At 39.8% G+C, this 144,179-nt stretch overlaps 6 protein-coding genes and 1 pseudogene across 8 annotated transcripts; 5 read left to right on the forward strand and 2 right to left on the reverse strand.

Moving 5' to 3' along the window:
- Nucleotides 1-2,132: 2,132 nt before the first annotated feature.
- On the reverse strand, nucleotides 2,133-20,461 carry LOC119719199 (2-amino-3-carboxymuconate-6-semialdehyde decarboxylase-like). Of its 2 annotated transcripts, none has more exons than XM_038188560.1 (9): nucleotides 20,292-20,461; nucleotides 16,833-17,068; nucleotides 16,047-16,188; nucleotides 13,603-13,805; nucleotides 12,749-12,832; nucleotides 10,928-11,117; nucleotides 10,509-10,681; nucleotides 6,519-6,617; nucleotides 2,133-4,285 (listed from the first exon to the last, which is right to left on the reverse strand). In XM_038188560.1, exons 2-9 carry the CDS (start codon nucleotides 16,887-16,889, stop codon nucleotides 4,115-4,117), a joined length of 1,119 nt encoding a protein of 372 aa, XP_038044488.1. In that variant the 5' UTR covers nucleotides 16,890-17,068; nucleotides 20,292-20,461; the 3' UTR covers nucleotides 2,133-4,114. The 2 variants fall into 2 exon arrangements, with proteins under 2 accessions (XP_038044488.1, XP_038044487.1); XM_038188559.1 differs by lacking the exon at nucleotides 20,292-20,461 and adding an exon at nucleotides 19,514-19,729.
- Nucleotides 20,462-23,522: 3,061 nt separating this feature from the next.
- Nucleotides 23,523-26,134, forward strand: LOC119719711 (UDP-D-xylose:L-fucose alpha-1,3-D-xylosyltransferase 1-like). The gene is made up of 2 exons (XM_038189209.1): nucleotides 23,523-23,661; nucleotides 24,132-26,134. The coding sequence occupies exons 1-2, from the start codon at nucleotides 23,523-23,525 to the stop codon at nucleotides 25,151-25,153; spliced, it is 1,161 nt and encodes a 386-aa protein (XP_038045137.1). The 3' UTR covers nucleotides 25,154-26,134.
- An 8,119-nt stretch (nucleotides 26,135-34,253) lies between these two features.
- On the forward strand, nucleotides 34,254-35,776 carry LOC119719181 (UDP-D-xylose:L-fucose alpha-1,3-D-xylosyltransferase 1-like). The gene has a single exon (XM_038188540.1). The coding sequence runs from the start codon at nucleotides 34,461-34,463 to the stop codon at nucleotides 35,421-35,423; it is 963 nt and encodes a 320-aa protein (XP_038044468.1). The 5' UTR covers nucleotides 34,254-34,460; the 3' UTR covers nucleotides 35,424-35,776.
- Nucleotides 35,777-38,414: 2,638 nt separating this feature from the next.
- LOC119719607 lies at nucleotides 38,415-43,483 on the forward strand (annotated as a pseudogene).
- A 12,012-nt stretch (nucleotides 43,484-55,495) lies between these two features.
- On the forward strand, nucleotides 55,496-70,104 carry LOC119719380 (UDP-galactose:fucoside alpha-3-galactosyltransferase-like). Of its 2 annotated transcripts, none has more exons than XM_038188808.1 (3): nucleotides 55,496-55,772; nucleotides 65,762-65,869; nucleotides 67,731-70,104. In XM_038188808.1, the coding sequence occupies exons 2-3, from the start codon at nucleotides 65,800-65,802 to the stop codon at nucleotides 68,699-68,701; spliced, it is 1,041 nt and encodes a 346-aa protein (XP_038044736.1). In that variant the 5' UTR covers nucleotides 55,496-55,772; nucleotides 65,762-65,799; the 3' UTR covers nucleotides 68,702-70,104. The 2 variants fall into 2 exon arrangements, with proteins under 2 accessions (XP_038044736.1, XP_038044735.1); XM_038188807.1 differs by lacking the exon at nucleotides 55,496-55,772 and adding an exon at nucleotides 62,018-62,289.
- A 15,551-nt stretch (nucleotides 70,105-85,655) lies between these two features.
- On the forward strand, nucleotides 85,656-124,139 carry LOC119719712 (atrial natriuretic peptide receptor 1-like). Its single transcript, XM_038189210.1, has 23 exons — nucleotides 85,656-86,235; nucleotides 86,810-86,946; nucleotides 100,878-100,911; nucleotides 101,620-101,804; nucleotides 102,425-102,560; nucleotides 103,045-103,139; nucleotides 105,928-106,066; nucleotides 106,524-106,608; nucleotides 109,312-109,423; nucleotides 111,610-111,672; nucleotides 111,873-111,950; nucleotides 113,785-113,889; nucleotides 114,259-114,330; nucleotides 115,111-115,276; nucleotides 116,088-116,237; nucleotides 116,797-116,971; nucleotides 118,816-118,968; nucleotides 119,777-119,900; nucleotides 120,356-120,424; nucleotides 121,154-121,328; nucleotides 121,651-121,749; nucleotides 122,849-122,940; nucleotides 123,188-124,139. The coding sequence occupies exons 1-23, from the start codon at nucleotides 85,656-85,658 to the stop codon at nucleotides 123,242-123,244; spliced, it is 3,081 nt and encodes a 1,026-aa protein (XP_038045138.1). The 3' UTR covers nucleotides 123,245-124,139.
- A 6,105-nt stretch (nucleotides 124,140-130,244) lies between these two features.
- On the reverse strand, nucleotides 130,245-132,423 carry LOC119719127 (UDP-D-xylose:L-fucose alpha-1,3-D-xylosyltransferase 3-like). Its single transcript, XM_038188451.1, has 2 exons — nucleotides 132,049-132,423; nucleotides 130,245-131,435 (listed from the first exon to the last, which is right to left on the reverse strand). The coding sequence occupies exons 1-2, from the start codon at nucleotides 132,116-132,118 to the stop codon at nucleotides 130,486-130,488; spliced, it is 1,020 nt and encodes a 339-aa protein (XP_038044379.1). The 5' UTR covers nucleotides 132,119-132,423; the 3' UTR covers nucleotides 130,245-130,485.
- Between the last annotated feature and the right edge of the window lie 11,756 nt (nucleotides 132,424-144,179).

The raw sequence follows: 144,179 nt of genomic DNA on the forward strand, positions 1-144,179 counted from the left end.
CAGATTTTATGTCATACCACAAGCAATTATGATAAGCAGTGACATTAATTCTGCTACCAGCGAGATGCATATTTGAACAAAAAAGAAATTGAGGCTTCATATTCTGGCTTCAAAATTGTAGCCGTTAGAGGCTTTGGGTTAGTAGCATTTATTCCCTTATAACTATTGCGTAAATGTTTATGCCAAAAATGTAAACTGAAGCCTTTTTTTCAGTAAAATATGTATTTGTCTTGGTCATCAGTCACCAATGCAGTGTTATTACACTGACTGCAGTCCTTGCAAGTAAAGTAGTCCAAAAGTTGAGATTGCCCTTGTTGTTCAGTGTAATACGTTAAGGAGAATACACAAGAAAGTGTGGATTCGTAATTTAAGAATTCACGAGGCGTGAAGCGACGAGTGAATTCGTAACTTAAGAATCCACACTTGCGAGTGTATTCTTCGACTTAAAACCATTGTGTCAAAAGAAGTATTGGCATTAACAGTGAGTGGATATGAAAAGACTTGGGGAAAAATGTTGCAACCTGATGCCACTTCTGCGATTGTGTACAAAGTCTATGGAGAGTCAAGAACATTTTCTATGTATTTTCTAACAAATTTGGAAATATTTCTCAGTCCCAGATTCGTGTCTTATCATCATTTTTGCAATGAATGACCTTCATTGAGATGATATTATGAAGAAATATGTGGCGTCAGGTTGCAACATTTTTCCCGGCTCCATCCGTCGACATATGGATAGTTCCGACGATGATTTCTTTCGACTCAAAGTAGGGTTTGCAGTGATGGCGGAGAATCTGACAGTGAAGATGCATTGGTTATTTCGGAAGGAAAGTTTTCACGCATATGGTCCTATTAATGCTCATTATGGAGAACAATTGTCCGACGTGTTCAAAGTGTGGATTCGTAATTCCGAATCCACACTTTACTAAAGATTCTTCGTTTCGAATCCACACTTTGTGACCAGCGTAACAGATTCGTAGTTCCGAATCCAGACTTTTAACAATAGTGTGACGTCATAGCAATGGTTTAATATCACTGACCAACCTGCATTTCATTCTATGCAAAATTGTGCAATTAGATGTGATGATTTCTCTAACTATTTGCTCTCATGTCAAATGAACAATAGGTACTTGTCTTGCAAAGTGACTCAAAAATTATGTGGCAAAACTCTTTTTTTTTTTTTTTTACCAGAACTTGTATTTATTTCATTTTCAGTGTTTTAATAAAGCAATAAATCAAACAAACATATTTACAGTTACAATGTGACTATATTTTATTATAACACCTCACCCACAGATTCTGTGTCTTGATTGGCCGAGAGTGAGTCACATGTTACTTTCTAATTTTGCTATCTTTCTGTGCACGGTCAAAAGTACTTTACCCGTAGCAACCAAAGTACTATACCATTAGCAACCAAAGTACTATTTCCACGGCGCGGTATTTGTGTGCATATGGATGCTGGTGTGCGCGTTGCGTGTTTTGTTCCAAAGAGAGCGCGCCGCAGACTTGCGTTCATACATTTCGTGAAGGAGTAGTTTGGAAGAGAGAAAAACATTTTCCACCAATTTTGTATTGAAATTGAAGTTTATTTCAACTGTGTTCAGATTTAAATAATTTAAAATATTAAAATCAAGCAGAATCTGTGGGTGAAGTGTTATAAAACAAATATTGAATGCTTTATCTCATGATGAAGTAAAACTAGCCTCCCTCGGTGATCCATGGACCATTCTATTTTCCCTCGGCTTCGCCTCGGGAAAATAGAATGTCCATGGATCACCTCGGGAGGCTAGTTTTACTACACCACTCGAAGCATTCAATAGTTGTATACCAGCTGACTGGCTCTCTGGCTGTACTAAGCAGCTATACCAAAAACAATTCTCAATAAAACCAGTGGAACAGTCAGATTTTTGTTGAATACATAAATTTCAGACAAAGAAGCAATCTGACCGAGTGGATTCAAGTTGCAGCCACTGGGACACCTCCAGTACAATGATCCACAGGTTGCAACAAATCTCCTTTCAGTCAGGTTGCTGACAAGACAACTTTGCTTATTTCAAATTAGTCAGGTGCTTGCAAGTAAGTTGTGTGTTGCCTGCTATTTGTGCAAAAAATTGCTGTGCAAAGCATTTTTCATCAATGGAGTTTAGTAGCCAACAGTATCTTCAATCCAGAAACTCTTTGAAATGAGGCGCCTGAGCTGTTTAAAATCAATATGCATCCTCGAAAACAATGGCAGAATGTAATTTTTAAATGCATGCAAATAAATCATGCAACTGAACAATATTTAGTCTGCCTTGTAACACTCCAAAAGGTGAAATTAAAACAAAACAGCCACATGACAAAAGGACCACGTGGCAATCTATAAAAAAAACGACCACAATTCTGTAAACATCCTCATGTACCCATCCGGACAAAAATGACATTAACCAACCAAACAGAATGTGTATGTACACAAAGCATAAATATTACTACATTCTACATATCAATGTACATGTATGTTGTTAGGAAATTTGAGTAAACTAAAATATGTAATGTGAATTGAGATAGAAATCCAGCCTCCAAACTTAGAAGCAACGTATCATGTACACATCATGTTCAATCTCAAATTAAATGGGTGTGCACATGCGCAGGATGTACAATGTATGTGTGGCAGCATCTTCAGTAAACCATGTTACATGTATATATGTGGAAGGTACTAAACACTAACCTGTGCAGCGGATTATTAAAATAATCCCAAAGATAAATTTGGAGAAGAAAAATAGTTGAAAAACCATCTAGATCTTTCTGTTAATAGGCTCATCTCACTATCCACTAGGCTACCGAGGCAGCTTGACGTCAGCTTTAATGTAGCTAGTTGAGTTAATAATGCTGTGACGTCCTAGTTCTTTTCTCATGAATATACAAACTTTTCCACCAGACTAAGGAAAATAGGCAAACCGCTACATAGGTTATTTAGTGCCTTCCTGTTTGGTTTTAAGAAATACACTTTGTTCTTGTCATAAACTAATTCCTAACACAATAGAAGAAACTGATGAAACCTGCACTCAGAATAGACCTTATCATGCTGCCACCATTTCAGTCATGTTCCCTGCATCCAATAACAGTACTGAATGATAATGTTTTCGTGCAAAAAGGACTCAGACTATTTTTCCTTCCAGCCTGGCTTTGGTTACATTGATTCCAATGGGAAAAAATCTAATGCCTACAAGAAGATAATGGTCTATTCTGCAACTTTGACATTGTCAGTGGCAACAAAGAGGATGGGGCTTTGGACCAATCTGAAGCTCTGCAATTAACATGTACCTCTCTTTCTCCCCGTCTATTTGTTGCCAGCTATCAACAAGGCATAATCCTCAATTGAAACCTGGAACGGTTGGCTTACAAAGAAACAGTTAACTCACCATAGCTATGGGCTGCTTCCATTAGTGACATCTCACAAATACGTTAACTTTATTCTTAATTTTTTTTCATAAATGCCTTTTTGAGTGAAATAGATAGTAAGTTTATAATAATGCCCTATTACAATGTATTATGAAAAAATACCCTGTCAATTTGTAAAAGCTTTAAAAAAAACTGTTACATGAAACTCTGCACAAAAACATGTGACTCGGTGTACACTACTGGCATGCCTCCAGCAGGACCTTAGCTTGAAGTCAATTCCAAACTTCACCAAACAAACAAAATAGACCCATATTAGAGCATGCTTATCACTCATTTCAACACACACAAAATATTGGGAATCAAAAGGACACTAGAGAAAAAAAATCATCCTACAATGAGCTATGTACATGCTCTAATGTTATTTCTTTGTAATATTTACATTTATATACAGCAAAAACAATACTTTCAAAACTCAGTCAGGCTCTTTTCTCTTTTGTTTAATCCCAATCACATGGTGTGCAAATTGATATCAAGTCCTGAAACATGGCACAGATGGCCACTGATGCATGGTGAAGGAAACCTGATATAAGGTCTCTTTATCCTGGGAAGACACAATTCTACATTGGATTACTGAGGTCAAAGGTCATGTAGGGGTCATTGTTCAAATTGCTTCAAACGTTTCTTTCGAAGGTAAAATAGCCTCATTCTTGTCGGGGCTGTTTCTTTCAGATCCTTTTCAGGCTTCCAGTTTCTGTTTCTTTGCTGAGGGTTCTGTCTCCATTGCAGTGACTGAACAATCCTTGCTGGTGCAGGACGCTGACGCCATAGCTGAGGGGCCATCATCAGGCTCATATTGTGACCTCTCCAAGCCAAGAAACTCTAGTGCATTTCCAGCCAGTAAAGCATCCTACAAGGCAAAGCAAGGCAAGGCAATTCATTTAAGCTTGGTCTGAAATGTTGAAAATGAGTTTCTATGCTCATTCCATGAAGACGACTTGATTTACATGTACAGTAAAGTCCGGTTAAGTCAGCACTCTTGGGACCTGAAAATTTGTGACGACTTACACGAATGCCGAAATCTGCTGCAAGTCGTCATTTTGCCGACTTACATGAATGGCCTTTTTGCGCACATGATTCACTGCACTAATTGGCTTCTATTTACCCTGGTTTATCTCCTTAAAGGGAAAATACAACATTTGCAAACATCAAAAAATAAAACTACTAAATCATTTTGAAATACCTTGCTGGACTGTTAGTGAACGACAGTGTAAAGCATCCTGTAAAATCATGGCACCTGGTATACTGTCATTTTCAAGAAAAGAGGTATTTTTGTATCAATTTCCAACGCTGATCGGCCGATCAGCGTTGGAAACAACTGGCTTCTTTTCCAAATACTGGCCCCAATTGACCATCGCACTTGTTTGCAATCGATTACAAACCTATGAACGGGTACGAGCCAGCTAGACTGGTTCCCTGACCTTACAATTCCCCAATGTATGTAAACTGCTCTGTTTCTTCTTATATGGAGTCAGGGAACCAGACTACAGGAAAATGATCGTTTTTTGGGGGTTTTTATAGCATTTTCGAACCCAAAACCTCAAAAAAGTCAGTATAACTATATTTGGTATATATTTCCAACCCCCCAATTCCATCCATTTCTGAAAATTACAGCAAAAGCAAATGATGTATATTCCCTTCAATGCTTGAGTTGAATCCAGCAAATTAATTCTCGAATTGTATCATAACGTTTGGGGTATTTATAGTGGAGACCACGATACATGTGTACATACACAGTAACGAATTAAATACGTGCGTGGTCCGGTATATACCACGCACGCATTGACTGCAGCAGTAGTCATTCAATAAGACGACCTCCCAAAATGGACAGATTGCATGCATACAGACTAGAGGGGGTACTGGTATTGATATGCTCACGATGCATATGCGATGTATGCAGTAGGACACCCTTTTTCGACACCGATGCATGCAGTGATCACGGCCGTGCCAAACCACTTTTCACCCGACACTTCATGCCAAACGCAGTACAGGAAGTCAATGCCAATGCGTGATTTGTTGAATGCAAACTTACACAAAGGATTTTGTAATGCTCTTTATGGAAAGGGGACCGAGAGTAACATGAAGACTTGAGCCAAATGGCGACTTATAAAAGCCGAATTAGAAATAAAAAATGCAATGGAAATGCATTACGGACAATCGGGACTTTAGTCAGATGGCCAACTTGAGCAATTTGACGAGTTGTACGATGTCGGTTTAGCCGGAGTTTACTGTAGTTGTTATGCTGGGTGTATATATACACTACTAAAAATCCATGGTCAGCAATCCCAGTAGGCATTCATGTGGAGCATATGCCCTTCTCCAATCTTTGTAAGGGATGCTGATGGCAATGTCCTCAAAGCTCAGTAATGTCTGGCATGTGCTCAAACGTCTGACATGCCTGCATATGTGCATATGAGGCGCGCAGCTAGAACATGTAGTGTGGCATTAGAGCATGTAGAGAGGCGGACGTATTGTTGCCCACATACGGTATGCAGTGGGTGGCAGTGTTTCCCCTGCTCAATTTTGCCAATATCACCACCTGGCTGTGACGATTTGCAATAAAGGAAATATTAGTCAAATTTTTTTCATTTTATGCAATTTATGAGCGTTTTCCTTGACCTCTATGTATCAAGAACTCACAATTTGCATGTGTAGATGGAATCATTGCGCATTTTTGTGAGTGCTGCATTCCTTTCAGTTTGCAGACTGCGTACATTTTGTCAATCATCAATTGGAGTTTTAACCACCTTGCTCAGTTCATTAGCCAGGAGAGACACTGACAGGTGGGGCCTCGTGGATTGGTCTATTCATACAGTACAATAATATCAGCATTACTTTTATCTCCCAATTTAATTTGTACTTTGTAACTGCTAAAACATATTGACTGTCCTTGCTTAACTATTTTGTGAATATGAATCCAGGATTTGTCCCCTTTTAATACTGTTATCAGTTAAAATTTTTGAAAAGATGAGCTTGGAAAAATATTAAATATTTTATTGCTGGACAGTATTTTGGGGTCTTTTGCATGTCATTTTGGTGCCTGTCATATTTATCCCAAGTCTGATAGGTGTATCTCCTCTCACCTTGAGTTCTGGAGTGAAGTCCTGGACAGATTCAATGAGTTTCCCTGGATGGTGCTCACCGAGTGGAAATGGGTAGTCACTTCCAAGCAAGACGTGGTTCTACAAATAGGACAAATGAATCATGTCAATTGGTCTGATAACTGAGCCAAGACCAGACTACACCTTGGCCTGATTTTCACTATGTAGCAAGTTTGAATCCAAGAAAAGAACAATTTGAAACAAACCTATTTTCAATTAATAAAAAATTGGGTCATCCTGCATCCGATCTCTAAACAAAAACACTGAAAGGTTAGCTTATCCTGACTGTACATGTTGTGCAGGTCAATTAACAAATTAATTACATGTTACAGGTTGACCCCCAAAAAGAAAATTGACTGAAGCAGAATTTGAACCTGAAAGACTAGTTAAAAGCAGGGCAATTCCATAAAATCCAACATACGTCTGACCACATGATGTACATATACAAGGTCGTTAAGGTGTTGGTACCCTAGTTTGGTCTGTAATTGTTTTCTACTCATTAGATGTCACATTACTAGTGATGTATCACATTCACTTTTCCAACAGCAGCTCATTAAAGTGTCTGACATGTACGTCCAAATTTACGGAATTGCCAAGCAACGAATCCCATAAATGTCTCGCTGGGGACCTAAGTCATCATGCTAGGAGCACTACTAGTGTTCCTAGCCTGGGAAATGGCAAATGGTATGGTTGAGAGAATCACCAGATTATCAACCCAAAACAATACAGTCGGCTCCCGTTATAGCGAAAACCACGGGACCGGCCAAAATGTTCGTTGTATCCGAATTTCGTAATATCCGATACAATGTTTCCCGTCCATTGTTCACCTTGAATTGGCCCTATTGTGCACGCTTGTGAACGTACGTAATGTTCCCAATGACTTTTTCTGTTTGAAAGCAATTAAGAACATGCTCTCTATGATGTGATTTGTCAAATAAAAAATAATGTTTAAAATGTATCATTGTGTCAAGTGAAAAAAAAAATGTTTAATGTACAAAACGAAAATAAAATAAACATTACGAAGATCTGACGTTTCATTGCTTGATCATCGATGAGGAAGAAGTCAACGGCGGATGACCTGGATCACTTCGATGTTCAAAGTAAGTAATCTCTCCAGCACAAATTGTGTCACACTTAAATTGTATTGTTCTTTCGTCTTGCAGATTTCAATGTGACAATGTGATAAGTGTTTTCAAGCACATGGCCGAGAAACCTTTGTCATTTACGTTCCAGATTTTCCGGTCCGTCCGTGATCTGAGTAGATTTTACAAATTGGTAGAGCACCCTCATGAGTCAGTGTCCTAATGAGTGATGATGTCATAATCTTACATCGTGATTGGATATTAACGTCTGACGATTTCAACGTCACGCAAGCGGATGAGCTCATTGGCGTGCACCAGTTCATTTATTCATAGCTTTGCATATGTATGCATAATGTCCAGCGTTGATGGTGATCAGTTACTTATCGTGATCAGTTTCTTATCGTCCCAGCAGGTTCCTTTTTTAAAAGTTACGAAATAGCTTAACGTATTTTGTGCTGGTGCTCAAATGAATAAGTTTTTTAATAAGACAATTTTGGCAAAGTTTTGATTATAATTTAATAAATAATTTAAGAAATTTGTTTTTTGGGGAGGGGGGAGTAATTTACGGGAGGTCGTGAATAATTTTGAATGAAATTAGGTTTTGGAGAATTTTGGGATAGTCTAAGATTGTTTATTTTATTTTGGATTTGTAATGGGGTGCTTTGTAATTTTTGTTTAACCTTACATTTTTTTTTTAACATGAAAAAAAGTAAAACTGCTGCAAACTGCTTACTGACTGGATGGACCTGAAATATATAAATCTTAAAATGAATGTGGCCTGACGTTGCGAACTTAGCAAGTTCTTCTTCAGAGGCTAAAACAAAGGCTGTTTTAGCCTCTGAAGAAGAACTTGCTAAGTTCGCAACGTCAGGCCACATTAATTTTAAGATTTTTTTTTTAAATCAAATCAAATCTGTGCCGGGGAGGGAGAGGGTAAGTTATGTTTTATTTAATTTCCAATTTTTTATAAGGGGTTCTATTTGGGGGAGGGGGATTATTTTTATTTGCTCCGGGTAATAGGGTGGGGGTTCACTATTTTTATTTGAGTCGGGATTCAAATCTCTTTTTTGAAAATGTGGTGGCTCTGAAAAGAGCCGTTTGGTTTGATTTATCTGGAAGGTGATGTTACACCTTGAAGAAGTCCGTTATCTTCCGCTGTGACATCTTGTCTTGCTGCCTACTGGAGAGGTACTGCAGGATTGCAGCGGCGTGATCGTAGACATCGTCGTCCATGTCGGGCTGGCTGCAGAGATAGTCCCGAACCTGGTGCATTAGGCTCAGGCAGTCGGTGACATTTCTTGGCCGTTGTTCCTCCGTTGGCGGCTCCTCCTCAGTAGCGTCCTGCTTCAGTAGCTTTGATGATTTCCATTTTTGTTGTGAGGGACAGCCCCTTACGCTTAACCTTGATCGAAGTCATGATGTATCAGTAGTCAGCTCAGAAGTATCAGTAGTCAGCTCAGAAGTACGATCGCTTGTCATATTCTACACCCCTTATATCCAATATCTGCCCGACTCGATGACAAAAGACATCGTAATTACGCTGGACCAATCTGAGCTTTTGTTTCCCTTTCATTAATGCAAGCCGGCAGAATTAGGTACAAATTGGAAAAGCCCATTCAAGTGGTGCGGGTGACTGGCACTCGTCATCGGAACACTTTGATGATGGGCCTTTGTTGTTAACCGGCAGAATTAGGTACAAATTGGGAAAGCCCATTCACAAAGGTAGAAGTACGTCTTTGATTAATGGCACAATGGCGATGTGCAAGTGGCTCGGGTGACTGGCACGCGTCTTTGCAACACTGCGATGACAGGCCTAACCGCAGCGCGAGATTAAATTGACTGTGCGCCGGCAAACCGATTAGCACCTCCATCTGAATACATCTACGTCGGCAACATGAAACTACTCACACAAGACAGACACCTGCTGATTACTAATACATTGTACTGCTTTCAAATTAACGAAAAAAGCCGTGAGCCAGGATTATCTTTCGTTATAAATGTGTCACTAACAATGCATTTTTACGCAACCGGGTCGCCAAAACCTTTCGCTTTAACAGGAATTTCGTACTGTCCGTTTTCGTCTTAAGCGAAATTTTCCCCATAGACATGTGCACAATTTTGCCGGGACCGAAGGTGTTTGTTTGTAATAACCGGAATTTCGTTCTAGCCGTTTTTGCTATAACGGGAGCCGACTGTACATACTCCGTCTCTGCCTCTCCCCTACACGAACTGAATCATTCCTGCTAAAGGGAATAAATGTGTGTTTGGGAGGCATTATAACACTCTGTTTAAGACCAATGGGAGTCTGGATGGGTAATTATCACCCATCCAGACTCCCACCGGTCTTAAACAGAGTGTTTAATACCGAACGAACACACATTTATTCCCATTCATAAATACCTTTTCGGTCAAAAAAACGAATCTTTTCAGTCCAAAAATCAAAAAAGGCAAAAACTAGACGTTGCCAACCATTTTGTTCAACAATTTTACTTCATGTTTTACGAAACACCCCTGTGACTATAATATGGAATGTCCCTCCACAACTCATTACCTTATAAGGACATTGGCGTGCGCACTGCGCGTACTGCGCGATGTCATGCAAAACGCAGCTGGGCTGGTGTAGTGTGAATTTCGGACTATGAAATACTGATTCACTGGTTGTATTGCGCATGCATACGTGAGAAAGGTGAACGTTCAACCAATGAAACGTTAAAAGGAGTTGGATTTCATGGGAGTCCGAATTTCATGTGACACTGGAAAAGTGTTTAAGACCAGCAAGCCATGTCTTTATCATCCGTTAAAGACCCGCCACGTGACGGGCTCTCGACCAATAGGAATGCGTAAACTGTGTTAGGTATTTATGAATAATGGTTAAACAGTTGGAAGTTACCTCTCCCATTGTAGCCACAAGAAACTGGAGTGCCTTCTCATCATGAACCAAGGAGTCAGTGTAGATACGACCGATGTATTTGCGTGGGTTGACATTATTCTCAACAGCACAAAGATCTGGACGGACATTGAAGCCATGCTCAATGCGGCCGATGGTGAACGGGAAACCACCACCTTTGAAAAGTTCAGTATGAATTACAGGTTTAGGCTGGGAGGAGGGCGGGGGTACTTTGAAAGGTTGACAAGCAGTGAGATGGGTATCATGTGCAAACTATATTTCCATCTTCTGTTTAATTACATGAAAAATTCCACACAAAATATTTGGGTTTCATTGCCCCCATTACCATAATAAATTAGTCCCTGAGGCAAATGCCTTCAATATACATGTAAATGAAAACCAAGTCCGATTTGCAAACCCACCTCCGTGTGCAAAGCAGACCTTCAGCTTTGGGAAACGTTCCAAGACTCCCCCAAAGATCATTGAGCACATTGCCGTGGCTGTTTCTGCTGGCATACCAACCAGCCAGGGTAACCAGTATTTAGCCATACGACCACCAAGCTCCATGTCCCATGGATGGACAAAGATGGCACAGTCATACTCCTCAGCAGCCTAATAAAAAAAGAAGAAAAATACATGTACATTTTTGTCCCTTAGAAGTTATAGCCTGAGATAACACTCATTTTCTATCATCACAGTTTGTCTTTGTTTGGAGATGAAGTTCGAAAGTAAAAGTCTCTAGCAGGAGTACACTATCATTTCTCGGGCCAAAAATGATCAAAATTCATACTTCTTAAAGCACTGTCAATGCACAGAGGGTGGAAAGATTTTTCAAATTCAATTTCACAAGTTAAACAGTTAAATAGTCTTTATAAGGTGTCCAAACTGAAGTAAGAGTCTTCATTCATGCTTTTCAATCATAATTGGTCTTTAATTGTGCATCCTACCAATGATCAAAAACGGGCTTACACTAAGCACGGATCCTGCACAGAAAGATGAACAACTCGGCCAAACTCTTGGTTAGATGAGTGATAACGGCCCATACAACTGGGAATACCATGAATACTTGTCAACAAAGACCCAGACTGCTTAACTGCTTCACTGCACGCGACTGCTATCAAATTTGCAAGGCTCTGCTTTCAATCGGGTGTCGAATTCTGTCAAGCCAGCTAATTATCATTATCATTGTCGGTTTTGAGGCTGTTGTCCAGTCTGATTTTTAATATTTTTGGCCTTTATTATTGAATTCTATCAGTGATAACTACAGAACTATGTTATCGCCGAGCACCATATCTTTAGCACCATATCCTTAGCTTTAAAATGAACTATGAAATGTCTGTCTGTTTTTTTCGATTCAAGACCACATCTTCCGAAAACTTGTTGATAAAAGCCTAATTAAAAACGAGATTTGGGTAAACAGTGTTCTCAGCGTGAAACTTATAGAAAACAAACGAGGAATAAAATATTCATAAAAACATATGGATAAACATAGAAAAAAAATAAAAACCTGAATTCCAACAAACACTTGTTTTCGTACACACACAATCTGTAAAAAAAACCCCAAAAACCAAACAATTCCACCAACTGGGAAAAAGCGGCATTTCGTATCAATAAAGCCAATTGTTATATGAAATAAACTAGAAAAACTCATCGAAAAAACTGTCACATTTGACCTTTTTTAAAATGACGATAAAAACTGCAATTTTAACAATTTTGAAGCAAGTAGATCTTTCCCAAAGAGTGGTTTTGCTTAAACTTTTATGAATATTTCCGTTTCAGATGTCATGCGTAACCCAAACAAAATGGCACACGTGGAACATTCGCGATGTCCAAGTGTTGAAATAAAAGTCTTCCAAAACGATGAAACATATGTTCTGACCTTGAAAATCACATATGTTTGCCTTTTTACAGCCTTAAGAAATTATGTACTGTACCCAACTCAAAACAGTGACTTATGTAACAATCTTTTTATTGCAATGTGCCCAAGGACCGTCGCAAGATCTGTCGGGTTTTAACGAGATTTCATGTAGGGCGCCAGCTGTTTGTGATTAACATGCCAATGGATATTAAGGCTCGTTATCACGCATCCAACCAATTAAGGTAAATCCGTAAAAAGTGCATTTTGTACTAGAGCTTAGAACAGTCGTTCATCCTTCTGTGTAGGATCCGTGCCCTAAGTGGACAAAAATGGATTTTGTTAGGAAAAATATTAATAATTGTAAAAAAGTAATAATCGTGCTTACTGCAAAGACTTGCTGTAGTTCAGGAGCATCCAAGTTCCAATCATTGATGTGGGAGCCAATCTGCACACCAGGGAAGCCCAGCTCCTACACAAAGGAGATCATGACCAATCAGCAATATTTACAGTGTCGTTAACCCTTACTCTCTGAGGGTAGTTTACTGCATGTCAGTTGGTTATGCCAATGCCCTCCAGCTGCAGTTTATTGGCAGATAGTTTGTCTTAACAGTGAAGGCTCCAATTGGCAGGAGTTGGAGGCCCTGGAGGGTGCCTGATACTGACCAGCTGGGGGCACTCACTTTGTTATCAGAGGACTCTCATTGTTCTCTGTGGCATGTATTGGAGTGCCTGTCCAGTTACCCTTGAAATGACATGGCAGATATTGGAGGGCCGTGCAAAAAACATATGCCATTTTCTTAAGGCACATAATGGCATGCGTTGGAGGGTCCAGTTGGGTAAGGGTTAATGACTATGTTATAGCACGGATGTAAGTGGACTCTGACATTTTTGCCCGATATCTGAGACGAGGCTTTCCCTCGCTCGCTATGCAGGGGAGGGGGCTTTACCGCCTGTCTTGCAGTCAAGCAACTCGTGAACACACACACACATTTGCGGTCATCAACTTGTGAACACACATACACACCTTTTCTTCTAACCAGTTTCTTTGCTTAATCTGTTTTAATCAAAGGTCCGACCTAAACTAACTTTATGAAACTGTGATTTCTAGTATTTGCTGATGTTCCCTGTAGTAAGCAAGTGTGGCGAAAAACTTACATAGAGGCTTGTCAAATTCTCAGCAAATCATATGGTTGATATGGAAACTATTTTAGCACGAAGCCAGGAAGCCCATAATTATACCTTTCGGCATCTCTTCAATTCTTGCACTGCTAGTTCCGGTGCCTGCATGGGGAGCGTTCCCAAGCCAACAAAGCGTTTGGGGTATTTCTGGATGGTTTTAGCCAAATCGTCATTCAAAATGTGACAGAGATCGAGAGTATCTTCCGGTTTAGCCCAGTAGCTGAACATCACTGGCACTGTGGACAACGCCTGCACTGTAACACCTGTTGGCAAGATATTTCAAAAGAGATATTTAAAAAAATAGAACACTTTTTAACTGGTCATAGAGAAAAGGCCGGTTAGGTTTGGGAATAAAGACTTTTCCTGTTGGCATGAAAAACAATTTGGTCTTGCATCCAATCCGATCTGCCTTCTATTTTTTAGCCAAGAAGATAATAAGTTATTGAATAAATCAGTTTGGAGGAAAAATGTTTGCATTGTAGGGAATGTCTCAAAAGTCGGAGCGCCTGGAACGTCCCAACAGGGAACACCGGCAACATCGCCTGTTCCAATTGGGAACATGTGCCGTTCCCGGCTGGAACATGTGCTGTTCCCGCCGGGAACAGCCCGGGAATGCCAGGTGTTTCCTCGTGGGAACGTTGCTCTATGCGCATGCAGGTTTCCTGCAGGCTACAATGTATAAGTTTCAAGTGTGTGAAAAGGAAGAATGCCCCTTTCATGCGAATCTCACATCAAATGAGAATTTGTTGCTAGCCCTGCATCTCAACAGAAACAGAGTAAAGTGGGAAAACACTGGTGAAGTGCATACAAGCTGCACTGCTGCAGTGCCGGACAATTACTGAAACTGGTGGATGACATCAATGGAAGAAAAACAAATGAATTTAAAACAAGTGATCCGCGGATAACAAGCGTCGACTTATTCCAAGGTCTATCCCCATGTTTTGTGTTCTTAAAAAAGTCAAATTTTGTGTATTTTTAAACAAAGACCTCAAATGACCCCTAGATGACCTTGACATCCAATTTCGGATCCACCCAAGGATCACTCCATCCAGGTGACATTAAACAGGGGTGAGATTGGACAAAAATGAAAATTCCACGAACTTCGGTTGACATGTATACATGTACATGTATTATTGTACATTTACATGTAATGATGTATAGATGTACCAGGTACATGTATTAGCATGTAATGCATGTATGTCCGTATATAGGGCATGTACATTTTATGTACCGTAATTTCTGTAGTGTAATGTTTGCAAATTTTGTCGCTTCAGTAAAGAAAACAAATGGGGGAAAAATGAGGAAAAACATGTCTGGTCATTAAATAATATAATCCATACGTGATTGATTCAATAATGTCTTTTTCTGTGTGTGATGTTATTACTTTTGCATGTTTGCACTTTTGCAGAGAGAAAGAAACGATTCAACAAAATATCAACGGTGCTAAGTTACTAATCTTACCATAAACTCCCAGGTCTCCAAAAACATTTTTGTGTTGGTGGTGGCTATTTTTCAAAGCACTACATGTACTGCAGCTCAAACTGATTTCCATCCACAGTGACACTTTATTACCAGTTCTTCCAGCCATATTTTTAAATTCCTTCATCAAAATCTCGCACTGCTGATGGGTCTCATCGCGGCAATATGGACACCAATGTGTTTGCGAATTGCTAGCTCATGATCGTCACTGCACAATACATGCACAATACACGCACATCCACACGCGATATACAAACACAAGGGGCAAACCTATTGAGAATTATTTTTAGTCTGGTGCTCAAGTACTCCACTGCCCACACTGCATTGATGTCTATCAGTAAATTAGGGCCGATAATTATCGTAAATTAGGGCCGATATTTTGCCAAAAGTTTTCGGGCGATATTACAGAAACAGAAAACGTTCAAAATCCGGAATCCGCATAAAATTCCGCAGATGTTTGACTAAAATTCGGAAATCCGGAAAAATCCGGACAAATCACACCCCTGATTAAAATCCATCAAATTCTGTGTTTGAACAATGACCTCTAATGACCCCTACATGACCTTTGACCTCAGTAATCCGATGAAGAATTGTGTCTTTCCACCCAAGGGTCACTACATCCAAGTTTCATCAAAATCCAAGAAAGCACGTAGAACTTATACATTTTCTAAAAACTGAACCAAAACTTTAACATACATGCAGGTCCATGGTCATACGGTCATACAGAATTTAGGACTGGTTAGTGTCTCCCAAAACTTTGTTTAGGCGACACAAAAATGAAGCATTTTAAAATTTATTCATGTCTGATGAGATATCTGCAAAGGTACTGCCAGCAATATCCTAACAATTGTACATACATGTACAAGTAGAACCTGTGGGGTAATAGTTTCAGGCTACTTTATCATTCACAGAAATGCAAAGCTCTAGATGACCCAATACACAGAATGGCCCGCTTAATAGCAGTGCATGATCAGTATAATCCTGTAATAACACACAACACCTTGTATAAAAAAGTTCTTTTTTACCTGTGGCATCCATTTCTCGTAACCTCTCTTCAGGGTTGTAACAATTGTGCTCAATGATGCGGAACAGTTTACCATCTCTCATCATGCGTGATTTGCCCTCACAGTGTGGGTACATCTGGATCCAACCACCATAACCATATCGCTACACAAGACAAATGAACAATAAGATTATCTGTGTTACTGGGCTGCAGGTACAAAACATATAGTGTATCATACAATGGAGGAAGTTCTTATTCCTCCATGATCATACTTAAGTTGGTCCATTTGTTTCGGCACAGTGGCACACACTGCCCCTAAGATTGCTAAATTCAAATATTAAACCACCAAATGGCTTCTAATGGAACCTGTAAGCAACTGGATTGATGAGAAATTGAAGTTTCTCTTGCAGCTTGTATACATTTTAAACAAGAAGCAATCAATAAAATGTAGTTGCCCTCTCAGAAAGGTTGTCTTTGCATCAGACAAGATGGTTTCTGGTTATAAAACTGAAAAATGGGACAAGGTACATGTAGCTGCCATTTCTTGGTTGCGTATGTTATCAGGCAGCCAGATCTCTGTCCCAGCCCTACATGTATGTCATACCACTCTTCAGATGACCATAAATATTCAACAGGAAACACTGACAGAACAGTTTCATAAAGTGCTTGGTAGAACTCTTAATCAATCCTCTGGGAACGAGAACAACGCTAGCTGTATCTTGTTTGTTAGGGAGATTGGTTGGAGGAGGGCCTCGATTGTATTTGACAAAGAGAAATAACTGAGACAACATGTGCCAACAGTACTCACCTCTTTAAGGTCGGGCCACCTCTCAGGCAGAATGTGATTATGGATGTCAATTTTCATTGTTCAATTAGCTGTGGTGCATAGAGGTTCAAAAAAAGCTGCAGAGTCTCTTGCTGCTTGCAGCAGAATGTGAGTTGCTGTCGTTAGTTGCTGCTGACTAAGTACCGTGTGATGTTGAATTGCTTCAGGTCACAGGCTTTGTCACTTGTTGAAATCACTTTCATTTAATAATATATGTTCTGCAGTAAAAACCAAAATAAAAGACACATTTTTATGTTGGCTAATCCTGTTAATACTGAAACCTCATGACACATCCATGAATTTTCCCAAATTTTCCGGTTTCACTGACACTCAAAATCAAATCTAGATAACAGATAGTTCCAAATTTAACATTGTTATGTTTCAGCTAGTAGAACACAACGCATACATGTATATTATTTAGTGAGATTACTACATAAACCCGATTTTAATTTATGACTTTTTCAAGGGAATTGAAATTATTGTGCGTTATAAAACAGCCACTGTCATAAATCTCCAGTTCAATCAGACAAGGTAGGGACAGGAAACTAGTGTACTCACACAAAAGTGAACCACTTTTTGTGAATGTATTTTCAGACTTTATTTCATGACACTAACATTTTTCACAAGATTTCCACATGAAGTTTTATTATGGTTCAAATATTGAATCACATGGATTTGTGACATGTGGACAAGCCAGTAGGTGCTTTCAAAAGTATTTTTATAAAGTATTTTGAGTGAGTTTTGGCAACTTTTGTGGTGAACTTTGGAAATTGAAACATTGAGAATTCTTCCTTAGTGGGACGCCAGAATGACAGGCTAACGTCCCAAATGTCAAAAAGGAGTTCTAGCGCCCCAGTTAGTGGGAAAAGACCCCTTCTTTATAAGCAAGTTCAACAAATTCAGCTTTGAACCAAGCAACAAATATTGAATTTGTTGAAATTTCTATGCCCTTCCAATTAGCAGTTCTTCACCAAAAATAATTTTAAAATTACAAAATACGCCACCTGAAGTACAAGTAGACATCAATAATTAAGATAGTTGAACTGAAGTATATACGATCCGGATGAAAAGTGAAATTTCCTGTTCAATTCCGAGAGCTCCCCTCGCGATCTTGAACACGTTAAATTTCCGACTCGTTAATGTTTGAACGACGCGATTTGGTCTTTACGGGGACCATCGAATATACGCTGGGCATGAAGACCAAATCGCGTCGTTCAAACATTAAACATTAACATGAGTCGGAAATTAAACGTGTTCAAGACCGCGAGGGCGTAAGGGGAGCTCTCGGAAGTGAACGGGAAATTTCACTTTTCATCCGGATCGTAAGTGAACTTCAGTACAACTATCTTACTTATCGATATGTCTACTTGTAGTTGTACCTCAGGTGGCGTATTTAGTAATTTGGAGGCCGTTTTCAGGGTGAAATCTAATGTTTTTGTTGGAAAATGTTGGTTTTTGATGTTTTTGGGACAGTGACAGAATTGTGTTGTCCAGCTCGCAGTATTAGCTTGGACCCCACTATCGCCAGACCATGTCCGAAAGTTAAAAAGGCGATAAGTTGGGTCCAAGTTACTCGGACTAAGTTCATACTGAAATCAAGTAGGCCTAGGCCTAAGTTCATACTGTTGTGCCCATTCTTGAAAATCACGCATTCTCGAGAATGGGCATGCACATTCTCGAGAATGGGCGCGCATTCTTAAGAATGAGCGCCCATTCTTAAGAACGAGCACGCGTTCTTAAGAATGAGCGCTCATTCTTAAGATTGGGTGGGAATATCACGTGCACAATTTATGAATTTTGCCCAATCTTAACAAACATTGCACGACGTAATTATGTTAAATGAATTGTATAGCGGTTAAAAGGGACACAATTCATATAAAGAGGAAAGAAAATGTGCTATGCTTCTGTACTCGTATAACTACGATAATTTGAATAAAATTAAACCTGTTATTATTGCTTTTTTTCTGCCCACTATGGGAAGTTTTGTAATAACGGAGAACTGGGAACTAGTCTGGGAAGTGCTTTGTTTAGGCTAGACAAGTTACAAGTCCTGCATGTATCATATGCGTGCCACGAAAAAAAACGATGTCCAGAAGCTGCCAAAATTGCTCTTTTGACTAGATAGAATCCAGCTCTGCGACGTTATGGTGGGATGGGAACAATAAATTGGTGGCAATTTAAATGGGAAATAGCATTAGCACTATGGGATGTCGCAGTATTCATTCTCATTCTTCACATTCTTCATTCTTACAGCCCCCCCCCCCCCCCCCCCCGCTTTTATTATCCCAAAAATCAGAATTCTTTGCACTAGTATTATTATGTCTCTTATATTTTCCCGGTGTCCCCCCCCCCCATATCAATACGCCTTTACTTATCATATCCACTCTACTTTTCAGCGCCTTGCGTTGCAACAGTATAATTATTGAGAATCAGTGAACGAGGATTCAGCTAGACTTGCCAAGCGCAGCCGGTGCTCGGCATCGACAAGACCGTTATCTTGTCGCGCATTTTCAAGAATGTGCGCTCAATCTGGAAGAGTTATTTTTTGCCAAGATTGAGCAAGGATCCAGTTGCACATTCTCAAGAATGTGCATGCCCATTCTCGAGAATGCGTGATTTTCAAGAATGGGCACAACAATCAGACAATACTTTATTAATATTACTTGCCACTGATGGTCTGTTGTGTTGATCTCGGAATCCGAAAAATATCTATCAACGCAATGGGTCCGCACTTTTTACCACGTTTCCTCGGTTTCCTTGCTTTGTGATAAAATATGAATACAAATGATTGGAATTCTGTGCGCTGAACCGATAATCTGTGGTTGTTGTTGTCGCGTACGTCATCAATATAACATGGCGCGATTAATGACTCAATCTTGCCACCACAAGAGGGCGTGATTTTAATCACATGAAGCGCATACAAATTATTTGATGATCAGTACGAGACTATTTCCACTGCACTTCGCAAACATTATCAGTCATTATCACATCATGTAGGTGTAACCGGGGAGAGCGGAATTTATTAGTTACAAATGTGGCACTCTCCTTTTAACCGAGGGGTTTCACTAAAAAAAAATGATTTGGGTAGAGCGAATGTTTTCTGTAGTCTCAATAATATGAAATGTTTTATTTATAATACAAATTTGAGACAATAATTTTATATACAAATGATCAAGTACAGTATATACAAAAAGAATTATATTAGGAACTTTGGTGAGTATATAAAAACAGAACTCTGTTGGGTCTATAAAAACGACAGTCAAAAAGGGACAATAGGGTGGTGAACTGTCACTCCAAGGATGGTATCACTTGGGATGGTCTACGCTCATGCCTACTCCGTGTCCGATGTTAAAATCGATGTAGAAGCAGCAACAATATTGTAAAATGCAATGCCGGCAACGCCGGATATAAAATTATATTGCTGCTATCGGGGAGCCGCACCCAAACTTGCAGAAAAAGTGGAGTGTGCAATGCTCGCTGTAAATGCTGGTCGCAAAGCAGGAGCAGAACCAGGCAGATAGATGTCAACCCAAAGCAGAGTTGGAACGGAATCAACAATATTTTGGACCTAGCCCTACAAGAAAAATATACCGAAACGCCCGGAATGTCAACTATTCCTCTTAAACAAAGCGCGGTGGAATGCAAAACTCGCATGCTCGCTACGCCCATCGCATAGTTGAGCAAAATTCTAGGCGGCGCGCGCTGTAAAAAAAATAGTTTAGTTGGCCGCGAGAGGGCCCTAGGCAAAAAGCATGATTGCAATGGCTGCTCACATGTGAATCGACACAAACACGCTATTACAAAAGTTATGAAATAATGCTGGAGTAAGGAACCAGTCGGGGAAAAGTAAGTACTGCAACCCGACCTGGTTACATAGGCCTAATCAGTCATGTGCACGGTAGAGGGATCATCAACCATCAAAATTAACGTTATCGAAAAACGAAAATTTCAATTCTGAGGTATGCATGCATAGCTTGAGTAACTCCAGCTGACATGATTCATTCACATGTCATGCATGTAGCACGTGAAAATGAATATGAGCATGTCAGCTGGAGTTACTCAAGCTATTTGATTGCAACTTATTTTGCAGTTTGCGCAAGATTAATTAATAAGGTGGCTGACAAGTGACATGGCTGATTTCCGCCAAGAATAACGTTATATTATAAAACGCCCTGTTATGGCGTTATGACGCCCTAATCATTACAACGCCCTACTATACGACGTTATAACGCCCTAAATTAATTCCCGCAATAAAATGCCTGAAATAATGCAGTAAATTAACATGATTAAGGGCGTTAATATAACACCCAGCCCATTATAACGCTGTATAACTGCGTTACAAGACGATATAATGAAAAATGTATCTTCGGCGGAAATCAGCCACCGTAGACTAACTTAAAGAGAAAATGTAAGCCTGAGGGCGCTGTTCATTTGGTGACCCAATTTTCTAAATAGGATTAGAGAACCGGGGGGGGGGGGGGGGGGGGGGGGGGGGCAAGAAATGTGTCTCCCCCGGAAGTTGTTTCCTTGCCCCCCTCACACTTTTTATCTATAAATAGATTAATTATGTTTATTTTCTTTGCTGCCAAAAAAACCTCAAATTGTTCCCCCCCCCCAAAAACAAGTGCCGCCACTGGTCCCAATACACTGTTATCCACTATAATCAGTAGGCCTACTGCAAGTTTAGTTCCATTCGGTGTGCAGCCAACTTCTTTGTACATGTACATTTGTTATACTTTTGTACTTTACAGGCCTACACCATTCTGCAGGTTGATACACTTCTCATTCATAAAAACGACTACACTTCTAAGTAGCTGTAGTGGCTTATTTCCAGACCATTGACAATGGGTACGCTCGCACGTACACAGGCTTTTAGTTGTCATGGTTATTGGGCTCTTCCTTACCTTTCCCTTAGATTTTGGATATCATCAGATTTTATTTTGACTTCCCCCAAAAGCATTTCCTTGCCCTCCGATTGCCCTCCCCCCCCCCCATTTTTTTTTTTTTTAGAGTCAGGTGCCGCCACTGGTTCCAGCACACTGCCTTACTAATGACCAATACTGCAAGTTCATTTCCATTCATCATTTCAGATTTCGCATGATGGCCAACAAGGGTAGTATTTTAAGATCCTGATCTTCACGCAATCAGCCGTCTTCATCGTGTGTATCATATGTAAGAACACATTTTTAATGATTTAATTTCAACAAAACAAATAAAACTAGAGGTTTGCGTTTGCTATTACAAACGCAGAGTGTCGGGTAGACAACTATTTCATGAAACACTGTCCAGTTAAGTTATGAATATTTTTATGTAAGAACAAAGTATCAGGAAATTAAATCCTTTCCAGGACAATCAATTAAATTTCAGTAATCATTCCATGATATATCACGTATAACGTCATTAGTCAAAAACGGGAAGTGAATACTGATTTAGTTCAGAGTGGATGTTCATTGTGAAGTTAAATAACGTATGAAAATATGGAGAATATAAGTGTATGTATTCAAAACACCAAACTTCTGGTTTGATGACGTCACAGTTTTTGGAAGCAAAAGGTGAACATTGTAATGGTATCGTTATTTGGGCTTTAAGCCTATACGATATGGATCAAATGATAGAATTAAATTTAAAATAGATCGTTGGCAAATTCTCATAAAAGTACCTTCCGGTCTGATGACGTCATGAATTTGAAACCTTGCCAAGTTATCTGTGGTTAATCAAAGAATATCAAGGGTCGATTTGGTAAAATTTGAACCTATGGTTTTAAAAGTAAACTGGTAAAGAAAAGAAACAATATTTTGTGTGCCGCTAGGGGGCGCCCTTTCGGATGATGACGTCATCACACTGTTTTTGTGTCTGGCATTCCACACTAAACACTTTCATAAAATGTGTCTGTAGTAAAATGCTTCCGCTTTGGCGTTATATTCAGTTTTCATTTGCACTTCCGGTAACACCGGAAGCAAAGGTCAAGCGGTTTTGCGTCCGGGAACACGAAATGTTTCTCACGGCATAGTCTACAACCTCACGAAAAAACGAACACGATACTCTATTTAGTTCAAAAGATATAACGCAAACTATTTTGTCAAAGTTTGCCCTTAAATCGCTTGTAATTTGATACCTGATGACGTCATGATGACGTAACAAAATGTACAACATCTTCGTAACATGGTACAAGTTCACACAAGGTTTTGTGATAATACCGTGAACCGTTCGGAAGAAATGCTGCTTTGTTTTGATGTCAGGCTAACGTCTTCCTTTTGAATTCACCTAACTTTGACCTTCCAGTAGACCCGGAAGTAAAGGTCAATCGAGTTCACGTACACTACAAAAACTGTTTAGCGATTAATGGTCTATCTGATTACAGAATACAAACATCATTGATTGTTTAGTTCAAGAGTTATAGGTGAAAGTAATTGGTCACTTTTTCAGATAAAATCACTTGTAATTTGACACCTGATGACGTAATCATGACGTCAGAGTAATATGCACCACTTCGGATGAGGGTCGATATATATTGAAAGTTACAGTTCATACCATAAACGGTTTAGAAGAAAACCCGCGGAAACGTGCCGTACAGAAAAAAAAGAAAGAAAGAAGATTTATGAGAACAAATCCAGACAGTGGTCGGGTTGTGCCCGTCCACTCAACAGGGAGACTGATATGGATAGTACAAAAATGGCCTGTTCAGTTAGATCACCAATTTGTGTGATAAATTCACTAGACCAACGCATCTTCATCTCAGTAATTCAATGTGAAATGCACATTGCCGATAATGTGCAGGATAAAATAACCAAGCAAAATGGTGATTCAACAGGCAACTTTCTCCAAGCCGATTCATTTCCCTTATATAGGCATACATGTATTTAGGGACCAGGAATGGTACATGTATGTGTATAAAGGGATGCTTAAAATACGGAACGGAAAAACTGGCCTATCAAATCACCATTTTGTGTGATCATTTCACCAGACTTGCATTTTATTTCAATATTTTGATGGGAGATTTACATGGCCAATAGTGTGCCCTATGAAGTAACAACACAAATTGGTGATTCAATAGCCAACTTTGTCCAATTCGCATATATATGTCTTCGGTACGCACGTCATTATATGTTCCTATTTAAGAGGTCGAGGTTGAAATCCCGCTCCTGCCAATTTCTTTGTTCAACTTGATTGCCCTCTACCCCATAACCTCAACTCTAATGATAACTGTATCCTTAAATGTAACTGGAAACTGAACACCATGCATCATCATTTTGATCAAACGCTTTTTATATCTTTTGGCAGATTTCTTTCGGGGCTATAACACCATTCACGCACCATTGACCTCAAAGATTTCTGATAAAAGTACACATCAAAGAAATGAGAAACGTGGGCCTCTGTCTAACTGCAGCTTAGCTGACGTCAGGAATAGGTCTGGTGTCGTCATGTTGACTACAACCAACCTTGGCTTCATGGATATGACTCTCAACATGCTGAAAAGTATCAAACTAACAAAAGTCTGTGTGAATACTACCGTCATTGCAGAAGACCAGAAATGTTACCGGTATCTGAGCGAAAGAGCCGAGGGTGACCCAGCAGTGCATGTGGTGTTGACTAACTCAGGAGAATCACAGAGCGAGGAACTTATGCGGAGCAGTCGCCGCTCATACTATGCACTCTTCAATAAGCGTCAGGAGTATGTTCTGTCTTTACTGGAGCAAGGCTTGGAAGTTTTGTTCACCGACGCCGACACGTTTTGGTTCCGAGATCCCTTTCCTTACTTCCGGGGAGACTTTGACATGTCTATGATCGATCCAAGATCCCCTTATCCAAACCGAACTGAAAAATCGCACTACTGTGCCGGGTTTGTTTATTTCAAGCCAACAAACGTGACAGTCCTGTTTGTTAACACTTGGATTAATGCCATAAAACACAATGATAAAATAGGAAGACTATTGGCGGATCAGGACCAGATGAACTTTCTTCTTCGAGCAGATCAACCTGTTCATGTCAACGTTCAACCGCTCGACACAAACATTTTCCCCTGGGGGCCAAAGTTTTACGAACTCTTGGCAAAGAAGGCCAATTACTCTACTGTGGTAATGCACGCCGCCAGTATCCATGGACATGCCGCGAAGGTCAAGAAATTTAAAAGTTCCAACATGTGGTTAGTAGATACATTTGAAGTGTCTCATAAGAACATGGTCTCAAGATTTCATGGTGTTTCTTTACTTTTGATTTTGACTTTAGCTTTAGCTGTTGGATGTTGTTGTTGCTTTTGTTGTCTTTATTGGTGCTGTTTTCCTGACCACCCAGAATTCGACTAATCTATGTTATATATTATATTTGAGCAGATTCGCTGATGAATTATGCAAGACAGCCACATCTTGACTTCTAGATTTTGACCAATCAGCGGGCGCTTTCTTTGTCGGGTCTTTGGTCATTCACTCGTTGTCGCGTCTAGACATGGACATTGTTGTTGCTTTTGTTGTCTTTATTGGTGCCGTTTTCATGACACCCTAGAATCCGACTGGCACTTACACCTCCATCCACGCAGCTAAACAAATGCTGTTTCATGAAAGGATCGATACATGCCAAAAAAGGCGTACTGGGGAAGGGGCAAGACATGTCTCCCCCCTTTGGCTTGAGGACGCCATTGGTAAAATGTCAGAGATGAAACTTTTCAGATTTTAATCTGAAATCAGATTTTTAAAACTTTTCCAATGAAATTTCAGATTTTTTAACCATCCCACAAAAATGTTTTCTTAAGGATTTTTTCACAAAACGTTTTTTTTTTAATTATTATTTCCGAGTTGGTAGGCGAGCTAGAGGAATTTTAATGCTATATGTAATTGTCAAGGCGGAAGACAATGGCTATATAAAATGTCTATATATGTTATACTTCTGCTTTAAGTTGAGATACCTCCAGATGTATTACAGAATGGGTATTATTTTGTCTTTCACAATACAAGTGTGTGTGTCTTAATAAAGTGGTGGACAATCGCTTTATAAAATGTCTACTTAGGCCTTTATGTGAGAAACCTACCGATACTTTTTTCCACACTTATAAACAAAACTAAAATGCACTTATAAATCGCCAATTAAAACAAAAAAGTTTAGTCTGCCCAATAACACAAACGTCTTGTAGATTTCCTGTAAGGCACTTTAAGCAAAGCAGCTCCAACATACATGTACATGCTTTCATGATACTGCCAGCCAATGTCCTTCCATTGAGAGCCCAAAAATTGACTTGGCGTATAACCTTTTTTTGCACAAGTAGAATAAAGTCCCTGTTAGGACCATGTAATAAATTATTAGCATTCTGAAAAGGCATTGGAATAATAATTACAAGGTTTTGAGTTGTCGGCTGCTACATTGATATTCTGAACAGACTGTTTTAGCTGTTGCCTCAATGATAATGTAGTGATGTCTTGATGACAAGAATGCCAGTGCAAAAGAATGCAACATTGAACCATTCTTGTACATGCTGACGCTGTGCTGTTTGAAATAGCCTGTTTTAAATAATTTCCTTGTAAACGATTGTCTACTCTGATTCTATGACTGAGACTCTGACCTAGTCTAGCTGTGTTGAGAAGTAAGCTTGGGATGACCATAGAGAAAGGACACAGAACGAGTAACAACTCTAGTAAGCAACAATAGAAAGCACCTGGCGGCCAACTTGCTCAGTTGCTCACTAAGCTATAAAGGCTAGTGCCCACTAATGCTAGAAGAAATAACTTGCGTTGCTTTGAGGATAGCACCATGGCAATATGCATGCGTAGTTGCAGAGTTGTAATGACTTGAGTCAATGACTCGACTCGAGTCCGACTTGAGTCACAATTTTTAGTGACTCGACTCGACTCGAGTCCCTAAGGGTAAATGACTTGACTCGACTCGAGTCACTGCGTGCTAATGACTCGACTGGACTCGAGTCCCTCATCAAAAGACTCGACTCGACTCGAGCGAATGCTAATAAGACTCGAGTCTCAAAAATAAAAGCACAACTTTGCGAAAAGTATTTGCTATGACTTATGGTGCAAAATTTGTGCTCACTTCGATTTGCGAATAGCAGTCATGTACACATATAACGTGTCACAGACTCCCACCTCATGGTTCTAGAACGCACAAAATGCTATCTAGGAACCAGATTTTTAAACAAATTTCTAATTCGCTGTTTCATCGTTGGCTTTGGGCGATTTCTTATAAAGCTCTTGGATTCGAACGCTGGCTAAACTTATGGCCTCCTTTTATAAATGTTGGTATATAGTGTTCAAATATTCGCGACTCGAATTGACTCGAGCTAAATGTTTGACTCGACTCGACTCGACTCGACCTTTGGACCTAATGACTCGACTCAACTCGAGTCACTTCTTTAAAATGACTCGACTCGAGTCACAAAAATCAGTGACTCGTTACAACTCTGCGTAGTTGTCATACATCGCCAATAATGATTTTGAGAGCGTTTGTTCGGAGTTGGCTAATACTTGGTAACAATGTGGTCAACATAACTGAAACGATCATTTCAAGACAACAAAATGCTCCATACATTTTAGTGAGAAAACTTAACAAATTTCCCAAAATATCATATTTCATAAATGATGTTTTGCCAATCAAAATTTCGAAAAGACATGATAAGGCCAAATAAAAAACAACATATTCAGCGTCCTCGCCCCTTTCTTTTTTGAAGGGTGCCTCCTTTATTTTTTTACAGAAAAAAATGATAAATTTTAGAAACAGTGACGTCATTTTGACCTCTTTTTCTGTTGCTTCTACACTGTTAAAAGGTTGGGCAAAATGGGTTGATAATTCGACCAACGTTGGTCGAATTATCAACTGCCTACACTCTAAGACAAATTCTTCCCAATAGATTGACAGTTTGACCCAATTCATCCCAATATGAAATAATTTCATACCAATTCTGGGTAAATTACATTGCCCAACAGTGTTTTATCCGACCTTTTTTTTTTTTTTTTTACAGTGTAGCCCCATAAATGTGGCCATTTACTGGACTACCTCCGTAAATAAAGGCCACACTTCGAACATGTACCCGAATATGTAGAACTTTGTCAAATTTTGATTTTCACATTTAGGTTTTGTTTGTAGTTTATTTTTGCTTAAGAACTAGAATTAGAAGCATACTCGCCCTCTTAAAAAAGTGCTGCCTTTTTCAGAAGTCTATTTTGCATGTAATTTCATGTTGAAATTTTGATACGCAATTGTGTGCACACGAATCTGGAAATTACACAAAAAATAAACGTCTGACAAACGCAGCACTTTTTTCTATAGTATAATTAGAGTCAATGTGCTTCCAAAGCAAAAATAAACTACAAACAAAGCCTAAATGTGAAAATTTAAATTTGACAAAGTTCTACAAGTTCGGGTACATGTTCCAAGTATAGCCTTTATTTACGGAGGTAGTCTAGTAAATTCTACATGTTCGGGTACATGTTCCAAGTATGGCCTTTCTTTACGGAGGTAATCCAGTAAATTGGCCACATTAATGGGGCTATGTTGCGTTGCATCTAGCCCATATAAAGCTTGTATGTCATTTCCTGAGTCCAAGTCCAAGTGACGGCCATTTAAAAACAAAGCTGGCGGCCATCTTGAAAAATAGATCGGACCATGGAGAAATAAAACACTTTCTCCATGATCGGACGGGCGGCCATTTTGGAGGAGAAAAAAAAAAGGCCCTCCCTTTTTTTTTCTAAAAGGCAGGACGCTTAATATGTTTTTGTTTTTATTTCGATTTTGGGTCAACTCGTACCCGAGTTAACTCGTACCCGAGTCAACTCGTACTCGAGTCAACTCGTACCCGAGTCAACTCGTACCCAAGTAAACTCGTACCCAAGTAAACTCGTACCCGGGTTAACTCGTACCCAGGTTAACTCGTACCCGAGTCAACTCGTACCCGGGTCAACTCGCACCCAGGTCAACTCGTACCCCCCTTTTTTAGTTTGGAAGTACGGATGGATGGTTAACATAACTTCCGATTTTACCCTCAAAAACGGCAACTGAGAAATAGTAGTTACGCCGCCAGAAATACAAATAAAGTTCAAGGATTTGGCGGTGGTATCAAATGTTGATCACAATCTGGATGAAAAGGGAAAATGTACCATTCATCGGCAAGGGCTTCATCGCGAACGGACGGGTACCGCGCGGAGAACATTTTCAAAACGGCATCAGTGTGGTACTCGCGAGTCGACGGAGCCCTCGCTGATAAACGGTAAATTTCACTTTTCATCCAGATCATCAGATGTGTTATTTTAAAATTTGTGTAGTATTTTCTCTTAGTAATGATGTTTTTTCTTTCTTTTTTCAGAGACCCTGGATCACTGAGATTGCGGAGTGACTGGGCAAACTGCTACGTCTTTTTTTGTTCGGTCGAACGTGTTTTAAGGGCATAGTTTTCTTTTTACGAATTTAGTATTTAAGACCTTTTTTTTTTTTAAAGAAAGCTGCTATTAAAAAATGAATTTTGTAATGTAAAAGTAATATTTTTCAACGTTCACTCACTCCATTTTTGGCATCATTTATTGAATAAAAACTGCACATGGCACAAATCTCTTTGGGAAGATTGGGGGCCCTGACAGTACAAATCTGAAGAGAAAATATATTACAGGAAACTTAAAAGAGTCACACGGACATCGTTATTTAATTTATAATGATTCTTTAATATGTTGGTCATTTTTTGAACAGTTAGTTCGGTAAATGTCGTAAAAAAAATCTTGTGCAGCTTAAATAAAATTTCTGCGATAAGTTCAACTAGAATATTATTTTGGTAACAGAAATGTAGGATTTTTAATTATTTGTTTACATTTGAGGCATCAAGGAAGTAAACACGATAAAGGAAAATCATGGCTCGTTTCATTCAGAGATGCTCTTTCTATAAGTTTTAGGGGACCAATTTGTTAGTTGATCCTTGGGTGTGAAAGATTGTTTGACATGAGCAATTGTAATTCAAGAGCAAGAGAAAGTTTTATTATAAACAAAACTGAGCTAATCGGGTTTCGTCCTCGAAACTTGACATCCGATTCGATTCATCATGAACTGTGTGACAGACCATGCGATCGATCGGTTTGAGCAGCAGAAAATGGTTCATCGGAAAACCACAGGATCATCTGTAATATAAAAATAAAATAAATTGAAAAAAGCATGCATACTTCGGCCGATGAGTGCGCGCACAGGCTCGGCAAAAACGATGTCACCGTGCACGGTACGACCACGTTGGCCGATGAGTGCGCGCACAGGCCCGGCAAAAACGATGTCACCGTGCACGGTACGACCACGTTGGCCGATGAATGCGCGCACAGGCCCGGCAAAAACGATGTCACCGTGCACGGACGACCACGTGGACCGGCGAGTGCGCGCACGGGCCCGGCAAAAACGATGTCACAGACTGTGCACGGTACGACCACGTTGACCAGCGAGTGCGCGCACAGGCTCGGCACAAACGATGTCACCGTGCACGGACAACCGACCATATCCCTCCGATCTTCCGTTCGTTTCACCATGGAGCTATAAACACATGGTTTCACTGATTTTCTTTTCGAAAATAGGCAACTATTTTGAGCTGCGGGTACGAGTTGACTCGGGTACGAGTCAACTCGGGTACGACTTGACTCGGGTACGAGTTGACTGGGGTACGACTTGACTCGGGTACGACCTAACTCGGGTACGACTTGACTTGGGTGTCAATTTTGGGGTACGAGTTGACTTGGGTACGAGTTAACTCGGGTACGAGTTGACCCATTTCCATTTAGCCTATCTTATCGGGAAAAAATCAATTCATCTTCAAAGAACAGAAAGCGCTTTCAGGGATTAACAGCTGCATATCGATAACTTCAATTTATAACTCACATCTAACAACTGCGCATGTGCTTTAACCACAGCTCCATGCTTTAACTATGGACATTAAAAATGTAAAAACTGAAAATCGAAAGAAAGAAAAATGGTTTAACACATGAAGTGTTACTTAGTGGTGTCGGTGACGCTATGTTCCCCAAACCTAACCCTAACCCTAATCCTAAGGATTTTGCGGAACATATCGGTATTGGGGAACATCGGGTAGACCCTGATACAGGTAGTTCATGTACAGGAGGGGGACAGGTGACATTTTTGTCCCTAATCAACTGTCCCGTAATTGAATCATGGGATATTTTAACTTTACATCCTACAGCACATAGAGATATGCAGCAACATGGTGCAACAGCCAAATCCAACAGCCATACAGTGTCTTTGTGAGCTCTCTCACTGCAAAAAAATACCTCCCATCAACACATGTGGTGACAGGTTCATTGCCCACTCATCACTAGTCTAATTATTAGCTCATCAGTGCTACTTATAAGTCATCACTTAAGTGATGACTTATAAGTAGCACTGATAAGTGATGACTAGTGATGAGTGGGCAATGAAATGCAGACCAAAACGGTTTATTACCCTAGGGGCTCCCCGTGTGAACAACAGAGGGCGCTTATTTACCACCTTCGAGTCAGACTTCGAGTCAGGCCGGGTTTAGTCCGTCTATTCTGTCAGGGTGATCGTCATTGGATGAAATTTTCCCTTTTCAGATAATTGAACGTTGAGTTGTGGGTAATTTTAATAATTTTCGGAAGAAGGCGTAATAATTATCACTGAGGTCTATGGGAGTCGATTTGGAGGTCTGCACCCCGAAGTGTTTGAAAATGTATTCTCGATAAATGCAAACACTTAGCATTTATTTGCATTAGTATACACTGACGCATGGTACTTGATCTTGCACTTTGTACTGTTCATTTAGTTCACGTGCGCATAAATTAAAGTTGATGAGCAATTATATTTTCGCAAGCTAGCTATCATCGAGAAAATGGACATGTTTGGTTCATCTCCTATCGTGTAACGTCACCTGTAGTCACCCTGAAACAGACACCACGTAGACCCTGTGCGTGCAAGCCGTGTGGTACACACAGAGGATTCAGCATTGTATGCATGGTAATCGACACCGGACGTAATCACGTTGGTAAGCATAATGATGTAAACGGTTGATATTTTAAAATGTCAGGTATCGACTAGGATATATGCACGTGGTTTCTTGATGATTCGCGACATATTACTATAATTTATGACATAAATTTTATGCTTTATTGTATTTTGTACCAGGCAAGGCGTCATGCGAGGGACCAATAGCCTGAATAATTAATAATCGTACATTCTAAATAAAGTAGGCCTATAAGGTATAAGAAATAACGTGTGAATGAATCAATGACTGAAATTATAATTATTGGGATCTTTCGGATTAGGATTGCTTGAACGTAATAGGCTGATCACTGACCAATGTGAATGCTTGGGGGAAAAAACACAGCGGAAACCCTTGCATCGTAAAATATGATCATGTCAGACGAGGCTTTTGAGAAGTAAAATGTCGCTTAGGTCCGAGTCCACACGTTTTTTCTATGGACTTTCTAAATCTCTATTTTACAACTTGTATCGAAATTCCACCGACCGATTTATAAACCCACACTATGGGTTTTCCTGAGCGCGACCATGGAGTGTGCTGTTTTTAATATTACAAAGTTTCACCATCCGGTCATTATGATATCAGTGATCTGATATGATCAGATGCATTATTAACCCTGCGAGGTCGTGACTGGTGAAGCCATTTGGTCATTTCATCTCCTTAACAGACTTGATAAATGGTCGTGTTTGTTTGTCCGTGGAATGCTGCCGATAGTGACAGCGTTGTTTATTAACCACCTTTGGATTATCTATTAACTCTGATTTACCCGGATATTCACATCTTCTTTTAACGCACAACCATTGCGCTCATGGGCGTCGCCAGGATTTTTTCTAGAGGGGGACAAACAATTTTTTTTTGTCAAAAAAGGCTTGTGTTTCTCAACACATTCTCGATTTATCAGTTTTAGAGGGGGGCAGGGACATTCCCCCCCCCCAACTCATTAAATTTACACCACTTTGTCTTCGCGCCTCTTTTTCTTTTCTTTTCTTTTCTTTTCTTTTTCTTCCTTTTTTTTTTTTTTTTTGGCTTTTCCAGGGGGCGGGGGCAAGTGCCCCCCCTTGCCCCCCCTCGCGACGCCCATGATTGCGCTGCTGGCAGGAAGAAAATGACGGCCAATGTCTAAATGATAACTAGGTGTTCGAGACAAGAACTGTAGTAAACGCCAGAACTTCTTGTTCGAAGCTACTCTGGCTTCTTAACATGTCTCTGCACAGTAAAATCTCGTTTTGAATTTCTAAGCAAAGTGAGATCTCTCTTCAGCAATCACTGATTAGTTACTAGAACAAATATAAACCAAATATTTATTGACAGCTAGACTCCAGATATTTTGGGAATTTCAGTCACTTTTGTTGTTGTGAATCTAACTGCAGGCGAATTCAAAATGGCCGCGGTAGACCACATCTATAAGATTTTGTTCTTCATGCAGTCAGCTGCCTTCATCGCATTCATTATAAGTAAGTATACAGTGGTTGAGTCTCGATAGTCTAGTCCGAAGTCCCATTGGTCCGAAGTCCCATTGGTCCGATGAAACATAATACTGTGTAGTTTCACTAGTTCAGGTTGACTGACCATCACCCTAACCCTAACCTATAACCCTTACCATAATCCTTCGGGGCGTCGGACCAATGGGCATTCGGACTACATGTAATGGGACTTCGGGCCAATGGGACGTCGGACCAATGAGACGTTTATAGCAATGGAACGTATAGAGCAATGGGACTTCGGAACAATGGGACTTCGGACCAATGGGACTTCGGACCAATGGGACTTCAGACCAATGGGACTTCGGGCCAATGGGACTTCGGACCAATGGGACTTCGGACCAATGGGACTTCGGGCCAATGGGACTTCGGGCCAATGGGACTTCGGGCCAATGGGACTTCGGACCAATGGGACTTCGGGCCAATGGGACTTCGGGCCAATGGGACTTCGGGCCAATGGGACTTCGGACCAATGGGACTTCGGGCCAATGGGACTTCGGGCCAATGGGACTGGGACTTCGGACCAATGGGACTTCGGACCAATGGGACTTCGGACCAATGGGACTTCGGGCCAATGGGACTTCGGACCAATGGGACTTCGGACCAATGGGACTTCGGGCCAATGGGACTTCGGGCCAATGGGACTTCGGGCCAATGGGACTTCGGACCAATGGGACTTCGGACCAATGGGACTTCGGACTATAGAGACGTCCCCGTATACAGTATGGTCTTGCTTTCTATACAAAAAATATATTTCTTCCTGCTTCCTGCATTGCGTGCAGGACCGCGAAGGACGTTATTAAAATAATGTTTTAACGAAAACAGCAATTGTTCATTCCATTGTAACTGTCTTTCATAAACAGATGACGTTGATTTCTTTGCAGATAACATCAACTTCGTGTAAATGTTTGTTTACAAGTTTGAAAATCGGGCTCCGAACAAATTGCATAGATATCCGTGGAGAAGATCGTTACCCAATCCACCGGTCGAGCCTGATTAGGGCCCCACTCCTAGTATACATACAGCCACATTGTAATACTTCTATTCCATTTCAATATTGTAGATTCCTCCCAGAATTCCGATGATATTCCCAAACCTAGCGGTTGCAAGTGCCAACAAAACGACCTGAGTAAATTGCACGGCGAAGAAGCAACGGGATGGATGCCTGGGCGCGTGAACGAAACACGTGGACCTCTGTCCAACTGCAGCTTAGCTGACGTCAAGAATAGGTCTGGTGTCGTCATATTGAGTACAACCAACCTTGGCTTCATGGATATGACTCTCAACATGCTGGAAAGTATCAAACGAACAAAAGTCTGTGTGAATACTACCGTCATTGCAGAAGACCAGAAATGTTACCGGTATCTGAGCGAGAGAGCCAAGGGTGACCCAGCAGTGCATGTGGTGTTGACTAACTCAGGAGAATCACAGAGCCGGGAAATCAAGCGGAGCGATCGCCGCTCGTACTATGCACTCTTCAATAAGCGTCAAGAGTATGTTCTGTCTTTACTGGAGCAAGGCTTGGAAGTTTTGTTCACTGACGCCGACTCGTTTTGGTTCCGAGATCCCTTTCCTTACTTCCGGGGAGACTTTGACATGTCTATGATCGATCCGAGATCTCCTTATCCAAACCGAACTGAAAAAACGTGGTACTGTGCCGGGTTTGTTTATTTCAAGCCAACAAACGTGACAATCCTGTTCGTGAACACTTGGATTAATGCCATGAAACACAATGCTAAAATAGGAAGACTATTGGCGGATCAGAACCAGATGAACTTTCTTCTTCGAGTGGATCAACCTGTTCATGTCAACGTTCAACCGCTCGACACCAACATTTTCCCCTGGGGGCCAAAGTTTTACGAACTCTTGGCAAAGAAGGCCAATTACTCTACTGTGGTAATGCACGCCGCCAGTATCCGTGGACATGCTGCTAAGGTCAAGAAATTTAAAAGTTCGAACATGTGGTTAGTAGACACATTTGAAGTGTCTCATAAGAACACGGTCTCAAGTTTTCATGGTGTTTCTTTACTTTTGATTTTGATTTTAGCTTTAGCTGTTGGATGTTGTTGTTGCTTTTGTTGTCTTTATTGGTGCTGTTTTCCTGACCACCCAGAATCCGACTAGTCTATGTTAAATATTATATTTGAGCAGATTCGCTGATGAATAATGCAAGACAGCCGCATCTTGACCTCTATATTTTGACCAATCAGCGGGCGCTTTCTTTGTCGGGTCTTTGGTCATTCACTCGTTGTCGTGTCTAGACATGGATAAAAAAAACCGCTAGACACAGCAGCAAAGGCTGTGTGTTGTTAGTCTTGTTCCCAGACCTGACAATTATTCCCGACGCTCACGTCTAAATTGTAGGTCAGGCAGCCTCTGTGGCTAAAAATAAACATGACGACATTGATGACCCTTTTTAAAATCTCGGCTTCGTTTCAGCTTTCGCTTTATCACTTATAGCTTTTAATGTTCTGAACAAATTTTTAATAAATCACTTGCTTTGTAATATCATACAGTTATGATAATACAGTTTGATATTTCTGTAAGATAACATTGACTTATGTTGATCTGGAATCTTCAAAATTAGGCACCCAAACAGCACTGTTAGCAGGCGGACCGAATGAAGACCGAGTTTTGGAAAATCTCGGTATACCGGTAAGCGTAATTTTTATTCCTAGGAGGGTTAGGGGCAATGTCATGAATAAGTCATGTTTATCCATGAGAACGGACAATGGCATCAACAGCATTGTTGTTAGTTACTCAACTAGTTACAATACATTAAAGCATTTTAAAGAACGGTTGTCGTTGAGCTACCACACAGTAGACTAGTGGATAGCGAGATGAGCTATGGATTACAAAGATCCCTGGTTCGAATCCACGTCGTCGCTGCTCATTTTCATCAGCTATTTTTCTTCTCCAAATTTATCACTGAGATCATTTTAAATTAAGGGGAAATAGAACGAGAACTTAAGTCTTGCAATGATTCAAAGGAAAAACTGAATTATTCATGACATTGCCCCTAACCCTCCTAGGAAAAAAAATTACACTACCGGTAACGGTCGTCAAATTCAAAATAGTACATGACGCAGCAAAAAGTTCGCCCATACGATCTGGGTATAGGCCTACTTGATTTTTGTAAATGAAAGTAATGAATATTAATTATCAACTCATTTAAAAAAGTTTTTAATAAGCAATTAGCGGTTAATCAAACATATATTATTCTCGGAAATACTCGGGCGCTATCCGATTGTCGACGAAATGAATTCGGCAAACTTCGGACATTTCCGGAAAAAGGAGGAATTCCTCCCGTTTTAGTCACGTGACGTAAATTGTAATACAATGTATTACCGGAGGTTACCTGACATAAGATTCATCAGGAATAGTCAGAATCTTTGGTCTGGGAACCAGACTATATAGGCTGTTGTTGTATAACAAAACACTGCATTCGAATTGACCAATCACAGTTTTAGTCCTGATTTTGGAAAGAAATGACGTCACTTTAGTAAAGGCTACTCCAATTGGCTGAGGCGCGGGATCGCATAATCTGCACGCTTTGACATATCAGACGTTAAACAGTACAAGAGACTTGGCTCCGAGGATATTGGATGATACTCAGACTAGAATCCGAATGGCACTTACACCGTACATCCACGCAGCTTAACACACGCTGTTTCATTAAAGGAATCGATATATACCAAAAAAATATAAAAAATATGCGTACCGGAGTTGGGGCAGACAAATCTCCCCCCCCCCCCCTTTGGCTGAAGGACGCCGTTGGTAATATCTTCCCATGTCATTATTATTTTTCTATAATTTAACAGACGTTTCTATTAACAGCACTTTAACAGCATATTTTCCGCTTTTTTAGCTTGAAAATAAAACCCTTCCATGTGTTCTATTGTGCTGGCTGCAGCCGATTTCACGAAACCTTACGAAATGGCGCAACTTTTTGCTTGCGCCGAAACAGTCAGTGGCAGTGTCACCGTCGCGCGCAGAGCCTGTTTGCTTGGAGTCACGCACGCACGGCCCGAAAGGCCTACGAGACTGCATTCGAGACAACAGAAAAACACAGACAACTACGAATGTACCACTATTGGCCAAGATGACAATGTTAGTGAAAAGTTAAAATCGTGTGCTACCAAATATAATTCCTTTTGACAAAATTGAAGTGTTTATGTTACGGCGCGTCAAACAAAAATCATATTTTATAGCAACAAAAGCGAGGGCCGATTGTTTATAGGTGTATATTCGATTCTTAAAAAAGACCGAAAGAAATGGCAAGTTTCAGTAGGTAGAGGATAGTGTACGCTTCATTTACACGTGAAACACGTGCAGGAGCCTGTAATATTTTTGGTCCAAATCGCCGGTTGAAAAATGAATTTTGCGAGATTTCATCGATTTGCGTGTAAACCGTAATGCTCACATACGTACGTTGACCAAAAAAAATGTGAAAAGCACGCGCGAATCGCGGCGCGAAGTGCACGCAATGAATGCTTATGAATATTAAGCAGGCCATCTGAAGCTCGACCAATCAGTGGGCGTAGTACATCTTTATTGGGGCCACAAGGTCATACCGTTTCTAGTTGATGGAACCATGGAGCAATAAATGCTTGAACTGTCATGAAAAAAACCAACACAATGGCACATCTGGAAAATTCGCGATTACGAGCCAACGGGTATTAATGCCCGTTATCACGCGTCTAACCAATTAAGGCAAGTCCGCTCAGTGCATTTTGTACTGGAGCTCAGAACAGTCGTTTATCCTGGTGTCTAGGATCCGTGTTTGAATATTACAAAGTTTGACCACCCGGTCATTATGATATCAGTGATCTGATATGATCAGATGCATATACCATTATTAACCCTGCGAGGTCATGACTGGTGAAGCGATTTGGTCATTTGCGGTCGTGTTTGTCCGTTGAATGCTGCCGATAGTGACAGCGTTGTTTATTAACCACCTTCGGCTTATCTATTAACTCTGATTTACGCGGATTCACATCTTCTTTTAACGCACGACCATTGCGCTGCTGACAGGAAGAAAATGACGGCCAATGTTGCCGTCTAAATGATAACTAGGTGTTTGAGACAAGAACTGTAGTAAACACCAGAAATTCTTGCTTGAAGCATGGAGCTTTGCTTAAAGCTACTCAAATTTGTACTGTCCCTGAGCACACGTACAACCACTCTCACAACAGGTGTCCCACATTACACCCCAAGGTCACTCTTTTCCAAGCAAGCACCCACAGCATACCAAGACTGTGATATTTAACCCCTGTACAGGGGAAAATGACCTCATAAGGGTACTTCCCCCAGACTGACCATTACGTCAGTCCAGGGTCAGTCTACGTTTACTCAGAAATGATGTCATATAAGTTATGTTTCCTTATATGACATCATCTCCTATTTACACTCAAAGTTGCCCCTCAGAAATTGTACAAAAAGTCCACGTTTTCCCACTTCAGTCAACTCTTCAGAGCCTCTGTCTTATGTCTCCAACTTATTCTGGTACCCAGCCATACCCATAAGCTGATTCAGCCGTATGGTCTGAGGTTACAGTTCTATACATACACAATACCGGGAGAATATTGAGTTCTTGAAAATAAACCAGTTTTCCATATAGCTGAGCTCATAGTCATTACCAGTGTGTCTTTGTATTCTTCGTAGTCATCGTTCATCCCGCTCTTAGCCATATCTACCCTATCTTAACATATACGTATAGTCAAACATTCCAAAGACTATACATTATATCCAAAGCTACTGATGTTACACTGGTAGCAGCGAGTGTTTACCCTCACAAGCCGTTGAATTGGCATCTCATCTGTAACTATAACTTTGTCGCCTGTTCCTGCTGTTCCTGCTGTTCCTGCCCCTATTTCTACCTGTTCCTGCTTCAAGTTTCCGCCTGTTCCAGTAGTCCTGCCTGTTCCAGTTTCCAGTCGTCCTGTTTGTTCCCGTTTTTAACGGCTCGCCAAAGACCCCCTTTCTGCACTGCCTGAGCTGTTGGTCCTCGTGGCTGATTGGACCTGTTCCATCCTCTCTGCCCAGTTCCTGTTGCCGCTACTGCCGTTCCTGTTGTCTTCAAGCCATCTCTCCGTGTCTCGACCTCCTGTGTCTTCTCTTCCGAACTGTTCCTGTCTTCGAACTGTTCCTGTTTCTCAACTAGCTGTGTTCCTGTTCCTGTCCTCCCCGTCCTCCGTACTTCTCGTCGTCTTCTCAGCTGCGTCCAGCCAGTTCATCCAGTCCTGCAAGTGCCAATCATCCCTGTGAACAGTGCATTGCCGACGGACCAACGCTGACGGTGCCCAGCTGAAGACTTAATTCCTGCAAGTTATTTTGTTTTTGCACATTTTTGTACCATTTTCTTTGTTTTATACCATTTTTATTTTCTGTGCTTTCTTTCATCACTTGTATTTCATCATATTTTGTGCACATTGCTTATGTTAGCCAAATATCTTTGCCATTGTTTATTATTGTAGCCTTATAGTTCCTTTTAGGTTCATTAGTTTTATCTTTTCACTGTATTTTTTTTACTGCACAATTGCTGCAGCCATGTCTCCCCCTCCCACTTTTAGTAGTTTCTCCTCCCCCGATACGGTATTTTAAGATCGAACTCCCTGCCCCATTTTCTGGAAATTGCACCGAAGATTTTCCTCTTTGGTGTCGCCGGCTCGAGGTAGCCGTGAATGTCCATCCCAATGAACACAAGCCAAAACCCTCCCTCTGCCCCAATTCCATGTAGCCTACTCGTGTGGTCATTTTCACAGTTTACATTCCAATGTAATTCAGTTCATTAGCCAATTTTGATGTCTTATTTAGACCACGATTTGATGTCTTATTTAGAAAATTTTTTTGCCCCCCTCTAGAAAAAATCCTGGCGACGCCCATGCTCTCGAATAATGTGTTTATGAACTTCATTTACGGTATAATATCCAATTCACCACATTGTCCACTTATCATTCTCCACCTTTACAGATGTTTTCGTCGTTGTTAAGACCATGGAGGAATAAGACCAACTTGTACTTTCTTGAATTTTCTGTAATTTTTTTTTGTTCATAGTTTTGAATAGTGTAACGACAATTTTTGTGTATTCATCAGTTTAATATTCTTGCACACGCATTTGGACACAACAGTACTTTAATATATTTTTGTTTAATTCGGTATTTTTTTAAGTAACCGTAATTCATTTATTTTTATACCTTGAAAACGAGGACGTTTTCTTCCCCAAGAGGAAAGGGAAAGTAAATGTAAGAACGAAATTGTACTGTCCCTCAGCACACATACAACTACTCTCACAACAGGTGTCCCACATTACACCCCAAGGTCTTCACGTCACTATTTTCCAAGCAAGCACCCACAGCAAACCAAGACTGTGATTTAACCCTTGTACAGGGGAAAATGACCTCATAAGGGTACTCCCCCAGACTGACCATTACGTCAGTCCAGGGTCAGTCTACGTTTACTCAGAAATGATGTCATATAAGTTACATTTTCCTTATATGACATCATCTCCTATTTTCACTCAAAGTTGCCCCTCAGAAATTGTATAAAAGGTCCACGTTTTCCCACTTCAGTCAACTCTTCAGAACCTCTGTCTCCTGTCTCCAACTTCTGTATTCTGTTACCCAGCCATACCCATCAGCTGATTCAGCCGTATGGTCTGAGGTTATAGCTCTGTACATACACAATACCGGTAGAATATTGAGTTCTTGAAAATAAACCAGTTTTCCGTATAGCTGAGCTCATAGTCATTACCAGTGTGTCTTTGTATAGTCTTCGTAGTCATCGTTCATCCTGCTCTTAGCCACAGCTACTGTATCCTAACATATAGTACATGTATAGTCAAACTTCCCAAAGACCATACCCCAAAATCTATATGTTACACTACTCTGGCTTCTTAAAATGTCTCTGCACAGTAAAATCTCGTTTTGAATTTCTAAGCAAAATGAGATCACTCTTCAGCAATCACTGATTAGTTACTAGAACAAATATAAACCAGACAAATATTTATTGACAACTAGACTCCAGATCTTTTGGGAATATCAGTCACTTTTTTTGTTGTGAATCTAACTGCAGGCGAATTGGAAATGGCCGCGGTAGACCACATCTATAAGATTTTGTTCTTCATACAGTCAGCTGCCTTCATCGCATTCATTATAAGTAAGTATACAGTGGTTAAGTCTCGATAGTCCGAAGTCCCATTGGTCCGAAGTCCCATTGGTCCGAAGTCCCATTGGTCCGAAGTCCCATTGGTCCAAAGTCCCATTGGTCCGAAGTCCCATTGGTCCGATGAAATATAATACTGTGTAGTTTCACTGGTTCAGGTTGACTGACCCTAACCCTAACCCTAACCCTTACCATAATCCTATGGGGCGTCGGACCAATGGGACTTCGGACCAATGGGGCGTCGGACCAATGGGATTTCGGACTAATGGGACTTCAGACCAATGGGACTTCGGACCAATGGGTCGTTTATAGCAATGGAACGTATAGAGCAATGGGACTTCGGAACAATGGGACTTCGGACCAATGGGACTTCGGACCAATGGTACGTCGGACTATAGTGACGTCCCCGTATACAGTATGGTCTTGCTCTCTATAGATTTCTTCCTGCCTCCTGCATTGCGTGCAGGACCATAGTGTTTTAACGAAAAAAGCAATTGTTCATTCCACTGTAACTGTCTTTCATAAACAGAACACGTTGATTTCTTTGTAGATGTCATCAACTTCGTGTAAATATTTGTTTACAAGTTTGAAAAACGGGCCCTGGACAAATTGCATAGATGTCCGTGGAGAAGATCGTTACCCAATCCACCGGTCGAGCATGATTAGGGCCCCATTCCTTCTATATCCACATTGTGATACTTCTTTTCCATTTTAATCTTGTAGATTCCTCCCAAAATTCCGATGTTATTCCCAAACCTAGCGGTTGCAAGTGCCAACAAAACGACCCGAGTAAATTGCATGGCGAAGAAGCAGCGGGATGGATGCCTGGGCGCGTGAACGAAACACGTGGACCTCTGTCAAACTGCAGCTTAGCTGATGTCAAGAATAGGTCTGGTGTCGTCATGTTGACTACAACCAACCTTGGCTTCATGGATATGACTCTCAACATGCTGGAAAGTATCAAACGAACGAAAGTCTGTGTGAATACTACCGTCATTGCAGAAGACCAGAAATGTTACCGGTATCTGAGCGAGAGAGCCGAGGGTGACCCAGCAGTGCATGTGGTGTTGACTAACTCAGGAGAATCCACTAGCAAGGAGATACTACGCACTAAACGCCGCTCGTACTATGCACTCTTCAATAAGCGTCAGGCGTACCTTCTGTCTTTACTGGAGAAAGGCTTGGAAGTTCTTTTCACCGACGCCGACACGTTTTGGTTCCGAGATCCTTTCCCGCACTTCAAAGGAGACTTCGACATGTCTATGATCGATCCGAGATCTCCTTATCCGACTCGAACTGACAAAGCACATTATTGCGCTGGCTTTGCTTATTTCAAACCAACAAACGTGTCGGTTTTATTCGTGAAAGCTTGGATTAAAGCCATGAAAGACAACGAGAAAGCAAAAAAACTGGTTGCAGATCAAAGCGTGATGAATTATCTTCTTCACAATGATGAACCCGTTCATGTCAACGTTCAACCGCTCGACACAAACATTTTCCCCTGGGGCCAAAGTTTTACGAACTCTTGGCAAAGAAGGCCAATTACTCTACTGTGGTGATGCACGCCGCCAGTATCCGCGGACACGCCGCGAAGGTCAAGAAATTTAAAAGTTCCAACATGTGGTTAGTAGACACTATCGAAGTGTCTCAAAATGCGACCAGTCGACCGATTAATAATACGGCGAACTGGTCCCTCGATAAGCTTACTTTGCCAAGGTAAAGAAATTTAAAATTTCCAACACGTGGTTGATAAACAAAATATCAGTAGTGATACCATGTCTTAATGCTGTGCCGGAATTTTTAGTACAGAGATTTTGCCAAAAGCGAAGGTCCGTGTACATACCGTCCAATCAGTTACCGTTTGAAAATTGTCAAAAGAAAAATGAAAAACGAACCCTTTAATACCGTTTACTATATTACAATTTTGGTAAAGAAACAGAAAAAGGAAATAGTTTACCAGTTTCCGTTTATGCGTCTAAAAAACGAAAACAGAAAAACAAAAGTGTTGTACCTTTTACCATTTTTGAAATTGTAAACAGAAAAATGAAAAAGCAAACCCTTTTCCAATTTTTGGTTTTGGATCTTTGAACAGAAAAATGAAAAAGCAAACCCTTTTCCAATTTTTGGTTTTGGATTTTTGAACAGAAAATGAAAAAGCAAACCCTTTTCCAATTTTTTGTTTTGGATTTTTGAACAGAAAAATGAAAAAGCAAACCCTTTTCCAATTTTTGGTTTTGGATTTTTGAACAGAAAAATGAAAAAGCAAACCCTTTTCCAAGTTTTGGTTTTGGATTTTTGAACAGAAAAATGAAAAAGCAAACCCTTTTCCAAGTTTTGGTTTTGGATTTTTGAACAGAAAAATGAAAAAGCAAACCCTTTTCCAATTTTTGGTTTTGAATTTTTGAACAGAAAAATGAAAAAGCAAACCCTTTTCCAATTTTTTGTTTTGGATATTTAAACAAAAAAATGAAAAAGCAAACCCTTTTCCAATTTTTGGTTTTGGATTTTTGAACAAAAAAATGAAAAAGCAAACCCTTTTCCAATTTTTGGTTTTGGATTTTTGAACAGAAAAATGAAAAAGCAAACCCTTTTCCAAGTTTTGGTTTTGGATTTTTGAACAGAAAAATGAAAAAGCAAACCCTTTTCCAATTTTTGGTTTTGGATTTTTGAACAGAAAATGAAAAAGCAAACCCTTTTCCAATTTTTGGTTTTGGATTTTTGAACAGAAAAATGAGAAAGCAAACCCTTTTCCAATTTTTGGTTTTGGATTTTTGAACAGAAAAATGAAAAAGCAAACCCTTTTCCAAGTTTTGGTTTTGGATTTTTGAACAGAAAAATGAAAAAGCAAACCCTTTTCCAAGTTTTGGTTTTGGATTTTTGAACAGAAAAATGAAAAAGCAAACCCTTTTCCAATTTTTGGTTTTGGATTTTTGAACAGAAAAATGAAAAAGCAAACCCTTTTCCAATTTTTGGTTTTGGATTTTTGAACAAAAAAATGAAAAAGCAAACCCTTTTCCAATTTTTGGTTTTGAATTTTTGAACAAAAAAATGAAAAAGCAAACCCTTTTCCAATTTTTGGTTTTGAATTTTTGAAAAGAAAAAAGAAAAAGCAAACCCTTGTCCAATTTTTGGTTTTGGATTTTTGAACAGAAAAATGAAAAAGCAAACCCTTAACCAATTTCTGTTTTTGGATTTTTGAAAAGAAAAATAAAACAAAATCATCAATCGTTTTCCTTTGTATACAGTTAACATTATGTAAATAAACGCAGCACACTCATATCTGTTTCATTTTGTTTCACTGAAACACAAACAATTAAAAACTAAGACAACATTTTCTTTGCCAAAACAAAAACGAAAAAAGGGTAACCGAAAAAGGAAAAACGAAACCTGTTACCAGTCTAAGCCCAACGAAACCCGAGTGCGGCCGAGTTCGTCAGAAAGTGTCTCGCGGCTGTTTCCTGTGAAAAAAAACCTGTCCACGGGGCATGGCGGGAACTCATGCGCGACCACGGGCATGCACTTGTACGGCGCTCCATGAGTGCCATCCACTTATTTATATACTGAGATAATTTATCACGCCATGTTGACAAATAGCGGTGAGTAAAGGCGACTTAATCACATAAATTATCTCGTCAAGTCGACTTCCCGAAGTCGAGATGACGACTTGTCGAGATCTAGCCAAGTCAACTTCCAGAAGTCGAGATGACGACTTGTCAAGATGAATTATCTAGCTAAGTCGACTTCCCGAAGTCGAGATGACGACTTGTCGAAATAAATTGTCTAGCCAAGTCGACTTCCCGAAGTCGAGATGACGACTTGCCGGGATAAATCATCTCGCCAAGTCGACTTTACGAATTCTAGATGACGACTTGTCGAGATGAATGTTCTCGCTAAATCGACTTCCTCCATTAAGATGTCGGCTTGTCCAGACAAATCATGTCGCCAAGTCAACTTCCCGAAGTTGACATGACAACTTGTGAAGAAGTGATAACTCACCAAGTTGACTCACGGAAATCGAGATGACGACTTGCCGAGATGAATTCTTTTGAGTTTCACCTCAAAAACTAAATTTGCTTTTCAATAGCTCTTTTCCTAACAATTTTAAACTTATTGACTTTTGAATAAGACATCGGTCTCAATATCACTGTGACGTGTTTCTGATGTCATCAAGTATGAAATTACAAGCGATTTTAGATCCCAAATCGACCTATATCGCTAATGCTGAGAAAATCCCTCGGGAAGAATAAAATACGTTTTCTCACACATTAATGCAACTTCCAAAGAACCTAAACAGTGTCCCCATTATTAAGTTAAAGATACTACCTCCTCGACGATAGAATCCGGAAAAAATAAAACGTTAAAAGAGAGTAATTATTTTGTTTACTTGGTATTAACAGTCAGTGGCGTGACTAGGGTTAAACCTAATTCTGGTGGGCCGCTGGGGGGGGGGGGGCACCTGGTGCTCATAATTTTCAATGACATAATGACATAATTTTGTTCATTTTAAGATTTTAAATGTGGAGCGCGGGGGTGGGGGTAACAGACATTCGTTGTTGAAAAGGTCCACTTTATGGTGAAAAGGTCCACTTCATGGCAAAAACTACCCTTTTCCACCAAGCTTTATCGCCAATTTTTGTTGTTGTTGTTGCAGAACAGTGTCCCCAAAAACCTCCCTTGCTGTGGTTGACATGTACAAATGGTAACCGCGGAATCTGAATCTTCTGTACTCAGAAGTAAAGATCGTGTGACATTTCATTTGACTCCAAAGATTTTAATTGATCTTCCACGTGGAATATATGCACGTGGTGCTCATAATGAAGTAAAAAAAAATAGTCAGATGACTCATTTTGAGGTAATATGGAAATCTTCATATAGTGGCAATAAAGAAAGACAAGGCAAGTCTAGCCAAGCTTTTCCCAAATCACACAAACAAAATTATATTCAACCGGTGCCGAATGGCTATTCACTGTAGGCCTTTATGTGCCTCTGTGTAACAATAGCCCACTTATGTGACGGGGTAATCCTATACAATAGCACTGCCCAGATCATCAGTGACAGGCAATGAGTCCGTGAGTCTATCCTCACTGGGTCCAAATGGTTAGGTTTCTGAGTTGATTTCTTTGTAGATTGTGTTTACCCAGCTTACAAACTCATGGGGCATCGAACCGGGGACATCCGTGGTTTAGTCGAGTAAACACAAACAAAGACATGTAAAAGCAGGCCTACATGTAAACATGTATGTTGATACGTTTGTGATACATTTTGAAACGTGTACATTATTTTCGCAAACTGACTTTATATATCTAAATTATTGAATAGCATTGCTGGAAACTAATACCCGACTCCGAGTCTGAAAATGATATCAAAATGCAGCGTGGAGAGGCAATTAATGGTTGTGTCTCTTTTGTTGATGTTCATAAAATATGCAAAACGTCTGCTCGTCTATTTCCTGTCCACTCCTGAAGAGGTACATAGAAGGATGATTAATGATGTCATTTGAGTTGTTTTCAATGAAAAGGTATTGTTGCTTTGATCACCAACGGAGACGCTGTTAAAAAAAAGCTTGACGAACAGGCAGCGCGTGATTGTATAGTTTTTGAAATTTGAAAGGTCAAATGTTCTTTTCCGAACAAAGTTTAAAGGAATATAATGTCCTGTAACAAATAAATTGTATGCGTGTTTAAAGAAACCATTTTTATAGCTGTCCATGGAGTGCCATGCATTGGAAGCTATAATTCAGCTTAGTGAGAATTACAGATTACACAACATTCAAATGAGATTTTAATCATTGAAATCAAGACCATTATTTTTACTGTCAGATTTTGTGGTTTGAATATGAGGAATAAGTCAACTCTTTCTTTCTGAAATATGGGTGGCGATATAACACATGTTTTCCATTGCAAGTTCTCGTTCATTCATCGAGGTGAGATAATCAGTTATATAGTAGAATTGTAAATGATCAGTGGTGGACAGCCGACTTTTGTGATCTTTTTTATTGAAATAGACATAACTGGGAATAGAGTATGCAAATTTACGTGAAATGTTCACAGTTAAAAGTCAATAAGATGTACTTTATCCCTATGTGTGTTATTTTGTTATACTGAAATGGAGCAAGCCAAATGTTTTAAAATATTTTCAAATTTGATCATTTTCTTTTTAACTTACCCTGTATGGAGAAGCCGATAGAAAGCCTTGTGAATCGGTATCGGCTGAGCAGCGCATGCATGGTTGTATACACGGTAGCGTCATCAGTAACCGCTGCTTCGAACCGATTACTCGCATGGCGGTTTGCATCATGTCCAATTTGCCAATATATTCGGCTTTTCCAAAAAGAGAGACTGACAACAAAATTCCAAAGGAAAAACGTTCCTTTTGCGCAACTCCCCTGCAGGCAGATGTGATAAAAAAATATAATCTTGTCGAGTTAGCCCGGTTATTCTGTAAAATATGGCCACCATTTGAACCTCATGGTGATAAATGAAGGATATTAAAAAAGTATGGAATAAACATGTTGACATATATATACAGTTATATTTCATTTTCAAGGCCTTTTTTTACGTCTGGTCTTCCGTTCTTAAAAAAGAAGAAGGTATCACACACCGTCAGTGGCGTAATGGGGGGGGGGGGGGGGGTACGGGGGCACCCCTGGCCCCCAACGAATGTCCGTGCCCCCCCCCCCTCCGGCGCTCCTCAATTAAAATCTTTAAATGAACTGTCATTATGCCTTCAGTGCCCCATTGAATTAGGTTTAACCCTAGTCACGCCACTGACTGTTAATACCAAGTAAACAAAATAATTACTCTCTTTTAACGTCTTATTTTTTTTCGGTTTCTATCGTCGAGGAGGAATGTATCTTTAACTTAATAATGGGGATACTGTTAAGGTTTTTGGGAAGTTGCATTAATGTTTGAGAAAATGTATTTCATTCTTCCCAAGGGATTTTCTCGGCATTAACGATATAGGTTTATTTGGGATCTAAAATCGCTTGTAAATTCATACCTGATGACATCAGAATAACGTCACAGTGATGTTGAAACCGATGTCGCATCCAAAAGTGAATACGTTTTATATTGCTAGGAAAAGATCAACTGAAAAGCAAATTTAGTTTTCGAGGTGAAACTCAAAAGAATTCATCTCGGCAAGTTGTCATCTCGATATCCGTGAGTCAACTTTGCGAGATATCACTTCTTCACAAGTTGTCGTGTCAACTTCGGGAAGTTGACTTGGCGACATGATTTGTCTGGACAAGCCGACATCTTAATGGAGGAAGTCGATTTAGCGAGAACATTCATCTCGACAAGTCGTCATCTAGAATTCGTTAAGTCCACTTGGCGAGATGATTTATCCCGGCAAGTCGTCATCTCGACTTCTGGATGTCGACTTGACTAGATGATTCATCTTGACAAGTCGTCATCTCGACTTCGGGAAGTCGACTGGACGAGATAATTTATGTGATTAAGTCGCCTTACTCTCCGCTATTTGTCAACATGGCGTGATAAATTATCTCAATATATAAATAAGTGGATGGCACTCATGGAGCGCCGTACACTTGTTTACTGTACTTGCTGTAATTGCTCTCTTTAGTACGGCGCTCCATGAGTGCCATCCACTTCTATATTTACTCGGATAATTTATCACGTCATGTTGACATATCGCCGAGAGTAAGGCGACTTAATCACATAATTGTATCGCTAAGTCGACTTACCGAAGTCGAATTGACGACTTGTCCAGATGCATTATCTCTCCAAGTCGACTTCCAGAAGTCGACATGACGACTTGTCCAGAGGCATTATCTCTCCAAGTCGTCTTCCATAAGTCGACATGACGACTTGTCCAGATGTATTATCTCGTCAAGTCGACTTTCCGAAGTCGAGATGACGACTTGCCCAGAGAAATATCTCGCTAAGTCGACTTCCTGAAGTCGAGATGACAACTTGTCGAGATAAATTATCTTGCCAAGTCGACTTACGATGTGGAGATGACGACAAAAAACACAAATCAACTTCGACCCAGATCAAATCAATACCCTACAGTTTATCTCTTGTTCCTCTGCCAGTTTATTGTTCACATAAGAACGGGTGGGGAAAACCTCAAATGCACCGACGAACAAGAAAGAATCCACGACAGTGCTTCAACAACGGGATATCCATACAGAACGAGATTTTTGCATGTCATCATCTCCTCATCGTAAGTCGACTTGGCGAGATAATTTATCTTGACATGTTGTCATCTCGACTTCAGGAAGTCGACTTAGCGAGATATTTCATCTGGACAAGTCGTCATCTCGACTTCGAGAAGTCAACTTGGCGAGATAATACATCTGGACAAATCATCTCGACTTCGGAAAGTCGACTTGACGAGAAAATACATCTGGACAAGTCGTCATGTCGACTTATGGAAGACGACTTGGAGAGATAATGCCTCTGGACAAGTCGTCATGTCGACTTCTGGAAGTCGACTTGGAGAGATAATGCATCTGGACAAGTCGTCAAGTCGACTTCGGTAAGTCGACTTAGCGATACAATTATGTGATTAAGTCGCCTTACTCTCGGCGATATGTCAACATGACGTGATAAATTTATCTGAGTAAACAAAGAAGTGATGGCACTCATGGAGCGCCGTATGGAGCGCCGTACTAAAGAGAGCACTTACAGCAAGTACAGTAAACATGTGCATGCCCGTGGTCGCACATGAGTTCCCGCCATGCCCCGTGGACAGGTTTTTTTCACAGGAAACAGCCGCGAGACCCTTTCTGACGAACTCGGCCGCACTCGGGTTTTGTTGGGCTTAGACTGGTAACAGGTTTCGTTTTTCCTTTTTCGGTTACCCTTTTTTCGTTTTTGTTTTGGCAAAGAAAATGTTGTCTTAGTTTTTGGTTGTTCGTGTTTCGGAGAAACAAAATGAGACAGATATGAGTGTGCTGCGTTTATTTACATAATGTTAACTGTATACAAAGGAAAACGATTGATGATTTTGTTTTATACGCATCAAAAGCGGAATGCTGTAACTCGATGCGTTGTCTCTTTTTCTGAACACAGAATCAAAAGCGGTGTACAGTGTAGGGTTTGCTTTTCCTTTTTTTCTTTTTAAAATTAGAAAACGGTAACTGGCAAAGGGTTTCCTTTTTGTTTTTTCTTTTCAAAAATTCAAATGCAAAAACGGGTAAAGGGTTTGCTTTTTCCTTTTTCTTTTGAAAAAAATCAAAAACGCTGACTGGTAAGGGTTCTTTTTTTCCTTTTTTCTTTCCACAAATTCAAAAGCAAACAAGGGTAAGGGTTTGCTTTTCCTCTTTTTGGTTCAAAAATTTCAAAACAAAAACTGGTAAAAGGGTTGGCTTTTTCTTTTTTCTTTTCAAAAATTCAAAAACGGAAATTAGTAAAGGGTTGGCTTTTCTTTTTTCTTTTCAAAAGTTCAAAAACAAAAACTGGTTAAGGGTTTGCTTTTTCATTTTCCTGTTCAAAAATTCAAAACCAAAGAATGGAAAAGGGTTTGCTTTTTCATTTTTCTGTTCAAAAATTCAAAACCAAAAATTGGAAAAGGGTTTGCTTTTTCATTTTTCTATTCAAAAATTCAAACCAAAAATTGGATAAGGGTTTGCTTTTTCATTTTTTTGTTTACAATTTCAAAAATGGTAAAAGGTACAACACTTTTGTTTTTCTGTTTTCGTTTTTTAGACGAATAAACGGAAACTGGTAAACGATTTCCTTTTTCTGTTTCTTTACCAAGATGGTAATAGGGTAAACGGTAAAGGGTTCGTTTTTCATTTTTCTTTTGACAATTTTCAAACGGTAACTGATTGGACGGTATGTACACGGACCAGGTCTAACTTGTAGCTTCATTAGTGCTGTTAAAGACGCAGTAAGTTAACATTTGAATCGTCTTCACCAAGGTCTGAAGTTCCGTCAGATGTAATTTTTGATGAAAAGACTACAAAAATTAAACATTGAAAGACGGAAAGGTATACATGTAAATAATAAATTAGGAATGTCTCGCCACGACACAAGTTGTGCAGAAGAGTCCACTTATAGTTGAACAACATGATCCTGGACCTGGTTGATTCACTCGTCACATTGCCGCCGTCATTTATACTGTGGCGGTCGTGCCGACAGCAACCCCGAGTCGTCCTTGGCCGACGTCAGCGAGCGGTCAATTCTGAGAAGGCCAAGGGAGCAGGCCCGTTTTGGGGCAGTCTCAGGCGCAGCAGGGGAACAACTTTATTCGCGGGCGGGTCTTACGCCAGCAGCTCTCGCGCCAGCACACACGGGAACAGGACAGGGGAAGGAAAACGGGGCATCTCCAAATCAAACACGGGCCTCTTCTCTTTAGGTTGACATTCCTTTATTATAATCTACTCAGACAGACTGCAAATCATCTCTAGACCTTGACAGGTGTTGGTCACCTTCCCAGGTGTCTCCCCTAAACAGGTGCGAGTTTCCTAAACAGGTTTCCTGTGCAGGTTACAAATCTTCCCCACTATGTTAACGTCCACTCACCACTTCGGCTTCGCTACTCATTCCCGTGGACGGAGTTCCTCCCTTAACTGACTTGACTAGCCCCCGCTAAACTTATCCCAGTAAGGGCCTCACTTACGGACGCAGCTGCCTACTACCACTAATCTGCACGCCCGAGGGACTAAATAAACAAGCTCACTGTCACAGCTGATTCTGAGTAAGCATAACTTTTCCAACTATTCTAAGGTTCCACAGCAGGACCATGATTGTCGTTGCAAATGGTACAGTTAATCTGTTGTAATCCTAACTTAATCCTCTACACTGGCCAGTAGACTTTTGTTGTTCAGCCAGGGCTTGGTGCTGGTTGGGTGCTTTCCAGTATGCGGTAAATGTGGGTGTTGGCTGATATAAGATGGAGCAAAGTGGGTGTGTGTGAGTATTGCTATACATGCTGTTGCTGGGTTAGCACTGTGTTTTGGAGTGCATGCTGGCGTAGCCATTTTTGGCAGCTTGTGCCGTCCCTCGGCCATCAGCAAAGAAGTTGCAGTTCTGTGAGGTTCTTGGGTGTGGCTCGGACAAGCATAGGTCAGCGTGACAATTGGACAATCATGGTCCTTATATGGATGTACCTGAAGTTGATGTACTTGTGATGTACTACTTTGCCCTACTGAAGTTGATGTACTTGTGATGTACTACCTGGCCCTACTAAGTGGTGAATCCTGAGGGTTGGTCCCATGGTCGACCGCCGACTTACAACGCCATGTCCCTCTGACTGGATTGGTCCATCTCTGACCTAGACGATGAGAGCGGGATACCTACCGCAGATGTGACAAGTCCTATCAGCAAAACTTCAACAGCATATTGATTTAGAATTGTATAATTTCTTAATAACACTTTTTGCACTTTGATCACCTGATATATTTACGCACATTTTGAGTGTACCATTTCACATATAAATTAATAATTTGATGCAACTATTTGTGCATATACTCTTGTGTATTGCTGCACAGGTGCTGTTGTTTGGATGTACATGTATAATTGGTGAATATTGTGTATTGATGTATTGATGTAACCTGTGGTGTCCAGCTACATGTAGCAGTGTTCTTTGACTTAAAAGGAATGGAGATTGTTAAATTGGTTTCGTTTAATATTTGTGAGAAAACCCCAGGAATTGTCATTCTATGTGATTTTAATTGAATCGTTGAATTGGATATTGACTTGTAGGTTTTGAATAGGAAAGGTTTAAGCAGCCAGTGATGTTTAGGTGAATATAGAACGGATTGTTAATAGTGTGGATTTATGGATTGAATTGTTAATAGTGTGTATTTATTGTCCGGGTTGTTCATAGTGCAGATTTATTGATTGAATTGTTAATAGTGTGGATTTATTGCTAGGCACGTACATGGATACTGGATGCTGATACTGACCGTAGATATTTGATTGTAGATATTGAATTGGAAGTTTGAATCGGTCAGTTGTATTTGCTGTGAGCAACGGAAAGTAGATTGCTAGATATTTTAAATAGTGAATTTTCTTACCTGCTATAATTACATTGCATAAACTGAATTGATATTTTGAGGTGGTTTTATATGTACCTATAAGCTGACGATTAATACGATTTCATAACGAAGATTGCCCCTTGACATTTCTGAACGTACGATTTTGATGTTGTGTAAATTTGTCAAATAAATTTGTAAGAGTAATTTGTAAATATAAAGGATATACATGTAGTTCATTTGTCTTATTGTGAGAGTTCCGGCAAATGTGACACTCACCAACTGCGACGCACTACTGGTCACCCGTGTCTCACTCTGGTACGGGACTGGAACTGCTCAGGAACTCATGAACTGAGGAACTGCCGCACTGAGCGCGCGCTCGCGCTTATATACACACGCGGCGACTAGACTGGCGCCGCAGCGCATTACGCGCATCAGCCCTGGTCATTGTCTACTTAGCTACGATAGCCCCTGGCTACCACCAAACTGCTATTGCGCCACAATACTTTGACTTCTTTATTTGTTGAGGTTTTCCGGTTTTTAAATTTGATTTACATATAGTAATTGGAATGTATGTACAGTACATTTTACATATTTTCTCAAACCTTTTCCTTTTAAATTAATTTTGTTTGATATAGGTTTTCCCGTTTATTTTAAAACTTGTATCACACGAATTCCCTATGTCGATATTTTGATTTCGTCCCCGAACATCGCAAAGCTAAAATTCTCAATTTGAATTTCAAAAAGCCAGCACTAGATTCCAATTAAGGTTCAGTAAATTTCAAATTTTCAACATACCTAAGTTCGTCCTAAATTTGTGAAATTCGTCTCCTGTAGCCATCGGCGTTGAATAGAAAAGCAAATTCGTTTTTTGATCATTTAATGTTTAATGTTGTTTTCATTACATTTCGTTTCTTACAGCTAACTACTTTTATTGATGGACCGTTGGCCTATAAGGAAATTAAAATTGTATTAATCACATGATTTTTCAAATAAGTCAAAATTTTGGGCACATTTTTTAATTGTAACTTTTAAGTCACCAGAAACGAAAATGTAATGACAACATCTTTAGAACGAATGACCAAAAAAGGACTTTGCTTTTTCTATTTTCCGATGGCTACAGGATTTTCACAAATTTGGGACAAATCGGTATGTTACAAATTTGAATTATACTAAATCTAACTTAGTGCTGGCTTTTTGAAATTCAAAATGAGTATTGAGCTTGGCAATGTTTGGAGACGAAATTATAAGTGTCGAAATAGGCAATTCGTGTGATACAAGTGTTAAAATAACCAGGTACCTATATAAAACATTCGATCTTAAATTAACAACTTGATCATGTCATGTTGGAAGACATTTTGGCGTCCCGATGAGAAATAACAAAAATCTAGAATATAATATGAAAGAAGTATATCATCTAGCAAGCACTCATTGGCCGAGTTCGGGCGGGTTTGGTTCTTGAAATGGATATATCATTCTTGCAAACCCTGACGGATATAGGTGGTGTGAGAGTGTTCCGAGTGCAGTGTTCGTGGGTTGTGCTCCCGCCGCCGGTAGGGCGCCGGCGGAGAACAATACAAATACTCGCGTCAAGAAAAAGGGCGCCCGAACTCGTACGGCCATTGCGTGCGAAAAGGTTTCGGACTATGTCAAGAGGTCGATGTTTCTCATGTTTTTTTTCTCATGTAGAATTTTCGGCGTTTTTCTCCCCGAGTTTCTCATGCCCAAACAAACTGTTGGTCGGGGACCAAAGTTTTTTCGATAGCGTACATCATAATCTACATATGTCTGTGAAGTTGTAAACAATTCGGCGAACCAGATGCAGACCGCGTGGCGAGCGAAAAAAATGACGTCCCACTGACTATACGCTAATCGAACGCACCCATAATCCGACGTTCGTATTGTGCGGGTCGATCTGCACACGTACGTTAACGTCTGATCCGTGTAATGTTAAATTTACGTAACTGCGCTTCGAAACTGATGATAATTATACATGTAATTCCCGTCAACGTGTGTTGGAGGTGCAGCCACTAGCACTACAGACAGTAATGCAACACAATAACAGCCCGCAATTTTGCGTATCACACTATCACTATCATTGACGTGCAGGATAGGGGCTGCAGCCTTCAAGGTCAAACGGTAAGGTCAAACGGTTCCGACTGTCAAACCACAACCAGGTCCGGTACGTACAGACAGTGCTTGTGCTGCGCATAACCACAACACGCACGGAGAGTAACATGCCTCTGCGTACGTGGTATACAGCCAGAGTCGTACAACCCTCCAAAACAGCCTCCATTCTGGTGTTATTCGCCACAGTGAGCCGGTTGGATGTGTGTTTTCACGTTTCCAGTTGTTTCCTGCAGGTAATACCCTTTTTAAACTTTGGATTGGAAGCTGTTTGCCCAGGCTGTTTGCATGTTGACCATCTATTGCTTCCTCAATGACCAGTGTAAGCAACGTTCATGTATGAATAGCCAGCTGTAGCCCGTCATTCAGCCTGCCTGACTGCTGGTAGGGCTGTCGTTATTTCTATAGATGATTAGCTAGAGGCGGTCGGGCTTGGTAAATGTACGCGCGAATCCCGCGTGTTGATAGCGGCCCTGCTAATGCTATAGATAGAATATATAAAGTGCATTCGCGCGTCAGCAGATAGTCTGGCAGTTTCTCCCTCCATGTTTATGCAAAGCATCGTGGATGGAGGAATAGCGATGGCACAATATCGTTCAGTCTGTTTGCGTTTACATGGCACGTGTGTGTGGCAACATGTCGAAGCAGACATATGTCGTATTTTTTTCACCAAGAAGAGCTCCATATTGGCACGGGCGTCGCGGGGGAGGGGGTGGGGCAAGGGGCGCTTGCCCCCCCCCCCCCGACAAGCAAAGAAAAAAGAAAAAGGAGAAAAAAAGAAGAAAAATAGGGGCGAAATCATATTGTTGTTTTTGTTGGGGGGCAAATGTCCCTGCCCACCCTTGAAAAAATGATCAATCGGGAAAATGCTGGAAAATATCGGGATTTTTTTGGGAAAATGTGCTTTGCCCCCCTCTAGAGAAAATCCTAGCGACGCCGATACATACTCGGTTTGTCTGTTCACCCACTTGAATGTTGAACTACTCACGAATCATCAGTGGAGGTGCACGCATGTCAATAACACACGTGGAACCGTAGTATACGTTAAGTTTGGCAGTTTGGGGTCAAATACAACACGAGACGGGTTGTCCAACGGCACAGACAACAAAATTTGGAGTACATGTGGTGTGACAAACAGTGTATTTGCAGTATAGTTATTGCACTTGTACCGTTAATACATAATAATATGTCTGATAACGGAGAAAATATTGAAATTGTCCGCCTTGGCTATACGTGTTTCTGTCAGCTGATAAAGCCATCGAATGGAGCCAAATTAGATATATTGACATCTAATATTGATATCAATATTAGAGCATAAACGGCCACGTACTTTTCATTACCTGATACACGATGGGATTGAGGGAATGATTTCTCCTTATAATATATCAACTTTCTAAACACCTAAATTGATTAATTATTATCCGAAAATGTGCCTACTTGCAAAAGTGTGTGCATATTAACGATTGCCCATTGACTTGCTTTCGTACCGTCAACGAACAAAATAAACATCAAATAGAGATTTGGCAGCAAACAAATTCTCCACACTGTTTGTGCGCAAGTAGCTGTGAACGCAGTGCCGTCTCTGCTTAAACATCTGTTGCTCAGTAATATGGAAATTTGCATTTGCACAAAACCAAAAGGCCTTGAAATACCATTAAATTGACTGACTGATTGAGTCCTTTCAAGGCAATTGGAAAAGCAACATTATATTGTTGAAGTACCGTGCCGAATCTTATAACGAAATGCTATACAATGCGGTAAGTGTTTTTCTTCATCTATATGTCAGCCTGCGTGTGGCTATTTGGAACTTCTCGAGAACATTTGCTTATATACCATGATATTCAGCATTCAGGACAATGGACTTTTACTACCAGATGGAGCTTGCCCTCAACACACACACATTAATACATGAATGGCAGACATTTTCTTTGCTCGGCCATTGAAAAAAAAACAATCACGTACAAACCAATGTGAGCTTCATTTCCGATTTATAATTTCTGCAGAAAATCTCTAGAGTATAAAAGTGAGCCTGCTGAAAGTTGAAAAGACGACACTTATTCAGACTGTATTCTGACTAACAACTGTGTATTCTGAACTCCTTAAACTTCAACTGCACGTCTGGTTAACATAGCAACACATTATAGAGGGCACTATACAGTTTTAGTGGTGTTTCAGAGTAAACTCTTATATCCCAGACAAGCAACAGCGCTGTCAGGTTTCAGCAGGGATAATGGTTATAGAAGCGACAAAAAACCGATTATTTTCATAGCCTGTGAGGCGTGGATATTTCCGTGAATTTTTTTAATAGAGAAATTCCTCCATGGCCTTAAAATGTATTCACTTATAGTTATAATTGCTGGGGGATATATACGTTTTAAGGCAGTATTCTGCGGAAAGATCTGAAGCTTCAAATGCAATAATATATAATACGGTCATATATTTTGTTTTGTCAAACTTTCCCTTTCGATTTTGGCGGCAGCGTATGATAATGATTAAAGGGAATGTACAAAATTTGCTTTTGCTGCGATTCTCAGAAATAAATGTGAATCCGGGAGGATTAGTATGTTATAGCAGATATTGTTAAACTGACTTGTTTCACGTTCTGGGTTTGTAGAAGCTGGAAAACAAAAAAAAACACCAAAAAAACCCCCCAAAACAATCGTGTTCTTGTAGTCTGGTTCCCCACTTAAGATGAAACGGAGCAATTTATTGACTTTGAGGAATTGTAAGGTCGGAGAATCAGTCTAGCAGGCTACCGCTTCAGAGGTGTGTAATCAATAATTTTCAAAAGAAATGCGGAATAACTAAAAATGCAAATTTAGGAGCCGTTTTAGGAGCTGTCGTTCTCTAACAATCCAGTAAGGTCTTTTGTGATAATTTGATCATTTCGTTTTGTTTATGTGTGCAAATGATGTATTTTCCCTTTAAGTGTAGATTAAATCAAATAAAAGAAAATTAGAAGACGTATACATATGAACGCATGAGCAATGTACGAAAGACTAAAATTAAGAAAATATAGCCATGCAATGATGAATGTAATTTGCAGACCATTGCCGCTGTTCTGTAGGTGTCATGTACCCAGAATATTATAATGTGGAGACAGATGTACCATTCCCATTTATTAAGCGCTGTAGATCAGTTTCTAATGGACTGAATTTATGCGCATAAGCGGCTATATATCGACTGCAAATTGGGAAACACAAGCGGTGCATTAAAAAAACATGACAGTATGGTCACGTTGAGTCATGTTCTCCAGTCTTGTTGGTGGTCCCTGTGAAGGGCGACCTCCGAAATCAACAGTAATATAGACAACAAATTCAAAGGTACATATTCTGAGAGAATACTTAAATCTTGCAAAATTTCCCTTTTGCAACTTATTAAAATAATAAAATTGACGTCTTTAATTTAGACAGGATTCGAACAAGGTACCTTCTAATATAGGTTTTCCCGGCCAATTTCCGAATTTTTCGAATCATTTTCATTATCAGCCATTCAATTTCGCTTGAGTTTTGCACATGTGATCAAATTGGGATTTCTTTTTCATTTTGGGGCATCCAATTTCATTTTTAGGCAGCCAAGATTTTGCACTGAATGTTCGTTTTCGTTGTGCGGCATTCTATTTCGTTTTGGTGCATTTAAGACTTACATTGTAGCATTCTTAAATTAAGTCATTGCTACCTTTTGTCGGTTTACTCATTCAAATTAGCGAACGTCGGTGCGCTTATCGCGTATTACCATGCTTTTCGTTTCGTATTCGTTTTGGGGAAATCGCTTTCATTGTTTGGTCATTCCAATTAATAAGATGTTTTAATGATACATATTCCCATTTTGCTTCGATGTTAATTTTTTCCCATAAAAATCTTGGTGACTGCAAAATTTACAATGCAACAAGTTAACTGATATGAGGGATACAATATGTACCAAAATAATGAAATGAAAAGGGCTAAGATAATCTCTTTTCGACATGTTTAAACGTTTGATCAAGGGGCTTCTTTTAACGTTGACGAGTTCTTGACGTGCAAGACATCGGGGCATGTATGTTTGGCAATTTGGTTGTACCATCGGAAACACTTCTCTTGGGTGATTTCTTAAAGATTTCTTCCGTGTGTCTGATCGAACACTAATTTAAAGGGCACATGCAAAGTAATTTGTCAATGCAAACCTTGAATACACATCTTTGTGTCACATTTAAACTTATTTTCAAGTTTCAAATTTTTCCATTTTGAAGGGTGGATTTTGGTGCCTTCCCCTTTTTTATGCTGATGCATAGTTCCATATTCATGAGCAAAACTTCGATGTCATTCCAGGCAGATAAATGTAAACAGGCTATTTCAGCACAAAAAGTTGTTGTGTCAGTACATGTCAGTAAGCTAATGAGCAATCCTTTTTCACTAATGGTTTCAATTAGCAAATTTTGGGTGAAGAATTTGAAAGAAAACCCCTCAACTGAACAGTGTCTACCTGAACTCACTTCACAGCAACAGCGGGCTCAGTAATTCGGAAAAGCATGGAAACTTGTAAATGTCAAAATATATAGTTTTCATACATTTCAGAGGAGTAGAAAGTTGCGCAAAATGCATTCCTGAGATGAAGTAATTGCACGGCCCCTTTAATAAAGAGAGGTGTGCATTTACGGATTGAAGACATCAGATATGATTTACGCCGAGATAATTCAAAATTTTACGTGAAGGAAGTCTTAAACATGCTTGACAAATTGTGAAATATGTTTGGCCATTAATGGAATTGAATGCACGATCAACCCCTTGCAAGTTATTCAGACGAAATTGAATGAACAACGCGATACTTTTAATTTGTTTGCCTATTTTACAGGGACGAGTGAAGCTTAAATGCAATAGATTGCTCGGATAGTGAAATTGAATGATTCTTTTTGATTGTTGAATGGCGATCTGCATGATCTTTCAATTTCAATCTAAATGGAATGAGCCAGGCGTTAAATTGAATGAAAACTTGGTGAAATTGGCCGGGAAAACCTATACTTCCCCCGAACCAGTTAACCACGCAAGCTACTTCGTACCATGGAGGAATAAGAACACTAATGTGTTCTTATTCCTCCATGTTCGTACGATCCATACATGTCATATTTTGTTCACACCATAGTAAATACTACTCATGCTGGTTAGCAGGGTGACCGTAAGGTCATAGCCAAATTCTGCTAAATCCACTTCCAAAATCTGTCAGATTTATTAAAAATCTGCCAAATTCCCCAGAATTACTCGAAGTACATTATAAACACTGAAAATCACATGCAGATGTTGTAGTATTGCCTTAATTGAGGTTCAAATTACATTATAAACAATCTATAGTCACCTAAAGATATTGCATAAATTTCAGGCACGACGCAGTTGTGTCATGACAAAGTCCGGTTCCCAGTGAACCTCAGCACCTATATTAGCCAACTTGTCCCCTTATATGCAAGGTTTTGTTTGAACAAGATTGAAACTTTTTAAACAAAATGTACCATTTTTTTTCAAATTTGCTGTTTTTCTGTCAAATAACCATTTTTGCAGAATTCTGTCAGAAATCTGCCAAAAAAAAATTTCATTCTGTCAAATTTTCTGTCAAAGTCGTTTTTCAACAAAACATCTGTCAAAGTAAGCCGAAAATCGGCTAAAACGGTCACCCTGCTGGTTAGTTACACGTATATTGTACATATTGTAACAACTTACCTGCACGCATTGAACGTGGCCTTTTTACATAAAAGCCTCGCTGGCTTCTTAATGACGATGAGTAGTCGGATGGTCGGTTCATGGAGGAGTAAGAAGGAATGGTCCGGATCGGTTTTTTTCGTAAATTATTTTCGCCATCTACGTTTCCGTAAATGTATCTATATTGCAGTTAGATAAAAAAAGAAGTGGGAAACACGTCAGCCTGCTTGTTCCGGGTTTGCATGGCTGTATAGCGATACGGTGTTGGTTTTGGAGGTTTTCACCCTTTTAACTGCAGGCGCGGATCAGGGGGGGGGGGAACCCCTGCTCTGTCAAAATATTTTTTATAGAAATGCCTTAAAAATAATGCGAACCCCCCCCCCCCCTGCGCTCTGACACCACAAAAAAAAACGAAACTGGTAATGATGTCCACCTGTGCCCAAAATACAGAGTCAGCTTGGTTAGGGGGTATTCGTACACTATTCTGTAATATACATGTAGTGTTAATAATCGTCGGATTGAACAGCGCTCCCATTGAAATTATGATACAAGCACCCCTATTGATTTTCAGTATCCATTTTCAGTATCCATAGGAAAACAACTGTCTACAAAATTCAAATTTTTTTGCCTACAAAAACACCACCCTGCGATATTCCTGGATCCGCCCCTGAACTGGCGAAAACAACAGGCCCATCAGGCATTGCGCATTGCTTGTACATTGTAATTCTGTCAACTAACGCTAGTTCGCATACGTGTAAAGTGAGTGGCGCCGGCTGTTATTTGTTACGTAAGACGTCCAATGGGCAAGGTGCGTCCATGCGTGAAAGTATTGCACACAAAATACTGGCCATGTGTGTGTGGTTTTAGAGCAAGGAAAGAAACATGCTCCATATAATTATGATGTTACTGAGGTACACGAGTTGTGGAGAATTTCACGTGTAAACGCGGTTGCAAAATGCCATGGCATGATGGATAAACCATCAAGGAAACCATCATAAACCATCAAGTAAACATCAAGGAACCCCTTCTAAAGAGGCATTCCATATAGGCCTTCAGGCTTCGGATGGAATGTATTTGTAATGAAAAGGTGAGTTGAAATTACGTTTCATGAGACACTTTTCATGGCTCTTTTGCTGGCCTATGAAAAAAAAACCCATCATTCATGTCATTCCATTAAGCTTGTAGACGTTCTCCTTCATGACCATGACGACATTGCCGATGTATATAGCTGCAATAATGTTTCTTCCATGTATGAGTTGTACAGCTGGAACATTTTCAGTTTATAAAATGTAGGTTAAGGTTTATCGCAAATACAAACCGCAAAGGATCATGGGGCTGCAATCGGAGCAACAGCGCCATCACACGGCGGTGGGAAAACGTACACACGGCATGCACGGCATTGCACGGTGCGATGTGTACGATATTTCTTAGCTGTCCATTTTTCTGACGTTTTGTGTTCGATGGGAGGTGATTATTGTGCTGTTCTGGGTTGCAATAATTACTGTTGTTATCCACAAAGGTATGATCTTTGTTATACATAAATTAAAGTTGTTTTGTTGTACAGAAAACAAAATGTTCTCACGACAAAACGTAGGATAGCGTGCAGTTAAGTTCTGACCCGACGCGATCGCGATGTGCCGACGACCGCACGCGACCGGGGAAACACGGGACACTCTGCACTGTCATGACTGTGTCGGCCAATGCATTTAGAGTTTCTGTGCCCCTCAAAAGCTCCCTTTTATGACTCTTTTCTTATCGGAAAAATATGTGGCTTTTATAATGGTTTAATTGTTACTTCTGTCAGCGAACGGTGTGTGACTTTTACAGACAATTTCATGATTGTTTATTTATAATAAATTATATTCTGTTCACGAAAATGTAAAAAAAAAATATACATGTACCATGTACACATGTATATATTTGTCCTAGTCAGCTAGTACTGTAGTAGGCCTAGCTAGCTAGCCTACTCCATTGTTTTACTCATAAAAATAATTGCGAAGTCTTATGTGGTTTCTTTTTCTCCGTCATCAAACAATAAATATCTCTATCATACGTTTCCCCTTCTCTTGATAGATGTCATCAAAGAGCATTTAAACACACTCGGATTCCACTCATGCAGGGATAAGAAACACTTCCCTCTCTGGACTCAACTGACCCAACGGCAGGATTTCAAAGTAAAATCATCAACTACAGTCTGCAGCAACCACTTCAAATACGGCCAGCCATATCCTGATGAACTTCACCCATCTTTATTTTTGAGAGGATACGACCTTCCTGAGACACTGAAAAGAGCACCGGTGAAGAGGCGATCATTGGATCTCACTACACCACTGCTGGCCATCTGAGAAAATCAAAACTTTGCTGTACCTTTTCTTAAGTTTTTATTTATTTTGTTCATTCTTACTCAAGGTTTGTATGCAAAATAAACCAAATTATAAATGGCATTAACCTACATGTACATGAACGGTCTTCACTTATGATAATGATAATAGAAATTATATCAATTGTAAAAGGTTTTGCAGGTTCATAAAAATAAGAGACATGTTTAATTAAAAATAATGTAAATAAAATTTGGAACAAAGTTGCACACAATAAGGATGTAGAAAATGCAAATTGAAATGATCAAGTCATGTTTTATAAAAGTACATGAACATTGTTTAAAAATGCAATTATGACCTGCGTCTCTTGACGAGAGTTGAATTTATAGTAAAAAAAAAACCTGGAAAATTGAAAATAAAACTGGCAAATGCAAGCCTACTTGAGTGTCATAACAAGAGTTGTATGAGCAGTTGTCAAAATATCAAGGAATGCGCCTACGTCCCTCAAATAAAAAAAGCCGAGTCTCAAAACAACAGTTGGAATAAATAGGTGAAAGTAACTGGCAAATATGAGCCGTGTTTCTTAATTAAAAAGCTGGCAATATTGAGCAGATTCTCGTAAAAAGAGTTGGATAAAGTTTTAAAACTTGGCAAATATGACCAGTGTTTCTTAAATAACCGGTAGCCCCAATATTGGCACAAATTTACTTGGACGAATACAAGAAAACCTGTTTAACATAAAAAAAAACATTTTATAAAATACACAACAGTTATTTACATACATGTACACATGTAACTAGGTAGGCATGTTGGCTTAGAAATTTTGGCGATCGTGTATCTACGGGCCCGCGACCTGTAAGGGAACAAAATCCACTTTTAAATTATTTGACCTACCAAACAAGTTTGCGATATTAAGAACATACAGGTATGTCATAGATAAAGGGCAGGGTTTTTAATTTTTTAGGGAATTTTTTTTTGGGGGGAGGGGGGGGGGAATGAAAATGATAACGTGTAACGCAACACGAAAATAAAGTTGCCGATCGCTGCGCGATGTACCGTGAATGGCAAGGCGCGCTGAATCGCACTGCACCACTGTTAACCGCGCAGGAAAATCATCATTTCTACTCCGAGAAACTGTTCAAAAATTACACAAAAGTGTCATTATATTGAGAGAAGTCTGCTCTAGGTTGACAAGGTCATTTTGAGTAGTAAAAAACACTCTTTGACTCTAATTTTATCGAAACCAAACGGGCCCTACACTACACGTTTGCTGAAAGTTTTCGTGTGTGATCGCAGCCATCATTTTGTGTTGGTTGCGCGATGCGCGCTTCAACATCCGGGACTGCAAAATAGTTGTGCTCCGTTTTGCATCCCATGATGCTTTGCAACAGGGCGCCCTCTGTTGGTAGAAAGCTATTTGCGATAAACCTTTTTACTACATCAGGCAAATATTTCGCAACAGCTGCTTCCGGACCGCATTTGTGCAACCTCGTCCCCAGGGTGTCGAGCAGTACGCGCCCATCACTACCTGCTCTCTCACCCTGGTATTGGACATTAAGTGCAAGATTTTTGAACACGTATGTAAATGAGGAATAGTCTGGTGCCTGCATATGCTTTACATTAGCGTTTGTTTTTGTGTGCGGTGTCAAGGGTAAAAACAGAGTCAATTCGTCGCAGTGCGAGCACGGCGCGTACGTGAGTTACGAAAACACGATTTATTTAATAAACTGTTACGATCTGATCGAGACAACATGCAGTATCACATTTCATATTAATATGAACAAATTGGAAAGAAAATGAGTATTTTCGAGAAGGCGTGTACGAATGATCGCGAAAACACGTACTGCAAGTTTTGAATAACAACACCAAGTACACGATACAAATCCATTTCTAGCCAATTGCGGTATCGAATCAGGATACAGGAAGAAAGTTTCCTATCCAGGGCTTACTATTGGAAACGCGGTTGGAAAGAAAGTAAGCACTGGGGACGAGGTTGGTATCGTATAAGATTTTTTTTATGATTGACTTCCGGTCTCTTTTGTATCCTGTGAGGCATCGCAACCTCAGACCTCAAACACATCATGGTTTACTTGTGGTGTCCTCGACATTAACCCAAAGTCATGTGCAGTACGGACAATGCAATGAGACCTTTTGAGTCAAACTCTTGGAATAAATTTGTTTTATATAGTTCATTTTGATACCAGCAGTACAATGTATTTCTATCTCTTTATCTTTACACAGTTCCAGTGTAATTTTTACAGTACACCTTCGCAGTGAAGATGGCTCAAGACCATGTATATAAGGTCCTATTCTTTGTACAGTCAGCAGCTTTCATTGTGCTTATCATCAGTAAGTATACACACACATTTATAAGGGGAAAATGTGTTTTTGTTATCAGCAAAGCAGTGAAGTCAGTGACGTCTTGTGTATGAGGGCGCTGTTCAACGCGAAAGGGACAGGACGCCACTTAAGGCGGAGACTGCTCTATGTTCCGACACCACTATGTTCCAACACCCCTATGTTACGACAACCCGCACATAAGACTATCTTACTCCCGGTTAGGGTTAGGGTTAGGGTTAGGGTTAGGAATAGGAATATGTGCAGTCGAAATATAGGGGTGTCGGAAAATAGGGGTGTCGGAACATAGAGGTGTAACCATTTGAGGCATTATGACGCTTATATAATGCCCATTTAGCGTGACACGATTTATCGACAAGAACGACAATTGTTGCGACAATTTTAACAGTATCAAACGTACAGCCGATGGGTTCTAGATTTAGAGGGGTCGGCTTGAGCAGAATGTGTTTAAGTCTATAAACGGTAAATTTTAGATGTTTTTTCTGAAAGACTAATAGTCCTTCAGTCTCCTGACGATGACTAGAGCAGGCTAGTCAAAACGTTGAGAACAAAGACAAGTTCTTTTAGAACTAAGCAGGACTGTGCTTATCAGATCTTAAAACTACTTTGCGAAAGTTGATAATAAGCAGGACAAGTTCTTATCAAAACTAAATATCTACTGAGCGACAATACTTATTACCACATGGTATTACCGCAAACTGAAACGCTATCCTTTAAGTTATTCACAAAATTTGAAAACCTTAAAAGTCATCTTGGTCTTCTTTTTCACTTTTAGTTTTCACATTATTATGCATCCGTAAGTTGCACTCGTCCCTATAGATTTTCAGAAGTGAGAGGTCATTTTTTTGCACGATATTTCGCTTTCAAGTGAGGCGATTTATCAGTGCCCATAAATAATTATTGATACGCTAGTAACAATTTTACAAACGCCCTTTTCAGGGGTGATTTTCTTGAGGAGTCAATGAACCCAAACTAATTGCATATTCTGGAACTTGTACACGTTAATTTTCATTTTAAGGGTCCCGGAAGCGCACCACAGACTTGAACTTTCAAAAGTCTATACATGTACATATACAGGGAGAGTAAAAAAAGCGGAACCCAAACCCCCAAAAATTATATTTCATATTTAAATAAGAATTGTAGCACCAAACATGATAATTTCTGGAAATCGTCCAAAAATGCGATTTCAAGAATCGTCGTCACACTTGTCTTCAAGCATCACCAGCGATAAAACCTCGGTTTAAAATTTAAAAATATTCAACAAAGTCCTTTTGAAGGCCCGTCTTTTAAAAAGTGGAATTGTATAAATCATATTGTTTGCCTAACCAGGGTTGTTAATAAATATATTGTGTTACAAAAGTTTTGTTGACAGTCTGTTGTTGAAACAAGTATTCTGTGTCATTTTCTTTGTTGTTCCAAACAGTCAGAATACACAAAAAACTGTTGTTTTTGGACGACACAGGTTTTTGGGTCATTGCGTTTAAGTCGTGATATCCTTTGAACGGATTGAGCAATTTCATTAATTTTTTCATCTAAAAGTAGCTTATGAAATTGGTTTTCCAGACATTGTTACGTTTGGTGCTACATATTTTTTTTAAAATATGAAGTATAATTCTGGGGGTTTGGGTTCCGCTTTTTTTTTGACTCGCCCTGTATAGGACAGCACAAACTTTAATTTGGGATTCATAGGGGACCATCGATCTAGTTCAACACCTAACCCTTTGGTTCTAATATTTTTTTTGCGGTGAAAACTACGTACATCACATGTATATGTTCGTGACTTTGTTTTGGATCAGAATTACGTAATTACGTAAGATGTTTATTTAAAAAAAAATGTTTTTCTGTTCCACAGACTACTCGCAGACTTCATATGATATTCAGAAACCAATCAAGCTGTCCGTAGCACCGACCGATGTTACAAATGCTTGCAACTGTAATGTTACTCAAAGAGAACAGGAAGATGAGGCGGCCCGCTTGTGCACACCTGTCAGGAATGACAAGCCCGGGTCACTTTCTAACTGTACCCTAGCAGACATCATGAAGAGACCTGGAGTGATGTTACTGACTTCAACAAACCTTGGCTTCCTGGATATAACATTGAACATGCTGGAGAGCATTAAACGGATCGGTGTCTGTGTGAATATTACCATCTTTTCAGAGGACCAGAAATGTTACCGGTATCTGAGCGAGAGAGCCGAGGGTGACCCAGCAGTGCATGTGGTGTTGACTAACTCAGGAGAATCCACTAGCAAGGAGATACTACGCACTGAACGCCACTCGTACTACGCACTCTTCAATAAGCGCCAAGCTTATCTCCTTGCTATGCTAGAACAAGGATTAGAGGTTCTCTTCTCAGACGCCGACACTTTTTGGTTCCGAGACCCATTTCCGTATTTTCAAGGAGACTTCGATATTTCTTTAATAGACTCGATCTCGCCATATCCGCTTCGAACACCACGGGGGGATTTCTGCGCTGGGTTTGTATACTACAAGCCGACGGATGCTACACTGCAGCTTGTAAAAGCTTGGATTCAGACAATGCAGGAAAATGACAAAAAGGGAAAGCTCCTTGCTGACCAAAGTGTGTTGAACGGTCTCTTGAAAGCTGACAAACCTGTACACATCAACATTAAACCTCTCGACACCAATATATTCCCCTATGGACCCAAGTTTTATTCGCTCTTAGCGAAAAAGGCAAATTACCCCACAGTTGTAATGCATGCCGCTAGCATTCGCGGGCGAGCCGCTAAAATCGCAAAATTCAAAAGTTCAAACATGTGGTTAGTAAACAGTACTATTGAAGAAATCGCATCCCAACTGTGAATCTTTGAAGAGAAATTGAAAAAAAAAAGGTATAGTGCCGAATAGCGTACCTATCTAATATTTTTTTCCAGACGGAACACCATTTGGTTTGTTCTTCATAAGGCCAAAAAATAAGAGGGTGAATTGCCCTTATCCGACCGACCCAAACATCTGGAAATCTCCGGTCTTTTTTTCTTCACTAGTTTTTTTTAGATAAACTTTAACCTTACTTTGTAATGCCATAATTTCGTTACAAATCGTACATACCTAACTGTGGCACAGTTCAAATTTACTGTATTTTGTGCCTGTAACTGAGGCTGATGCTTTGGCATGTGGTGTGATGTACTGCATACATTGTAGACATGTGTACATGTACATGCACTGGACATTGTACAGGGCGAGTCATAGAGTAAGTGACCGGAAATAATTATTTTTTTCCCCTAAAAAGTAATCAAATTTGAAACACCGATAAAATATATCTTAAACGAGCATGTTCTTCCACTCCGATATAAGAGTTACTGAAAGTGACTTGTGTTATCAGAGGTAATGTATGTTTTACTAAAAGAAGCCATTTTATAGCTGTCCATGGAATGCCATTGGAAGCTATTGAGCCGAGTAAGAATTACAAATTACACGCAAGCATTCAAATACAATGAGTTTTTTTATCATTTAAATTAAGACTAAAACAGTATACTTACCGTCAGATTTTGTGTTTTGAATATGAGGAACAAGTCATCTGTCTTTTTTTCTGAAATACTGATGGCGATTTTGGTATGTTTTCATTTGCAAGTTCTCCATTCATCGAGGTGGGAAAACGTCCATGTTTCATTGTATGTAATGAGGATTCATCAGTTCGTAGAACGGTAAATGATCAGTGGTGGACAGCTGAAATAAAATAGACGTAACTAATTGGGAATGGGGTACACAAATTAAGTGAAATTTTCACAGTTACTAGTCAATAACATGTACCTTATACCTGTGTTTTTTGTATGGAATGGAGTGAGCCACATATTTTTTAAAATATGTTTTTCTAATTCGATCACTTTCTTTTTGACTCTTCCCGTATAGCATGCATATACATCTTCTATTATTTGTCTGGTTTACTTGAAAAATACCATGTCGGCACTGACTAATGTGGCTGATGAGACCGACTTACAATGAGTTTAACATTACTAATAATACGTATGTACAATAAAAAAACTTGATTTATACAATATGTAAAACGTTGATCAGGTATAATAAGGTAATCAGAATTTACTCTAAACGTTATGGAAGGATAGTAGCATAAACATAGGATTAGGTAAAAAAAGAGGTGTAAAGTCATATTTGCTATTAATTTAATACACATTTAACAAAATTGGCGTCTTCAAGGGTGTCAGTGGGATTTGGGTGAGCAAATGTCCCCCGCCCACCCTCGAAAAAAAGATAAATTGAGAATATGCTAGAGAAAGTACAATGATTTTTGGGAAAACATTTGCTTTGCCCCCCCTTCCCGCTAGAAAAATCCTGGCGACGACCATGGGAGCATCGTATTTTTTTTTTCAAAATAGACAAGATGTAACTATAAGGTCTACGTGAATCCCTAGACACAATATCAGTTTATATATGGCTGTCCCATTTGCGGTCATTTTGAATAATGATCTCCAAGAGTTGTGAGTTGTTTGATTCAGAACAACCGAAACGAGAGTGAAGATTTGGTTATGTTACATTTGGCAGGCTTGGGCCGGACGCGAATAAATCTTTTCCCCAAACGACATCCGACAATATCAAAAGAGGGCTCTCTCTCTCTCTGCTTTATACATGTCCAGGGCTTTAGAGAATAAATTGTATACTATAGTGGAGCTGCTTAGGTCCATTTTTGGCCGAAATCGTGCACTTTGTGGTAAAAGCATGAAATTTGGCAGGTGGGGTCCCAATTGGGCTAGATTTTTTCAAAAAGGGGAGTGCAAAAAATAAAAAACTCAGAAAAACTGTATTTAACATCCATTTTCCTTTGTTCTTCATGCTTGAAATAAACTTAGACATGAGAAATAACTTTATGAGAAATAACACGTTAAAATTGTGCAGCAGCAGGATTCCAGTCGAACCAGTGAGTTTGGTGGTTTGAGACATCATCTTACATTGAAAGACATCATCTTACATTGCCGACGCGCATGGCTATGGCGACGCGCGCGCATACCAGAAACCAGAGCCTTTTTTGGCCTAATAATCGTTTTTTTCGTTTTGTATGAATAAAAAGGAGTAAATGCTTCAGATTTCAAATATGCACTTGTCATTTACAAGGCTGGGTTGGGGCAACCTTGAAATTATAAAGCAAAATAGTTCTGCGCAAAAACTACTGCATTTATTAAAGTTCATAAAGTACAAATGATACCATATGTTTGTATGAATAAAGCATGGCATTTGCTTTTTCTACCACTTTCGAAGCATTTACTCGCATCAGTATGAATGAAAATTAAGCAAACACTTTTACTAAAAACCATTTGCTCTTGAGTAAATGGCCTGCAAAATGTAAAGCTTTACATGTTTATAAGTTTGCAGAAAATAAAACTATCATAACCGAAACGGAAAGCGGCACCGGGGAGGGTCACGTGCTGGAGGACAGATACAAAAAAAGCGCATCAAACGCGACGAACGCAATGCCGTTTACGTGCACAATGCGCTGTGCATCGGCACCCATGGTCTACATGTGGATTGGGTTTTCAGTCCCTACCTGATTCCGTGGGTTTTCCCCAGACTATTCTTCTGGGGTTTTCCTCCCACCTCTAAAACTGTAATTTCTTCTCATTGTCTTCTCTCTACGTTTTTTTTTCGGGGTTTGCGAGCTACAGTGCCTGGGGCATGCACTTTTGAGGATCCTTGGTTTCATTACCAGAAAAAAATTATTTATCGTTTACTTCGTTTCGTATGAATATAAAGGAGTAAATGCTTCAGATTTCAAATTTGCACTTGTCATTTACAAGGCTGGGTTGGGGCAACCTTGATATTATAAAGTAAAATACTTCTGCGCAAAAATTACTGCATTTATTAAAGTTCATAAAGTACAAATGATACAATGTTCGTATGAATAAAACATGGCATTTGCTTTTGCTACCATTTTGAAGCATTTACTCGCATCTGTATGAATGAAAATTAAGCAAACACTTTTACTAAAAACCGTTTGCTAAATTCTGAAAATAATTACTTTTACCTTTTAGCTTTTGCTACACTATAAGCGTTTACTTCGTTTCTTATGAATAAAAAGGAGTAAATGCTACAAATTTTAAATATTTACTTGTCATATTTCAAGGTTGCGTTGGGGCTACCTTGAAAATATGGAAGCACATAATTATGCGCAAAAATTACTGCATTTATTAATGTTAATCGAGAAAAAGTACAAATAATACCATACGGTAGTTCGTATAAATAAAAACTGGCATTTGCATTACTCCCATCTGTACGTTTCGTATGAATATAAAGGAGTAAATGCTTCAGATTTCAAATATGCACTTGTCATTCACAAGGCTGGGTTGGGGCAACCTTGAAATTATAAAGCAAATAATTCTGCGCAAAAGCTACAGCATTTATTATATGTTAATCGCGAAAAATTAATATTAACAAAGTTCATAAAGTACAAATGATACCATGTTCGTATGAATAAAACATGGCATTTGCTTTTACTGGTACTTCCAATTTTGAAGCATTTACTCGCATCTGTATAAATGAAGATTAAGCAAACACGTTCGTGTAGGTTTTATATGAATTAATCCCTAAACTCTATGATCTCAGAATAAATACAAGATTTCTGTTGTTTTAGCCACTGTGACCTTGACCCTTGACCTTTCGACCCCCAATGCGATAGGCCTATGACCAAGAACGATCCACAAACCAAATTTGAAGTTCACATGTAAAGTATTTCTCAAGTTATCGCGCTGACAAAATTTATTTTGTTTTAGCCACTGTGACCTTGACCCTTGACCTTTTGGCCCCAAATGCAAAGGCTTCTTAGGATTGCCAAGGACAATCCACAAACCAAATTTGAAGTTCATATGTTTAAGTATTTCTCAAGTTATCCCGCTGACAAGATTTGTCCGGACACACACACACCCAGGTTTACGTTACATACCTTGTGTGGACATTCCTTTGTTTTCGTGTAGTTAAGAAAACTCGGTACAAAAAATAACTTTACTTAAACTGTGAAAACTCTTTCAACCCAATTTTTTTCTATGATTCCCTATAGTGTTTCTCTTCATTCTGCTACGGATAAACCTAACCCAAAAATGCCTCTAAACCTGTTTTCCAGAAAGGGCAAAACGTTATGTGGACACGGCTTAGTCCACATAACGTTAACACAACCTGCATTATGTGGACATCTTTTGTTCACAAGTCCACATAGGGAATGTAAGACAAACTCACACACCCACCCACCCACGGAAGGACAAGGCGGAAACAGTATGCCCCTTCGGCTTCGCCGCGGGGCATAAAAACGCCTGAAAGGGCACCCCCTAGCACGTCCAAGAAAGTAAGACTATTTTTAATTTAAAAACCATTCATCCAAATTTTACCAAACTTACCCTTAGATATTATATAGAAAAACATAATGACTTCGTGAGGTTTTAGGATCGTGACGTCAGCAAACTGAACATTGCTAACGCATTATTTAAGAAGTTACATAATTTCTCGAAAAAACCCAACATTATTCCCTCCTTTTCAGTCAGTAACACATTACTCCCCCAAGTCCCAACATCCATCTAATATAAATCCAACAGTACACACTGCAAGGAATGGACGCAGGCGCGGTTCTACCGGGGGGGGGGGGGGGGGGGGCTAGGGGGGCTGTAGCCCCCCAAAATTTTGTCTAGCCCCCCCCCCCCCCCAAAATAAATTCCGTAAAAAAAAAAATTGCATTAGCATAAAGAAGGATTGTGATGTACATGCGAACGGTCTCCCCCTAAAGAAGAAATAGCTGTGACAAGGGTACATTAGTTAATATAGCGTGAATGATTTTAGGATTTTATTGGCGCTCCCCATTGAAAATATGGCATGAACCCCCCCCCCCCTCCCCACCTATTGATTTTCGGAGGCCTAAGTGTCTGGAAAAAATAACCGGTCAACATTTCAGCACGCCTCCCTGAAAAAGTTCTGGATCCACCGTGCTAGCCCCCCCCCCCCCAAAAATATATTGGTTCTAGAACCGCGCCTGAATGGACGTATATTCTGTGCACATTTTTATGTTTATATGCCTATATATATATATATATATATATATATATATATATATATATATATATATATATATATATATATATATATATATATATATATATATTAAACATATTAGAAGAGCACTTTCAAGAAATCCTTCATTGGGCCGCCCCTAATTCCCCTCCCTCTCCTTGTGATCCCCATAGTGTTTATAGTACTTGCACAATTAGGAAATGCCGCCAATGTAAGTATACAGGGTGAGTGAACAAAAGGGCAACAATTAGTCTTGCAACCGTTTAAACTTATCTTTACAGTGTATGGTAAACATAGTTAACCGATAGAAAAGTTGTGTTTTTACCAGCAAAAATGATGATTTTCCCTCGTTTGAATCAAGCTGCTCTAATGTACCGCCTCTTTACATATTTAGGCCACGCCCGCAAAAGGGTGAAAATAACACGTTAGAATGTTAGAATTTACAAAGTGAATGTAAAATACAGTTTTCTGAGTTTTCTTTTTTTGCACTCCCCTTTTTGAAAAATCAAGCTTCGCCCCCCAAATGGGCAAGATCCAAGATGCGTTCACCTCAAAAAATTATTTTCGCCCATTTCAATTGGACATGCCAATTTTCAGAATTTTACCACCAAACTGAATGACGTTTTCCATATTAGAACCAAACTGCTAATATATACCGCCTCTTTTACCATTTAGACCACGCCCACAAAATGGGGGGAAAATTAACAGGTGTTAGAATGCTAGAATGTCTTATTTCATGTTTAAGTTTATTTCAAAGCGTAAAAAAACAAGGAAATTTGATGTTAAATACAGTTTTCATGAGTTTGTATTGTTTGCACCCCCTTTTTTTGAAAAATCAAGCTCCGCCCCCAAAATGGGCAAGATCCAGGATGGGTCCCGATCTTAAAATGATTTTTAGCCCATTTTGACCACACATGCCAAATTTCATGCTTTTACCACAAAGTGCACGATTTTTCGCTTAGCAGCTCCACTACTAGCCGGTCAGCGTCGTTTACGTGTTCGTCACAGCCATGGGTTAGTGAAGGAACGCGCACGTACCCATGGAGTCGAGGCTGGTTATGTATAGGAGCTAAAAATGTAGGGGAGGGGCGGGCGGCGAATTTTTTCTCCCAAACGCCATCCGCATATGGGTGTACACTATGGCGTAAAAAAAACATGACTTCGAACGTAATGAATTTCGGACTTTATTTCCCTTTTAAAAAAATCCTCCGAATACTCGGGTTAGAAAAGAAAACAAAAACGGCGATTCGAACCCGCAACTTCACGGTGCAAAAATCAGACCTTATACCGACTGAGCTATCGCTCTGCTCAACACATAGCTCGAGGGAAAAAATAATTATATACTTGCGTACGCATCATAAAAGTATCGTAGAGGGCGCTAAACAACCACGTATGCGGATGATGGATGTAGTTTGGGAAAAGAAAATTCGCGGGCGGGTGGGGGGGGGGGGGGGGGGGGGAAGGGGCGGCGGCACGTGTCCCCCATTGTAGGTCAGTGCCCTCCGGGTGCCTCCCCATTTAAAATCTTGAAATACACAAAAAAACAATATATCAGTTGTCTCCAGTGCTGTTGTTATTCTAACACACCTGCGATGTAACAATTAAAGAGGTTGTGGAATGCTCGAAGACATTTCCGTCATTTTTCGGGTATATGTAGCGTAAGGTGTGATGAAATAAAAACGACTATTGTGTCCGTCATGAAATGAGTACAAAAGGTACTTTTGAGAGCTGTTTTTTTCAGGTCCTATTTCGACCCGAACGTGCAATTTGTGTAAGAGTCGTCGTTGGGGGCAGCAAACAAACATAGTAAATCGTGACGTAATAAACACGACTCCCGATGCAGCGTAGTATAAACGAGTCTTCGAGCATTCCACAACCTCTTTAACTAATTATATAGGCCCGAAAAAGAAGAACTGGTGTTAGGTTGGAAGTAGGTTTATTTATTTACTCCGCCTGTGTAGTTCCAGCCATCACGTGTGGGCGTATATGTGGCATTGGTAGGAGTATGTGTGGTTCTAAAAGGAGGAATGAACACAAAGGGGAACTAAATTACTGTGCACAAGCCTAACCATGTCATGACATTAACAATATGCGGGTAAACACATGTGTACCCATGATTGGCCTAGCAATGTACACAACATGTACATAACATGGTTAACATGACCACAAATATGGAGGAAAGGGGCCCAAAATACATATAAACACCACAAACATTGGTATAATAACACAGGATTTATGGAAAGACCCTATACTCCCAGGAAACCCTAAATACTCCCAGTAAAGTGCTCACAAACGTGTATAAACACGCGTATGGTATGACATTTAATTCCCATGTACGTTATTACAGCGTAAATTGCAACCCAAAATAGGCAATAAACATGAAGAAAATTAGTCTATTATTGTTTGTACGCGATAACCCGCCGCGATAACCGGCCGCCACGCGAGGGCGCTATCGCGATCAACCAATATCACCGGCACCCACGAACCCGTCAGAACATAACAACTTCTAGATCACTTGCTAAAATCTCCCCCTGAAAAATGGGGGAAATTAGTGCGCATGCGCGACTTCTGCAGGCAATTACGGTCCATTTTCAGTCCCACATATACTACGCACAACAAAAGAGCTGACCAGTGAAATTGCACAAAAGTCTTGCTGCATCTTTTAACCTACTGGAAGAAATTTGAGAGTTTGCTTCAGAACTACTATGAATTTTTTAAATTGCGCGCTGGATATATTAGGCCAAACAGGTGCGCGCGCATTACACAATTAGCAAGTGATCTAGACGTTGTTCTGACCGGTGTCACGGTCTCACTTCTCCGGCGTGCTAGCTTCTCCGCAGAGGGAAATTTCGCCTAAACACGCATGCGCAAGTTGCGCAGTAGTGTACATTTCGCCAACTTTATTGTGTGCTGAGTCCTTTGGGGTTGTACGGGTGCACGTGAGATCTTTGGATATTTGTATGTACAAATGTATACGTTACAAGGTACCAGTCGAATCCAGAATTTTCGTGGCGCGCGGAACTCCCAATACACTGTACATGTAAAGATGTGAAGGATACACAATGGTTGCAAAAATAAAGACAACCACGAACGAGCAAGGAACACAGACCTTTCACAGACCAAGGAGCCATGCACAGACCAAGGAGTTCGTTCTTAATTATTCTTCCATACACACACGTACACACCCACGCTGTTGCAAGACCGTGGAATGACCCAGGCAAAATACTCCAGTCCTCTCTAATAATAAGCTTGACCCACAGGAAGTGTTACACATAACACATTCTTGGGTGGACTTGGTAGACTCATGGAGCTATGATAGCACCGCTCGAGGAAAAGTAAGCACAGCGGACACATGAGCATGTATCGTGCTCATGTAACGTGCTCTGTATTTCGCCCGGAGAATCCAGCACGCCGGAGAAGTGAGACCGTGACACCGGTTCGTGGGTGATATTGGTTGGTCGTGATAGCGCCTTCGCGCGGCGGCCGTTTATCGCGGTGGCGCGGCGGGTTATCGCGTACCGTAAACAATAACAACGTCTAGCCTCTAGACTAGAAGTAAATCCCCCAAATATCATATCTTAATGAATCAAAATTGCACTCACTTTTTGTAATTCACGCACAGGGCGTATTTAAAAATTAACCTGGTAATTGGATAATTAAGGCAAATGATGATTAAGGATTTAATCGGACCAAGAATTGACTGTAAACAACGTAATTTGATAAGGATTTGACGATTATGAACAGTAAATCACAAGAGGGCGCTGTTGTGCGCTCTGATGGCGGAGACGCTTTCGCACAAGCCCTGCACGCTGTCGGCCATGCAGCGTGGCCGATCGTGCATACACACCTCATTGCACTGATTTTATCTAAAGCCGATTAACAAAAGAAATATATGTCGGCCTATAAAACATGCATATTGCTGCATTTTTGGCTACTTCAAACAATACGATTATGTCTTATTCCCATACAGAAATAAATTCTAAAGCATATTCATTCCAACAAACAACTCCGCGCCGAGATCGGCATCTCGGCAAAACAGATCGTAAAATCATAACATGGTACAATGTTGAAGAAGGCGCGCGTCGTTTTTGTATTCCGTAATTCTGATCACGCCCTCTGTTGCTTAGTAAAAGTCGACCGAATTTGCTGATGGGGAACTCGTAGCGATTAGTTTATTAGTTTTCTGGGCCATTCAACAATGTTAAGATTTGTATACAGCAATAATTTACTCTCTGGTTTTTTTTCTTCAAATTACTTCCAGGAAAAGCTTATTTCCAGGTTGCACTGAGAAGAAAGGCAATGTGACGAACGATCATCGACGGTGAATGGACGTCGGTGTGGTTGCGTGCGAAAAATACGAGCCGAGAAAGTTGGTTGCGCGAATATTAGTCAGCGCGAATCAAACTTCATATTCAAACCTGATGTGTGCCACCTGTAGGCGCATTGCTCCCATTGGCTTTTGCGATATCCCTTTAATTGCACACTTTCCTGCAATTTTGTAACGGAATCCGTAGTCCAGGAAGTTCCCGACATGCACTATTAATGGTATACTTGGGGACAAGGTCATAATTATGATGTTGTACATGACTGGGTGGTTACCCCAAGGGCGGATCCAGAACACAATTTTGGGGGGGCCAAAAAAATTTTTGGTCCCCCCAAAAAGTGGGTCAAAAAAATTACGGCGTGGGGTTCGGGGCCCGCTTAAGGGCCCCGAAAATTTTTTGGATTCTAGATGCTCTGTGGTGCGATCTGAGGCAATTTCTGACCACTTTAACCTATGTTTTTTTTGAGGAATAGATGGTGGTGTACTCATTGCCTGCCTTTATTGCGATGTCAAAAAGTGGGTCAAAAAAATTACGGCGTGGGGTTCGGGGCCCGCTTAAGGGCCCCGAAAAGTTTTTGGATTCTAGATGCTCTGTGGTGCGATCTGAGGCAATTTCTGACCACTTTAACCAATTTTTTTTTTGAGGGAAAGATGGTGGTGTACTCATTGCCTGCCGTTATTGCGATGTCACATAAAAAAAAAAAAATTGATTTCGTTTTGGGGGGGGCCATGGCCCCCTTTGGCCCCCCCCCTGGATCCGCCCTTGGGTTACCCCATGGTTACCCCAAACGCCATTTCTATGCTAGGACGAACAGCCTGGTAAAAAAAACAAAGTAAACACGTGGGTAAATGAAAATTAGGAGTTGCAAGAAACTGTCATACATGCGCTTTACTCGCGAATTCGTTTTGAAGTGTATTTTAATAACACTTATTTACAAAGGTGCTAATTTCAGTACATAACAAGCCATTTCTTTTTATTTGCAGATCATGTTTTGAAATTCACCATTTCTTATTCAGCCATGAACACAACGGTGTTTTCCACTGTCAATGAAATATAGTTGCATTTTGCCGTGCACTTCAGAACGCAACACGTGGACCATTGTCTAACTGCGTTCTTGCCGACGTCATGATCATGGGGCGGTGTGATGATGCTAAAAACCGCTAATCTTGGCTACCTGGATGTGACATAATTTAACAGGTAATTAGAGAACATCAAAAGAATACGAGTCTGCGTAAATACCATCATTATCACCGAAGACTAGAACGTTACCGTACATCTAAAGTTTTCCCATGGGAATTACATGGTGAATTGGCCACCATGTAGCATAGGATTATTCCCATGAGATTTGTTTCCATGGAGTTTTTCCCATGAATGATTTCAGAATCCCGTATCATTTCCCACAGGATTCCAAATTTTCCCATGTAATTTTCCAAAGTAACTTTCCAAAGTAACTCTTCATATAGCCGTCCATTGACACGGATGCCCATTATGTAACAGATTACAAAAGAATATTTTTTTTTTATATATCTATACATAATGCGTGTTACGGTCGGTTATTGACAAACGTAAGACAAATGTATTCAGCAGCGACCCCATTCCCAACATCCGCTGAAAAACATCTTACCGCTCCCAGGTCACACCATTCGTTTTAATTTGTCAAGTTACTTTGTTATAATGTGTGTATTGCGTTTACGTATATAAAGAAATATGTATGAACATGATGAAGGACGCTTAAAAAAATGGGGTACCGACGCGGCTTACTATACTAACATTACAAGTTTGATTGATTGTATTACATTGACAAAGGAGCGGAAATTAAGTTTGAAATCGGGTCCGGCTCTGCTCGTTTTTATGTGTATTTTGTAAGACATATATTTACATTTTCTTCCTCCAAGCCTTCGAATTATTAACGTTATGTACATAGTTTATTTGTACGAAAGCGACAGGTGAGGTACAATAACATAATTTCTGAAGGTAGGTCGCAAATGACGATACACTACAGTTTGCAGTGTCTCTTGTCCTGTAATTGGTAACTTTGAAGACTTCAAAGTATTCTGCCATACAAATCAATGTACAATCTTATCCGGCATGGTGTTTTGTGTAGACATTAAAGCTGCTTTCGGATTATTTATATTTTGTTAAAAAGAACACATACGAAACTGACTAGGCCTAATATAATTATGTTAAGGTTGAGCAAAGTAATTGATCGGAGAGCGAGCTTTGAACCTGCAACCTCCGGATTATCGTTGCGGTGCTCTAAATGATATTTGAACTGACTTGAAAGGTATTCGCTTGGGAAAAAAAGCGCCTATCGTTAGGCTTATGACATAAGTAATTACACGGGTGTAAATCCCGGGACGTTGATTCAGCTCTGGAAAATAATTAACCAAAAATTCCTCTTCTTGTCTTAAGGGAGACTTTTAAAAATCTCTTCTTGACAATAATCAGAAATGAAATTATTACGACAAATGTTTTCATAAAGTACTTACTTTGGTTTTATGCTGACATTAACATTGAATGTATGCTTTAGAGGTAGTAAAATTTATGTGCAAGGAAAAACGAGTCATAAATTAAATTTGGATGAACATATCTTAAGATGGATCTATAGAAGCGTCAGCATAGGGGTCAGGAGAAGCCAAGGGCTTTTATTCCTCCCCTATCCCATTCCCTATATCACACGTATTATAGTTACATCATAACATGCTTTGTTAAACATAAAAGTACAAGGTAAGGACAAGTGACTTATTACAAGACTACAATTAACAACACAATACAATGAAAAACAACAGGAGATCAGACCATAACACAGAATTGAGTTATACGGTGTTTGATATAAGCTTTGTTTTGAGTTAATTAATTAATCGATTAATTTATTTATTGGCAACCAAACATGAAAATGGTTGGATTAGAAACAAAGACACATCAAAATCTTACACAAATCGTAGCATTAACCCTTAACCCAACAAACCCACCATGCAATAAATTCAGAATATGAGCTAATCAAACTTTGGCATATCTCTCTTCTGGACAGACTGTTTCGTACCATAAGGCACTCATCAGCAAAATGACAAAAATAGAATACAAGTAGCATCTTACCTTATTTCTAATCAACCGCGCGCACGCGTTACGCGCGTTTACGTCACTGAAGTAAGAACACACCTGTCTCGATGCCTGCACTTGGAGACGATTTCGCTTCTCTTATTTAGTGTACCTAGATCTGGCCTACATATGATTATGTACTTCTGTACTATACACAAACTGCATATCTTGTTTACGTTTGAGTATGGCAGTGCTTTCTGAACAATGTCCCATTTGATTTCATAGTCTTTCCCCTCGTCCTTTATGTCCCATATTATGTTTACTTAGCTCTGTTTAAATAGCAGAGAAGTACATAATCATATGTGGGCCAGATCTAGGTACACTAAATAAGAGAAGCGAAATCGTCTCCAAGTGCAGGTATCAAGACAGGTGTGTTCTTACTTCAAGCAGCTTAGATGTTTGTACTTGCTCAATGTTATTACCATCCACAGTGATGCATGGCACCGGTGGACTTGATTTACTGAAGCAGATTTCCATTTCCTTTGTTTTCCTGGGATTGATCTTCATGTCATTTTCAGAAAACCATTTGACGATTTCATCAGTGGTATTTTGCATTGAACTAAGGTCCAGTTCTGACGATCGGATTACCTCGTCTATAGTTTTTGTGTGAATATATTTAGGACCCTGACTGTCTTATATGGTATCTGCAAGGCTATTCCAGAATTTGATGCCGCGTTGTAATGCTCCATTTTAAACAGATTCGACACAGATTACTTCAAGATGAACCTCGTTTCACTTAATGCTCACCAAAATGTTGCTTAAGGGGGTACCTCGTTCTGAAATCGCCCGAACAAATTATGTTGTTTACTCTCTAAATTCTGAAGAGTGGAAATTTACTCCGTTCGAGTGAAGATTCATTCCCACAGTCGGAAACTAGGGACTAGACGTTTTAGATTGAAATTTCTTCAATCGTAAAGATCGAGGTTTTACTCGAGCTTCGACTGAAGTGGTTCAGTTTTCAGACTATGTCAATCGAACTGAGGGTGATTTTCACTCTAAAACGTCTAGTCCCTAATTTCACTCTTTGGAATTTAGAGAGTACGTAGGCCTATCCTATTTCAAAGGTCTGGTTGAAAGGAAACTAACCTACCTCACTGTTCCTGTGCAAAAGACGAAAAAAAAAGGCCTGGTTGTTTACTTCTGACGCGACGGACATTTTGTGGCATACGCATACATTTGTCCAGCCGTAAATTAAAGTATCATTCTTGGACGAGGATTTGCCCCCACTTCTGTGTCCATGATGTCGGACGATTCAGTGTACGGTACATGTACAGGGTTCCTATGGGATAGAAACACAACAGAACAATATACCTCATGAGGAAGTCTTTACAAGTCAAACTACCCCATAAGGGAAACGCTATGAATTTTCAATAGTAACAAAGGAGGGAAACAAGGTCTTCCCATATGTGTAAGGCTGGGTGGGCTGTCACTGCGTTATGGGAAAGTTTTTTTATTGTAAGGCAAATAGGACCGAGTTATGGGGACTTTCTGCTGCTTCAGTGTCTTCGGTCCCGATAAAGCCATGGGACAACTCGTGTGTAGTCCCCACATACGGAACAACAATGCTGGTGTGTGTGTAAGACTAGTCTGGTCCCCAGACCAAAAGATTCTGACTATTCCTGATGAATGTTAGGTCAGGTAGTCTTCAGTAATACATTGTATTACAATTTACGTCACGTGACTAAAACGGGAGGAATTCCTCCTTTTTCCGCAAATGTCCGAAGTTTGCCGAATTCATTTCGTTAACAAGTAGTGCCCGAGTATTTCCGAGTATAATATAGGTTTTATTAACTGCTAATTGCTTATTAAAAACTTTAAAAATGAGTTGATGATTGATATTCATTGCTTTCATTTAGAAAACTAGAAATTCAACGATGACTTTGTGCATCATGCACTCGGATCGTATAGGGGGGGGGGGGGTGAACTGTTTGCTGCGTCATGTCCTGACGACCGTTACCAGGTTCTGCAAAGTTCGGCGTGGTTTCCATTCGACGCCGCCTGCTAACAGTGCTATTCGGGTGCCTAACTTTGAAGATTCCAAAATTTCAACATTAGTCAATGTTTTTTTTTACAGAAATATCAAACGGTATTATCATAACTGTATGATATTAAGCTGAGCTTTGAAAAAGGGCCGTGTATGTCGTCATGTTTATTTTTAGCCACGGAGGCTGCCTGATCTACAATTTAGACGTGAGCGTCGGGAATAGTTGTCTGGTCTGGGAACCGGACTATGTGTAAGACTAGCATCAATACACGAGTGTTGATTGTCCGTACAGGTGTCCATTTGATATGCATCACGTCTGCGCAGCCCGAGCGTTGGAAGCGTGGGCTACAGTAGATAAGTTCCCAATATTCGCAAGTAAACTCCCATGAAGACGAACAAAGCCACGGTAATTTGATTAATCTAAAACAAGAGTGGATGGTTTTCAATGTAATGTAGCCCATAATATTTACCAAACAGAATATACACGTTTTAATCAACGTTAATTCTCAAAGGACAATATTTTGAAGGTCCATGCAGTAAAGCTTGTCCAAAATCTTATCATGTTCAGGTGGGAGTCAAAAATTAAGTGACCGGGTTTAATGATTTTTCCCTCAAAAGCAATTAAAATTGTTACACTATTGAAGCACTAGATGCTCTTCTAATCATCATCACAAAAAAAAGAGGAAATAAATCCGTGCTAGAAGGTCTGAATGTTTTACAAAAAGAGCCAATTTTTACAGCTGTCCATAGAATGGTAAATTTATTTATTTTCAAATGCTTTGAAGCTATGATTCAGGGGATTGAGCACCACAGATCACACATAGGCATTCGAATTCAAATGAGATCTAACCTGATGACAGTCTGTATACTTTCGTTCATTCCTTGAAAGCCCCTGCCTATATATACATTCTTTATTGTATCTTTTGCAGTTAATGTCAAAAGATTTGAAATAAATAAAATAAAATTTGAGTCAAACTGAAACATTTTTGTTACTGTCAGATTGTTGTGTATTGTACAGGGTGACCCAAAATGATGCAATGGATTTTTTTTGGTATCAGATTAAAGCTGAAAGCGTTTTCGTTCAAAAACTGAATAAGTCATGAAAATTATAATAGCACTTTGTTTGCTAAAAATGCCAATTGTGTAAAAGTAGTCAATTTTTACACTGTACACAAAACATTACAACAGTAAGGGATTTTCACAGTAACTCTTTGTGCATCCTTTTAGTCCTATTTTAAACCCATTAGCATCATAAATATGTCAAAATACTAAAGAAATTGCACAAATGAAGCATAATTTCACAGTAGGCTTACAGTAAAATGTTCCACTGTTTGAAGTACTTGTGTACAGGATGAAAAATGATTAATCTTACATAATTAGCAATTTTTCAGCAACCCAAATTGCTATTTTCATGATTTTGTTCCGTATTTGCATTATTTGAAAGAAAAAGCTCTTAGCTTTAATCATAAATATCCACCTATCCCTTTTTTGAAAAAAGGCAAATGTTTGAGGGTTGCATTTTTTGGGGTCACCCTGTATGTGAAGCAAAAAGTCTTTTCTTTTGCAACTTTTCGATCAGTCATGGAGGTAAGAAAAACCCCATGGTTCACTGTATTTATAATGTATTCATCAGTATGTATTCATCGGTAAATGATCAGTGCTGGATTGCTGAATTTTGTGGTATTTCTATTGAAATAAAAAAAAAACTTATGCAGATTACATGAATTGTTAACATTCATTAGTCAATAGCATGTACACAATGTATCGCATCCTTATGTTAGTTTCATTAAATGGCGCGAACCACATTTTTTTTCATCTAAGCGGGTCACTTTCTTTTCAACTCACAATGTACAATGAAAAACATTTTCAATCATAAATAAAATTAAAGTTGGATTAAATTGAAATGAATGTTAACACTGCTCTATATATTTGACATACGACGTACCCTGAAAGAGCTTCTGATTTCTCGTATTATTTTCTCTGCGTTATAAAGAAGTCACGCGCCGCCCAGTCCTTGATAGTGCTAATTTGATTAAGTGCGCGGACACGTACAGTAACCGAAGAATAGCTCATAATAGATAACATGTTCTGCGCATCTACACACGACTAGTACTGAACACAAGCATCCTACGCGTTTTGTACAGTGTCGACTTTAAAAATGAGCCGGGAGTTGATCGATTGTACTGGTTAGTGGAGTGATGAAAAAACTGGCAAAAAAAATAAAAAGGATTAAACCATGATGTATTTTCGGCAAGATTGCGTACTTTTGGTCCTCTGCGTGATTCGTTTTTTCGGAAGTAAATATGTTAGAGCGAAAGCGCCGGTAATCCGGGCAGCTCTTTTAGTAGAGATGGGAAGTCCAGAACCTTTTGATCGAGTCCAAATTCAACCCGCCATCGATGTGGCTTTGGAGACGGTGAAACGACGTGTGGATACTGGTGCCTACTGGAACTTTAGCATATCGTACGAGTATCGATCAACTGGTGAGATATGCAGTCAGTCAAATATGATCGCCCCAGCTATCGCGTCGGAGTTGTACTATCGCAACGATGTCAGGGTGTTTTTCGGTCCTGGTTGTAGCCTCCAGTGCATAAGTGTTGTTGACCTAGCCTCTCAGTGGAACACACCCGTATTGTCTGGAGCCGCAGTCTCGGGAGTCTTGGATGACAAGACTCACTATCGCACGCTCACGCGCACGGCGTTTCGTACAGACGCGTTGGGGCGTTTCGCTGTGGCCTTGTTCCGTAAATGGTCCTGGTCAAGATGCTCAATAGTGTGGTCTGAAGGGGATCTGCTTGGCTTGTACAAGTTAACAGGTGAAAATCTCATGACTAGATTCCAGAAGGCTGGTATCGATTACATCAAGGTCATTCACGAGACGGGTGCATCAACACAAGACGTCTTGCTGTCTGCAACCGAACGTGCACGAAGTAAGCTTGAAGATATATATTTTTTGTGAATATTGTTTCGTGCTTTTTGTTGTGTTAATTCCTCGTTGTAAGTCTTTTGTGTTGGGCCTCTACTTCAAATACCGCATGCACCGATATATATATTTTGTACTTTCTCACACAGCTTGAACGGGTGTGTTTGACTTTCCTCCAGAACAATCGTCTTGTCGAGAGAGGATCTGGCCTACTTTATTTCTTTTTTCACATAATCGCCAATCGTGTTTTTACCTAATTTTGGCTGAGAAAGGATATGCTGTTGAAACGGATTACAAGAAAATATCGAGTTTTGTGGTAATTGTTGCTGTCAATAAGAAGGCTGTGCATGTTAGTTTGTTTTTCCAAACAAGCCAAAATCTCTTATTAACTTTAATTTATATGTGCACTCTCCCAAGCCTGAGGAAACACGTTAAAGACGGACATGACGGCAGAATCGTTTCAAATCGCTAAACGATTGGGTTTTAAATCTAGGCCATTAATTGTAGTTGACTATCTGACCTCAGTCATCCCTATTCAAACTATGGTATTTTGGTGTCATATTTGTTATCTTTATACACAGTCATAATTCTGTTGACACCCTTCGATGTTCAGCGAGACATCATGGTGATGGCCTACCGGGCTGGCTTCATTAATGGCCAGTACGCCTTTCTCTCCCTACATTACAGCTTCGTTCCCGGTGACCCATCCTGGAAACAAGTAAGTAAAGCAAAAACACCTTTCAATTCAATTTACACCTCGCTGCTGTTCTCCCTCTATACCTAAGTGTCACAGAATGTCCTGCCCGTAATGGATTTTGATATGACGGCGGCATGTTCTCATTTGGCTCACGATGACAAAATGGACCACCGGAGATATACATTGTACAACTTAAATGTAAAAAAATAGACGCAAAGGAAACCGTCTTTTAAAAATGATGCACAATGAACAAACTGTACAAGACACTTTTTATGACTGTTCATCCGCGTTTTTTTCATGATTTTTTCATGACTTGTAGAGTTTACTATGGGGGTTCTGAAGAAATATCCAATAACGAATATTGACGTCAATACTCTGCACAAAATTTACGACTTGCCCCGAATTGCGAAAATTAACGTCAATATTCGCGAGAAATATTTCACGTTTCGCTCTCCAGCCGCAAATATTGACGTCAATATTCGCGTCAAATAGATTCCTGTCTCGCTCCCCGATGGATTTACTTCCCGTTATTAATGCAGCCTACATAACGGTTGTTACACGGATACGTATTCCTTCTTTTAATGTGCATGGGCTTGGTACTTAGACTCTTGACTTGATTGATGTGTTGGATATTGTATCGAAACACTTCGAAACATTGGTAATTACCCGTGAACGGACCTACCGATTTAATGAGGTTAACCTTGCGCAAAGTCTAGATGGAGATGGTTCCAAATACCCTGCGAAATTATTCCGCCTGAAGTGCTATCATACGGAAGAAAACAATGCTGATGACTGTTGCCACCAATAATTGCTTGCACGTGGATTTCATTGCATTCGCCGCTCTCCTTTTTTTCTGGGTCTCGGTCATTCATCATGAACAACATAAAAAAATCATGTTAAAATCCACTTAGGCCCTACTGACGTGTTGACAATTACAAAAAATACATACAATTGGATATTAAAACAAGAGGATATAATCAACATCAAAACCAAGCAAACACTACCGTCACGAAAGACAGAACGTGGACAGTGCATGGCTGCCAAGGAGAAGAATAAAAGTGAAACAAAACACTGTCGCCATTAGAGCGTGTCTCTCCAACCCTGCACAATGACAGACACATAACACAGACCAAGCACAAAGCGATAAAAAACACCAACATTGCAGAGGGGAGGAAAGGTCCAAGGGAGCATAATGGGATTAAACAAATGAATAATTGGAACCGCGAGGTCAAGACGCAGTCTTGTTTTGCATAATTCATTGCCGAATCCGCTCGCATATCATAGACCCTTGCTGTGCAAGGGGATATCCCATAGTCCTTTCCAAAACGGTGGCACTTTGAAAAACACAAACATGAACATGTACATGTAGTGAGGTGCTTATCACCAACAAGGCATGCATGCTTGTCAATATTTAAAACTGAAAGAACCGGTTTTCTTTTTTGTTTTGAATTTCTTAATCCGAATGAATGATTTCCTTCCCCATGATAGGGAGTCGGGTTGGCCTTTCGGTTCTTCCCTTGCCTTCCACTGCTGCGACCCGGGTTCTATTCCTGCCTGTGCCACTATGTGGATTGGTTTTTCAGTCCCTACTCGGTTCCATGGGTTTTCCTCCCATATCCAAAACTGTAATTTCTTCAGACTGTTTTCGCTTTACTGGGCCCCATGGGGGACCAGTGGATTCCACTTAATTGGCTACTCATTTAAAATATGATAATAGTATTAACAATGATATACTGTGCTAGACCGGAATTCGCTGCTGCTTCGTGTATTTCGTTGGATCTTAATAGTAGTGTCCTTCAGTACTTTGTTTACTTAAACCGGTATATCCATGCTTTTGAAAACATTTCACTTAACGGGCTTCTCTCTGTTAGCAAATTACGGTCGAAATGTATTTGTGCTTGTCCCGGAGGGGTCAGCAATTTATCCTCTTTGTGTCTGACTCGGTCACTCCCTCACTACAATCCTCCTTGCAACTATCTCACTAGCGGACTGACAACTGTCATTTTGTTTGCGTAAGCCTCACCTGGGCCCAAAATCGGACTCGGAAGACTAAAACCTTAAAACCAAATTAGTCTGGGACTGGGCGCCGTATTCACAAAATGACTTAAGTCGTGGCAAAGTAAGCACCCCAAAAAATATACGACTAGTCTTATAATTTAAGCAATATTCACAAAACATATGTGCTGAGTGCCGTTCTTGTTTTTGTGACTTAAAAGTACACGTCGGACCTGCCTTTAAGTAAAGTTAAGCGGGGCACTGTAGGGTGTCATGGCAGCTTTATTTCTGTCCGTTGGTTTGTAAATTTTAGGAAACAAATTGGAATTTTAGGGGCTTATGAAAATTTCCTAAATGTCGAACTATTAGGACGCCAAGATGAACTTAATGTGCGACAGCCCTAGGATTGTCGTTCGTCGACATTCAAACACATATTTTGATTGATTTGTGTTAAGCGGGTGGGTGCAATTGATGGGCTACTTTTCAGCGCGTAAGACAAATTGCGCACTTAAAACCATCATTTCACTTTTATCAGCGTTTAAGCAATTAATCCTTGGATATATCATAGATATCAGAACAATATAGACGTGCGTTGCAGAATATTCTCGCCCATGATTATGTTGAGGAAACGCACACACTACATTTGTACACAGTTAAAAAAAGAGGACATGCCTTTCAAATGTGTTAACGAAGTAATTCTTACCAAAAACGATACGGCATGCAGAAACATTACAAGTATTTTACTGTTTCTAATATTGCACTTAACATAATGTCTCGTTGCTATGGCTCATTACTGTATAATGCATTAGCCAGGTCTGTCATTTGTTAATGGATTGAACTGACGTAAGTGATTCTAGGAACGTAAACGGTTTGCGCATGAACAAAAGTGATTGCTTTAAATATTTGAGTTAAGTTGAGCACTAGGACCGATGGGATGCTTAGATCTTTCCTGAATACAGAGTTAAGCCTGGGCCGATTACGTGTTTCGTAGGCCCTAGGCATCAGTGTTCCGTAGGCCTTACTCCGCCCTAGGCACCGGCACAAAATTCATGTTGATGTATTAAAGTACAAAGAACGGTACAAATCAAGCCAGGCCAAAATGGTAAAGGCCCTAGCTCTTACAGTCTGTTGGCACCAAGGGCGTCAATCTCTTCTGAAACATAGAGGTTGTTACATACATGTGTATCTTTATCTGAGGCAATTTTTGACCACCTTTACCAGTTAAAGGCAAAAGATCATCATTTAAACATTTTCGAGTTTTGAGTCACTCAATCAGCTATTCTGAGCTATAGGATCAAATCTATATGGAATTCCATCTCTGCCAAGTTACACGGCGCATTTTTGGGAGATCACGGCGCATTGTCGCATTGTCGCATAGTCGCATAGTCGCATAGTCGCATAGTCGCATAGTCGCATTGTCGCATAGTCGCATAGTCGCATTGTCGCATTTTCATTCATTAATTTTCCAGGGCTTCACCAAGAGGGCGCTGTTGTGCGGTGTTTGGGTGCAACTAATTTGGTCATCCTCCCCATATTCCAGTTGCTTTCGAGTTAGAAATCGTGCCAAAAGATGAATAGGGTTACATCTTCAGAGTATACATTAATGAATCCTTTTATGCGTTGAATACATATTTTTTAATTGACTTGTTGTAGTTGTAACTATTGCTATTATTGGTCGGATGTGATGTCACAAAATGGAATTCTGGCACCTGATTGGTCAGTTTGGCTTCTCCATGTTTCTCTCTTGAGTGAAAGTTTTCATTGGGCATGTCTATGACTATGAGTGAGCATGTCAAATTCAACAGCTCCGACCGACTCAATACTAGAATAATCAGGGTTAGAATCCAGAAGAGAATAGAATAAATTGTAGCTTCTCAGAACTATATTTAATGTTGCATCCTGTTTCATCAAGATCAAGTTGACGTAAAATATCGTCCATGATTGAAGCACAGCCTCAGCTCAGGCTAGCAAGCAGAGAAAAACACCAAGGCCGATCGAGCGCGCCCTCATTTGAACTCAAGATAGGCCCCTATAAAATGCGACAATGCGACTATGCGACTATGCGACTATGCGACAATGCGACAATGCGACAATGCGACAATGCGACAATGCGACTATGCGACAATGCGACAATGCGACAATGCGACTATGCGACAATGCGACTATGCGACTATGCGACAATGCGACTATGCGACTATGCGACTATGCGACTATGCGACAATGCGACAATGCAACTATGCGACAATGCGACTATGCGACTATGCGACAATGCGACAATGCGACTATGCGACTATGCGACTATGCGACAATGCAACTATGCGACTATGCGACTATGCGACTCTGCGACGGCACGACGCGACTATGCGACGGCACGACGCGACTATGCGACGGCCCTATACAAACAGTACAAAACAATGCGACGGCACGACGCGACTATGCGACGGCACGACGTGACTATGCGACGGCACGACGCGACAATGCGCCGTCGACGGCGCATGTTTGGGAGGCTTGCTTGGATCTCCCAAACATGCGCCGTGTAACTTGGCAGAGATGGAATTCCATAAATCTAAGATATATATTTTTATTTGTAGACGAAAATAGTTGGAGGGGACGGCATTTTCCCCTTTCCCCCACCGATCGACGCCTATGGTTGGTACTGTGCTTCAGAACGACAGCCTTTACGATTAAATTGTATACGTAGGCGCTACATGTACTTATGTGTGCCTATGGTGTACAGCGTCGGTTGGTGAAATCGAACATTCTGAGAGAGACCCTAAAAATTAAAAAAAGACTGTTCTCTGCGTGGGTGTGTGTGTGTATGGGGGTAGGCATATTTATGTGTTGTCTGGCGCACTGTGGTATTTTCGTAGGCCCCATAATTTTTCGTAGGCCCCAGGTACAGTGCCTACTGCGCTTACATTGGATAATCCGGGCCTGAGTTAAGCGCCCGATTTAGTTTGAGTTTTGTGAATACGGCTTCAGTTTTACTAGGCTGGCCTAGCTTGTTGAACAAACAATGCACTGTCATATCAGGAAGGTCACACATGCCAAAAATAATTTATAACTAACCTGGTTTGGGTGATTCTTAAATATTTTCGAAATAAACTATGTGAAAAGAGTCACACCGGAGAATTAGTCCTGCAAGCATTATTCGCTTGAGCATGGATTTAACAAGCTTGATTTAACAATCACATGATATTAACAATCACAATAAGGCTAAATAAATATTCTGGTGCCATCCCATTCAACAGTTTGATAACATTTTTAATCATTGTAAGGTCAAGGTATACACAAGCAAGGTTTAACTATCACATGTAAAAATGTACATGCTAAATTGACTGGACAAATATAGCAGAAAAATGCGCAATCGTATAACAGGTCCCACTCGACTAGGGATATCCATGCATATAATTAGAAGCGCAAAAAATCGTTGTAAATATCAACTAATAGGGATGAGAATCAATGGGCACAGATTATTGCGAGAGGTGTGTTGTGCTTTCGAGTGATATATTTTCCATCTCGAGAAGGTTCACAATCTTGTGAATGCTCGAGGGGTGTTTGTGCTTTTGAGGGTTAATTGATAATTCCGCCCACGATGATCCCTTTAACTCCATTTCTAATTTCATCCACTAATACATGAATGGTTAATTATGTTGATTACTTTGAATGGATTAAATATTTCATTGTGATATGTTCAGTTTCAAAAGTAAATCGTCAAACATTTCCAAATGTTTTAGCCCTGTTTAAAAAAAGAAGTATGACAGTAAAATAAAGCTAAACTAGAGTTTCGCGTTTGTTGAGTTACAAACGCAGAGTGGTCGGGCGGACAGCCTTCTCATTATACACTGCCCAGCTAAGTTAGGAATATATGTAGAAAAAAGGATCACGAAATTAAATCCCTTTAAGTACAATCAATGTTTCAAAAAGGTATCTTTAACGGTGTGATAAACTTCAGTAAACATTCTATGTGCACAAAAAGTTATTTCTAGTTTGATGACGTCATCAGTCAAAAATGGTTAGTGAATACTGATAAAGTTCGGAGAGGATAATTTGTCATTTTAAAATTAAATAACGTATGAAAATATGGAAAAATATAATTGTTTGTATTAATATCACATAACGTCACAGCATTAGAGATCCAAAGGTGAACATTGTAATGGATATCATTATTTGGACTTCGAAGATATGACAGGGATCAAATGATAGAAATAAATTTAAACTTTGATCATTTTCGAATTCTCCTTAAAGTAACTTCCGGTCTGGTGACGTCATGAATTTGAAACCTTGCCACCTTATCTGTGATTAATCAGAGAATGTCAAGGGGCGATTTGGTAAAATTTGGACGGATAGTTTTACAATTACAGAAGGGAAACTATATTTTATGTGCCGATAGGGGGCGCCCTTTCGGATGATGACGTCATCACACTGTTTTTTGCGTCTTGCATTCCTCACTATACACTTTCATAATATATATGTCTGTAGTGAAATGCTTCCGCTTTTGAGTTATATTCAGTTTTTATTGCACTTCCGGTAACACCGGAAGTAAAGGTCAAGCGGTTTTGCGTTCGGGAACATGAAATGTTTCTCACGGCATAGTCTACAACCTCACGAAAAAACGAACACGATACTCTATTTAGTTCAAAAGATATAACGCAAACTATTTTGTCAAAGTTTGCCCTTAAATCGCTTGTAATTTGATACCTGATTACGTCATGATGACGTAACAAAATGTACAACATCTTCGTAACATGGTACAAGTTCACACAAGGTTTTGTGATCATACCGTGAACCGTTCGGAAGAAATGCTGCTTTGTTTTGATGTCAGGCTAACGTCTTCATTTTGAATTCACCTAACTTTGACCTTCCGGTAGACCCGGAAGTAAAGGTCAAGCGAGTTCACGTACACTACAAAAACTGTTAAGCGATTAATGGTCTATCTGATTACAGAATACAAACATCATTGATTGTTTAGTTCAAGAGTTATAGGTGAAAGTAATTGGTCACTTTTTCAGATAAAATCACTTGTAATTTGACACCCGATGACGTAATCATGACGTCAGAGTAATATGCACCACTTCGGATGAGGGTCGATATATATTGAAAGTTACAAGTTCATACCATATACCGTTTAAGAGAAAACCCGCGGAGAAGTATTGTCCGGAAAAAAAAAAGAAAGAAAGAAAGAAAGAAAGAAAGAAAGAAAGATTAATCGTAACAGATCCAAAGAGTGGTCGGGTTGTGCCCGACCACTCAATAAATATTCTGGTGCCATCCCATTTAAAAGTTTACAATTTATGAAGTACATTCAGGGAACCCGACAAAATTGTCAACTCGTGCATAAGGCCCCTTCGTCACTGCCTGCAGGCGAGCACGTGCTTGTGTTGTGCACAGCTGTAGCTGTCAACCGCCATATGAAGCGACCTCGCGGCAGTTCGTGCCGACATGACAGAACTTTGTTGTACAATCTTTTGCCATGGGTTCCAGCACCTGATTTCATCAAACTCTTCGTAACTTAAGATGCATCGCAACGATGCGACGCGTCGTATCTCTACGATGCGTCACAACTGCGACGCGTCCTGCGATCCATTTCACAAAACACGTCGTATGTGCGACGCGTCGTAGGTGTATTTATAGCCCAACTCGGTGACTATTTTATATATTTAGTCAGCGTACAGTAAATAGTCGTCTGATATTCAACAAAGAGTCGTTGGATCTCAGCTCGAAATTTGTTAAAACGTAAAACAAAATGGCGGCCGCGTGCGATGCAATTTTGAAGGAAAACAAGCTCTCATTGGACTGTATGGGCGTTTTCGAATCCCTGTTCTTGACGACACGCGTGTAACACGAGAACGTGTTCTCGAGCTGGTTGTTACGAAGGCGTGGGTGCGTGTCGCATCGATATAAAGCAATGCAAAATGGCCGACAATCGTCTGAATTTGTACTTAGGCCTATTCCAAATGAACGAGGACGACTCGTTGCAAAACCGGACATGCGGGGATGAAATTGCAGACCTGCACTATAATGTTATTCTTATTCCAATAATTAGGGTATTAGCCAAAAAAACCAAAAACCCCACGAAACAACTTACGAATCTGCACAGTCCGCTATTTTGTTCAAGCTGCACCTCACCGAACCCCCATCAACCGGGTAGTGAAAAAATCGATCCGCGAACGCCCTCTTGGGTCTGTTCGTCACGTTCGAGACCGCCGCTTTTCGTGTCGGGTTAACCCGAGTGTTGTCAAGAACAGGAATCGAAAACGCCCCATAGCTACGTTGAAATTTCAACTCTAATATCCCGGTCTAATTCATAATTATTCAATGAATTTACAACTTTACACACATTGCCTACGTATTTTAATCTCGTTAATGTATTGTTTATGGCATAAAACAGGCTAAGGAATTTGTCCGAGTAACTAGGACTCTACGGATCACTTTTTTAACAATTGTACATGGTCGGGCGATAGCAGAGTCCGAGATCGATGGCCCTATTGCGGTTACTAATATTTTTTGTTGACTATTTTCACTCATACCCCCAATCAAAATTGTCAGATTTCACCCCCAAAACGGTCTTCAAACTGCCTTATGCGCCCCTGTAGGCTTCAGTGGGAAGCCACTGTTGTTTCGGTTGTGTACTATATGAACCTAGCAACCAGTTGAATAAAAAAATTTGAACAAGTTGTGTAATATTTTACACGAGTTGTGTAAACAACACTTTACACAACGGGTTGCTAGGTTCACATAGTACACAACCGAAATAACAGTGCTAGTGAAAATACAAATGGTGGTGATTAGGATATGTTCACATACCTTTGGGAAGAAAAGAGAAATTTCACCTTCAATTCGGGAAACATCCTTGTCACAAACGCCTTGTTTAAGGCTGCAATTTTGAATTCACGAAAAATAGACTTGTGCATGGCTCTGGCTTCACTGTTTCGTGGCAGAGTCATGCACAAGTCTACTTTTCTTCCCAAAGGTTACCTAACCACCACCGTTTGTATTTTCACTTCCTACTGAAGCCTACAGGGGCGCATAAGGCAGTTAGAAAACCGATTTGGGGGTGAAATCTGACGGTTTTGAGTGGGGGTACAAGTGGTCGAAAACAATTATTAGTAACCGCACTAGGGCCATCGATCTCGGACTCTACTATCGCCTGACCATGTCCAAATGTTAAAAAAAAAACGATCCGTAGAGTCCTATAGTTACTCGGACTACTTAGGAATGACTCTTCTTATTTTGCGATGACCACTAGACACGTCATAACTTGCGACGCGTTTTAGCCGCTGTCAAGGAATTTACGGCCTTCAACACATCGCAACTTTCGTGAAATGGAAGATTCGACGCGTCGCGAGTTGCGACGTGTTAACTCGAGTTGCGACGCGTTGCATGCAGCGCTTCGTGAAATCGGGTGCAGAACTGGAAGTTAGCTTCGCGGGGTTTTGAGCAGCGGTGTTTATTATTTACATTCTTCAATTTTTCTTCCCTCTTCCTTTCCCTTTCCTTCTCTATTCTTCTCACAAGTCTCAATGGACTTCGGATATATCCAGACACTTCCATGTTTTAGAATGGACATCCTTCCTCCAGCAAGCATTACGGTATTTTGCCTGCAGCATCATGAATTTACCGAAACACTGACTAAATGGGGGGGGGGGGGGGGGGGGTAACCTTTCTGTGGCGACACCCGTGTTTGCATTACAAAAGAGAAGACAACATTTTTAAGCTCGATCATAATGCTTTCATGTCATGTGTGCGTTTAAGAGACAGTTTTGTTTTCATTTCGAGGGGGCACATTAAATTTATGACCGCAATAGGGGCACTTTTGTTAGCCTGGGAAAATGGAGGGGGATGGGGGGGAAGTGCCCCCTGCCCACCCCTGGTTCCGCCGCCCCTGATTTTAGCACAGTTTCTGAAGCGTCGTTCTAGAAACATCCTTCCGTAGCATTATGCCTATCTTTTCCCTCGTACACGATTGTCTTCGTCATTCGTATAGCCCCTTGATGAAAACTACTCCTGCATGGCGGAATTACAATCAGCGTTTTCGGGCATGCATGTCTTTATTGGATTAGTGAAACCAGCCACAGAAGTGGGTCACCCTTTTCCCCAATAATTAAATAGATAACAAAGATATTAATATGATTACTGAAATGCCAGACTAGTTTAAGCCTACGTCAAAAATAAAGATGAATTATTGCCATGCGTATAACATCGATTTGTGGACGACATCGACCCTATTTATTTCACCAACTAAAACAAATCCTTCATGCCAATCATTCTCTTATTTGATATACGATACCCAGGCCAATAAAAAAAATCGTTCAATCAAATACTCGGCCCATTTAATTTCATTTGAAATTGAATGCTGCTTTGTATCAGCGTTAAATCGTCGAAAGGAGTCATTTGATTTCATAGGTGGGCATTTTTTTCGAAAGAATTGTTCTGATCGAATTCAAATGGTCGTTAAGTTCGCTTTTTTGGTTGAATCGAGTAGCAAAAGGTTGATGAGAATTCAATGTCGTCCATTCGCTAACGTTTTCACATGCATGCGTGCATTAATATTCGATTTTTTTTTTGGTATTTTTATATGAAATTTGATACTCCAGAGAGAATTCGTGTTGCATTGTTCTAATATAAACAAATCTGCATTTTTAATATAAAAAGGCGGCTATGTCACGAATTATTATATAGGGTGTAAAATAAGGAAGTGGAGGGCTAATGAACGATGACGTGTGTCTTGAACACCTTGGAGACTGAGTTGTTAGTATTTCTCTTCATTGTTTTTGAATGAGGGGTATTTATCATTGGTTTCTATTGGAATTTGTTTGTTGGTGTGCATCCTTCGAGAGAATGCACAATTATGGACCCGATAACGCGTCTACCACGAAATAATAATGGTTGGAAACTTCATTAAAAGTGGAATACGAACATTTATATTTAAAGTGTGCTGTTTTCGTGTAATTACAATGCCTAGGAAGTTGGGCAAAATGGGTTGACAATATTCGACCAATGCTGGTCGAACTATCAACTGCCTACACTCGTGGGTAAATTCTTCCAAATAGTTTGACAGCCTGTACCCAAGATGAGGTAATTTCCTACCAATGCTGGGTAAATTACATAGACGAACAGTGTTTTAGCCAACCTTTTTACAGTGTTTCTATAGAAGATCGAGCCGCTAGATTGCTGTGTCACGCGCGGCTTGGATGCTATACGACGAGCACAATTTTTGTCAGGCCGTTTATGAACTATACCCTCAGATCTTTTTGTTTGAAGAAAACAGAGATGAAAATCTCAATTAAGTAAACAGTTTCGTTAACAAAAAAAGTTTTCCTTGTTTCTGAAACTCTTCTTGAGTGATGTCCTACAGACAAAGGATCCTGCCCTCTGTATTCGGCGTCTTCTGACAAATTGTCACGTACCGGCCTCACAAGGCTCCAGCCTTCAACACTGCAGTGCGAAGTCCATTGTGCTGAGTGGCCCTGTGTGGTGGGCACTCACCCTCTACACCATCCGTGACTGAGGCCAAATTCCTAGCATTAGAGACGTCTATTCACGACCATTATGTCCGTTTGGTCGATTTGTCCGACAACAGATTTTGACGAGCGAAGGCTGATTATCTCTGTCCCACTATGTCCGACAGCCGATTATGTCCGACCCATTGTGTCCGACGGCCGATTATGTCCGACCCATTATGTCCAACAGCGATTATGTCCGACCCATTATGTCCGACGTCCGATTATGACCGACCGATTATGTCCGACGGCTGATTATGTCAGACCATTGTGTCCGACGTCCGATTATGTCCGACCCGTTATGTCCGACGGCTGATTATGTCCGACCCATTATGTCCGACGGCGATTATGTCCGACCCATTGTGTCCGACGTCGGATTATGTCCGACCCATTGTGTCCGACGTCGGATTATGTCCAACGTCGGATTATGTCCGACCCATTATGTCAGACGGCAGATTATGTCCGACCCGTTATGTCCGCTGCCGACTATGTCTGATCCATTGTGTCCGACGGCCGATTTTGTCCGACCCATTGTGTCCGACGGCCGATCGAGGATTTTGTTTGATTTGCCTGTAGGTCTTCATTGCTGATTATGTTAATTAATTAATTATGCTGATTAATCTTAACTTCACCCCGTATCGTAATGTTACAATGCGGTCGTATATTAAGAAGCATTCACTCATAAAAGTAAGATTGGATTTGAACAGAATTGGATATCAGGAATCCGATTTTCCCGGACCCAATTTTGTCCAGTAAACTCTGAAAGTTTTTTGTCATAATGTTTTGGCGTCCTATGTAATCTGATATAATATTTCATCCTCTATTTTGGGCTCTTATTACTCTCACAAGTGACTTTTCAATGTCCTCATTTTTTTTGCACTCTATAAAGGAATCTTTTCATAGAGTGCAATTGCAACACTGAGTGCAATTGCAACACTTATCGGAATCAGGACCCGTATGTTAAAGAGATGTCTTCATATCGCAAATAGGGGTCTTTATTGTTTCTGGTCTCCGATGCCGTTTCAACTGTACATCATTTATAATGCATGAATCTGTTCTTCGAACATGTATATACTACGGCAATTTGACACGTTTGGAAATAGACATATCTTTATTAAAAAATATATGATTAGATAATTTGATTTCGGGATTACATTTTACATTTGCACATCATCATGTCAAGATGAATCACTTTTACCCACAAACTGTGGGAAAACAAATGGGTAGAAACGAGGGGTGGATAGACAAGTCAGGCAATTCGGGTGATTCGAAATGTAGAGCGCCACCAAGAGTTTGCCGTGGAGAGTCTATTTTTCAAGTTTACGGTCGACAAAACATGGCCCATTTGAACGAGTGCCAGTAGACAACTTCAGCTAATTTGTTATAGATTAGGGCATAGCATTTTGAAAAATGAACTCTCCGTGGCAAACTCCTTGTGGCGCACTGCATTGTGAATCGACCAAATTGACCAATCGCCGTTTGCAAGTTAGCCTCGCCCCTTAGACAACCCTATTGAATGTTGGCATTAAGTTTTGTTTGTCTCAGATTCTGCGCGTTTCGTTTCCATGTGTATATCATTGTAACTGGACAGTATTTAACAAGCTCCATTGACGCGGTTCTACCGCGATAGGTCGATTAGCACATTTTCAGATTTTTCACGGTAATTTTACGCGCGCACTGCAGTTACAATCCAAAGATTATTCAATAATGTCAGGACACAACCGAATGGATCCGGCGTAATCGACCATCTAAATACAATAGGTCGAACGTATCCCGTCATCGGACACAATGGGTCGGACATAATCGGCCGTCGGATATAATGGGTCGGACATAATCGGCCGTCGGACACAATGGGTAGGACATAATCGGCAGTCGGACATAATGGGTCGGACATAATCGGCCGTCGGACACGAACTGGTCGGACATAATCGGACGTCGGACTCAGTGGGTCGGACATAATCGGCCGTCGGACACAATGGGTCGGACATAATCAGCCGTCGGACATAATGGGTGGGACATAATCGGCCATTGCTCGTCAAAATCTGTTTTCGGACGTAATCGACCAAATTGACATAATGGTCGTGAACAGACGTCTGTAACATAATTCTACTTTTGAAATTTTCGCGAAATTGGGACGAGCGTGAAAACGCCTGTTTTATGCGAATCCGAATGAAAGTTTTGCTAGACTGAACTGGCGTGAAATTGGTGGGGAAACCTATATGTATGAACAGTATAAACGGAATAGATATTTGCAGGTCCCAACTAATAAAGCTACAAAATTGATATATTCATCATTAATAAACAATGTCATGAATTGGACGACATTTTTTTTTTCAATGAACGTGCACGACAATCAGTAGGCGTATGCAAAAAAAACCTTGTTTGACAGCATACGTATTTCTCTGCGAGATCAGTTTTCTCCCAATATGTTGTTTTCATGTCTATCCTTTGCAGGTTACGCATGTCTTCTTTCCTGAGGTTTTAAACCGTACAATACATCAAATTGTCAAAAGGATGACACTTTCAATGACTGAAATGTTAAACAGCTGTATTAAATTTCTAGTCAGTTTAATTCAAAGTTCTCTTAAGAAATACATCCGTCGTGGACGTTTGAATACAAGTGCCTATATATATACTGATCTGATCAAGCGACTTAACATTTCATTATTACAGTTCTTCGTGCTAATAGGAGTAATAACAGGACTACCGATGTACTATTATTGTTATGTTTTGAAAGAAAAAGTAACAATTTCCTTTTTTTCTTTCATTAATTTATAAATCGTTATCATAGCACCACAATTAGATGTTTTGATACTCATGTCTGTAGGACGTTTCAGTGTCCCAGCGGTACCGTTAAAAAACTGTATTATCAGCATATTGACAAGTTAAGGAAAACAGTTGTTGGTACACATGGTGCGTCTTTGACGTCAACCGATTGAGCTCGGTCCCGAACAGAATCAACGAGGGCCCAAATGTTGGGAACTGTAGTTTCCGGTTCCATGGTTGAATGCTGAGAAATCGACAAATGTTGCATAGGTGTTGCAGAAGCCCATTTAACAAAGTTAGTCTTGTCTTGTTGCTACGCAAACTGAAATCTGTCAATATGCAACTATGCACGCTATTCAAGCTTCCAATCGTAAGCCTATCATTTTTATATACAAAGTCTTATACTTTGAGTTGGTGTCCTTTAACTTAGTGAAGAATGGTAACGCATCTTTTTCCCAGGGAGACGGGTTTGAAGAAGAAGCAAAACGCGCATATGAGGCACTGATGACGTTTCGTCTTTTTGAACCAAGCAACAAGGAGCTCAATGAGTTCGAAGCGGAGCTTGAACGCCGCCGACAGCGGGATTTTAACTGGACCAGCCCACCGGGAGAACAGGTTCGTAACGCATTTATTTTATAACATGTAAAGTATTGTCGATATTAGTATACTAAAAAAAAAGTTCGAGTATACTAGTTTCCATGGTTTTTGGTAAAACAAATGGGAAGGCCTACATGTAATGTTGTTTGCCCAATACTGGTCGAAATTACTTGATTCAGATAAAAATTGACCAAATCTTGGAGCACGTTCCTGCATAGTGTAGGCAGTTGGTACGTTCAAATACTGACCAATTCCACCTATGTATAAACAAATTATATACACAATTATATTCAGTTCATGTGACTTCTGTACGATGAAACGCTCACGGTGGAAACCCAAATTAGGGCTAGGATTGAATAGTGCGCAATTTGTTACGAAGTTAAATATATAATACTAGTGAAGCAATAGGTTAATGACACAAAGGGGTCAAACAGTCAAAGGAAATAAAATGCAGTCACAAAAGAGAAAAAAATATATATAAATAAGTTTAAGATATGCAGGTCTAAACATGAAAATATTAGTTCACGGTTCTGAAGTGATGACATAGTATTTAGGGCAAGGCCTCCTATTAAAAATATGAAATAGCTATATCTTAAATACCCAAACAACGTTATTGTTTTGGATGTTATGATTTCCAGTACAACTTCTTCACCGGTACCTTTCATGACGCCGTCATCTTATTTTCTCTTGCTGTAAACGAGACTTTGGGAGAGCATGGGAACCTATCTGATGGCTATTTGCTGACTAGAAAGATGTGGAACAGGACGTTTGATGGTAGGAACGGGCTTAGAACATAAACATACGTATTGCACGGGGCATTAATGGAATAATAGATCATGAGTAGGTGCTGTTTGCCCTATAGTGCTTCAGTTTCCTTAATGTTTTTATATCAATACTTTTAAAGCTTTTTGTCTGAGATTGGCACTTACGGCAAAATTGTCCTTTTGACAATCCTTCTAGCTTCATCTGCATTCAATATACGGATGTTGCCGCTGCTGCTGTTGCACATGTGGCTTTTATTCACTTTTGCTATTTTTTAGTTGTTGTCATTGTCCTGATTGTTTCGTTCCATTGTTCAGTCATTATAGCAACATGTATGTTGGTATGAGCTGTTGCTGTTATTTATAAATCGCTGCGTTTTTGTGGTCATGGATTTTGTTTGTGTGTTCGTTGTTGATTTGAGTGTTAGGCTTGTGTTGTGTTACTTTAGACGCAGTGTATTGCAGAGCCTCATAACCGTCATGCTGTTTTCTTGTAGGTATCGCCGGGAAAGTGTCATTGAATGAGAATGGTGATCGTGATTACGATTTCTCTCTTTGGGACATGACCGACACAGACAATGGAAACTATACGGTATTGTAGCTGAACCACCAAGTTTGAATTAGCATTCAAAATCAAACATCTTCATATGAATTTGTTGTGTTCACTTAGGGCTAAAACCTATGTGCGGGCCCGTTTCCGGGTGAGAATCCCCGTAAAATGGCCCTTTTTTCGACATTTGAGTCATAGTTCGATAACCATGCGGTCTTTTTCAATGGGGTTAAACAGTTCTAAACAATTTAACCCTTTCTAATGAAATATGTTATTTTTTCTATCTTGAACAAAATCCACGTCATTTGGGCTTTGGAAATGTGAACTTTTCGGCAGTTTGTCGTGTAAACGCACCGATTGAGCACCCTCGCGTTGACTCTTTTGACTCTTACTCCTGACTGGAGTATCGAACTGTACGGGGTTAAACGGAATCGAACAGCTTAGCTCCTCCTCTTTCTTATCATGCAAAACTTGTTTTGATTGGTTGAAAATAAAAAAATTACATCCTTTTCACAAAGAAAAAAGTGGCAAATGACAACTTTCGTTCGATAAGGCATTGTTTGAGACTTACATCGATGTACCATTGTTAGGCAAAAAAAAAAAAATAAGTCGGTCTCTGGTCAGCGCGCGCGTCGATTTTAATCATGCGCGTCATTCTTTTTTCCCCCAAAATGTTCCGCAGTAGCAAATTGCACCAAGGCAAATGATCGAGAGCACCAAGGCAAATTATGGAGGACACCAATGTACATGAGGACAACAAAAAGCAAAATAGTACCCCACCTTGTCTGTACAATCCAAGCTTGAAAAAAAAAAAAAAGGAAAAAAAAAAAAAAAAAAGCCGCGTCGCCGCATCAATTCCGGAACTTTGGTCTGACCAGAGACCGAATATTTTTTTTTTGGCCTTACCACGCGTTTCATGATCTTAAACTCTGTTCATCACCCGTTTTACAGGACATGTTTTTTCCAATTCTACTTTAAATAAGACATTTTTAAATAATGTAATTTGGATCTGAATACTGTTCACGTCAAGGAAGTTATAGAAATTTGTGATGGAAAGAACGTGCATTTGTTCATTGGGCCGTACCATTTTGCTTGTAGTTAATTTCATTTTTAAATAATGTAATTTGGATCTGAATACTTTCATTTATAAAAGATGTAATTTGGATCTAAATACTGTTCACTTCAAGGATATCTAAGCATGTACACGTACGTGTACGTCGGATTTCTTGATTTCATCACCCGTTTTACAGGAGTTGTTTTCTCCAATTCTACTTTAAATAAGACATTTAAAAATTATCCATTTGTAAATGAGTTCTTTCGGATCAAAACTGTGGTTTTTATAGTAGTTAATTTCATTTTTAAATAATGTAATTTGGATCTGAATACTGTTCACGTCAAGGAAGTTATAGAAATTTGTGATGGAAAGAACGTGCATTTGTTCATTGGGCCTTACCATTTTGCTTGTGGGGAGAATATCTATGCATGTACACGTACGTGTACGTCGGATCTCTTGAAGGAAACAAAAATGTGAAAGGATGTTTATGTCAAGCTTGACAAAATCGGACAAGATTGAACTATTTGACATACCTTTACATTGTGATATGTGAACAAATCCGATATGCACTTTGTACTCTATGGTTTTGTTTTATTCATTTTTGATTGGAGTGTGCCAGCTATAATCCGATTATGTAGCGCCGGACCTCTGTATAATACTCTGCGCACCAGATTTAAAGGGAATGTACATCATTGGCTTTTGCTGTAATTTTCAGAAATGAACTATTTGAGGGGTAAGTATAATAGATCGAATATTGTTACACTGACATGTTTGAAGTTTTGTGTTCGAAAATACTGGAAAAACCAAGAAAAACAAAAATGTTCAAGTAGTCTGGCTCCTTGACTCCACTAAAAATAAAATGGATCAAAATGGATCAACTTATAGATGACGGAAAATTGTAAGGTAAGAGAACCAGTCTAGCTGGCCTGCACCCGTTCATGAACATGTTACCAATAGCAAACAAAAATTTTGACCGAAAAAAGTGTAAAGTTGGAGCAGTAGATGAAAAATAGTTAGGTTTTTCCAACGGTGGTCGGCCGACCACCGTTGGAAATGTATACAAAAATACCATTTTCTTGAAAATGACTTCACACCAGGTGCCATAATTTTACAGGATGCTTTAGACTGTCATTTACCAACATCCTAGTAAGGTGTTTCGTAAAAACCTGGTAGTTTTATTTTTCGATGTTTGCAAATGTTGTATATTCCCTTTAAACTGTGAAATTAAGTGAACAAAAGTGGGGGTAACAAATTCCTATGCCATATTATATTTAATTGTACTACTTACTGAGCTCCACTGTCCACAGCTATACCCTGCATACCCCGGATGCGCACACGAACTAGTCCACGATTGATTCCCGCCTGTCTTGACTGTTGTGGTGCAAAAGTTGAAATGATTCTACTCTTGGGATTGTTGATTTATATCGACTGATGCCGATCGTCTTAATAACGTCGCAGTTACACTCACGTCGCCAAATTCGCTTTAAAAAAATGACGACTGATAATGTTCCTGGCGGTCGTAGCTCAGGCGAAGATTGATCCTGAAAAGTCAGTTGCTGACATGAGGAGGTCTTTGGTTTGATATGTGGTTAGCATAAGTGGAACGCCGTTGAGCTTGACCACCTCCCGTAAATGGCGCTGGAGTTCCTTTTTATAATTACTTTCATCGGGCTTCATTTTTAAATGCTTAACACATGATCGACCATTCAAAGCTTTCTCATGTTGCATGACATGTACACTCAGCTTAAGTACACCACATTATTTTGGTTCTAATAGATTGTGTGGAACTTTTATGGGGCTACCGGAGAATTGGAATTTGTGGATGACATAGTTTGGCCGGGAGGGGCAACAGGTCCCCCAGCGGACACGCCTACATGTGGCTTCGATAATGAGAACCCTGCCTGCCAACCAGATGGTGGGTATACACATCGCATGTCATTCCTATTCTAGCTGTGATTGCTACTGGCTTTTACATTGATGCCATTGGTATCGTGGTTTATCTTTCAGCTTCCGATCCTCGTGTTGGGTTCTGTTTGTTCTATGTTGGTTGCCAAATTGGTACCTTCTTAGTGTCGTGTAGTAGCTTGCTATTCTTGCTATTCTTCTTTTTCAAGCTCTGTTTAGCTAAGTGACGCGTTAAATCTGCCCTACAAGGTATGTCTGCATGATAAATTCCTCTTTTGTGTGCTTGTCGTTTTTGGAAAGTATACTTTCCTCGTTCTCAGCATCCTTTGTGAGTTCATGAACGATATAAACAAAAATTTGTTTGATGTATGTATCATTCATAGATGTTGTTGAATTTATGTGTATATTTGTTATTATTGTTCCCTTTATAATGCTACAGTGATTTCCCTTTTGCTCTTCTCTTTAAGATCCAACTGTTACTTTAACAGCAACCATCATTGTAGCCTGCTCTATCCTTATTGTGGGCAGCATTGCTATTCTATTACTGTACAGGTACGTTTAAGCACAGTGTTGTGCGGTTAATCATTCATTGTTTTTGCTAATACGTACGTTAAAAAATTGCTCATTAAAGAATCATTTTGTGCATCAGCCTTTATTTTCAATTTGAAGGTCATATTCAAGGTTATAAAATGTAAAACTTGTTTTTGAAAGGTTAAAAAGGTTTAAAATATCAATGTTTGTATTTGTTGAAAAACACTTAGTCTGGATCAGGCCTAAGCAGAAATGTGATCGAATGTGATCAGAAATGTGATCTTTTTCACTTAAAACAATTGCTCATTAAAGAATCATTTTGTGCTTCAGCCTTAATTTTCAATTTGAAGGTCATATTCCGGTGTTGGACTTAGCACACAGTCGTGTATCGACCTCCCAACGTGGACGTGTTATTGTCCCTCTTTTGTTTGTACTACCAACGTTTTAGGAGAAATCCCATTATGTTTTGTACACGATCCCAATCGCGGACGTATGCTGGGAATCGTGGACGCTATTGTTCTATTTTGTTCTCCGTAATTTTTCGTTCACGGGTTAGATGCCTGAACACGCCCAACATGATCACATCGTGAGTTTGTTTCTGCATTCGATATCGGACGTTGAACAATAGAGGACAATAGGTTCCCCAATTCTTGAAAGTCCCCAATTTAGAATCGTGCACAAAACATATATGGGAGGTCTTCCTAAAAGGTTACGAACAACAGAGGGACAATAGGGGGTCCCCGATTGCAGCGAAATACACACTTGTGGGCGTGGGTTTGAATCCTTCAGGAACATGGCGTTTGTGCCCTTGGGTAAAACACTATACTATGATTGCCTCTCTCCACCAAGGAGTATAAAAGGGCCTGATCAACGGTTTAATAATTGTGAAGCGCTTTGAGATTGTTCACACGATGGAGAGCGTTTTATATGCACTACGATTATTATTTTATTATAATAGGTTATTTCAACTAAGACCTAACACTCTTAGAGGTTGATGCTAAATTAAACACTAAACCTTAAAGTAATACGTGAAAAAATACACTCCTTTTCTCAAAACATCAAAACATAGGTTGTGCCCATTCTTCGAAACTTATGTCGTAAAACTGACTTTATGTAACCAATAAACCACGTTTCTAATATACTCTGCGTAATTACCCGAAAACATCATAATTAAAAAGTGCTCTACATTGTGCCCAAATTTAATATCGTATATCACAAATTCAGTCGATACTGAGAATGTTTTACCAAAGGGAGTCCTTCAATTTTCAAAGCGCATAGGCATAAATCAAATTAAGGTTTAATAATTGATCGAAACAAAAGTGAGATCAGAGGACCTCGACCTCAGTGAGCGAAAGATAAAATTGTAAAATTAAATACACACTTTGGCCAGAGCACTTGCACAAGACGACCGACCATATATCAAGGTTGATTGTCAAATCAATGTACGCGTATAATTTGCTGCAGATCACGGTTCAATTGCCCTGTCATATCTTTCCGCCTCAATATATAAGTTATTCCGCACGTTAACATAACATATTAGAGGCGAACATTTTTTCTCACAGAGCCGAACATGTCACAGAACACGTTATTTATGCTGGTAACTGAATTTATATATAGGTTTTCTCAGCTATTTTAAACGGTTATCATTCGAATTCACCGTCTCTAATATTCAAATTTGTCCATCAACATTGATTTAGTGCACTTCTAATGTTTAATTTTGTCTTTTGTCATACAATTTCAAATTAAGTTCAAGTAAAGTTTAAATAATGTGCACACGTTTTTGTCCCAGAGTATTCAATAACGTCTCGTCTACGCAAAACCTTATTATTCAGAAATCAAATTCGTCTAATTGATTAATATAAGACGAATTCGATCTCTGAATGCTGCCATTCGGCAACAGCTTAGACGAATTTGATCTGTAACGACCAATATTCTCTACCCGGTGACAAAAGACGGTGACCAAACTTTAAGATTGAATGGTAATTGACTCAATTTGTTTTGGTAAAAGCGTGTAAAATTTGTCATGGACAAAACTGAATGTTAGAGTTGGTGAATATGAATGCAAAATCTCTTAAAATAGCCGAGAAAATCTATATTGCAATGTAAATTATACTATATAACGTTCGATTGAATATTTATAGGCATTTGGGATTTTAAATTGCAGACGTGCCCTAATAAGTCTACAAACTGTAACATGATTTTTTACAGCTTTACTTTAAATAAGGAAGATTGAAGCTTTACCCTATCTGCGTTTTATGCCCTTTTGACTCATAATGTCATGCACAATGTGCTTTCATCTATTAAATGAGTTACTCTACGCACGAAAGCCCAGGTGAGAAATGTTGCAAATTGGCCAATGATGTTAAACCCACAAGATAAAGAGCCAACTAATTCTGTTTGCAATACTAGTCTGCTAGCCTGCGTACAAATCACCATTCCTGACATTTAAAGCCCAATTTAAAGCCTGTAATTATACATTTTATTTCAATAGAAACGGTGAAAAATTTAGGGTGACGTGTCTAAACGTTTACATGTGTGATCCACGTTTGTTCTCACCCCTTTCTATTACTACATTGATGTAAGTTGAATTTCAGATAAATATATATACATGTAGAACAATTAATTCCTGTGTTTAGGAATAGTTGAAAAGGTTGCAATATCGTTAGCCCTACCTGCTGTTATTGAAACCCCTGTCGGTTCCGTTTTATGTATTCAACTCAACAGAAAGTTGAAATGGAATGCGGAACTCAAGAGTAGATCGTGGCAGATCAAATGGGAGGAATTGACTCAGAACGAATACGCCCAGGGACAACCGCACAGTTCTACGTTTTCAATAGTAAGTTCTGAACCTTTGACAAGGAAAATGAAAGTAGGCGTATAAGTGTGGGTGTTATCAAAGTTTCCTCTAATAAAAGTATCAACAGCGTTGTGTTGAAGTGCGGTGAAAAGACATTACAAAAACCAACTTAATGTTTAAACCTCTGAAGTACAAGAAAGAACACTGGACTGATGTGGAACGTCACGGGATTGTTTCGAATGTAAACAGGAGGAATGTAACATTTCAAATTTTAAAATCGAATGGAAATAATAGGGCGTCGTGTTTGTAATTACCCTGTTGTGGGTGTAATGCTTTTTTTGGGTGAACTATTTCTGATATGACGGTTTGCAATTTTGCTTGTCAGTTAAGGCTTCTATTTTCGAACGTCATCTAAAAGCTAGTGTTCCTGCACGATTTTGCAGATCTTGCAAAAGAAAAGTCCGGAAAATCCAAACGATGACGCATTCAGGGTGGTTGGCTTAGTTGCAACCAAACCTCGTCTATCTGAACGATGATCGACGTTAGTTAGTCACATGGTTATTTAACAACAATATCCTATACTTTCTAGTATTAACGCTTTGCAGTGTTGTTAATCTGATGAGCTCATTGCTGGGGCTGCATTTCACGAAACGTGCCTTAGGAAGGGTAACTCGTATTAACTCGCGACTTGTTCTAAAATCAATTTCACAAAACTTAAGACGCGTTCAAGACGTGCTAACTTCCTTAGCAGTTCGGCTGAACTCGTCTTAAGTTAAGATCAGTAAGAAGGGTAACTCGTATTAACTCGCGACTCGTCCTAAAGTTAATTTCACCAAACTTAAGACGCTTTCAAGACGTCCTAACTTCCTTAGCAGTTCGGCTGAACTCATCTTAAGTTAAGATCGGTCGAAGGGTCGTCTTATTCGATAAAAACGTGCGTTTATTTCATTAGAGTTAGGCTATAGTTGCGAGGAAGAAAATCACTGTAGAAACAGATTTGAAAAGATTTCTGATGCATGGATAGGTTTAAATAAGCAAAAATAGCTAATTTAAAAGTATAATTACATGCCAATACCTAATCGACTGTTTAAAATGAAGTGATGGAATGGGAGCATGAATGACTCTATCGTATCTTGTGTAGAACTAACCTACCGTGTGAAATGTATTGAGTAGACGACTTTCGTGAAATCGGCCCTCGACTGGTCTTTGATCTGTACACGTTGACTATAAAACCACAATCCCATTCAAATTCTGGATCCCATCTACGATCACTACCCCATTGACACTTGGAAAACAAACAAATGTGGACAAAATCACAATAATTTATTTCACCAAACCAGTATTATATCCAAATGCCAGGAAAACAAGCCGAATGTGGAATCATATGACAACAATGGCTTCAGTCTTAAGGTTAACGGGTTTACCTAGATGATTGGTATTGCAATTTCATGTGATGATAGTGTGCAGTCAAATGATTATGCCAATCATTAACAAACAATTCTTTCGATCTTCGGTGGTCTGTATACGGGGTGAGTCCAAAAGACAGTGACGGAGTAAGACAAACAAATCCACAAGATATGCGGCTCTCCCTATTATTGAATAAATAAAGTACACCATTATTGACTTGTACTTTGAAAATATCACGTAATTAGCACACTCAAAAGTTATATTTAGTTCAAAGGAAAAACATTATATTTTTGAGCATTAAAAGATGCGCTTTGATAAATACCCATTAAATACAGTGATCAAGGAAAAGAATTGATTTATTCCTCATCAGACACAAACTACTATTGGCAGCTGAAAAAAATGGAATCTTTTAGTAAACATGTAAGGATCAATTTTGTAATATATTTCAGATGCGTGGAAGATTCTCGTTTAAAAGGTGCATTGGTGTATCAAATTTAATTGGGGAAAAATATTTGAATCCTGGTCACTTTCTGTTTGTCTCACCCAGTACAATGTGTTTGCTAATATGTACTCAGATACGACAAGGCGGAGATTACAAAAATGACGTTTTGTGCTCAATATGATGAACGTTGGCAGACGCTTAACTTATATCTGAAACACACTGAAAATGGTAAATGGCAAATGGTAAGTCAAAGGTCAGATGAGACGTTAACCTTGGCCACAGGCCAGTATCAAAGGTTAAACAGATAATCCACTTTAACGTCGTTTGTATTGTGCAGCCATCAGTGAACGGCGATGTGGTTTGTTTTGTTTGTCAGGGAAGTTCCTCCATGAAAACTGAGGAGGGGAAGCAGATATTCACTAAGACATCGTATTATCAGGTAAATCATTTCTTCACAAAAAAATCATCACCGTGGTATTTCATATTGTACGTTCAGTTCGAATGCAAAGATACATATGACATGTTAAAATCCATCATGGAGACTGTACAGTCATGCAAACAGATAAATTACCAAATTCTTGAAATTCGGTGACTTAATTGTTCACTGTGTCGTTTTATTTTTTTATCCGTAAATTTTAGGGACGAACTGTGGCCGTTAAAATGCTGGCTATCAATCATGTCGATTTAAACAAAAATCTTCTCATCGAACTGAAACAGGTAGGTAACTGTTTAATTATGTTTTGACATAGTCCTCTCTCACTTTGAACTCTTTCAACTTTAATGAGATAAAGTTTTCGGGCTCTGTGCTTCCTGTTTACGTAATTTCCACGTTACCGTGCTGTTGCAGTCTTGTTGTTCTTGTGTATTGTTGCCTTAGTGTGGTGTTGGCCAAAAAAAACTGCAGTTAAACTGGCAGAAAATTAAAAAAAAAAGTGTTCAAAGATGCTACGACGTCACCATGATCATCTTCATCATAACGGATGGGTCATCTCTTGCGATACTCGCATTGCGCAAGCAAACGATTTCTATCTCTATGCCGGCTTTGTCTCAATAGCGTCGTGTCTTTTTTCATGTCCAGAGTCACGAGAGACACAGTAAACTTGCCATGCAAGAACAACGTAGAAATGGCAATTAGGGATCATTCTAAGCTTTGAAATGATATTGTTCGCTACATTGCTGGTGTTGTTGCAGTGGCATCGTTGCTTTCGAGTAATCACGTTTCTAGCTCCTGCGTCCTGCCTCATGCAACGAGGCAGAGTTGTAATGACTCGAGTCAATGACTCGACTCGAGTCCGACTCGAGTCACATTTTTTGGCGACTCGACTCGACTCGAGTCCCGACGGGTAAATGACTCGACTCGACTCGAGTCACTGCGAGCAAATGACTCGACTCGACTCGAGTCCCTCATCAGAATGACTCGACTCGACTCGAGGAAGGCTAATAAGACTCGAGTCCCAAAATAAAAGCAAAACTTACTTGCGAAAAATATTTGCAATGACTTACGCTGCGCCGTTCGCGTTGCCAGTTTTTGTTCACGTCACGTTAATGTTCGCGACTAATGTACGTTTATATACAGCGGCAGTCTGTTTCCTTCCTCCATAATGAAACAACAAACATACACCGTGTCGCGGACTCCCACCTTGTGGTTCTATAGCATGTAATGCTAAACCCGGAACCAGACTTAAAACGCATTTCTCAATCCGTGGTTTCATCATTGGTTTCGGGCGATTTTGAAGTTCTTGGTGGAACGCTGGCTAAATTCATGTCCCGATTTCACACAAAAAAATGGATACGGACGGGCCCACCTTTAAATAATCAGAAACAGTTTTGTATAATGCAATTAGGTTTTAACGTTGTCAGCGATCAGCGAACAACAAAATCTAGACCCGAAGCCAAACCAGTTATAAGACCGAAGTTTCACATCTTCTTATCTGTGACGTGAGCTAGCAATGGAAACTGTTGGTTGGGTACCATACAGCATACTTTATGTCTTTGGATTTCCGTAATAGACTGGTGCCTTGTATTCTTTCTCTCTTGTGTTTGTTGCTTTTTATTGTAATTTAGTGTTCAAATATTTGTGACTCGAATTGACTCGAGCTAAATACTTGACTCGACTCGACTCGACTCGACCACACTCTGTGACTCGACTCGACTCGACTCGACCTTGTTGACCTAATGACTCGACTCGACTCGAGTCACTTCTTTAAAATGACTCGACTCGACTCGAGTCACAAAAATCAGTGACTCGTTACAACTCTGCAACGAGGACATTTCGAAATTGGGAGTGTGGACAGCTAGTTCAGCCGATAATGTATTCAACCCATCATTAGTTAAACATCAACCTAGTCAATTTCCCGTAGGCCTATTTGGTCAGGAGTCTTATAATACTTAAACAAGTTAACTCTTTGCGAGGTGGTAAACAAACTGAATCACGAGCCTAGTAAAGGTCTTCAGAACAAATCCAAAATCTTTTTACGTTCTTTGTTTATTAACATTCCTTTTAATATGTCTTTGTATAATCGTCCTCCCCATGTTATTCTTCATTCAATAGATGCGCGATTTAGAGCATCCTAATTTGGCGCGCTTTATTGGGATGTGTTTGGATGTTCCCAATGTTGCTATCATCAATGAATATTGTTCAAAGGGAAGCCTCATGGTGAGTTGATTTAACATTATGATATTTATGAATACTAAATCTTTTCGCAGATTTTTTTTTTTATAAATCAATCACATTGTGTTGTCATTTTGGAACAAACCAAGACTTATGATCTAAGATGCTTCTCGTGCTAAAGTACACATTTTAGGGAAAGTTTGCTTTGACTAATGATTAACTCCGATCTTTTTATTCTGAGTGACACTCATATTTGCATAATAGAGTGCATTCACAATGTCTGTTAGTTAGGTCTACTTCGCTGTTCTCCCGTTGAGTGGCTGTGGAAATAGCGTTTCGTAAAAGACGGATATTAATTGCCACCATTTACTCCAGGTTCTCGCTGACACACCGTAAATGATTGTTTAATTGCAGGACATTCTCCAGAATGAGTCCATCAAACTCGACTGGCTATTCAAATATTCCCTCATAAGCGACATCATTAAGGTAAAACACTGTACTCTTTTTATAGGCACTATATCAAAAGGTTGGAACTTAATTATTTGATTTTACAAAAAATCATTAAAGACATACTTTGTTGGATATTCCATAATCCTGCCAAGCTTTTTGATTTTGTTCGTCATACCGTTTTAAATCAATGGGAAAATAACCCTCATTAAAATTCATAGACACCGAAATAGATCCAATTTATTAATTAAACTCGCATCACAACGATCATATTTCTAACACTGGCACTTGTCAGTCATACGATAACGCATTATTAAAATAGTTAGGTTAATCTGGATTTACACCCGAGTTGACTATATTTAGCATATTCGGCTCAAGGTCAAACAGAAGTGCATTCGTTTTACATGGGTAGGCCGATTCGATCAAAATAAACATAATAGAAATTTTTTCCCACTGCTTTTCTCTTTGTTTATCTGTTGAATAAAATGGTCCACATTTGCTATATTGTTTACAAGAGATCGATTAACTTGTGCCTTTTATTTATATGATTGCTTTTATAAATGGTTTGCAACATTTCGAATATACTTTGATCCCACAGTGTCCGTGCACATAAGTATATTTTTGTCTAAATACTTTTTAGTGCATTTAAAATACATTTGAAATAGTTACAGTAATGTTAAAGCGAAGCGCATGCTCTCCAGAAGTAATAATATTATATAACTTAATATGTAGATCTATCTGTAATTTATTATTCTACTCTGAGGAAATGGCCCTCAAATTATTATGAATTTTAAAGTGGTTGATATTTGATGTTTACAGGGTGTGCAATACCTCCACCGAAGTGACTTCGCAGTACACGGTAGGCTTAACTCATCCAACTGCCTTGTCGACGGCCGTTTTGTGCTCAAACTGGTTGATTTTGGATTGCATACCTTCAGAGAGCGCGTAGTTAAATCACAGAACAGCTGCCATGCTGCGATGACGAGTGAGTCAACAAGTAAAGAACAGTTTGAATGCAGACTGACTGTAGTCTACCTAAGCCCATTCATTCCATGGGATATTTGACCGGAATGCCCCATGACAACAGTTGGAAAGAACGGTCAAATCAGAATATAAAATAAACTAGACCTATATCTTAACAAATTGTGGACCAGACCCACTCGGACCCCTTTGAGCTAGCGGTATGCCATAATTCCACATGTCCAACAAATCGTCGGCGGGCATCTTAAGTTTCCTAACAATAAATGCCCAAACCACCCCAACCCTTGCACTTATACCACAAATGCATTTCTTTTACGTGGATATACATTATTACATTTCATGGTGATACAGGTCGATTTTCGATTATTACATTAGTGGTCAAAAAGCCCTACAATTTAGGTTGATATATTTGTTACCTTAAAGGGCAAAAATAATTACACATTAAGTCAACCGATTTTGTAATACGGGTATATCATCTGATGAGAGTGGCTAACACACATTCAACGGTATTGTTAAGGTCCAGAAATGTTGACAAAGAAGTGTTTAAATGTGCTATACATGATTTCCTAGGCTTTGTATTTGAAATGGATTTCCCACCATATTGCGAACGCATGTCATTTGTCATCATTTGTGTTCGAGATCAATTGCACCTCCTCATACATAACGACTCTTCAAACTTTTGAAATTGTTCGTTTTGCTTACTAAGAAAAACGCACATTAAGGCTTTGCTCGATCACAATTTGAAACATAGAATAAACGTGCTGTCACTTATTCAACGTGAGAACCATACACTATTCTCCCTTTTCACCATGCAGAGTCATTCTGGGTAGCACCAGAGCTACTTCGAGATCCTTCACGAGGTCCAACAAAAGAGGGCGATATTTACAGTGTTGGGATCATCATGAGAGATGTGCTCACGAGAGAGGGACCATACGACACTGAGTCGAAGGACATGGATGTCACTGGTAGGCATGACAGAGTTTACATTCCAGTCAAACGTAACGATTATAATAACGCAACTTCGCCCTGTGAAAATGCCTCTGGTAAAATATATATCTTGTACCGTCTCATTTTGTTCGCTGGTTATGCGACACCACAAATTATACACGTATAAGAAATGTGTGCACCACACCCTTATTAGTTTGTACATGTAGACAACACATAGTGAATCATTTCACAAAGTGCATGTGGATAGACCTAATAACGTTGTTTTTTTTTAGTAGATTGTCTACAATGATCGTCTTGGAAGGTATATGCTATTTTGGTTAGGAGTACGGTTAGTGGACCTGTTGTTACTCTGGCGTGATTAACCTAATTAATCTTTGTCAAAAATGCTGTCGTGAAATTTTCAATTTATGCGTAAAACAGAAGATCATGCCTACATGGTAAATCAAGAGATATAAGTCTATTATATCTTAACAAAATCCTATGGGAGACCCCAAGGTTTAAACTGCTCCTTTCGTTGTTGTATAAATTGGCCGTATCTCATAAAAAACTTTTAGTTTCGTTTTCATCCTCTGACAGAAATAGTGGAGAAAATCAAATACCCGCCAGCAAACGGGTCTCCGTTCCGTCCTCAATGGCGCACCGAAAATGACGACACCAGAATAAGTGATCTATTTCAGGCATGTTGGGCAGAGGATCCAACGCAGAGACCCACAGCCAACTCACTGAATACCATCATAACTAAAATTAACAGGTTGGTGACGATTTATTCCATGTCAATACGCATGTTTCTTTACACATATAGAAAGGGTGTCTTGAAAAAGGCAACCCATAAACAAATGGATAATATGAACAATGAACTTAGGCTCTGTCGATTATAATGGTTTTATTGTAAAGTATAGGGGCAGTAATCTTTCCATTGACATCTTGGATGCATTCCTCTGGTCATGCTTCAGTGAGTTCCATTGTTTTGAAAATGGTACCTTAAAACCCACTTGGGACAGTTCTGGGCAAAATATTTAGAGCACACTAGACAGGTGGGTTCGTGGTATGTTTAACGTAGTGAAAACATGAACAAAAGGGAATAACTATCAATTGATAATCTTAATCATTCAGGATGCAACTCATTGCCTGTATCACCTTCCACATGTCCACCTAGGTGGACATGGGCAGGTGCACAGGGGGGCAGGTGCACCTGCCTTTCAACGCAAAGTCCTCTATGGTGGCGCATATCTTTCATGGCGCATCTCACCGTTGCACATTGATCACGGAAATTGTCCTCGTGCTAAATACGGAGATGCAAAGCCTGAGTTTGGGAAGTGGAAATCTAAAAACCTTGTTCTTATAAGTCCTCCCCGCCCCCCCCCCTAAAAAATACCCCAAACAAACACAAGGAGTCAAATCCGCTGGCTTTCAAGGTCATTCCATAGCATGATTTAGTGTGATATTCTGTCCAATTAAGTTCCTGAAAGTGATTACTGACAGCAATGAGTCAGTGGGGCTGGGGCACCGACTTGTGCTCGCCAATGATGTTGGAAAATACATGTACCATTTTCTTGACGTTCGAAATACAACTCGTGCTGCAGCCCAAGAACAACAATTGATGAAAATCCTGTTTTGTTCATGTTTTCTTGAATACCCCTGAAGCTACTTAATTATCTTATGTCTGGTTGTGTTCACACACTGTTTTACCCAAACTGTTTCAATAGGAAAAGCTTACCCCAATAAAACAATACCAATGGTCATGTAAATGGTTTGTTCAGAATTATTATCCCTTTTTTTTTGGGGGGGGGGGGACTCTCTTGTTACTTTATTTACCCGCAGTTATCATTGGGTAAAAATCAAATTTAGCATCTACTATTCATTAGGCTTAAACAATCCGTTCTCTTTCAGGAGAGTTATTATATCATTTCTTTGAAAAGCATCACAAGCTTATTGCAGGAGGGACTCCAAAAATCCGTATTGTTTGATGGTACAGGGTACCCTAAAGAAAGTTGTAATAATATTTTACGTCTAAACTGACTCTTGCCTCTAATATGTAATTTACGTGTGACAGCAATAATCAAATGAATTCAAATTCATTTAATGACAGATTATTTTTGAAATGTGAATTATGCTATTGAGACCTGAATGTCATACTATTTATGCACGAGCAACAAATGCCAAATTACTAGGATCAACTGCAACATTTTATTCGTTCTGAATAAAATGGCTTGATGGAACTTGCCTTTTCTGTATTCAATGCGCGGGGGTCTACCTGATGTTCCCCACTACCGACGTTCCCCGAAATCCTTAGGGTTAGGGTTAGGGATAGGGTTAGGGCTAGGGTTTGGGCTAGGATTAGGGTTAGGGTTAGGGTATATGGTTGGGATTTCGGGGAACATTCGGTATTGGGGAACATCGGTATTGGGGAACATTGGTATGCACCCCATTGTGCGACGTACATATCGCTATACAACCGCCTGTTACCGGACATTGACTAACTTTGTAATGTACTTTGCCTTTGTCTTCTGCCTTTCACCACCAGCAGTGTTAAAACAATTACCGCCGAATTTTTCAGTTACGAACATGCTTTGCTAATTTTGATTTGTTGTTTAGAGAGAGCAGCACGGGCACATGCATCCTTGATAACCTCTTGCATCGTATGGAGCAGTACGCTAATAACTTAGAGGAGTTAGTTAGCGAGCGAACAGCAGCCTTCCTAGAGGAAAAGAAACGAGCTGAGACGCTGCTGTATGAGTTGCTCCCTCGGTAAATCAAATCAAATCTTGCTTTCAGTAGCACCGAAACATATATGACCTTACGCTCGTTACATGTGGCTTTCCTATGGGAGTCGTCTGGACTATAGCCGCCAAGCTCCGATAACGAAAGCGCACATTATGTCTTGTTTATTTACATGTATATTTTTGGCAGACCTCACAGAAAAATTCTGCTGTTGGTTTCGTTTGTTTGGTACTGGTATTGTTTGGTTAGGTTCACCATATTTTGTGCACGATATAGACAGACGACTGTTTATTGTGACGCAGTAATAATGGGTCAATCTCCGTTTTACAGTGCAGTAATCAACATTCGGGTAATCGTTTACATTTTGGCAGTTTTTTCTCAATGAGGAATGGTTTTCAATGGCAATTCTTCTTTTTTCAACTGAAACACGACGAGTAACTGTTAATGGCGCACTTGTTTTAATAATCTGAAAATTTAGTAAATTTCGAATTCAAACTGCACGTGCGCAAATGGAGATAAACGTTCCCATAAAATTCAAAGTGTCTGAAGTAGTCTTCCTCATTCTATTTAAACTTAGCCTATATGCGTAGGTTACTCCATTTTCCTGTTCATACTGAAACAGCACATTTAGGTTCAGCATTATTGCCCCATTGACTTGTGTATTATTTGTTGTAAATCTCGACATGAAAATTTGGGCTTTTTGGGTACCTATATTGGTTTAATTGATTGACGCTTCGAAGTGGATAACAAATGGAAGGACATGTTTGAATTATAACGACGCCTTTGTCCTTATAGCATGTTAAACGGAGTGCAATAAGCTGTCTTCTTTATCTAGGATTGTTGCTGATCGTCTGAAAGAGGGAAAAGCTGTGGACCCTGAATCCTACGACAGCGTAACTATCTTCTTCAGTGACATAAAAGGCTTTACCGAGCTGTCGGCCCAGAGCACGCCCATGCAGGTGGGTATGGGCATTAACCCAGCCTGAGGCTTACGTGTTGTAAGTCATGTTCCTTCCTCACTGATGATATTTAAGAGATAGAATGAGAGGAAGCAACAAAATGACTCAGTCTGATGCGAACTGTTTAAAAGAGATCAACAGGTTTGAAGTCACGTCTTCTTCTAACCAATCAGTATCTCCTGCCTTGTGTCGGCGATTTAAACACCAAGTTTCCGTTATAAACCTAGTTGAGGGTGGTCTCTTCGTTCCTATGGGAACCGTTATGGAAGAAAACAATTCGCTGACCGTAAAGGCCATAGGCCTATTTATGAGGTTGAATAGAATCGTATTTTTTCTTACTGTAAGCAAATAGCCTTATTTGTCAGGAGAGTCCGGTTATCGAAATGTTGTAAACATTAAATTTATCAAAAGGGGAAATGCGAAAACGTTTTCCCTTTCTTGATTTGTTTCCGCAGGTGGTTACACTGCTTAACGACTTGTACACATGCTTCGATAGAATCATTGGACATTTTGACGTTTATAAGGTAAAACCCGATGATTATAAGTAACTGTGATCGATATACTGTACTCATTATTTTGTAGTTTAACTTCATTAATAGTTTGAGAGCGTAAACGTGCTAGATAGAACACAGCAAATCACTTGGGCTCTGTAATATATTGTACCAAATTGTGTAAAATATATTTTGGGTACTCATGATGCAAAAAGATGGTGCTAGTGTAGACCACCTCAGGCCAAAAAAAGTCTCCGGTTTCTGGTATGGAGCTTGCCCAAAAAGTGGTGCGGCGACGCGGCTTTTTTTTAACCGTTTTTTTTTGCTTCAAATGTCGGCTGATGACTGCAAATGGTGCCCGACTATATTTAGTACAAATATATGGGAGTCCAGAGAGGCCACATAAAGCTTATTCTCGATCATAACCCCATCTAAAAACACGTTAAAATTATGCAGCAGTAGGATTCCAGTCAAACCAGTGAGGTTGGCGGTTTTGAGACATCATCTTTTATTGAAAAAACAACAAAACTTTTTCATTTTGCCGACGTGCATGGCTATGGCGACGCGCGCGCATACCAGAAACCGGAGACTTTTTTGTGTGACCTAAGCCGACAGATGGAAATAAGTAGATGAGTTTTAAAGGGAACATCCCTTGCCCGTTAGACCTGTTAGTCTGCAATGGCCTGGTACACCAATTGTTTTTTTTTTTCAAACTTATGCTTAACGTGTTTTTTTCTGTTTGATTTTATTGGTTTGTTTTAGATAGAAACTATTGGAGACGCTTACATGGTTGTTTCAGGAGTCCCTGTCCGTAATGGCAATGCGCATGCGCGTGAAATCGCCAATATGGCCCTGGCTTTGATCCAAGAAGTAGACTCGTTCACGATAAGACACAAGCGGGACAGGAAATTGCAGCTACGGGTTGGCATACACACTGGTAAGATGTGAAGTCATTCTGTAACCTGCACTTGCAAAAGACAATGCGTCGGAAACAGTGGGAGAAAGAGACGGGTAGAAAACAGGAATTCTCCCATCATTTTAATAGTCATTATTATTTCATCTTTCGGATCCTGATGAAATTAGATTATCTAAAAAGTTTTTGAATAATATTGCTACATAATCTTAGGTAAAAGCTACGCGCTTTAAGCATCATGGGAATACTTGCAATGTCTCCAGGAAGATCAGAACCCTAATTCTTATCTAATTCGTTTTTCGTGAATTAAATTGTCTTTCTTTGTTTCTCGTTCATCGTACTGTAGGTCCATGTGTAGCCGGTGTGGTTGGACTAAAGATGCCGCGCTATTGCCTGTTTGGAGACACGGTGAACACTGCTTCACGGATGGAATCAACTGGAGAAGGTATCGAAATGCTCTCCAGCTTTTCCCTATAGTATTCGTAAAGGAACTTGCACAATATTTGGTCATGTATAAACTAAACGCCACATAGCTGTGAAAACAAAAATTGTGAACAATAGTTAAGGTAAAAAATAATTTCTAATCTGGAGGTCCCAGGTTCAAGTCCCCACTTTTTTTGGCCCAATGAATTTTCGGATAAAACTAATGAATTACTGGCTTGCACATTGAGGATCCGGATAGAAATTTACACATAGCTTGTCTCATTCATTCCAATCGCAAAGTAATGACTGAATAACGGACAGTGATGTAGTCAAGACGTCGAACTCCGAGACCAAGACCCAAACCAAGACCTACACCTTTAGAGACCAAGACTTGATAATATATATCTGAAAATGAAAAGGCCTGCTGCAAACTGCTTACTGTCTGGATTGAAATTAATGCGGCCTGTATGACGTTGTGAACTTAATACGTTTTTCACCGGCAAAGTGACGGTGGTACAAGAAACGAACATTTATGGTTGGGAGGCGAAACACAAAAGGATTAATTTTGGTAGGGGCGGAATCCGCCCTTCTTTTTTTTTCGCGACTAAGCTGCTATGACTTTCTTTTGATACCAAAAACATACAAATCGGGCAACGGGTTGCCGCGTAGCGTAAAGTTTTCCGGCGCTACGCGGCGTGAAAACTGAATTTTCCCATATACGTCATGTACACAGAGCACATTTACCATTCGTACATATAAATAATTAATTGGGTTATAATTCGTCACTCGATGGCCGAGATCTGGGGGGGGGGGGCGGCTCCCGGCTGAGAGATGGTCAAAATAACCCGGCCTGATTAGGGTTAATTACCACATGTCTTATTAATTTTAGATTTAACAAAGCAGATCCTTTATCAATTCAATTAATCAGTCCAATTAACATATCAACCCAGCAAATCCATTCTCTCAATTTCCACAGAATATTTTTCTGGAGTCTTTTCCACTGTATAAATACAACCCACTACGTAATCAATAAAATAACCCAGCAAATTGTGCATCATTACGTGTATTATGACTTGTATTTTCGAGTAAGTAAGTTTTTCGATTTTTATAATTTCTATTAGCAATGAAGATACATATCAGCTCGGAGACGCGGGCTGTCTTGGACAGCTTTGACTGTTTCTTCATCAAGTTACGAGGTGATATTGAAATCAAGGTAATGATTTATTGCTACATGGAAAAAAATGACCATCAGGAAAATATCACATATTTTTAATTGTGATCATTAATTGGTTGAAAACTATTTCGTAATAAAGTAAAATATGCCAGGAAAAAATTGACATTCCGTCGTCCTGCATTGGGAATAATGAATTATGCGTATAAGGATTTATAACAGCTTACACCACACTCTAATATATCTTATTGCTTTGGTTAAATATGTTTTAAACTTCTAATTTTCTTAGGGAAAGGGCACCCATACGACCTTTTGGCTTCAAGGAAAAATTGAGTCGCCTGCCTAACGACTGAAGTGTGCTTTTGGAGTTTTCTGGATCGAGACATATTGAGGAAATAGAGAGTGCATTTTGACCTAAAATGTCGCTTTGTGAAATTGCGTTATTCTTTTGTTAGGAAAAGATCAAATTCAACGTTAAATTCTGATCAGTCGATCACGCACGATGCTGTTTGGTACAGACTTTTCAGGGAGTCCTCGTCGAAATTGGTCAGTGTTTGGTACCAAGAGGTCACATATATGGTGGGTGTGAAGCTGCCAGACTTGTACGTGCTCTAAGATGTACTTTTCCGTGCTATTTTGAAGCATTTGTTCCATCCCGAGAAAATAGATTTCCATTTTAAAATTTTTATTTCTCTAACTGTAAAATATTTATCAACTTTTGAATGAGACGACGTACGAAACGAAAACCACCCATGTTTACTAATGTTGATCTCGGATGTATACAGCTTAGTCAGTCTGGTAATTTTAATGTACCCTTTTATTATTATAGGTTTAAATTTATAATTGTAATTTAAATTTTGTCTGGTTGTAATGAAATGTAAGATTTTTTCCTGATAAAAATTCCGTTTTAATGTATTTTAATCCTTGTATATCCCATGCTTTTAATGATGGCCCATTGATTATCACGCTAAAGGTAATATGGCGCTTTATCAAGTAAAGAGCATTATCACTATTATTATCACAGCTGTTAAATAATTATAACTTAGAAAGAAATCGGATATTAGAGAGACATTTAAATGTCTCCCTAATGTCACAGTTCCAGAGGTAAAAACCATAAATAGGCCAAAATTCGTTGGGGTATGATAAGGTAGAATTGGGGCTAGGTGACATTAAAGATGGAACAAATTTGTGCACAAATCTGTGGGAATGTCTCAAAAAGATCTATTTCCCGCACTATTATTACTACATGTATACAAATTATGAATGGCCTGACAATAGTTCAGTTCTAGGTAGACTGGTTCCCGCCTCACTTTGAGAATCGATAATGTCGGGATCGGGAAACAGTTTTGTTGTAGAGCGGTCTGTTTGTGCTCAACATCAACCCCTTAATGAAAACCATTGGCAGAGGGTTACAGCTGCCCAGTGGCGTAGCCAGGAATTTTTCAGGGGGGGGGGGGGCTGGAACATTTCATGGGGGGGCGTCATGTAGATCAATGATAATTTTTTAAGAAACTCAAAATCTCAGTGGGGGGGGGGGGCGACTTGGGGGCGACAAGGTTTCATGGGGGGGCTGTCGCCCCCCACGCCCCCCCCCCCCCCCCCCCCCGTGGCTACGCCACTGCAGCTGCCCCCAAATAGAGAAAGGCTAGATTTTCTCTTCTCAAGACAAGATGATTAATGAGGGGAAAAATGAATTTGTTACGAGCAAGCAGACAGCACGTTCACGCTAAAATGCGATTAGATTTCAGCTTGTGCTGTACAAGTCTACTATTTTTTTTGTCGCTGACGAGATGCCAAGACGTTCACCAATGCTGTTGTTTGCTCTAATTGTCATAGATACCTAATATAAATGCGAAATATCTGTCATTATTATTGAAACACAGTAGTCTATAGATTACACTGTAAAGAATATTTCCATGTATATATAGATAATTTAATTGCACTTTTGAATGGGTGTTATTAACTAACAAGCAAGTAGAACGAATGTGTTACAACTTTTGATGTAGTTAAAACGAATCACCAAACGATAGTTTCACAAAAATTGACCGATACTGTTTCATTAATAATGCAACAGTCAATCGTTGCTATATTATCGGGCCTAATAGAAAATGTAACAAACAATTGACTGGTAGTCTAGTAACATATTTACTACAATATCGGTAAGTATTTGTGTTACATTATCAGTTATTGACACGTTATCCGTTTGTTACTACATTATCAGCTGTTACACAAAAGTAACAGTAAAGCCGAGCGAGACTTATTGCCAAAAGCTTTGACGATTTGTTTTTGAAAAAATCCCGTAGGCCGTGGACATTATATAGGGTATGATAAATACTACACAGGGATCATGATAAATACAACATAACCACATTTGTAAATTAACTAACATATCAGAATCCTCTCCAGTCCCAACTAGATAGACTGAGGGAGTTGGTTTCTAATTATATCACTTCTGTTAATCATTAAAATAAACTCAACAAAAAATTGAAAGATGACTTTTCTGTGAGATAAATTCTAAAATATCTTAAGCAAATAATTGACACTAAGATATTCAATTAAATATTGAAATTATACAGAATAGTTTTCCTTTTTGAACAGCGCAAAAGTGGAGTACCTTTTAACATGCTTCTTAAAGGTAAAATTGAAGGACGTTTGCTATTCATTTAATGAATGAATGTGAAATCGATAAATTAAAAGAATCAGATTAACACCATTTGGTTTTTTTTTTTTGGGGGGGGGGGCGGAAAATGTATAGTCCCTCACATAGTATGATTTTTCTTAGTTGAATCGAATACTGGAACTTACTTTATTATTTTTTTTGGCAACTGTGCGACGTTGCGTCCGAAACCATTGGACTTCGTCAGGCAACTGGTGACCCGGTGGACTGGTCACGTGAGAGACCGCTAGGAATCCCTTGAATGGCCCGGTCCCATGCATGTGATAGGTTGAAGCGTAGCCCCCCTCTTTTGCTGAGTGTTGGTTGTTCGACCCTTTCCCAGATGGCTTCCTTGATGCCTCTTTTGTGCCACTGCTCTTCCTTATCAAGGATCACAACATCCTCATTTCTGAGAGTGGCCAGAGTTGCCGGACTGTCTGAACGGATCAAGAACTCTTTCAAGTCACGTGGCATTGCCACTTGCTTCAAACCGACCAACACCTTACGGGGGAAAGTAGTTCAAGTGAAGGACAGACAGCCCAAAGATACACGTTCCAACGTAGTATATGGGATCATCTGCGGGGATAAAGACTGCTCGGAGTCGTACGTTGGGGAAACCAAACAATCCCTAAAATCCAGGACCTACCAACATCGGCGGCCTAGCACAAACGAGGCACAAAACTCTGCTGTCTTCTTACACCTACGAGACTCTGGTCACACTCTCAGAAACGAGGATGTTGTGATCCTTGATAAGGAAGAGCAGTGGCACAAAAGAGGCATCAAGGAGGCCATCTGGGAAAGGGTCGAACAACCAACACTCAACAAAAGAGGGGGGCTACGCTTCAACCTATCACATGCATGGGACCGGGCCATTCAAGGGATTCCTAGCCGTCTCTCACGTGACCAGTCCACCGGGTCACCAGTTGCCTGACGAAGTCCGATGGTTTCGGACGCAACGTCGCACAGTTGCAAAAAAAAGATAAAGTAAGTTCTCGTATTCGATTTCAACTAAGAAAAATCATCAACTACTACTGGATGACTGATAACATACATTATCCTCAAATAGTATGTTCATAAAATTACGGCACGGGGTTTGGGGCCCACTTGCGTATTTTTTCCAACTAGGGTTTGGGCCAAGTCATGCATAATTTAAGTTTTCGTTTGAATCATTGCAAGACACTTATGTTCTCGTTTTCTGGGTTTTCCTCAAGTCAAAATTATCTAAACGATAAATTAAGAGAAGAAAAATAATCGATGAAAATGAAAGATTTCACCCAATGAATGATTCTGCAAACCGGGATTTCGGTTCATGGATTGTCTACCATGACTGGGAAGAGGTCTACACCAAGTCATGTACTACAGACAAGTGCTCAGCCTTTTATAATACTCTACAAGGGGCTTTGAACTCCTATTTCCAACCAAATCCATCAAAGTTCATTCCCAAGATAAGCCATGGATGACAACGTGCATCAAAAAGTCATCCTGGAAAGACAGCAAATATTCCACACTGAACATCATGCCCCAAGATGGAAGCAGTTTTGCGACAAGGTGAGCAAACATGATAAGCAAAAATAAGCGAAATTAGAGGTTGTAGGAACAACCACACGGTGTTGGGTCATTGACTACCGCAAACTTTTCCACACACATCAACTCAAAATGCATATGTAAATCTATGTTTAACTTAGTCAACATGCCATTAGAGGGCGCTGTCTCATTTTATGACGGCACCTGTAATATTTTTGTAAAGTACATCCTGGGCAGAAATTCACATCGTTGAAAGCAAGTTCACATCTTTTGCAAATTTCAAGTTATAAGGCATTTCCGGGTTCGACCGGAAGGAAGGGTCACGTGATCTTGCACTTAATACCAAAAATAAAGACTCTGTAATATTGTATCGACTGTCATAAAAAACAACAAAATCAAATCTGAAACGGTTGATTTTATATTGATTTTCAAAGATTAAATATAGAAATCTTTATTTGCTTGTGATATGACACTTGATGGCGTCATTGTGACGTCATTACCAGAAACCTCCAGAGCAATATTTACTGTGCTATATAAAGCCACATATTGATATTATCTCTCTCAGTTGATTTTTTGAGCAATTGTTTAGGTTTTGGGGGTATTTTCTTTATAACTTCCGGTCTGATGACGTAATCAATTTTTTTCGCGCACATGTCTTGTCTGCATTGAGTTCATCATGTATATTAATTTTGAAGCAATTACCGCAAATTTCCCCACGGACATCAAGTGAAAATGCGTTTTTTAACCTGCCGCTAGAGGGCGCTCCTACTGTTCATGGCGTCACCCTTCAGTTTTCTTGAAAGGTGTCAATCTAGGCAAACGCTAACATCGTTAAAAGCAAGTTCATATCTTTTTCCACTTTCAAATTATAAGGCACTTCCGGTTTCGACCGGAATGAAGGATCACGTGATTTGACGTGCACAAGATAAAACGAAGAGCATGTACTATCATGTCGATTCCCGCAAAATTCAAGTTGCGGTCTGTGACGGTTGATTTCATATTGAATTTGAAAGATTAAATTTATTATTTTTTGAAGTTACGTCACGTGACCACGATGACGACAGGATGACGTCATAACATGAAAATATATCTTCATTGGGTTGTTCATTCATGTATTGACAATTGAAGTTCATATCACTTTTCATGTTGACAAAGAGATCTGCAAAAGAATGTGTCTTGGAGAATCCAAAAAAATAGTAAATTCGTAGAATAACAATAGGTGTTGGGCTCAGGCCCAACGCCTAAAAATAGTAAATTCTTACAATAACAATAGGTTCTGGACGAATCGCGTTCAGCAACACAAGAACGCTAATCCTGCTGAATGGTATACACATATTCGGAGTAATGTCACCACCATTAACCCCCTTCCTGGCGTTAATGTACACAACTCGAAGAATGTTGCGAATTGCATCAACCACCACTTCGTCTTCATATCGAGTCGCCTAAACCACTCGAAACTATTTCATTGCCAGCCTACTGCAGTCCAGACCCTCAACCAGACCCAAGAGTACAGAACTATCAAATCTACGCAGTGCTCAAGAATACTAAATTGGGAAAATCTGCTGGCCAGATGGTGTCTCCGCCAGGATAATTTGTGAGTTTGCCTGTGAGCTCGATCACTGGCCCTCTAACAGACATACTTAACAACTGAAGGAATCGTCCCACGACAGTGGAAAAAAGCAATCGCCCCTATGTCGTAACATGGATAGCTAACTTCCTGAGCGGTAGAGAACATTGTATCCGCTACGGTGGTGCAACAGGTGACTGGAAATCTCTCAGTGGTGCACTAGCTGCGCATCGGCCCACTCGGATTTCTGGAAATTGTCAATGATGCGGTAGTCACACCTACCGTCCTGAAATACGTTGATGATCTAACAATGGTTAAGCACAGTAAACGTAAGACTCCATCAGATATGCAAAGCTATCTTGACAACCTTGCCGAGTGGGTTCAGAACAATCACATGAGACTCAATGCTGGTAAATGTGCTTCCATGCAGGTTACGTTCGCTAGTGGTTACCTTCCGAGTGAAAGATGGAAAAAAAAAGTATGGAAATATTTTTTCCATCTTTCACTCGGGAGGTAACACACTGAGTATACAGTGTGAAGGGCAAAACCTAATTTGATTTACCGGGTTCTAGTTGTGCAGGAGTAAAATAATATAGCCTTACAAAATCAACGCTATCTCTAGTTTGCATCGATGGATTTTCTTGGTATTTTCTCCAATTATAAACAAGACCAAAGGGTTAGAAAAAATTTAAATTTGATTACTGAGCTAGTAAGACCATCTTTTGAGCAAATCAGCGACTTCTTCAAGCACAATGTTTATTAGGACACGCTGTGGTGCTTTATCTTTTCAACAGTGATGATTCTAGTTATGAGGTCAATGTTTTGTACACAATTCAAACACAGTTCGTAAAACGTTTGGATGGCTTAAAAATTGAAATCATGAATATGTATATCCTATATTTTCAGATGATTGAATGGAAACAACGCAGAGCTTCTGGCGTATTTTGTAATTGATGGGGGTAGTGAGTCACAGGAATTTAATTTGTTTTTTTGGGGATAGAAAATGTAAGAAAAATGTCAATATTGTGTTTATTCATACAAAAAAATCAAGAAACGTTCTGAAAATTGGTAGGAACATCTTGGGAAGAGTTAATACAGACAAGGGGGGGGGGGGGGGGTCGCCGAGAACATCGGCCCCGTATATTCCTGCCTCCACCATAGAACAGTGCCTGAAATATTGGTACTCGCTGTACAATATTGTAAATTGGAAATTATAGAGGCTGTTTACAAGTTTAATACAGCAGAATAACTTTTCATATTTTCATGGAAGGGAATAATGCACGGCCACTTGCACATTGTCAACTGAATATCTATGTCACTATAAGTGTAGGGGTTCTGAGCAACTTGTGATACCTTGTAGCTTATGTTATCTTCCGCTTGTCAACATTCAGTGATATTTTAAAATGAAAATTGTTTTCGTTTGTCCTCTAACATCATTTATGTTTCACAACATTCTCGAACATAGTGTTTCATTATCCTTCGACGGTAGCCAACAAATAATCTCGGCTAACAAAGACAAATGCTATGTATTCACGTACATTGCTATCAAACTTACTAGTCTGCCTGTATCCCACTCCGAATTAAAAGAATTAAAAAGCTAGAATGCGCATGCGGGAGTGAAACATTCATCTGGCTTATTGTAAAGGCATTGGACTATCCCGCACCTAAAGACAACATATAGGAATTGTCAAATGAAACTGATCCAATATCAGGGCAAAGACCAGCTGGTGGTACCGTCCCGATTGATGCCATTCAAACTCTACTTTTTCTCAGTAGTTTAGGGTTTGCACCAAAAAAAACCCAACCAAAACCAAAAAAAACCCATGAAAAACACAAAATGTTAGTTACTGGTGTAAGGGCCTACATACAATGACTGCTCACGGGCAACCAACTCGTCACTGCTTGCATTGACCAACCACATATTGGAGCTTTTGAATTTTTGCACTTTTTCATCGTGTCCATGGATAGTGGCGGCGTGCATCACAACAGCAGAGTAGCTGGCGTTCTTCGCTAAGAACTCGTAAAACGTAGGCCCTGGTGGGAATAGTTTAATGTCGAGTGGCTTGATGTTGACGTGCACCGGTTGATCAGCTTGCAAGAGTTTGTTCATCACGATCTGATCCATGATATGCTTCCCTTTCAGGGACCGAATCCACTCTTTAACAAACAGGAGTGTCACGTCGGTTGGCTTCATGTAAATAAAACCGGAGCAGTGTTGTGCTCTTGATGTGCGAGTCGGATAAGGTGAGTTCGTGTCCATCATAGACATATCGAAGTCTCCCTGGAAGTACGGAAATGGATCTCGGAACCAAAAGGTGTCAGAATCCGTGAAAAGAACCTCAAAGCCTTGTTCCAACAGACTCAAAAAATACCCCTGGCGTTTCTTCAGAAGGTCAAAATAGGTTCGGGCATTTTTGCGCTTCACTTCGCCAGGTTGCATGAGACCAGAGTTGGTCATAGCCACATGCACTGCTGGGTCCCCTTTAGCTTTTTTGTGCAGATATTTGTATACTTTCTCATCCTCAGCGATGATAGTTGTATTGACACAGATGCCCACCCTACGGACACTCGCCAACATGTTCATGGTCATGTCTAGGAAGCCCAGGTTGGTTATTGTCAACATTACCACACCGGGTCGCTGTAGGATGTCATTAAGTGTGCAATTCGATAATTGTCCACGCTCAGTACTTGCAAACGGGACGCTGGTTGCTTTGCTATACATATTGCCCGTAGCTTGGTTTATCATTGCAGTCTTCAGAATTACACATGAATCGCAATTACGGGACCAATCTGAAAAAAATATAGCCAAGCTCAATCAAACATCTCATACCACACAAGAAATGACACGTCAAGAAACACTTTCGTGGATACGAAGTGCGAACGTTTATCACTGAAGTAAACTAATGTATCACATTTTAATTTCCATTTGAAGGGAACCAGACTCAAAACTGTCGCAGCATTTTTTTATAATCTGCAAATCGTTCCTTCGGTAAATTAAATCATATTTACATTCTGACGGTTTCCTCCTTGGACGTAGATTTGTTTCTTTTTTTTATCAATGCGAAAGCTGCTTCTTTCTGCGTAGGCTAGCCTGCCGCGAATTAGCGAGTTCGGTATTCCAACTGCGTATGTGCAAATCAAGATTTGCTGATTTTTTTTCTCTCTGGATAAAAACGTCTGCGTGCAAAAACATAAAGGGGTACCAGCAAAATTGTCAGACTATTCAGAAGACAGACTATTTGGAATACCAAACTGGCTCAGTATTCGAGAATGTGTTCTATATTATGTTACACATCTTTTCTACAATTTGCTCTTAAAACGTTTCATTATGCCTTATGTGATCGTGCCGTCTTTCTTTGTTGAAAACAACCAAACATAAAAAAAAAATGGTAATAAAACTTACGCATGATGAGCCCGAGTAAAGCCACCGATTGAAGAAAAAACAGGACTTGAAGTACACGGTTAACGGCCATGTTCAGCTGTTATGGTGCTGTAGTGCTGTACAAAAAAGGTCAGTGTTAGGCTTTTACTGCTTCCTTTTCACAGAAAATCGTGTGTCGTAAAAAAAGAAAGAAACAAAAAACCAAAATCCTCATGCATTGTGTAAAGAAAACTATTTCAGTTTTGATAGAAATACTCTCAAATCGCTTTTTTGGTCACAAAGGCTAAATTGTATGCCGAAGCAGAAAGCACGGGAGCAATGAGACAATGGATATGTTAGACTCTGCCTGCCAAAGTATAGGCCTACTCAAGCTGATTTTGCACACAGGTGTACCGGAATGCGTAATGTCGATGCTATTATGTAAATTGAAATGCCGTCAAACGTACGCAAGCGCAGATCCATATTTCCCAATCGATGTGAATGCGGGAGACACAATTGTATATGGGTACCCGCATTATGCGATCATAAAAAAATTCTTTTGGTCGTAAAATATGTATCCTCTGTGCTATTAACCGAAAGCCAACTAACCAATTGCAATTCACCTTTGAATGAGACATAAAGCAAAATAAAATGGCTCACTTTAAGTAATGGAATAAGTAATTTACATTCTTATAGGGCGGGTCAGTTTGATCTCAAAGCAAGCAAAAAAAATAATGTTTTATCCCCGGAGGAGTTACGACGAACCCCCACGTTAAAGCAAATTATATTTGTTAGGAGAAAAAACAGTCAAAATTTTGAAGATAACGGAGAGCACCTCTTTAAATTCTGTTGTGAACAAAAAGTAATCAAACCTTTCCTTTACATTGGTATATACAACGTTTTTGTACGGTACATGCATATACTCAATGGGCCTATCACAATAAGAGCACTGTGCCTAGGGCCTACGACAATTTTGGGGGCTTACGAAAAATTCGGGGCCTACGAAAATACCACAGTGTGCCATAAGACAAGTAGGCCTACTCACACAATCATCAACACGCAGAGAAAATATTTTTAAAAGCTTTCGGATTTCTACATGTAAAGTCGGTCGTTCTGAAGCACGGTGCCAACGAGGGTGTCGATCGGTGGGGGACCGGGGGGGGGGGGGTTTGACTATTTTTGTCCCCAAATACAAACTACAAAATCTCGAAAATGATAATTAAATGTTGATCTTTTGCTTAACAAAAATTGGTTAAAGTGGTCAGAAATTGCCTCAGATCGCACACAATTCAATTTTTTTTCGGGGTCCTGAAGCAGGCTCCGAACCCCACGCCGTTTAGGCTTGGCACTCGCATTATAGTTCTGATCAAGATACATGTTTGTATGTACCACCCCCACTTTTGAGTAGCTATTGACGCCCTTAGTGCCGAAAGGCTTTTAGCGCTAAGACATATACCAGTTTGTCCTGGCTTGATTTGTACAGTGCTTTGTACTTTATAGCATCAACATTAATTTGGTGACGGTGCCATAGGGGGAGTAGCTAGGGCCTACGGAACACTGGTGCCTAGGGCCTACGAAACATTTTATCCGGGTCTGCTCTTACAACAGAAAGTACATCAAATTTACAAATTCACACTTTACTTTGGTTCAGTAGTAGCGCGATGTAGGAATATTACCAATGGGTAATTTCAACACCCCTTATCTATAGCTATGGGCAGATTGGCTGTTTGCATTGGCACAGTACAGTAAATGTTCGCATGCCAATCATCAGAGTACGTTGAAAACTTCGTACAATTGCAATATGTAAGTTTTGGATGTATTCCTGCTTTGCCAGGCAGTATTGGAATTTCCCACCTTGCCCAGCCGGACGAAGTGGGAATTCAAAGTCTGCGCGGATTCCAAGTTCACTTTGTCCGCGACACCTGTACCCATTATGAGGTCAGGTCTAATATCTCTAGTGGTGCGATCCTACTTCCGTAGCCGCCACGCGTATAGTGTTTCATGGAAAATATTGATGAAATTGTGTTATTTTAATTGAGGCAACAACAGTTTTAATTCAGGTTGATCAGAGAGCTGCAACATCTCTGGATTTTTTCACACTTGAACTAATGTTTTTTTGTTTGAAAGCTGTCTGAAAGCTATGCACATGCCTCGTATTATATGAAGGAAAATATCCTGATATAATTATACATTGGGGGATGAATGGTCTGTTGAATCTATTGATCTACAGCTGAGGTGTGGTGTCAGGTGGCAAATCAAAATAACGGCAAAACAGCCCGGGAGGCTAACAAAAACAGTTCGGTAAGAAACATTTTACAAAATGTATATTTTTCTAGACGATCTAAAATGAAAATAACCAAAGTGTAATTTTGGTGCCAACCTTATAATAGTGAAGAAAGGTATTTTTTTATTGGCTTATAATGTTTAGGCTAAGGGATATGCATGTGGCTCGGATGCTTGTCAAATCACCATTTAGCATAGTTATTCAATCTGGCTCAATGTCGGCAATGTGAATTTCACACCAAATATCTGGGTTTGATGAAATAACGAATAAATAAATTAGCAGCTACTTTTTTTCCCGAGCTGCATGAATATCCCATGTATACAGTGTAGCGGCGTAAATCTGTAATAGCGCTAGGTTCCCAGGCTAGGGTTGCAGACCAGTAAATAAACTTCCATTGACCCCAATGGTAAATGCTCACACTTCAGAATTTCGGGAATAATACTCACAACTCTCCAAGGTGTTCGAGACACACATCAAATTAAAGCTTATTTCATCATCTTTTATTTTATTTTCAATTTTTTGGGGGTTAACTGATGACTTTTAGGCGAAATTTCCATCCGAAGATGATCACCCTTGAAAATAGTCCTGAAGCCCATCGCCATGTTGGAAAACGATGCCTACACTCCATTGCAAAATAGAACGCTTTAAGGGCCCCAATTTCATCCAAATTGAACGGACCTACAAGCTCACAGTCCTGTGCACGGCTTCCACCCATATGTTTTTACAAACCCTCAAGTTTATGGCCCACAGCATGCTTAAATACTGAAGGTTTTGAGGGCATGCAAATCGTGATTTGGCCGGCGCAGGCAATTTCGGACCGATTTACTGGTCTGCAACCTATAAAGAAGCGAAGTATAAAAAAAATCCCCCAAACCATTTCTGCGGCACGAGAAAGGATGGATGACTCATATTTCATCAAAAAAAGGCGAGAAAAAAATCTCTGACTGCGATTTCTTGCCTGAAAACAAGCCACCTGTCAAGTTGCGGCTAACTTGCTGTAGGGCACCCCCAACGGGAGTTAATTGAGTTTTTGCTCCTAGCAACCCCAAATTACCCCCTTGTTATTATTATTATTATTTTTATTATCTTTTATTTTACCAAAAACCCATTCATATTAACTTGTGGTCTTCCATGGGGTCCTGGGAAATATATCATTAAAATTAAATAAAACATAAATAGAAGTTTTAATACACTATAAAAAAATATACACCAAACAAAATAATGAAACAATAAAACACAAGCATGGAAAGGATAAAACAATAGTATACGTAGTTAATAAAAAACTAAATCAAAAGTTCGGAAAATCTAGAAAAATAAAAAAAAAGGTTATGAAGTTGAATAGTTAAAATGACACATGAATAAATTATACAAATCAAACTGGGTGGGGTATATACAAGTAAAATTAAAACAGCGAAAAATAAAAAGATTAAGAACCAGAAGCTAAAAGATTCGTTATAAGAAGTGATTTAAAATGAGATAAGGATGGCGCCAGGCGAATTTCAGTACTCAAGGTGTTCCATATACTGGTACAATTGATAACTGGACTATGGGTTTGTAGCACTCCGTTTTGTACTTTGGAACAATCAGATTATTAGCAGTTGCGCCTCTTGTATTGTGATCGTGTGCATCTGAAAGTTGAGTTAAATTATTAGTTAAATACGATGGCGCAAGACCATGAGTGCATTTAAAGATAAACACTGCCTTTAAATAAAAAAAAATCGTTCATGTAACGGCAACCATCCTAATTCTTTAAAACGATTACTCGATGGAGTGTCAAAACCCTTAGACAAAATTAAACGGGCTGCATACTTCTGTAACTTCATTAATCTATCATTGTACATTTGGTACCTATCCGACCATATTTGTGAGCAGTAGTCGAAGTGTGGTAAAACGAAAGCATTATACATTGTTTTCAGTACTTTAAATGGAATACATGGTTTTGCGCGTCTCAAGATTGCAAGTTTTGTCTGTACCGTCTTACAACGTTATCGACAAGGTCAGACCATTTAGCTCTTCATCAATTATTACCCCATGGCATTTTGTGCTCTTGACCCGTTTAATTAAACATTGGTTAACTGCCACCGTAATTTCGCTCGAATTCTTCAATTTTGCCTTTGTTCCTATCATCATAGAATTCGTTTTATCAAAATTTAACACAAGTCTATTATTCTCTAACCATCTGCATATTTGGTCTATTGCAACAGATAATTTGTTAGCAACTTCATTTGCTGTCTTGCCGCTGACAGTAACAGTAGTGTCATCGGCGAACATGTCAACTATACCATCAGTAACTGCAGACGGCATGGAATTTACATAACAGGGGACCTAGAATTGAGCCTTGTGGCACTCCACTAACAACCTTTAATCGGTCAGAAAATACTTTCTTAAAACAAACCCTTTGAGTCCAGTCTGACAAGTAGCTGGAGAACCAATTCACAGTGTGATTTGAGCAACCAAGTTCTTTAAGTTTTGTGAGAAGAATATTGTGGTCAATTGTATCAAATGCCTTCCTTAGGTCAATAATGGCCACTCCATTAAGTTGGCCAATTTCAATGTTACTGCTCCATTGATTAACGAGTTTGGCTAAAATGGTTGTTGCATATGCATAAGTTCATTGTCATTAAAGGGAATATACATCATTTGCTTTTGCTGTAATTTTCAGAAATGGGTGGAATTGGGGGGTTGGAAATATAAAGCAAATATAGTTACACTAACTTTTTGGAGGTTTTGGGTTCGAAAATGCTATAAAAACCAAGAAAAACGATCATTTTCCTGTAGTCTGGTTCCCTGACTCCATATAAGAAGAAACAGAGCAGTTTACATACATTGGGGGAATTGTAAGGTCAGGGAACCAGTCTAGCTGGCTCGTACCCGTTTATAGGTTTGTAATCGATTGCAAACAAGTGCAATGGTCAATTGGGGCCAGTATTTGAAAAAAAGCCAGTTGTTTCCAACGCTGATCGGCCGATCAGCGTTGGAAATTGATACAAAAATACCACTTTTCTTGAAAATGACAGTATACCAGGTGCAATAATTTTACAGGATGCTTTAGACTGTCATTTACCAACATCCTGTTAAGGTATTTCGCAAAAACTTGATAGTTTTATTTTTCGATGTTTGCAAATGTTGTATATTCCCTTTAATATATGCATATAGCTGATCATAGACAGATTTTTCTAAAATTTTACTGATAACTGGAAGGATGGAGATTGGGCAGTAATTGCCTACGTCGGACTTTTCCCCAGTTTTGTATACCTGTATGACCTTTGCACTTTTCATAAGTTGGGGTACCACACCGCCTTGTAAAGACCGGTTAACCATTTCAGATAAAGACTCGAGAATTGCCGGCAGAGCAATTTTTAGCAGGCGACAACTGACATCGTCGTCCCCAGTAGCCTTATTTGTACTAATATTGCTTATGATCTTAGCAATGTAATTTTCTTGGACAGTTTGAATTTCAAATGGATTTTGAACGATATCATTCTCGTTAGATGTACTCAAATAGTTTTGCTCTGGTAGCTTCTCGGTCACTTTTTTTGCACAAATAATAAAATATTTATTAAAGACATTTGCAATATCGTTTGGCTTGTCACAATGTTGACCTTGGTGGTGAACTGTGTTTGGCAAAGTAGGTTTTTTCTTGGATATTACCTCATTAACACAGTTCCAGATTTTCTTACCGTTTCCTCTGTTATCACAAAGAATACCACGATAATAATCAGACTTCTGTTTTTGTATTGAGTGAGTGACTCTGTTTCTCAGCAAGCGACATGCGCTTCATACTGCCTCACTATTTGATTTAACAGCAGCTCTGTGCATTTTATCACGCTCTTTCATTAAGTCCACAATATCACGTGATATCCATGGACATGCATTTTTCCGAATTTTGTTTTGTTGCAGAGGAATATGGGAATCGACAATTTTCATGAACATGTCAACCCACTTTTGACAAGCCAAATCAATGTCTTCAATTTATGCGCTTACGGCAGCCCATACAAAATGGCGGCAATGTTTACAAACAAAAGAAAGGCCTATAAACAGGATTCCCAATGCAGCGAAGTTGCAGCGAAAATTTTTGCAAATCGCTCCGCGCAACGACATGACTGTGTTCTCAACTACACTGGGCAACATTTTGTATGCCTATAATTGTGTCAGTCGCTGACTGTAATCACACCACATCCCGTTTGGGTGTCGGCATGGAGGAATAAGAATCCTCCGTAGTGCCATGCCATGCAGTTTGTCCGAAAGGGTACCGTGCGAAACAAATGATCGATTTCAGCCAAATTAACAGATAGAGCACTGATCATGCACTTTTGCACGGCAAGAGTCTTCTTTTCTCAAGAGATTGATACACGACTGCACAGAAAAACAATGGTGCCGTACTTACACCCGATCGCGACAGCATAAGGTGACCGTGGCCGGCCTCTGGCCGGCCCCGGCCCTGGCGCGGCCGCCCCAGCCCGGCCCCTTCCACAGAACGGGGCCGCGGACAAGACCACACACCATTTTTTCAAACTGCATGCAAGAGAGCTGTGTTTTGTTCATCTTCGAAGTACAGGTAATTCTTTGCACAATTTTTAAAATCGGACAAGAAATAACAGAGATATGATTTGTTAATGATTAAAACATGTAAAGGGAAGACTGTTTTTGGACAGTTGTCTGTTGCCAATCTTGAAGAACAGTAGACCCGTTCATTACAAATGTATACAGTCAAAGTGGCGTCCGTATAAGACATTCCAACCTCGTCCCCAGTGCTCACTTCATTTCCAACTTCGATTGCAATAGTAAGCCCTGGATATGAAACTTTCTCCCTGTATCCTGATTCGCTACCGTAGTGTACTTAGTGCTATTATTCACAACGTGCAGTACGTGTTTTCGCGATCATTCGTCCACGCATTCTCGAAAATACTAATTTCCTTTCCAATTTGCTCATATTAATATGAAATATGATACTGCATGTTGTCTCGAAAAGATCGTAACAGTTTAATTTTAAAAAAATCGTGTTTTCGTTACTCACGCCGTGCTTGCGCTGCGACGAATTAACTCCGTTTTTACCCCAGACACCGCATACAAAAACGAACGATAATGAAACGCACCAGACTAATCCTCATTTGCATACGTGTTCAAAAATCTTGCACATGCAAATGATCCAATGCCAGGGTGAGAGAGCAGGTAGAGGTGGGCGCGCACTGCTCAACACTCTGGGAACGAGGTTGAAGACATTCTTCCTTACGTTGTTGCTGATTAATGTGACAGGGATCCATTTTTCTACTTCTTTTGATCGCATGACAGATTCTCTGCCACTGGAATTTCTTGAGTAAAGTCTTAATTAGGTACTGAAAATAATGATACTGCTCGTTAAATTTCGGGACCAGTGAAAAGTTTTCATCCGGGATCCGAACATGTCGAATTAAGTCCAGAGACTTTTGTTTTATGAACGGAGCGCAACTATGAATTGTACTTGTGAAACTGTAGTCCCATAATGTGTGGTCTCCTGGCCTTGTTTACAGTTTTTTGGTAAACAAAAAAGTTAACAATTTCAAAATTCTAGTAACTTCGTAATTATCGTTACAGGATGTTAAAGAAAAGAGAAGAGGACTACTTTTTGTGGCGAACGTATACATAAAAGCACCAGGCAACGTGAGGGACTTGACTGGGGCCCGCGACGCTGCTAACCGTACAACATTAGTTCTGGACGCGGTCAACCACATTCACTGCCGTGATGCGTTATGCGTGCCTTACACGTATAATTCGAAAACAACCGGACAATTTGTCGTCTCTTTGGACTGAATATTCACCAGAATAACCTTTGGAATTGTCTGTAAATCACGAAGAAAGTTGCGGTAGGACTTTTGATCATAAAACCAAGCAAATTCATATTCCGTCCCTAAATAGTGACAAATTCATACTCATTACATCTCGGCAGAGTTGTAATGACTAATGACTCGACTCGATTCCGACTCGAGTCACAATTTTTGGTGACTCGACTCGACTCGAGTCCCTACGGGCAAATGACTCGACTCGACTCAAGTCACTGCGAGCAAATGACTCGACTCGACTCGAGTCCCTCATAGAATGACTCGACTCGACTCGAGGAAGGCTAATGAGACTTGAGTCCCTAAAACAAAAGCAAAACTTGCGAAAAATATTTGCAATGACTAACGCCGGTGCCGGTTTTTGTTCACGTCACGTTCGAATGTTCACGAATAATGTATACATAAATAAGAGGTTTGAACAGTGTCCCATTAGTTGAATGGCGATCAACTGGCACCCCCTTTTCATTTTCATTTAGAGTCAAATGTGGTGTCGCCACATGTAGTAGCCCGAATGTAAATTTCGGTCTCTCTTGTGTTTATTTATTGTATAGTGCTCAAATATTTGACTCGAATTGACTCGAGCTAAATACTTCACTCGACTCGACTACACACTGTGACTACTCCACTCGACCTTCTTGATCTAATGACTCGACTCGACTCGTGTAACTTCTTTAAAATGATTTAACTCGACTCGAGTCACAAAAATCAGTGACTCGTTACAACTCTGCATCTCGGTTTCTTCTGATTACATTACAGATCGAAAACACCTATAGACAATACGGGTCACTTCAGTTATTAGATAATTAGACAAAATTTCAGGTTGGATATTAAAGTACATGCCGATTGCTATTAACATGATTGGTCAATTATTGTTACATTTAATTACGGGTAGTCACAGCTTAAAAAGTTGAACGCCACCAGGTTTCTTTGAGCTGTTTTGAGATTAAATGCAATATGTTTACCAACAGTGGCGTAAATCTGTGCCGGGGGAAATAGGGGATGATCAGAATCCAAAACATTCCAGGCCGTGGAAATTAGAAAAGTGTGTGTGTGTGTGTGTGTGTGGGTGTGTTCTCGTGTAGTAAAGTTTTCGAGTGTGAAATTGAAGTTACTACCTTACGGAGACATGAACACAATAGGGAACAAAAGATTGTATACGTCTCCAGAAGAACATTTCTATAGATGAATACGTCTCCACAAGAATTTCACGAAATAGATATATGGATTTTACTCAAAAACTAGGAATTTTCAAGGTAGGTTGATCTGTCGCAAATGGAAGAGTTTTAGAAAAGGGATATTTAGTCCAAATTTCAGCCCAGGAAATTAATTCTGGTTAAAATAAGAGCATTTTGAAACTTCAATTTCACACTCGAAAACTTTACTACACGAGAACAAAGAAATGTCTCCACAGGAATACAAATTCCAGAATGGGTGTGTGTGTGGGTGTGTGTGTGAGTTTGTCCTACATACGCAGTGTGGACTTCCGAACAAAAGACGTCCACATAATGTAGGTAGCACCGACGTTGTGTGGACTTGCCCCACGTCCACACAGTGTTTCCCCATTTCTGGAAAACAGGTTTAGAGGCATTTTTGGGTTAGGTTTATCCGTAGCAGAATGAAGAGAAACACTAAAGGGAATCATAGAAAAAAAATTGGGTTGAAAGAGTTTTCACAGTTTGAGAAAAATGAGTTTTTTCACTGGTTTTTCTTAACTACACGAAAGCAATGGAAAGTCCACACTAGTCATGTGAAACAAGTATGGGTGTGTGTGTGTGTGTGTGGGGGGGGGGGGGTGGGGGGGGGCTCGACAACATACTTCAATCGGGGCTGCTGTTGATGATACACATGTACATCTTTATGTAAACTGGTGCCTACATCAACACGCCACATTGTATGCGGTGTGGGATATTTTTCTTACTCCATTTTGAGTGCTATTGAATGCATTTTGGTTGTTGGGAAGTTCGTAAAATAATCGTAATCCGCAGTTCTCATCATGAAAACTGCGGTTTTGATTTGACATGAACGCTGCACCTACGTGGCGGATTTATAGAGAGAGATACATACATTTATTTCGATGCTGCATAAAGGACGATACATAATGTTATATATTCAAATTGGCAATACATGTACATATATATTTACAATAGTGAACATTAACTAAATGGCAGCATCTAGGTCCGGGGTGAAGCATAAGCTTTTGTTCCCCAGCCTATGGACAGACAGACAAGTGACAGACATACATGGAAAGACAGGGCACAAACACCGGTGTAAGACAGTAATCAAGGCCATTATTATCCCTATTACATTGTTTTAGTATGCAATTAAAAATTGATTTTTTAGTTTTCTAGCAAAAGTAGAGAGAGTGGGTGATGATTTAAAAGTGTTATCCGGACTATTCCAATATAGAGTGCCACGTTGGACAACACTGTTTTTGGACAATGTCGTTCTACAATAATTAACATACAGATTTTTCCTAGTAGTACTGCGGGTATTATAGGAATGAATGTTTGAAGTTAGTGTAAAACAGGGGTTAAAACAAGCAGGTAATGTGGGGCTGAGTGTCTGGCTTGAGGTGTAGGAGAGCGCGCGTCCAAGTCGTCGAAGGTATCAAACTGCGTTAGGAGCCGGTCCTTCAGGTCTTGTATGTCTCTCTCACGTCCGATGCTGATAAGGTAATGGAGTTGAATGTTTTGGATAACTTGGGGACATCCAATCTTCTGCAGTAGCCTAAAAGGACCTTTTCTACTGACGAAGGTCGAAGGCCTTCATCAGCAAGGTCGGCGGTTAGAACATCGGTCGTCTCTGCTCTCGGCACTTCTCCTGGAGCTGCTGTTAGTCGAAGACAATGGAGAACACACTGTCGATTGTTGATCTTCCTGCTCTGAAACCGCACTGCCTCCCAGGGTATATGCGTTCGGCTAGCAGCTGCAATCTGTTCAGCACTACCCAGGGCGGTGCAACAACTACCGCGGAATCTCCCTCCTCTTTATCGTTAGGAAGGCCTTCTGATGGTGGTGTTGAGTTCCTCGTAGAACTGGTCCTTCAAATTTTATTGGAAGAGGCTAATGTTGAGACGCCGTGCTATGCAATGGAGTTCTTCAGTAGAGATTGGGCTGCTCATTTCTCCATTTCACCCCAGCACATCCTAACCAATTTGACCCCAAAAGGGTTGGGCTTACTCCTAACTAATTCTGATTGTTTATGGGCAATTCCACGAAAACTTTTGTTACATTCTCGGGCACTTTGAGACGCAAAAAGGGGCCTCACAACTAAATGTGTTGGTTTCAACAATCAAACTTTCTTTGAACACTGTCACATAGTCAGTTTGAACATAATGAAATCAAAGTGGAAAGCTTTTATTTGTGCGGTGATGCGCAGCAGTTCAAACTTTCTTTTAACTTTTGTGATATAAAAAGAACATCCATAATTTATTGCAGGTCTTGATTCTAAAGTCTCCTCAAACTTGACATGCATTGATAAAAGTAATGTATACTATCTATTTGCTGGTAACTAAACTATGTATTGTCAGGGTTATACAGGAAATATCATGTTCCATTTTGGCCCATAACCTAAAATGGCGGTAACTTTCCTTCCGGTAACTTATGATACGGTTTTCCGCTTTGGAACAAGTTTAAACATTTAAGATACTAATAATCAATTAGAAAAACTCTTTTGGCATAAAATTTGAACTTTTCTCTCTGACTTAAATACAAAAACTCACAATAACACATACGGTTTGCATGTTAAACAAGGTGCCATGTCAAGGTGCCAAAAATCCATGATTTTAGCAAAAAAACAGGTATTTTGACCATAAAAGGTCTTTTTGGCCAAAAACAACACCCTTTACTACATTCCATCCCACTGACATACCACTCAAATGAAAGATCTTGTTGTCCCCTTTGATTTGAGACCACATTTGTTGTTGTGATGTTTGTAGTTCTGAAGATATTATCAATTTATATTTATTTTATGTAATAATAAGCCCTTTCCATCATCCAATTTTTTGCATCTTACTTTTTTCGAAAATGTATACTATTGAGATGCTTTGGTGAAAAAAATGGTGCTTTTTTCAC

The sequence above is a fragment of the Patiria miniata genome, unplaced genomic scaffold (assembly GCF_015706575.1).
Source record: "Patiria miniata isolate m_02_andy unplaced genomic scaffold, ASM1570657v1 HiC_scaffold_8, whole genome shotgun sequence".
NCBI lineage: Eukaryota > Metazoa > Echinodermata > Asteroidea > Valvatida > Asterinidae > Patiria > Patiria miniata.

Coding starts and splice junctions, on each gene's coding strand:
- LOC119719199 (XM_038188560.1), bottom strand. CDS start 16,889: ATGAAAATTGACATCCATAATCACATTCTGCCTGAGAGGTGGCCCGAC. Junction 16,189..16,832: donor GGTGGCCCGACCTTAAAGAG/GTGAGTACTGTT, acceptor TGTCTTGTGTAG/CGATATGGTTATGGTGGTTG. Junction 13,806..16,046: donor ACGAGAAATGGATGCCACAG/GTAAAAAAGAAC, acceptor TCTTGCCAACAG/GTGTTACAGTGCAGGCGTTG.
- LOC119719711 (XM_038189209.1), top strand. CDS start 23,523: ATGGCCTGTTCAGTTAGATCACCAATTTGTGTGATAAATTCACTAGAC. Junction 23,662..24,131: donor GCAAAATGGTGATTCAACAG/GCAACTTTCTCC, acceptor ATCTTTTGGCAG/ATTTCTTTCGGGGCTATAAC.
- LOC119719181 (XM_038188540.1), top strand. CDS start 34,461: ATGCCTGGGCGCGTGAACGAAACACGTGGACCTCTGTCCAACTGCAGC.
- LOC119719380 (XM_038188808.1), top strand. CDS start 65,800: ATGGCTCAAGACCATGTATATAAGGTCCTATTCTTTGTACAGTCAGCA. Junction 65,870..67,730: donor TTTCATTGTGCTTATCATCA/GTAAGTATACAC, acceptor TCTGTTCCACAG/ACTACTCGCAGACTTCATAT.
- LOC119719712 (XM_038189210.1), top strand. CDS start 85,656: ATGGGAAGTCCAGAACCTTTTGATCGAGTCCAAATTCAACCCGCCATC. Junction 100,912..101,619: donor CTTTCCTGAGGTTTTAAACC/GTACAATACATC, acceptor CCTTTAACTTAG/TGAAGAATGGTAACGCATCT. Junction 116,972..118,815: donor ATCATAACTAAAATTAACAG/GTTGGTGACGAT, acceptor TTTGTTGTTTAG/AGAGAGCAGCACGGGCACAT.
- LOC119719127 (XM_038188451.1), bottom strand. CDS start 132,118: ATGGCCGTTAACCGTGTACTTCAAGTCCTGTTTTTTCTTCAATCGGTG. Junction 131,436..132,048: donor TTTACTCGGGCTCATCATGC/GTAAGTTTTATT, acceptor TATTTTTTTCAG/ATTGGTCCCGTAATTGCGAT.